This window comes from Rhinolophus ferrumequinum, chromosome 15, assembly GCF_004115265.2.
Source record: "Rhinolophus ferrumequinum isolate MPI-CBG mRhiFer1 chromosome 15, mRhiFer1_v1.p, whole genome shotgun sequence".
NCBI classification, from domain to species: Eukaryota; Metazoa; Chordata; class Mammalia; order Chiroptera; family Rhinolophidae; genus Rhinolophus; species Rhinolophus ferrumequinum.
Genome location: NC_046298.1, coordinates 49842122 through 49986300, shown reverse-complemented (window position 1 = coordinate 49986300; position 144179 = coordinate 49842122). Strand labels below are relative to the sequence as shown.

At 45.3% G+C, this 144179-nt stretch overlaps 6 protein-coding genes and 1 non-coding gene across 13 annotated transcripts in view; 2 read left to right on the top strand and 5 right to left on the bottom strand.

Annotated features, from left to right (window-relative positions):
* LOC117034608 (zinc finger protein 773) overlaps positions 1-7445 on the bottom strand; it is a 9722-nt gene extending 2277 nt beyond the window's left edge. Inside the window, exons 1-3 of the mRNA XM_033127774.1 lie at positions 7311-7445; positions 3798-3924; positions 3208-3306 (exon numbers count right to left, since the gene is read on the bottom strand). Of these exons, the coding sequence (XP_032983665.1) occupies positions 3208-3306; positions 3798-3924; positions 7311-7400 (316 nt within the window). The 5' untranslated portion in view covers positions 7401-7445. The remainder of the gene's footprint in view (positions 1-3207; positions 3307-3797; positions 3925-7310) is intronic.
* Positions 7446-10199: 2754 nt separating this feature from the next.
* ZNF772 (zinc finger protein 772) lies at positions 10200-15761 on the top strand. Of its 7 annotated transcripts, XM_033127698.1 has the most exons (5): positions 10200-10501; positions 11069-11459; positions 11535-11626; positions 12446-12572; positions 13072-15761. In XM_033127698.1, exons 4-5 carry the CDS (start codon positions 12539-12541, stop codon positions 14973-14975), a joined length of 1938 nt encoding a protein of 645 aa, XP_032983589.1. In that variant the 5' UTR covers positions 10200-10501; positions 11069-11459; positions 11535-11626; positions 12446-12538; the 3' UTR covers positions 14976-15761. The 7 variants fall into 7 exon arrangements, with proteins under 7 accessions (XP_032983589.1, XP_032983593.1, XP_032983591.1 ...); XM_033127702.1 differs by lacking the exons at positions 11069-11459; positions 11535-11626 and having other exon boundaries at positions 13072-13179; positions 13825-15761; XM_033127700.1 differs by lacking the exons at positions 11069-11459; positions 11535-11626 and having other exon boundaries at positions 13072-13194; positions 13825-15761.
* Positions 15762-42934: 27173 nt separating this feature from the next.
* On the bottom strand, positions 42935-75733 carry LOC117035449 (zinc finger protein 17-like). The gene is given in 7 exon segments (XM_033129309.1): positions 42935-46234; positions 47320-47503; positions 60113-60151; positions 60267-60495; positions 66831-68217; positions 69761-69887; positions 75491-75733. Coding segments are annotated over 7 exon segments (3306 nt in total). The 5' UTR covers positions 75506-75733; the 3' UTR covers positions 42935-44909.
* A 7841-nt stretch (positions 75734-83574) lies between these two features.
* LOC117034576 (zinc finger protein 548-like) lies at positions 83575-103094 on the bottom strand. Its single transcript, XM_033127686.1, is given in 12 exon segments — positions 83575-83989; positions 83992-85524; positions 87148-87274; positions 90115-90156; positions 92223-92269; positions 97638-97793; positions 98385-98486; positions 99016-99142; positions 101044-101290; positions 102141-102237; positions 102496-102640; positions 102852-103094. Coding segments are annotated over 8 exon segments (2112 nt in total). The 5' UTR covers positions 99050-99142; positions 101044-101290; positions 102141-102237; positions 102496-102640; positions 102852-103094; the 3' UTR covers positions 83575-83918.
* A 4530-nt stretch (positions 103095-107624) lies between these two features.
* ZNF304 (zinc finger protein 304) lies at positions 107625-115565 on the bottom strand. Its single transcript, XM_033127715.1, has 3 exons — positions 115129-115565; positions 112874-113000; positions 107625-111066 (listed from the first exon to the last, which is right to left on the bottom strand). The coding sequence occupies exons 1-3, from the start codon at positions 115159-115161 to the stop codon at positions 109244-109246; spliced, it is 1983 nt and encodes a 660-aa protein (XP_032983606.1). The 5' UTR covers positions 115162-115565; the 3' UTR covers positions 107625-109243.
* LOC117035653 (U6 spliceosomal RNA) lies at positions 114396-114502 on the top strand. The gene has a single exon (XR_004425225.1). It is a non-coding gene; the product is annotated as a U6 spliceosomal RNA (small nuclear RNA).
* Positions 115566-130008: 14443 nt separating the features above from the next.
* Positions 130009-143718, bottom strand: LOC117034577 (zinc finger protein 543). Its single transcript, XM_033127688.1, has 4 exons — positions 143393-143718; positions 141100-141226; positions 137438-137533; positions 130009-135116 (listed from the first exon to the last, which is right to left on the bottom strand). The coding sequence occupies exons 1-4, from the start codon at positions 143423-143425 to the stop codon at positions 133276-133278; spliced, it is 2097 nt and encodes a 698-aa protein (XP_032983579.1). The 5' UTR covers positions 143426-143718; the 3' UTR covers positions 130009-133275.
* Positions 143719-144179: the final 461 nt, after the last annotated feature.

Below are 144179 nucleotides of genomic sequence, written 5' to 3'. Positions count from 1 at the left end.
GAGAAATGCTGATGAAGTGCATGTCAATTTTGGTGGGAGGGGGAAGCCCCCTCATAACCGTGTGTCTGTCATACCCAGTCATGAGTCCCTGGGACTGCTGGCAGAATGAGGGGCCTGAGGTCACTGTGACAAAGAGCCTGCTGTGCAGCTGCACCTGACGAGCTCCCAGTTCAGTTGGGGGCCTCATGAGCAGAAAGGACGCAAGGCAGCCTAGGGAGGAGAGGACGTCCCAAATGCCAAGGCAGGCATGGCAGAGGTGAGAACTTTTGATAAGATCATAAAAGCTTCAGATGAGGAACCTGAAACCTCTACCACTCAGGATTCAGAAGCCCTGCCAATACTGACTTGACCTTCATGGCCTGGAGATGCCCAATGGAAAACTATCACAGAAGCCCACATGCTCCTCCACAAAAATTGCAGTGGTTCAGCAGATCTGTCAGTACTTGGAACATTCAGACAAGTAAAACCGTGACCACGTTTCTAATCCAGACGAGGCCCCCTTAGTCACAGAGCCCAAGAGTTGTTCTTGCAGGCGCCCCTCCTGATACAGGGTGGGCGCATGTCTACACCAAACCTGGATGGAACTGATCTCTTCACCTGCCATGACAGCTCCACTCACCTAACTCACAAAGTCTGATTTGTACATCCGCCTCCTGGCACGCCCACCCCTGCCACTCAGCCTGCTCCTTCTTTCTGGACTTGCTGATGATGCCCGACTGCCTCCAGGTGGGTGTCTCATGAACGAATTACTAGGCAGCTACCCCAGCTTACAACAACTAAAGGAGGTATTAAAAGCCTCACCTATTACCCACACGTCTGGCAGCTCGGGGAATTACTTCTCTGAGTCCACCCAAGGATGCCCCCGGCTCCGAAACTGGCAACCACCAAGGCCTCTCCAATGGGGATTCAGCCAGTCCCCAGGCCTTGTCACACCACCCAGGGACAATCACCTATAAACAACTCTGGTGGTTTGTCCAAACTCTAAAAGTATACATTTCCTAGCTTTACTGGACACAAGAGTCCATCATTTCAGGCAACCCATTCAAATTTCAAGGAGGCACCCCTTTTAAACTAAAGGGATAGTGCAACGGTCTTTATTAAACAGCTGCCCACCACTTATTAAACGGCATGCCATGTGCCATGTGCACCACTAGAACAAGCCAAAGTCCCTGGCCGAGCTAGTCAGAACCACAGAGAAAACCTGTGGAGCAGCCCTGCTGATGAAGGCGGTAAATACACGACAGTACTGCCTGAAACAACGTACCACTGGCCTGCTGGCTGTTCAAGATGTACTGAAAGAAGTGGCAGTTATCCCACTAGTTCTCCTTTCAGCAGACCTATTAGGTCAGTCTTAAAGGCTTCTACCAACAGTGCCACTTTACTGATTATCAAAACCTCAAGCTCAAGTTCCCATCAAGGCTCTGATACCTAACAATCAAATTAAAGGAAGATCTCCAAAGGGGCATTCAGGGACTATTTTCACATGGTGGATGTGGCCAGTATATTACCAATCACTCACAGCCCCAGTTCACTTTTACCTTTGAAAGGACCCAACATACATTTTCCGAGTTGTCCATGAGTTATTTAAACAGCCCAGCACTGCCCACAACTGGTACCGCCAGGACCCAGTCGGGGTCCACGTCCACTTCCCCCCGGGATGGCTGCACGTTAGAATCAAGTCACTCCACAGGCTTACCGCTTGTGCCCAGGACCTTCACCTCCGCATGCTAACAACGTCAAGGGTACATTATGCTTTGCCCAATGGCACCTTTGGATATTATTGTGGCCCAAACTCATGGGCACAGCGCCCTATATACTTTAACCTGCTGACTCCCGATGAAACTATACCCCAGTGTGCAGTGATTACAGTGGAGAGCCCCACCGTTCTTTATCCACTGGGTATCTCTGCTCTGCTATCAGCCTAAGGCCACCGGGCAAAACGGACAATGTTTACTCCCATCGTAATAGGACTTGCCATACTGCGGGAGATGCCCACATTGGCACTACAAAGTGCAACAGTCTTGGTCAAGATCAACGAGCCTTAGTCAAGACTATCAATGAGCACCTTTTGGAGGCCCTCTCAGATGACATACAAAGGCTGCATGAAACAACTGTCCTTATGCAAAAAGCCCACAAATCTCTATGCCCCAATGGCCATGGATAACAGGTGGGCTTCTGACTGTTTACTAGCCAGGAAAGGGGGTGTCTGCCATTTAGGGTACCTCCTGATGCATGTACGTTAATAACACAGGCCAACTTACTGGAATTAGGCCATGAGGTGAAAAATCTTTCATAACATAACCAAAACCTTCCACCAGATTCCCTTAAACCCAGAGGTGCCTGACCTGTACTCTTGGCTTCCCTGCGCTAAGTGCACCTGCAGCCCAGGTTTCACACCCTTGTCATACCTAGTAGGTCTCCTCTTAGTTGTGACCTTTGTCAACGCTTGTCTTCAGTGGCTAGACCACATTATTCCGGTCACCTTTAACATCAGCACAACCCAAATGGCAAGTGTTATCCATCCCAATTAGTGTCGTTAATGAGGTTGAGACACCAGAGTCGACTGTATTGTCAGTTTTAAAGCTTCCATTTTCCTGCTGCCTTAGCATCACCAGAGAGGCTGTAAGCACCCCACCCTTATGACCAAAGAGTTAAGGCCAGCCTCTGCCACAGGTTCCCCTTCTTCCATCCCATGATTGTGACCTAGAGACATTCACATGTTCCAGTGACATCCCCTGGTGCCTTTTCCCATGTACACCCCCCACCCCCAGTAGAGGCACTTGCCCGTGACCCTAGCTCACTCTCTGACCCCCTCATTGGCTGGGCCACTCCCTGGGTGCTCCCTCCCACAGGACTTCCCTGGCATGCAGTAACTGTCTCTCTAGACCCGTTGAGCACAACAAACTTTGTTTTTTCCTAAGTTTGTGGCCACCCCTGACTGACCTCATAAAAGAATACAAAACAAGGCCACTGTTGGAGAGCACTGCAGAGGGAGGAGTGGAGAGGACCAGGTGAGATATGGAGGAGAGAGAGGTGGCAGAGGTCAGAAATCAGAGAAGACAAAAGTGGGCAACTGGCAAAGAAAAGCTAGAAATCAGTCATGGCCCCTTGCCTTGGCACCAAAACATCAGGGCCCACTGGAGAGACTCTGGTACGATATGAACCCCTCCCTGAGTTCACAGTTCTCCAACTCCTCCCTCCAAGTACCTTTCGGCGCGGCCATAGTCATGACTCCAGGGGCAGGTAAAAAGGGCTCTCCCCACCGCTCCAGCTGGGTAATTTCATGGGTCCCGGAAGACGCAAGTCCTAAGAAAGAAACAAGACAGGTCAGTCAGAGATCCGCCCCAAGACAGAGCACAGGAAAGAAAACTAAATATTACAAAAAGAACCTTAGAAGAGGGTCTTGTAGGAACAACCCAGTCAAGCAGTGGCCATGTCAGTGCCTCAATTCCTGCCACAGCCAGAGGAAGAGGGCAGAACCTGGGGCACAGAGCTGCCATGGATCTTCATAGTGTCACCAAGCCAGGGAGAGGCCAACAGTGTGATCCATTAGGTTGACTGCAAGACTCCTCTTTTCTAACCCTTTCCCTTAAGGCTTTGGGGCAGCAAGTATTGAGGCAGCTTGGGGAGAGAAGGGGTAGAGCACACAGCCCGGGCACAGGCCAGGTGCCCGCACTTCATCCACTGCAGAACACAGGGAAGGGAGCAGTGCCCTGGGAAGGACAGACCTGCCCCTGGGGAAAAGGGGAAGAGCAGAGCCCAGCCCAGTATGCTGGAGTGGGTTGTGAGGTCCTTACCCAGAGAGGCCACCAGTGCAAAGTTCTCCAGCATCACACTGCGGTACAGAAGTCTCTGGGCTTCCTCAAGGAGCCCCCACTCCTCCCAGGAGAAGTAGACAGCCACGTCCTCAAAGGTCACATAGCCCTGCCAACATGGGGACAGTTGAGTTTACGTACAACCTTCTTTCCCAGGACTCTAGGCGTCAAACGTGCACTCTCCTTCCTGGCTCTCCACCTTGGAGGAGACACCAGGGCCTGTCTCTCCTTGTGGTCCCATTAATCACTGTTCAGCCCTCAGCAACAACAGGCGGCTGGGCACACAGATGTCAGGTACACTCGGCCTGGCCTGCAGGGCTTCACCCTTCTCTTGCCAGATAGTTCACCTGGAGTCTTCCAGATTGTGCTTCCCAAATACCAGCAAATGTGGGTCACCATTCTCCTTTCAGGTCCCAGTGTGAGGGCCTGAGGCCATCAGTTTACACTCCCTGCCAACTTGCACATCATTCTTTGTACCACACCTCCCTTCACATCCCCAACCCCTCACGGCCACCACCAACCCCCCACACACAGCACAGCGCAGCACGCCTCTCCCTTTTCCCATGTACATGCCGGTGTACATGTACTGGCCTCACCACATGCCGGTGTGCACAAGGCATCCACGGGGTACTTGGCAAATGTGATCAGAATCCCATCCTGTCCAGGCCTCTAATGGCCCTGACTGCCAGAGGCAGCCCCCAGGCCTGCTCTGAAGGCCTCCCCACCTGACCTTTATCCTTGTTTTAGCTTCAGCCACTTTGAACCACACGCCGAGTTCAGACACCCTCAGCCCTCTTCCACTTCTGTCACAAAGGTGTCTCCTCACCAGTGTCAGCTTCCTCTGACGCTTATTGGAAACCCAGGCTCACTGGCTCTCATACCAGACCCAGTGATTCTCCCAGAGGGTTCCATCTGGTCTTGCTGGGATCTCAGGTCTCAGCAAGGGTTGGAGCCATGGGAGCCACCAGCTTTTCTATCCTCTCACTGCCTTGTGTCCCATCCATCTCATGTCCACTTCCTATGGAACCTGTAACCAGACCCTCCTCACTCCACACCCTATCCCCATGGCCACTGTTCTCCCTCATGTGTCTTTGTGAAGCTCACCACCCCCACCCAGGTGTCCAGCAAGAGCCCCAGTCCTCGGCCCCACATCCCCTCCCTTGTTACCTAATGGCATTGCTACCAGTACTGAAGATGCCTGAGGCCAAAAGTGACCCACAGTTCCATCCTGGTCCACACACCACCGGTACTGTGGGTGTCTCCAATCTGAACTATTCACCTGAACTCCACAATTGTGTGTCCAGGTGCCTACTTGACGAATCCACTCAAGGGTCTCTGGAACATCCCAGTTCAACATGGCCCCAAACTGACTCCTAATATTCCCACTAAAAATTACTCTCACCATCAACTTTGACAACCACTAAGACCAAACATTTCAGAGTCACCCCTAACTTTTCCACTTCTCTTCCCCACCCTCTACATCAGAGTCTGCTCAGACCTACTTAAAATCCAGATGCAGACTCCAACACCTCCCAGCCACCTCTCTGGTCTGGCTACCACCAACACTCACCCAGACTGTTGCAGCAGCCTCTGCCCTGGTCTCCCTACAACCCCAAAGTCTGCTCTCTACTCTGCAGCAGGAAAAGCTTGTTCAGCTGGGGTCAGATCACCGCCCTTTGCTTCAGATCTTCTCTGGCTCCCACCACCCTCAGCATGAGGGCCCAGCTCCTCAGGCGACTATTCCAGGTCTAATGCCTGCTTCCTGCTGTTTCCACCAGACACCATGAAGACTTAAGGTTGCCTGACATTCCCAACTCAACCTCACATCAAGCACTGTGAATGTAACATCTTCTAAACTTAATGCCACTCCTTGCCAGAAATGGGAACCAACCCATATAATCCCTGATCTGGACTCAAGCCCCTGACCTTGCAGCAGCCCCTCTGGGGCCTTGGGTGATCACCTTCCAAGGATCTCAGATGGAAGGGTAAGGAGAGTAGCAGGAAAAGAGATCCAGGACACCTGGGAGCCCATGCAGGTGGGAGTGGAAGAGGATGTGGCTCTGAGACACCCTCCCTTACCTCTGCACAATCTGGAAGCAAGTCTGCATCCACAGGAACCTACGGATTGCACGGCTGTGAGAGCAGGCAACAATGTTGGGCCCCAAAGGCTCATCCAGGTCTGTCACACTATCTGGTCCTCAGGCCTCAGTGATGCCTCTTACCAGCTGTGTGACCTAAGACAAGTACTTGACCTCCCTGTGCCTCACTGTTGTCATCTGTGAAATGGGAATAATGCCTACCCAATGGGGCTATTGTTTGTATCAAGCTCATTCCTGTGTCGAGTACTAAGTATCCACTCTTTCTGTTCTCATAATTAACACTTCTGTCAACATTTTCAATGCAAATGAACTGGTAAGTATTGAAAATGTGGGGTTTTGTTTTTACTTTTAACTAAGAAGATGTGATATTTAAAACATTTCACTTTAATCAAATGCTTCGCAGTATATTAAGATTTCAACCAATTACTAAGTGCTTTATCACTTTAACTTGTTAAATCAGTTACTTTAATTGCCTACGTATGAGTATATATTAATATGTGCATACACAAATGTATACATATGTGTATATATGCATATGTATATGTACACATGTATTTTATCAACTAGTTCTTAAATACTTATTTCACAAACTCACAAGTTAATGAAGTGAGGGCTTGGACCTGAGGAAACTGAGTACATACTAGTCCTGCTGGCAATCTGGCTGTTTGCTGTGCACTCTCCTGAGGCTTTCGTGTGGGGGCCTTCCCATTAGAGCACTTGGTCATCCCTTCTTCCCTGAAGGCTGGGGGAACTTAGGGCCCAAAAAGGCTGCTCCACTAGCCTGGCTGACCTTTCCTTTTCTCTACAAGGAGTGGACATGAGCACCTGCTGCGCCTGGAGTGGCATATCTATACCACTTAACATCTCTGACTCCATCCCAGTCCTGGGTCCTTCACCCTACAAACCTCCACTCCTACACACACCAGGCAGAACCATTTTGGACCACAGGTATTCACCCCTCTGGAGGCAGCCCCACACTCCAGGCCCATCTGAAATAAGAACTTTAAGATTCTCCCTCCTAAATAAGAGCCCCAGGCCTTGCCCTGGTCCGGGCCACCACCCACTATCCATCTGTTGGATATTTCCAGGCTTCCCCAGAAATCCAGATGTGAGTGAACAAGCTATCCAAAATCCAACTTCTAATCTTTTCCCTGAAACCTGCTCCCTGCGCTGACTTTTCCATCTCCGGTCTTCCACATATTCAGGAAACTAAAACAAGGGATGGTGCTTCATTACCTGTCTGCTCAAGTTTTTAAAACACATCCCAGATCTGACCATTCCTCCCCGTTCTACTGCGGCCAGGGTGGTCCAGTCCCCACCAGAACTCTCTATTAGTCTACTGCACTGACTTCCTTAGGGTTCAGGTGGGGTACGGGCCCGGGGGACACGCACTCACCTGAGCCGGGCCCCTCAGCGCCGCCGCAAACATTGGCCTCTGTGGACAGAGCGGGGTCGGGAGTGGAGGACCAGGTCCCGCCCCGGGCATCGCTGTCCCCGACCCAGAATCGGAGTCACCGGGCGCCACTGCCCGCCTCTGTGCAGCGACGACAAAGCCTGCCTCCTCTCTCGCCGTCCCTTATCGTCACCGTAGCTCAAAGCCAGCTTTCAGGACTTTCGGATTCAGGACCAACCCCAGAGACGCGAGAGTCACCTCCCCTAAGGCAACGCCAAAAGTCCTACCCAGAGTGTATCTCACGCATGGAAATGACCGTTTTCTTGAACAAGCACCGGCGCCGCAGGGCGCAGTGCCTTCTGGGTAATGTAGTTCCCACAGCGCCAAACGTAGAGGACGTGCATAAAGCTGCAGAGATGGGGGTGGAGCAGAAATCTAAATCCAGAACTCCGCCAGACTCTTGTCCAGAGACTATCCTTATTGTAGATGGGCCTGGATTTCAATTTCTCTGCGCAGCTGGGGCTCCAGTCTTTCCTTTTCTTGAATGACTTGAATACCATCTGAGAGCAACAATAAAGCGGTTTCCTTATACTGAAGCAGTTATCCGTTACCAAATTTCCCCTGCCAAAGGGAGGCCCCATGTCAAACACAACGTGATGAAGCAATATCTGATGTGAGAAAAAGCTCAACAACTCCTAGTCCTTCTGGGTGAAATCTACAGCTCCATTCCTGAAAGCCATCAATGTTTTGTTTACCCCCAAAGGAAGAAAGAGGCCTCCCCTTGCCAGTAGGAGAGCACTAGAGCAGGCTGCATGGGCTACGCCGTCCCAGTCGGCCTCATGCTGGCTGTGCGGGATTTCAGGGAGCTGTTTTGCTTCTCCTGTATTTAATAGCCACATATAAAATGAGGCTGACACAAACAGGGCAAGGTCATGCATAAATGATGCTAACCAACAATGGGGAGCATGTTACTAAACCCTGAGGCTAAAGTTTGAAGGGCGGGTAACAGGGAGGACTAAGGCCCTTGCCACCAAAGTGCTTCTGATCCACCCGAATTTGCCAAATAGAACCTGATTAGTTTTGAAATCACACAAGGCCTGATATGTGGATAATGAGCTGAGGTAGAACAAGAACTGATCTTGGAGGCAGGGCAGAGGCTGTTGTGTAGTTCAGAAGGTGTTGCGGGTAGACTGGCCCAAGGGGGTGGTGTTGGAGATGTTGGAAGCAGAGGTGACAGGACATGTGGATGGTTGAGATGATGAAGCAATGACAGTTACCCTCCTCAAACCCACTGTATCTGAGGGCCAGCAGAGCTTTTCCTGTTCTGATTTCTTGGTAGGTGCCCAGGAAACATGTGTCTAGGGAATAAATAAAGCTGAAGGCTAATGTTTCTGAGACAAAGGCAAGACTCATCCCTGTCCTCATGTCAGTTACAGGGACATATAAGGAATTTAGTGCATTAAGCAATTAGCCTCCCCTCAATGTATATGTTGTGAGGTTATGCATGGGAATTCCACCATTTTAACTCCATAAGGAGATATATTCACGTCTTGTAAAGCTAATGAACAGTTATTTTAATCAAAAGGTGCACCACCCTCAATCCTCATTTCTTCTCTCGTTGAAGACCTTTCATCTGGGTTCAGCCTTCTTTGGAATTGAATATTATATTTAGACTTTTATTTCCTGTGGGTTTGTTTTCCATTACATTTACCAATTTGGGCTTCAAATAGTCTTACATCAGAATTTCTTAAAAGACATTTTTACAGTGTATAGAAATTTAGTTTGGGGGCAGGCAGATGGTTGAAGACGGTAAACAGGGTCAAATATATGGTGATGGAAGGAGAACTTACTCTGGGTGGTGAGCACACAATGTGATATATAGATTATGTATTATAAATGTACATTTGAAATCTATGTAATTTTACTAACCATTGTCACCCCGATAAATTTTTAAAAATTAGCTTGGTGGTTATTTCTTCACAAAAATTGTTGCCCACCTAATTGTCAAATGTCATTTGGTGAATTGCCTTTCTTATCAGATATTTGTAAGATACCTAAATGGATTGCATATTATCTTGTAAAAAAAAGTGTTATTCACTGGGTTTGACACTATTACTGATTACACAAGCAGAAATGCTTTCTGAGATAACCAGACACAAGCATTGTCCATGAGCTTCAGCTGCGCTCAACATTCCCCACTCCATGTTCCACGTCATGGAGTTCAAGGCTGAACTTTGCTCTTGTTCCTGACTGAAAATGGTGAGGCTCACAACACTAACTCTAGAGCTTGGGGCTACATGTGTTTATTTGATAACAACATAATATTTATTAAATTCCAGCTATAGAGGTCTGAGTGACATTAGTATACGGTGTCACCCATTTGATTTTTGGGTGAGCATTATTTGCATAAAGAAGCCTGAAACAATATGTTTCTAAGTCTTTCTGTGATAAGTTACAGGCTACCAGGGGTGTCAAAACTGTGGCCCGCGGGCCAGCTGCGGCCCGCAATCCATTTTTAATTGGACCGTAGCAAATTCCAAAAATATATTTAGTTTACTTAAATAAACCAGGTGAGGCAATACGTACTTCACCTCGAGTGAGTGGCCCGGCTATTTGTGTATTTTACCGCATGTGGCCGTTGGTAAAAAACATTGAAAAAAGTTTAGACACCCCTGGGTTACACTCACCAGAAATATAGGTGCAGCTCATTTAAGAGAAAGCGAAGCTCCGCCCAGTCCTCAAGAAACCCTGGAGGTAGCTATGGAGGCACGGCTACATCGTTGCTGTGGAAACTACGTTACCCAGGGGTCTCGGAGGCGCTGGGCCAATGATAGCGCAGGAAAGGGGTGTTACGGGTTGTGCAGAAAAGGTCAAGGGTGGGACTTCCTATTTCCTTCTTGGGCGGACATTTTGTTTGCTTTGTGGATTAATCCACCACATCGGTCTCCCGGACGCAGTGTCATACCAGAGTTGACACAAGAGGGGAGCGCGAGAAGAGGCTGTTCTCCCCTGAACAAAGGCGGGCCTGAGGATCTGCTGTGGTGCCACTTGGGTGACCCGGCCGCCGTATCTCGGCTCCTCGCACTGTTCTCCCGCCAATTATCCTCTCTCCTCCCTTCCCCTCACCCCCCACTCCCGCCTTCCCTAGTTCACAGGTTCGGGTGGCGGAGGCCGCACTGATGGACGCGGCGCAGGTGGGTGCTGTGCCCCCGGGTCCTCCCCCGACCTCCATCTCTGAATCCTGAAGCCTCGAATGAGAGCCGCCCAGGCCCGTGTCCGGACATTCGGGTCCCATTTCTGACAGGCAATATTATGGGATGTGGAAGGACTACAGGTAGAGGGGCCGGCATGTGGAAAGGCTTGGAGGCTCCGACACAGCCGGAGCATTTGGGAAACCTGGGGCCTTGGTGTCTGACAGGTTCAGAGTGTGTGAGGAATAACGCCTAGAATGTTAGCTGTGCCTTCATTCTGAGGGTAATTGGAACCATAGAAGGTTCTGAACAAAGGAAAGGCGCGTTTTAATTCCATAGACTGCTCGGGAGAACAGACTTAGAGTGAGGGTAGGCTGGTGGTGAGGAAAATGAGGCACAGGAAGATCGAGACCTAGTCCAAGGTACCACAGCCGTTAGGTGGCCCTGAGGACTGAGGCACAGAAAGTAGACCAGCCCCCAGGTCTTTTGTGTCAGCAAGAGTAGGAGACAAGCATGAGCCCTTGAGGCTCCCTGGTGGTTTCTTGTCTCACAGTTTCCCTCTTCCCACAGGCTCCCATGAACTCAGAAGTAATCATGGACTCTGTACAGGTGAAGGGAAGGTGTCCGTGCTCGCAAATATCCCATCCCAACCCCACCCACATGGTCTCCACGATTGTGGTGTCATAGAATACTTTACTTGTATTGTCTCAGCTCTTGAGTCTAAAGACCCTGGAGAAACCTCAAACCCAGGGTTCTGAGTCCCAGCCAGGGGTTATATGGAAGGGTTCCCCCTTCTGGTAACCATTGGAATAAGGTGTGGAAGGTTGTTCCAGGCACAGGAACCGACATGTGCAGATACTTGGAGTTGAGACTGAGATGTGAGTTTTCACAAAACTGCAGGTCTCTACCATGTCTGGTAGGAATTGAGCAGAAGTCAGGCCTGAAATGCCCAACTGATGAGGTAGGCATCTGTTCTGAGGGTGGTGTAGCAGGTGTGGGCCAGAGGAGGGAGGTAATCTGATCCCAGATTTTATAGGCTCCCGCTGGATGCCAAGTGGAGAACAGACTGTGGTGAGGATTGAGGGAGTTACAGTGGAGACCAGGGAGGAGGTTGCTTTCATATTCTAGGTGAGTGGTAATATTGGGTGAGCCAGAGGGGTGGCTGCGTAGGTGGGAGAAGTGATTGGATCAGAGTTTCTGATGTGAGAGAAAGAGATAACCCCAGGGTTTTACACCAGGGTAGAAGATCCATCAGCTAGGTGGGCAAGTCAGCAGTAGAAGTAACTGGATATCAGGAGTTTATTTGTTACCACATGAAGAGTCTGAGAAGTTCCAGAGAACACTGTGTGGAGGTGTCGAGTGAGCTGCTGGACACAGGACTGAAGTTCTGTGACAGGGTTCATTATGCAGATGTCCAACAGTAGAGGATGGCATTTAGTAGGAGGGAAAATCTATAGGTCACAATGGTGGTGCAACTAGTGAGCCAGGAAGGTGATGGTGGAGGCCAACGACTGGGTGGGGGCCAGAGTAGTGAGACAGAGAGTGATCCAAAAGAGTGATGTGCATGTGGGAAGGAGTTTGAACTGATGGCCCCGGGGCCCTGGTATCGGGGGCTTATGGGAGAAAGCTGAGCTCAACTTTGGTTGTCCAGTAAGCATGATCTTAGCAACGCCAGGAAAACTGGCTGCCAGGAAGGAGGTGAGGTGTGGCCCTACATGCCAGGCCCAGAGCTTAGGTGGTGTCTTCTTGCCTACCTGCCTGTTTATTGTTGTGGTGGTTGGACACAGAAATCAAAGGACCACGAGAGAGCAGACCCTGTGGCACCTGGTCCTGGTATTTTCTCTGAGTTCAGTTAGGAAGGAATGAAGGAGGGAGGCCTGTGGGGACATGGATGGGTGTCCTTGGGAGAGAGACTGCTCACGGACTCAGCTCTCCCCACTGTGGCAGGGGCAGGTGACCTTTGAGGACGTGGCCGTGTACTTCTCCCAGGAGGAATGGAGGCTCCTTGAGGATACCCAGAGGCTCCTGTACCGTGATGTGATGCTGGAGAACTTTGCACTTACAGCCTCACTGGGTAAGACTCACACCCACCTCAGTGTCCTGGACTGAGCTCTGCCCCTCCCTGTTTCCCAGGGGCAACCTTGCCCTTCTTCCTCAGAGCCATGAGCTCTACCTCCCTCACCAGTTCCTGGAGTAGGTGCTGTGGATGCCAGGCGTGAGCTGTGTGCACTGCCACCTCTGACTCCTGAGTAGTCCCAACACCTGCTGCCCCAAAAGTTTGCATGGATGGACCCAGGAGTGAGGAATCTTATAGACACTGAGTGGATCACATGCAGCTTGTCCTCACCCTGACTGAGTGCCTCTGTCCAGACCCATGGCACCCCTGTGCCCCAGTTTCTGTCCCCTTCCTCTAGTTGACATTTCTGATGTCCTGCTTGTGTTGGAAATTGCAGGGACGAGTGTGGTCACTACTTGCTGGCACCACTGTACTTTTTATAACATTTAGTTCTCTTCTTTGAGGGCTGGGCACCCAGACCAGTGCTGTCCATTCACCTGTCCTGTCTTTTCCATAGGATATGCATCTTCCATGTCCCATGGGGTTGCCCCCCTGGAGCTGGATGGCAAACCCTGGGTACCTGACTGGGTGGACGTGATTCCAGCCATGACTAGAGAAGCTCAGGGTGGGTGTGTCCCTGGTGAGTGGGAGCCAGGGAAAGGTGTCATGTCGGGGTTGAGTCCCAATCATTCTCTAACCTCTGTGCCCCAAGTTGTTTTAGTGCCAAGGCCACTGGCCACACTTCATTTCTGTCTTTACTTTCCCATTCACACACTTGTTTTTTATGCTCTGATCTTTGGCCTCTGGCTGTTCCCCACCTCTACCTCTACATCTCACCTGTTCCTCTCCCCTGCTTCTGCAGTGTTCCACTGTTGGCATATACTTAATGTGTCAAGAGATGTGCATGGACTCCAAATAGCCCTTAAGTACCAGCGATTCAGTTGTTCCTCTTCAGGGGACACACCCATCTGCACAATTGTCAGCAGCCAAGGCCTTGATGAAATTCATTTGTGGTTTACTTCATTAGAAACCCGGCTTTACTGGGCTGTACCCCACATTTGTGTTCTCGCTCAGTCAAAGCCATTCCCTTCTGTGACCTTTAGATGCCACCTGCTGTATAGCAGCCCTTTACTCAACTTGAGCTTGGGCCTCTTGTCTTGGCAACATTCCTATGATCTTGCATTTAGTTCTGTTAGACACACATTTGCAATGAGACTGCCATCTCCCACCAATGTCAATTTGTGCTTCACTAGCATTTGTCTGCTTTTAGGTTGCTGGCATGGAATGGAGAATGAGGAGATACCTTTTGAGCAGTGGGTTTCTATAAAAGGAGTGTCACAGGTCAGGACTCCCAAGTCAGGCCCTTCTACCCAGAAAGCCCATCTCTGTGAGACATGTGGCTTGGTCTTAAAAGATATTTTGTACTTGGCTGAGCACCAAGAAACACACCCTGGGCAGAAACCATACACATGTGAGGGATGTGGGAAACAGGTCTGGCTCAATGCAAACCTTCACCACCAGAAGCAGCATGATGGAGAGAAACCCTTCACAGGGGACGAGGGCCAGGACTGTCTTGTGAACAGCTGCCCTGTCCAACCATTGGAAATGCCCATTAGGACTGCGGAAGGTTGTAAGTACTTCCCAACTAGCACAAGCGTTTTCCAGCACCAGGCCCCTCACAGTAAGTGGAAGCCACACAGTGACACCAAGTGTGTGGAGGCTCTTCACAGTGGACAGAGGCATTACAAGTGCAGTGAGTGTGGGAAGGCCTTCAACCGCAAAGACTCACTTATCCAGCACCAGAGAGTGCACACAGGAGAGCGGCCGTATGAGTGCAGCGAGTGTGGAAAATCCTTCAGCCGCAAGCCCATACTTGCTCAGCACCAGAGAATCCACACTGGAGAAATGCCCTATGAGTGCAACATATGTGGGAAAGTTTTTAATCACAGCTCCAACCTTATAGTACACCAGAGAGTCCACACGGGAGCAAGGCCTTACAAATGCAGTGAATGTGGGAAAGCCTACAGCCACAAATCCACACTTGTTCAGCATGAGAGTATTCACACCGGAGAGAGGCCTTTTGAGTGCAGCGAATGTGGGAAATACTTTGGTCACAAATACAGACTCATTAAACATTGGAGCGTTCACACTGGGGCAAGGCCTTATGAGTGCATTGCATGTGGGAAGTTCTTTAGCCAAAGCTCTGACCTTATTGCACACCAGAGGGTTCACAATGGTGAAAAGCCCTATGTGTGCAGCGAGTGTGGGAAAGCCTTTAGCCACAAACATGTGCTTGTCCAGCACCACAGAATCCACACTGGAGAAAGGCCATACAAATGCAGCGAGTGTGGGAAGGCCTTCAGGCAGAGAGCTTCCCTTATCCGACACTGGAAAGTTCACATGAGAAAGGCCTTAGGATAGTGGAGAATATGCCGTCTCCTTGTTCACCACAATGAGTGATGCCAGAGAGAAGCTTTGAGTCAGCTTCAAGAGTAACCATCAGCCCGAAGTTGAACCTCATCTATTTGGACGCCCAACCACGGGAGATTCTTCTGAGGGCCAGCTACATGGGAAGCTTTCTGGAGCAGCGTTGTACTTTGTCACCTGCCCAGGACTTTTGCCAGAGTTCTGTCACTGCCAGTGTCTCTGAAGCCATCCATCTGTGTAATGGCAGGATCCCACATTGTGCATAAGTCACCCAACATACTTTGACAAGAAGACCTCTGCTGTTTCTTCCTTCCCCAGAGGGAGTCCTCAGCATTCTGAGCCCATTGAAGATCCTCACTCCTTCCTTCCCCACTTCCAGATGGTTTAAGGGTACACATGCCCCAGTTTGGACCAGAAGGATGCAAGCTTTGTTTTGCTGGTCGCTTGTAAAGAAGGTTTCCAGTTTCCATGGACTTTGTTGGTCTCACATGGCACTTGTGATGGATTTGTCCAGCCTCCAAGTCACCTAACTTGGGAATTGCCAGCCTTAACATTCTGGTTTTGAAACAAATACCTTAGTTTTTAAACTACCTTTAATCTTGGGAGGTTCTGTTCATTTTGTGAGTTGGGATGAGAACAGAAAAGGGCTCTGCCAGCATGAAGGGATAGTTTTTCTGAGAGCTCCAGCTTATTTCTCAGTCATTTAAGCAGAACTGCAAACAAACTACCGTGTTTCCCCGAAAATAAGACCTAGCCGGACCATCAGTTCTAATGCGTCTTTTGGAGCAAAAATTAATATAAAACCAGGTCTTATTTAACTATAATATAAGACCGGGTCTTATATTAATTTTTGCTCCAAAAGAGGCATTAGAGCTGATGGTCCGGCTAGGTCTTATTTTCAAGGAAACGATACAGCTCTCACTCTAGTTTCAGCCTAACTTGCATTTGTGCTCAGTGCCTCTTAGGAGACAATACTGACCTGTGCAGGCTAATCTGCGGCTTGTATGCCCAGATTATTTATGGGATCCTGAGCAGTGGTCATTTGTGACGACTTCTGGTATGTTGGCACAGCATGAACTGGGTCCCTTGTTCCCAAGGGGTATTTTATATTTCCGAGCCCTGTTGAGGAGAATTTGACCCCCTGAGACCTGCCAACATCACTGAAAGCTATTATTCAGTTGGCAGATGTCACTGTCCCCTAAAAGGACCAGGTAGGAATCATAATTGGTACAGACTGATTAACAGGGAAGTGGAGACTGCAGCAAACTATAGGAAATGTGACTTCTGAAGGTGTGTCCACATTTCCATTACTCTGGCTTTGGTATGAGGGCTTACAGAAATTCTAGAGCTCCCATATTTGTGTCTCATGGCCATGGTCAGCAATCAATCCAAATATTTTCTGCAATAAACTGCACATATTTATAGTACACAGTTTGATGTTTCAATACATGTTTGCACCTGTGAAACCAACTTTCCTGATTCCTTTTCTAATCCCTCTCCCCCTCACCTGTTCCCACCAACCACTCATCTTGCTGTTACTAGATTTGTTTGCATGTCCTAGAGTTACGAGGTTGGACAATTAAGTTTGTGAACTCATCCTAGAAAAAGTGCTACATCCTTCATTGCTGAATATCACTACAGTCACCTTCGATGTACTCCCCTTAAGAAGCTATGCACCGATGCCATGCCTAGTTCACCCTTCAAAGCAATTTTGGAACTCTTTTTTTCTGGAATGGCTGTCAGAGCTGTTGTATTACCCTTGATGTCCTGAATGTCATCAAAATGTCTTCCTTCTAATATTTTCTTTATCTTCAGGTAAAGAAAGAAGTCATTGGGGGCCAGATCAGGTGAGTGGGGAGGGTGTTCCAAGATAGTTATTTGTTTACTGGCTAAAAACTCCCTCACAGACAGTGCCGTGTGAGCTACAGTGCCGTGTGAGCTGGTGCATTGTCGTGGTACAAGAGCCATGAATTGTTAATGAAAAGTTCAGGTCGTTTTCGTCTTTGCTTTTTCATGCAGCTTTTTCAGCACTTCTAAATAGTAAACTAGGTTAATTGTCCAATTGTTACAAATTCCTAATGAATAATTCCTCTGATATCAAAAAAGGTTAGCAACATCGTTGCAACAAGTTCACTCACTTAACTGTCTGACCTCATATATATGTATATATGGAATAATTTAATACTTGCTCTTGTGTATCTGGCTTCTTTGCACAATTCTTGTGTGATTCATCGATGTTTTCTGTGTCAGAAGTTCATCCCTTTTCATCCATACTTTTGCTGAAAGTATTTCATTTTAGAGAAATAGTTCCAATGCAAGTGATCCATAAGTAGTCACAAAAGATTGAAACCACAGTATCCATTTTAACGGTAACCTGGAAGTAGTATACCATTGTTTATGACACATTCTATGGCTAACACGGACTAATCCTTGTACAAGGTGGAAGGGGACCCTACAACAGTGAGAATACAAGGAGGTGGGGATTTGTGAGGGTATTTCTTGGACATTGGTGAGCACAATCATAGTTGTTTTATTTTTCTTAACCTTTTTAGTCTTTTAATGATGAATTACATTGATTTTCAAGTTAAACTAACCTTGCATTTCTGAGGCAAACACCATTTGGTCATAATGAATTCTTTTTCTGTTCTATTGAATTTTACAGTCACGCACCTCTAAATGACAGGGATAATGTTCTGAGAAATGAGTCATTAGGTGAGTTTGTCACTGTAACATGATGGTGCACTTACACAAACCTAGATGGTCTAGCCTTCTGCGCACCTGGGCTGTATGGTACAGCCTATTGCTCTGTACAGCATGTTACAGTACTGAATATGTAACGTGTACTGAATAATATTTGTGTCTCTCAACATAGAAAAGGTATGGTAAAAATAAGGTATAAAAGTGGAAAACAGTTGCACACCTGTAGCAGAGCTTGCAGGACTAGAAGTTGCTCTGGGTGAGTCATGAGTGGTGAGTGGATGTGACAGCCTAGGACATCATGCTATTGTAGACTTTACAAACACTACACTCAGGCTACACTAAATTTATTTTTACTCTAATCAATAAATTAATCTTAGCTTAATGTAACTTTTACTGTTTAAACTTAATTTCAAAACTTATCAAGTCATAATGCATAGCTTAAGACAAATACTGTATAAACTGTACAAAAATATTTTCTTTATATCCATGTTCTATATGCTTTTTTCTATTAAGACATTTACTTTTTCAACTTTTTTGTTAAAAACTGAGACACAAACACACATATTAGCCTACGCCTACATAGGGTCAGGTTGATCAACATCACTGACTTCCACCTTCACATCTTGTCCCATGGGAAGGTCTTCGGGGGGCAACGACGTGTGGAGCTGTTGTCTGTGATAACAGTGCTTTCATCTGAAACACCTCATGAAGGACTTTGCCTGAGGCTCTTCTTGAGGTGTTCCTCTTTTCAGAAATACATTTGTGGTGGTTTGCTGGATTTACTTCATCATAGATTTGCTGTAAGCATATAATACACCATGAATATCTCTCTCTTAGTGAAAACCTTTTGGTGTTGGGGTCCGTATTTTCAAACTTTTTAAGGAGCTTGTTGAGGTCTGCAAAAGTTTCTGCTAAACCCTCTGCTGATTTTTTTGGGGGGTTTTTTTTCTCCTACAGTTTATTTTCCTCTTGCCTCTTTAGCTAATTATGCTGTCATGTTCCAGTTCCACCTCAGTAGTCTCTCAGGGACCACCTCTAAGGGGTCCCTAATGTCACCCTCATCCATTAGTTGCATCTCATCCACAACCTTGTTAGTTTTTGCAAACTCCTCACCCTTGGCAAATCCTTTGAAGTCATGGACGAACTTCTTGAGTGTCTTCCAGATGCCGTTCATAACTCTCTGTGGTGACAAGGTTCGAACTTTGCCTGAGCAAGGTTCTTGATGCAGTCACAGATGTAATCCAGAATTACATCAGTGTCTTCCTTAGTTGCAGCAATAGCCTAGACAAAGGTCCTCCTCAGATAGTGGGCCTTAAATATATAGTAAATATATAAACCACTAACATAGATGTTTATTACCAAATATTATGTACTATACATAATTGTATGTGCTCTACTTTTATATGAGTGGCAGTGTAGTAGGTTTGTTTACACCAACATTGCCACAAACGTGACTAATGCATTGTGCTATGACATTACAATGCCTACAATATCACTAGGGGATAGGAATTCTTCAGCTCCATTATATGTAGGACTACTACCATATATGTGGTGAGTTGTTAATAGAAATGTTATGTGGCACATGACTATTTGCTATTTTTAAAGAAGATTTTTGCGTCTATATTCATGAAGGATGCCAGTCTCTTATTTTCTTTAATGCCAGGGTTCAGTTGGTATCGATATAATGCTGGATTTACAGCATTATAAGTTGGTTAAGTATTTTGTGCTCTTCAATTTTCTGAAAGAGTTTGAGAATTGGTCTTTTTTTTTTTAATTGTTTGGTAGACTTTACCAGTGAAGTATTTGGGCCTGGAGTTTATTTTATGGGAAAGTTTCTAACTACAAATTCAATTTCCATAGTGGATATAGATCCATAGAAGTTTTGGGTTTGTTTTTGTTTTCCCCTAGAGTAAGCTTTGGTGGTGGTTGTCCTTCAAGGAGTTTGTTAATTTTAACTAGTCTATAATTTTTCAGACTTATTTTAGTACCTGTAGAATCTGTAGTGATGCCATGGTAATGTCTATGTTTCTCTTTTATCCTTGTTCAGTGTTTTTTTTATCAGAGGTTTATTACTTTTATTGATCTTCTTAAAGCACTTAGTTTCACTTATTTTTTTCTGTTTTCTGGTTTTTATTGGATTTAATTTCTCTTTTGCTTTTTTTTTGACATGGGAGCTGAGATCCTTCATTTGAAATCTTTGGTTTTTTTTCCTAATATAGGTGATTAATTCCAAAAGTTGTCCCTATAAGAACTGCTTTAATTGCCTCCCACAAAACTTGATATGTTGTGTTTTCATTTTAATTAAGTTTAAAATCTTTTCCAGTTTCCTTTTAAATTTCTTCTTTGACACATGGCTCTTTGTAGAAGTGTTATTTCCATATATTTAGGGATTTTCCTTTCTGGTAATTGATTTCTAATTGAATTCCATTGCAATCAGAGTACATACTTTATGACTCAAATTATTTGCATTTATCGAGACTTGCTTTATAGCTCAGAATATGGGCTATCTTGTATTTCATATTTATTTGAAATGAATGTATATTGTATTCTTGTTTGGTGGAGGATTCTGCAGATATCGACTAAGTCAAGATGTCTAAGTTTTCTGTATCCTTATAGATTTGGGGAGGGTCTATCAATTATTTGAAGAAGACTGTTGATATCTTTGAATATAAAAGTAGATTTGCTCTGTAGTTCTATCAGTTTTTGCTTTGTGTATTTTGAGCTTTTTACAAGGTGAATAACCATTTTGTAGTGTATTTCCATATAATTAGTAGACCTCTTTGTCTTAAGTAATATCTTTTGCTTTAAAATCTACCTTGTCTGACACTGTTAACATGGTGTAATTTTTATTGGGCACTGAATTTTGCCTTTTTGGGATACTGAAAAGTTTTGTATTTTTATAAATATTCTTGATATTTTTTTCTGTTACATGGTTAAGTTCCTTGGAAGCAATGTGATTTTTTAGGGTCTTGAATCTAAACATTTTTAGATGGAACTGTTACAGTATTCATCTTAAGGCTGATTTTTCCCTCTCACTTCTGAGACACAACCATTCTATATTCTCTACTTGATGCTTTAAGAATTGGAAATTATTCCATTTAATCCTTTCAGGTTTTTCTGTATACAGCCTCTCTTGGTTCCCTACATGCATATACAGATTTGTACTCAGCTCAGTACTTGAGGACAACCCTCCATATGTCTATGAAGTTTTCCCTCTCCTGTACTGTGGTCTATGGACTCCAGAGTCCAAGCTCTCTCTCCTTAACTCAGGGTGCTGTTTGGGGGTCTTCCTGGACTCACCATCCTTGCTTCCTGCTTGGGACTTTCTTTTCATACTATCCTTGGACAGTCATGTGGCTCACGTGATTTGTTTGCCCTCTCTCATAGGTGACTGCTTGATGTCCAGTGTATTAAGAAACACTTTCATAAACTTTTTTTTTCAAGAAAATCTATGAACTCCCCCACCCTGAAAACAGATACCTTGAAATAATTATTGCAATTGAGGATAACCTGTAATCACATCAGAAAAAAAGACAGAAATCACTTAATATAAATATGAGCAAGGAAAAGATATAGTGCTAGTTATCTTTGAAACATATAATGGATAATGTTTGGTTATTTCAAACAATTCTTCCCCAGTAAGTGGAAAATTGGAGGACAAAAGTTACTGAAAGATACCAATGAACCAGGCTCACTCAAGAAGAAATAGATCATCTGAAAAATCCTTTGTCCATTAAAGACATTTAATTAGTATTTCTAGATTACTTAGTAGTGCTAATCTGTATATAAATGTAAGAAGCCTCCCCACTAAAAACTTCAGGCCAAGATGACTTCACTAATGAATTCTACGAAATATTTAATGAAGAAATAATTACTATTCTATCAAACCCTTCCAAAACAATAAGTAAAAATGTATGGAACACTTCCCAACCAATTTTGTGAAATCAATATTACTCTGATATCAAAATCAAGTAATGACATTAAAAGAAAATTGCAGACCAATACATGAACATAGATGAAAAAAAATTCTTAAAATTTTAGCAAATTAAATCTGGCAACAGAAATATGTATTAAATTAATATGCTTTCAGTTGTTAAAACTACCTTGCACTCCTAATAGTATCATAACCTAGTGAGATTTGTCAGGAATATAAGGTTGGTTTAACAATTGAAAATATATTAATTTAATCCATGTTAACAAGTTGTGGTATAATAAAGAATATGTCTGCTCTTTTACCCAGGTTCCTGGCACAGAGCTCTAAAAATCTTGGAATTCCTGGAGTGATAGTTGTCTTTCTTACGCTAATGAGGTGACTCACAGTAGGTCCCTAGAAAAACTCCCGAATGGGAACTAGTCATCAGAAAGACCAATCATATGATTAGAAGCTTTAAACTTTGAGCCAGACAGACCTGTAGAGAGGGGAGAAGGGCTAGAGATCGAGTTGAGTCATGTGGCCATGATCAAATTAATCATGCCTGTGTAATGAGACCCCCATCAAAACTCTGGACACGAAAGTCATGGTGGAGTTTCCTGGCTGGTGAGCACATTGATTTGCAGAAGGGCAATGTGCCCTGATTCCTCAAGGACAGGTCATGTAAGCAGCACATCTGGGACTCCCCCACACCTTGCCCTGTGCATCCTTTCCATTTGGCTGTTCTTGAGTTGTGTTCTTTATAACAAAACTGAAGTTGTAAGTATGGCACTTTTAGTGAGTTCTGTGAGTTAGTCTAATAAACTATTGAAACTGAGGGAATCATGGGAACCCCCGAAATGATAGCTAGTTTGTCAGAAGCAGGTGACCCTGAGACTAGCAGCTGAAGTGAGGGCTTTGTGGAGGACTGAGCCCTCAAACCTGATGCTAACTCTGGGTAGTTGGTATCAAAGAATTGATGTCAGAACCAATTTCCTTAACATAGGACAGCTACTACAAATCTAAAGTTAGCATTACATTTCATGGTGAAAGTCTGAATGCTTTCCCCTTAATACTAGGAATAAACAGGGATGTCCACTCAAAATTGAAGGTCTATGCCAGTGACATAAAATTAAAGGAAACAAATGGTGTACAAATTGTAAAGGATGAACCAAAATGTTCATTATTCACAGATCACAATCTGAAAATCCTTATCTACTTAAAAAGCTAATAGATCTAATAAGTTTGATTAGCCAAGGTCCCAGGATAAAAGGTCAATATAAATTAATGTTTGGAAATTGAAAAACTATACCCCTTACAATAGTATCAAGATGTGAGGTATTTAAAAATACATTTAAGAATGATAAAATTTACAAAACATTACTGAGACCATTGTTCTAAATCTAAAGATTTAATATTTTAATTTGTTCTCCACTAATTGTTCTGTAGGTTCACACAACAATCAAATTCCCAGTGGCTTTTTTTTTTGGGGGGGGGGGAGCAAGTTAGTTACTGACAAACCGATTCTAAAATTCACATGGAAATTCACAGGACCTAAAAATACCCAAAATAAAGTTTGGAAAGAACATCAAATCTGAAAGATTATATCCGATTTTAAGAATTACTGTAGAGCTATATGAATGGAAAGTATAATATTGGTGAAAGGATATACACAGCAAGAAAACAGCCAAGAAATAGATCCACATATATATTGTTGATTTATTTTCAATAAAATTGCCAAGGTATTTCAAGACTAAAAGGATAATATTTTCAACAAATTGCTCTAAAATGATACATCCATAAGAAAATAAAATAGCAAAAACCTCAAAACATCTCGTTATTTACTAATTACTTGAATTCTTCAATTTATGAGTTAACTTAAACCTGAATGTCTGGGATCAAAAAAAATGCATACACCTCATAGGAAATAACCTCATTGGAGCATTCTTTGACCCAAAAAAAAGGACATAAAGATCAAAACCCAAAGAAGATAGAAAAATTCAGAGACAACCAAGATGGCACAGTAGGTAAATGGTGTTTACCTTCTCTCACAACCACATCAAAATTACGACTAATCTACAAAACAACCATTGAGAATCATCTAAAATCAAACTGAACTGAAGCCTTTCAACTAAGGACTTGCAGAAGAAGCCACTCCAGACTGGTAGGAAGGTCAGAGGTGCGGAATGGGCTGGTCCCACACCCATGTGTGACCATTAAAGATCGGGAGGACTATTTCGGCTGTGGGGGTCCCTAGAGGAGCGAGAGATCCCAGCCTCTCCTCAATCCAGGTTCCCAGTGCTAGGGAGAGAAGTCCCCATAATTTCTGGCTGTGAAAATGAGTGGAGGTTGTGACTTAGTGAGACTAAGTATGGCTGCACTCACAGATGCTCCTCTTAAAGGGACTGTGCACAGACTTACCCACCTGTGGAATCACTTGCTCTGAGCTCCAGCATTGGGGCAGCAGCTGGAGAGGCAGCAGGGACATATGGTGGGGAACTGAGTTGTCTGGCTTGGGACGGGGGCTGGAGAGGTGGCTTTCTCCTGGACGGGAGCTGGCAGAGGCCATTGTTTCTTTGTTTAGCCCTCCCAGTTCCCAGCGTGCGAACACAGTCGGCTACCATTTCTGAGTCTCTGCCATTAGTTTGCCACGCCCTGGTGATTTGAGAATTGGCCCCACCCAACTTTTGGGCACACCCAGGCTGCTTTCAGTGGCTTTTTCATGCAGACCGCCTGCCGTGGCTCACACTGCAGACTTTCCTAGGGTCTCAAAGGTTTGCGGAACCCAGAAAAACAGCATCTGGCTTGAGCGTGTCCTGTACCTCTGGCTGAGTATCCTTAAGCTGGCATTAGCGGCAGCTGGTCTTGGTTTGTGGCTTGGCCTCTCAAGGTGCTTCCAAGCACAGCACAGGTGGCAGCCACCTGCGGATTTCTTTCTGGCTCCCACTGGGTGGCCCTAAGTGGGGCATGGGCTGTGGCTGAAGTAGACCTACAGAGGATCCCTTCCAAGGTGGTCCTGGGGCTGGTGTCCCCAATAGCCAGCTTCAAACTGAGCTGGAGTGTCACCCAGCCGCCTCCAAGTACGACACACCCAAGGCATGGATTGGGCAGGCACCAGATTCCTGCTGAGTCAGATCCTGCTCTGTAGGGTCAGCCCCTGCACAACCACCCTTCCACTGTAGTCGGGGCCAGTCCTCACAACCAGTGAGCCCAAGGGTCAGACCCTCCCATTGATGTGTAATTATCAAGCAAGGCTCAACTCTAAGAGGAGGGCACACACAACTCACACAAGGGACACACCTTTCAGGTGACCAGTAAGACTGTGCCACTGAACCCCACAGCACATCTGCTACATGAGGCCACTCCAGTAAGACCGGAAGACATAGCAGCCTTACCTAATACAGAAACAAATGGAGGCAGCCAAAATAGGGAGACAAAGAAACATCTCCCAAATAAAAGAACAGAGCAAAGCTCCAGAAAAAGAACTAAGCAAAATGCAGATAAACAACCTATCAGACGCAGAGTTCCAAACATTGGTTATGAGGATGCTCAATGATCTCAGGAAGAACTTCAACAGAGTGATAGGAAGCATAAAAATGAGATGGAAACCACAAAAAAAGAACCTACAAGTACAGTGGAAAATAAGTAGAAATAAAGGATACAATAATGGGAACAAAGAATATATTACAGGGAATCAACAGTAGATTAGATGAAGCAGAGGATCCAATCACTGATGTAGAAGATAAGGTAGCAGAAAACACCCAACCAGAACAGCAAAAAAAAAAAATCCAAAAAGTTGAGGAGCGTTTAAGGGGCCTCCGGGACAATATCAAGCTTACCAACATTCACATTATAGGGGTACCGGAAGGAGAAGAGAGAGAGCAAGCAATTGAAAACCTATTTGAAGCAATAATGACAGAAAATTTCCCTAACCTGGTGAAGGAAATGACCATACAAGCCCAGGAAGCACAGAGAGTCCCAAACAAGAAACCCAAAGAGGCCAACACCAAGACACTTCATAATAAAAATGCCAAAGGTTAAAAACAAAGAATCTTAAAAGCAGCAAGAGAAAAGCAGTTACTTACCTACAAGGGAGCCCCCATGAGACTGTCAGCTGATTTCTCAACAGAAACTTTGCAGGCAAGAAGGGAATGGCAGGACATATTCCAAGTGATGAAAAGCAATGACACACAACCAAGATTGCTCTACCCAGCAAGGCTGTCATTTAGAATTGAAGGACAGATAAGGAGTTTCCCAGACAAAAAAAAAAAACAACACTGGAGGAGTTCACCACCACCAAACCAGTATTACAAGGGCTCTTAGAGGGACTTCTTTAAGATGGGAGGGGGGTTAAGGATGGGTGAAAGAGGAAGGAATTAAGAAGTACAAATTGGTTGTTATGCAGTAATCATGGGGATGTAGGGTACAGCATAAGGAATATAGTCAATAATATTGTAATAACTAGGTATGGTGCTAGATAGATACTAGATCTATCAGGGTGATAGATGAGAATGGGTTTGGGGGCAGGGTGAAAAAGATGAAGGCATTAAGAAATACAAGTTGAAATTAATACAGTATGGGGAATATAATCAACAATGTTGTAAAGATCGTATAAGGTGCCAGATCACGTCGGGGATCACGTCATAGACTGTGTAGATGCCTGACCTGAAGCTTAAGGTGAATAATATTGAATGTCAACTATAACTAAATATATAGGTATATATAGTCATGGGATGTGGAGTACAACATAGGGAAGATAGTTGATGGTATTGTAACAGCTATATAAGATGTCAGAGGGGTAGTAGCTTGGGGGATGGGTTATCACCTTATGAGGGGTTTAAATGTCTATTATGTTGCTTTGTTTGTTTTTTTTAAAAAAAACAAACCCAAAGAAAAAATAATAAACTGGAACTTTACCAAAATTAAAAAACTTTGCCATCAAAAAGACACATTTAAGCAAGCCACAGCCTGCTGAAAAATATTTGCAAAATATATCTGATAAATAACTGGTATCTGGAATTTTAAAATAAACTACAACAATAATAACCCAATTTAACAAAAAAAGGACAAAATTTTTATTGTATTTCACCAAAGAAGAAACATGAATGATAAGCATGTGAAAATGTGCTCAACATCATTAACCATAAGGAAATAAAAAATAAAACTATAATGAGATACAAGCACACACATTTGAATGGCTAAATTCAAATACTGCCAATGCCAAATCTAAGTTGTAAAATGGAACTCCCATATGTTGCTGACAGGAATGTCAAATGTGAAACCCACTTTAGAAAACACGGTGGTGATTTTTACAAAGCTAAACCTGCTCTTATCATGTGACACGACATCTCATTTGTACGTATATCCCTAAGAGGAATAAAAATGTGTCCACAGCGATCCTTGTACTTGAATTTTCATAGCAATAGTTGCTTTATTGATAAAAGCCCATAGCTGGGAACAAAATTTTACAATTCTGCAAATGCCCATCCATAGGTGAATGGGTCATAGTTTGCTAGAGCTGTCATTATAAAAATACCACAGACTGGGTGGCCAAAACAACAGAAATTTATTTTCGCATCATTCTAGAAGCTGGAAGTCCAAGATCAAGATGCCGGGTAGGTGGTTGTCTCTCTGTGCACATGTGCCCCTGGTGTCTCTGTGTCCTAATCTCTCGTAAGGCACCAGTTAGATTGGATTTGTGCTTCTCGTAGTTAGCCTCATTTGAACTTAATTACCTCTTTAAAGGTATTTCAACATACGAATTTGGGGTGCACAACTCAACCTCTGTGATGAGCAAACAGCTATTTTGAGGTGCCGCCCAGGCATTTCACAGTGTGATGACACTTCTCACACCAGAGTCAGGACATTAGGTAAGGATCTGAGCTTAGGATTCCCATCACAAGTTTCCCAGGGAAACTTTTAAAATAACCGCTCAAAGTGGAGCCCCTGAAAAACTAGTGACTGCTGCCCCAACCACCTTATAAGTAATAGGTGCTCCCCACCCTACTCGGTGTCTCCTGCTGGTTCATGACCTGGGACAGAACATTGCCCTCCCATGGCTCAGTGCCACCCCCCACCCATTCTGGGATCTGTAAGTAGTAAACCTTGTGTGAGTTTAGTGAAACAGTTCCTTCAATCAAAACTGCCCCATGCCTTTCACTTCTGGAAGTGGGAGCTCGGATGCTGCCCCCATGTGGGCGGTTTGTGCCTCCTCAATCAGCAGGTCGTAATCTGCATCTTAACACACCAGCCCCGGAGGTTCCCACCCAATGTCACCTTCCATTTACTGTCTGCTATTTTCTCCATGCCTTACGTCTTCCCACTTTTGCTGGGAAGGACACTACGGCTTGGGGAGAAGGACACGACCAAGTGATATTTCCATTTGAAGCACAACTAACAGTTCATAGCATCCCACATGATGAGCAGCAGAGCTGAGAAGGGTTGAAATTCCTCTCTATCCCCAGAATCGACGCTTCCAGACACCAGAGAACGCCCCCTGCTCACCTGTGTCATGATTCCAAGCTTTGACCCTTCTCTGTCTCATGAACTCAGGATGCATTTCTGTCATCGCAGGATTGTCATTGTGCTCATCATTCTCACGTTTACCATACTTAATGATGAGCTCCTTCCCTGCTCCAGGGTAGGGCCATATCTCTGTCATGCGTGTCATTTCACTACACAACACAGTACTTGGTGTGTGGGCAAAGGGTCTCATGACACTTGTTCATAGAAGCAAGGCCACAGTAGGATCCTGTGAGTGACCATATTTATGGACACTAGACAGAACTGGATGATGAAAGAATAAATCTCAGTGGGCCCTTCACCCACTGGGGTGCATCTCACTCCTGCGTCAGGCAGCCCTTCATGGGCCACCTTATACCAAAGAGCTCCGAGGTATGGAAAGAATAATGTTCTGCTTTGAACCAAGAAGTGTTTCCTGATAGTGGAATCTCTGACTCTCATGGACCCCATCCATGCAAGACCACAGCTACAGCCCAGACAGTCCTCCTGAGAACACACAGAATAGGGTAGGGTCCTCAAAAGGCAACCACTTTCCTAAGTAATGTAACTATACAAGCTATCCTAAAAACATTACAAATTTATATTAAAAATTTGTAATTTTTTCACTGAGAGGTGTATGTGCAGTAATAATAAGAGATCACATGAAAGGGTTCGTGCCAACCTTAGGAACACAAAGTATGTATGTAATCATACAAAAAGCTCCAAGGAGGGCTCAAAGTGAGGACGTAATTTTTTTATATCTTTCGGGACAACACTAAAAAAAAAAGTTCACATTATTTCATGCAGCTTTGACATTAGTCCCAAAGATAACCACAGAGGAGGAATTTCAAAACACCCTTACAGATATGAGCATCACAGGAATGCCTGTCTACTCAGGATTAAATAACCCAAGAAACACCAGGAAGAAGAAAGAATGAGCTCTTGCCTGGGATGACCACACAGCTACGTGATGATCCCCTCTGGGTAAAATCACCCAATTGCTTAATCCACCAAAATGGTTCCTCCCTTCCCAGACCACCCTGGATCAGTGGAACCCTGAAACCCACACAATGCATGCTGACCCCACCAGGAGAGTCCAGAACCTCCCTCTACCACAGCCCTGCTCCTATCCCCCCTCAGACTATGACTCCTGGGCATTCTTAGCGGCCATTTCTGAGGAAAGTTTTCTGCTACTGGGCTTGAGCTGATTTCCTTCCACCACGTGTCCCTGTGTGTTGACATTCAGTCTTGAAACATATGTGAGTCTCCAGGTTGTGCCAAGGTATGCATCCTCCCTGTTCTGACTGCCATCTCTGCATCATCAGACCTGCATGGGTGGGACCAGGATAGGGTAAAATGGTTGTTCTCTCCAAGCCAGGTTGAGACCACATTGTCACACTCAGTCCACAGGAACTGTGATTCTGTGTGTGTGTGATCCACACACCAGGTTTTTTGGTATCTGTACCCCATGCCTGTCTCACAAATCTTGGAGTGTTTGTGCATTCATGTCCTCCTATCTGCTGGGGTGGGTCAGCACCTCCTTTGGTTCCCATAAGCCCCTGGTGCAAGTTGCATATGCCAGTTGTGTGTCTCCTGTCTATCACACATCTTTTCTGTTGTAGACGTGGTTTAATGCATGTGAGTGTTGAGGGACGTCAGCATGCCACACTGGTCACAGTATCCCTGGGATATATGTGCTGGGGCTTCCAGGTTGTGGTGAATGTGTCATTATCACAACACCTGTCATACCCCAGGTATCTCCAGAAGTGTCACCGTTGCACATCTGTCCATCTGGACTACACCTGAATCATCCATCTCATCAATATCTACTGTACAGAAAATATGGGAAAAGAATGTAAGAGTAGAAGCAAACTAAGAATAAAAAAATTTTAAAACACAGGAAAAAAACAGAATAAGAAAATGATTCTCCAAGGCACAATAAGAGGAGTTTCATCGAATCTCTTCATGGAACGTTTCTCTTAGTAACCTTCTAATTGTAAATTATTTCTCTTCCCTTTGAGATGCATGTATAAGCCTCTTGACAGTTTTACAACTGTATAAAAAAGTGCCCTTGGGATTTTAATTTATGGAGGTGACTGAGTGGCGACAGGAGAGACTAATGCCATTGAAAGACCTTTTATTATTCAAAGTTCCTCTGGAAATGCGAGGTACAGCATGTCATGCAGGGCCACATGAGGCCTGTCACACGCAGGGGGCAGGAAGCAGAGAGAGTGGAATTGGGACTAAGCCTTTATGACCACAGTGGCACGAAGGAACTAGGTGAGGGCGCTCCCTATTGGGCAGGGAGCACAAACACACATTCTATAGTTTGTGGTTGGGAGGTTTGTAATATGACTCTTACGTAGCTGAGAAATGCGCTCCCGGGGGGCCCGGACGAGGTCGGGCATCCGCGGAGATGGCAACGAGTCCTCAGCGGCCCGCGATCCGGATTCGTCCCGCTGACATTTGCGCCTGTTTCGGGCGCCATCTGGTGGCCGCTTTTATAGTTTCCACCCTCCGGAACTGGGGGAAATCGGTTAGGGATGGGATTTGGCCTGGGGAAGAGGGGGCAGATTGGGGTGGGGAGGAAAGAAGGTGGGGGCAGGGGCAAGAGATGGGGGCCACAGGGGGTAGAGGGGGGCAGGGGCCCACCTCTGGACCCTCAGGGAGGCATCTGGAGAATGCAACGGGCTCCGCCGCTGGCACACGTGGGTCCCGGTAGTCGGACTGGGTTTTTCTCAATATTCCGGGTCTCGCTCCCGAGGTTGGGGAACGGCCCGCCCGAGCTCCGGGTAGGGCGCCACAGGCCTGCCACGGTCTTTCGTGAGGCCTGGCAGTCAGAGGCGCCTCCGCGGAATTTTTTCTAAGTCCGAATTCGGAGACATGGACAGATCGGCCCTGGCCGTGCGGGCAAACATGGGAGGGTACAACCGACCGTCCGCTCGTGCCCTCTCAGCCACCAGACCCCAAGATCAACCAGACGAACCTGGGAACTCTGGGGTGGCAGTGACAGGGTTGGGTGTCAGTGGATGGGCACTCCTTCAGGAAGCCACTGTGAACTGTGGACCAGCCCCATCACCAGCTGTGGTGCCCGAAGAGGTTGGCCCTCCGGGTGCGCAGTGCTCCGGGCTTGACCATGGCCCGCCACCCGGCCCTGTCCATGCTACCGGAGCCACCCTCCTTTGTCTGCACTCCGGCTCACGTGCGGCCGGGGCCCCGATCCGGGTACCGTCTCCGTGCTCCAGCGCCCAAGGGCTGCGGGCGTCCTCACGCCGTGCACACGCGGATGCAAGTACCGGGTGCGGTCATGGTGACTCCACGTCGCAGGTTTCGTGCCACGTGTCAGGGGTCCTCTAGCGGCTGTCAGCCGCCCTCGGCTGAGAAAGGGACGGTGAGGCTGACGCAGCCCCTCCGATTGCTGTCTCCCGGGCTCCCTTTGGGACTTCCGGTATGGATGATGCACCTGGCGCTCGCGGTCTCTCAGGACCGACCTAACCCGCGCAGACAAGGATCCTACGCTCTGCTGGCTGTGCCCGCGGCCTCCCCTCTCCGGGCCGGGCAAGACACGAGCTCCCAGGTAGACCGAGACAGGACTGGGCGTCGGCGGCGGGAGGTGAGCCCTTGCGGCCTGGCGATGCAGATCCGTCCCTCCTACCTTCGCGCTGGTTCTCGGCTGCCATCTGACGGCCTCCTCCATACACGTAATTTCCTCCCGCCGGAGCTCCGGGAAATCAGAAGGGGATGGATGTGGCCTCGGTGACTGACGCAGAGATCCGGGAGGACGGCGGCACTAATCTGCATTGTCCGAACCATGCCCAGGCGGTGGCGCTTCATCTGGTTGACGAAGAGTGTACCTGCAGGTTATTAGGGAGCGGCCATAGCCGCAACTCTCCTTCTGGCTGTTGCAGCGCCGGGACCCGTCAACCAGCAAATGCTAGTGCTCTCCGCCCGCGGGAGCCGAACGCGGCTCCACAGAGAACGGGAGGTGGTGTCTCACGCCCTAACTCCGGCCAGCTCAGGAGGTGAAGTCCAAACTGTGGCCTGCGGGGAGGCCCGGGAAGGGAGGCCACCGGCATTTCGCGGTCCCTCGCGAGGCCCAGTCAACGGAGGCACCTCCACTGAATTTTTTTCTAAGTCCGCATCTGGAGACACGAATGGACCAGGCCCTGGCCACGAGGGTAGCCTGGATGTCGCACCTGGCCAGGCTAGCTCCCCTCTCCTTGGCCACCACACTCCACAGTTGACCAGATGGGCCCCGGGAGCCCCAAGGCTAACAGTGAGGGAGTGGTGCATGAGGTTGGTGGCTGTGCTGCACTTGCAAGAAGCTGCCATGACCTATGGACTGCTCCTGTCAGCAAGCGAGGTAACTTTTGCGCCCGAAATTGGTTCCCGCCACCCCACCCCCCGTGGCCCTGAGCTTGGCTGTGGTCACTGATGGACCTGGTCATTGAAGGCAGTCCCGTGGAAATTTTTCCATGTCCGGATAAAACAGCCCCTGCCCACGTGCGACAGGGGAGGGTGTACCTGGCCCACCACACTCCCAGGGTTGACCAGATATCCCCCAGGAGCTCCAGCGCGGTAGTAATAGAGTGGTGCTGGGGGGAGGGGACGAAGGTCATGCAGAGAGGTTCCTGGAGGCCGCTGTTAACTGTGGATTGGCCCCCGTCATCAGGCGTAGTAATTTTTTTGCCCAAAATTGGTATTTTCTGCCACCAGGTAGGTGGACACGGTCTCCAGCAACTGTAAATGAAGAGATTGGCGCTCTGGACATGCAGGGCTGTGGACTTGATCACCACATGACGCCCAGCTGTCCCTGCTGGTAGAACTGCGTGCCTGAGCCTGTGCGCTGGATCTCGTGTGCCTGTGTCCCTGATTGCGTGCTGTCTCCAGTCTCCAGCATTGAATGGTGGTGGTGTCCTCACCCAGAGTGCTCCATGCTCCACACCTGTTATAAGTCAGGACGTCTTCTGACACTGTAAGCTGCAAGTTACATACAAGCTCCCAAAGATCCTAGAATGATGACAATTCACCAACAAAAGAAGTCTCTACTATCCATTAAGGCAAGTTCCGATCTCTTACTCTGAAACAATCCAATCCTGAAAAGCAGTCCTGAAACAGCAAATCTACTGAATAGCAATTTCTTGAAACAGCAATCAATCCATCAATCCACCTGAGGTCTGTCTTATATATCTCTTTAAATGCACCCCAGAGCCAAGTTTTATGTTCCTGCCTCCCCCTCCGGGAATGGCCAGTTCTGGGAGGGTCGAGCAGTTACTGATATGAATGCTGCCCATCCAGCCAAAGGGCCAATTCATCTGGATAAGCAATGTCTACTGTTCTTGCTTGGGACCGTCAGCCCAAGGTCTTCCAAAGCCTCGCAACGTCCTGTCATGTCGTCCTGATACAACTTAGCTACCTCTTCTCTTCGTCTGTTGATGTGGGGGAAACAGACAGAACAAAGAGGGAATTCTCTCAATCCCTGATCAATAATTTCTTTAACTCTAAGCTAACCATCATCTCACAACACAAACAGAAAAGGCAGAAAAATGACCTCATCTCATGTCTCCCCTGCTTGGGAGAATGAGGCACGGAAAGCAAACATCATCTCATTATCTCCCTTGCTCGGGAGAATGAGATCAAAGGGGGAATTTACTCAACCCCTGATCATAGTACAGAAATCACCTCACATACAGGAACAAATAAAAGGTAACAGACAAAAGCTCATATCAACCAATGAAGGCAAATTTTCTTCAACATCTATCCTACAGAGGCCCCTGGTGTGAGAAGGCCCTGTTTTAAAATGGCTGCTGGTCTTTGCTTTTAAATTTCAGCCCAGTTAGCCACCAGAAGCCTTTCTTGATGGTACCTTCTTTCTCAGTGTCCACAGGAAAAACAGAGGCCAAGAAGCCAATATAGAATCGAAATCACAGTAAGAACCATCGAGAAACTTTTTTTAAAAAGGCCTGGAGCCACTTCTTTGAAAAGTAAACGTAAGGAAGATAGCTCCCCCTGTCCCAGTCTTGTTTAGACTGTGGCTTTACATTGTAACTACCTCCTGTAGGTCACAGAGGTTAGAGAAAAACTTACTATTCTTTGGATAAAGGGAAAAGTAGCTACCAGCCAGGATGATTCTATTACTAGGTACATTTAGGATAAACTGTAAGAAATGGTGTTATCAAAGTCTCACTTTGAAGCCAAGTTCCCGTTTATGTTGGGCTGTCCCTACTTTAAAAGGGTAAGGTTTCTCCCCGTTTTTACAATCTCTAGTGGATTATCTAGGCTGAGCATCACGTTCTAGTTTCATGTTATTCAGTAAATAAAACTGCTTTCTCCTCTACCTTTGTGGAGATTTTCTGGATGCGGAGATTTTGCCAACAATGGTCAGCATGTTAAACAATGAGAGCCAATAAGCAAAATCCTAAGCAAAATGACCCAGTAACTTCCACAAACTTTAGTATAAAAAAAGATAAAGACACCTATGAAACACTTTGCATACTGATTGCAACGAAGTTGCTTTACAAAGCAAATACATTTTTAAGACAATGGGGAGAATTTAAACCTCCATATGGCAGGCCGATTAGTGTCCCCAAAGGTGTGGATGTCATGAGCAAGAGACTTTGCAAATGTGGTGAAGGATTTTGAGAAGAGATTAGCCTTAATCATAAGTGTCCTTCCTTAGAAGAGGCGGGTAGAGGGAGAGATACTACAGAGAAAGGCAATGTAATGAGTACACACCATACCCCTGGCTTAGGAGATGAAGGGGGTCAAGGGATATGAGAAATGCATCTGAGGACAAGGATTCAACCCGAGAGCCTCCACAGAGAGTGTGTTCCTACCAAACCCCTGATTTTATTCCTAGGGAAGGATAGTCCTGAGTCAGTAAAGAAAGATGACATAGGGGCCATCTAGGAGAGACCATGTGCCAGCTTCCGGTTGTCCCCTCCCAGCCGTCTCAGGCATAAGTGCCGAAGGCTGCAGCTCTGCTGGGCAACAGCACACATCTGAAGTAGTATTGCTAACCAGCAAACTCACTGAACCTTGGTGTTGGGGTTTTTCTCTTAGCTTATCTGTCATGTCATACAGACAAGGAACCACCTGTGTGGCTGACTATAAGTTACTTAGCCTAGAGCCCTCCATTGTCTGTATAAACTGTCAGGCACATGGCCGAAGGCCCCAGACACTCAATTGTTAGGAAGCAGACGTTTCAAGGGCGAGAGGTGTATCCCCCAGGAGGCATGTAAGTGTAAAACGTGCCCTTGGAACGGCAAAGGCTGAACTCGGGCCTGGTGACTGAACACTTTTGTCCCTTCCTAATTACTCTAACACGTTTACTCTTATCTGTATGATAGATCTAGAATAGAATAGTGTGCTATACTGCACGATTCCCCAAGTTTATGTTTGGTGACCGTCATGTGCGGTAAAACAGTACAAAGAAAGGTAGTGTCTAGAGCAGTGAGGGAGGAGAATGTGTTAATAATGGGGACTTGAAATTTTAAAGTGTACAGGACTGTAAAAGGATAACCAATTGGAACAAGGTTCCAGTATTCAAAAACATGTTTATTTCCCTCACCAAAGTTAAAGAATGAAGTTTACATTTGTTTCTTTCATTGTTTTCTTAGTTACAAAAACAAACAAAAAAACCCTCCAAATATTGTGAACAGGTTTCATCAAATAAGCACATTAAAAATGTTCAATATCATAAATTATTAGGAAAGTGCAATTAAGCCCTACTGTTGGATACCAATTTGGTATTGTCCCAGTTTTTTTCTTTTTATTATTCTATTTAAAAAGTGTGTAGTGGATAGGAAAGGTGGCAGCGGGGCGCACTTTCTGAGTTCTCCTCCAGATCTTATTACAAATGGGACCTATAACCCATCAAAGAATTCTTCGCTCATCACACAGAACAGCTAAGACACTCGTGGAAGGATTACTTGAAGGTGAGCTAATTGGCCGAGCAGGGGTAGAAAGGAAGGGAGCGGAGTGAAAACGCGCGGGCCCGCGGCGGGGTCACGGCCGGCGGCAGTGGCGGTGGCGAAAACCGCGGTGGCACCTGCAGTTCGGGACACGCACGGGATCCCAGGGTGGAACGGAGAGCACAGAGACCAGGAGGTGGGCTCTTTCCCTGCATCCCATGGCTGATCTCTCCCGCCGGGAGGGCGGCTAGTGGGCCTTAGGGCGGACAAAGAACACAGACTCCATACCTGGGCCTCTCCCCGCCGCTCTTCCAATCCTACCCCTGCCCTTCCAGAGACTTAAACTGGCCCCTAAACTGAGGAGTAGTGTCAGATTACAGAGGAGCCGTAGTAGTGCTCAGGCTCTGGGAAGCCTGACAGGCAGCCCTGACCCAGAGAAGAGGCTGGGAAGAGTGTGATTTTGGCTGGGCTAGGAGAGAAGAGACTCCTCCACCCCCAGCCCCCACCCTTTCTGGCCTGCCTAGGGTGGGGTAAGTGCTACTGCCGAGACACTCCCAGGGATCAGCAGTAAGGCAGACGCAGCTCTGGGCTTTTAGCAGCTCAGAAATCTCCCGCCCACACCCCCCCCATACACACACACATACTGAAGAAGTGCCCTAAGACTCAGGAGTACTGGACACGGGGCTGGTGGTGCTACTCTCAGTGTGCATATGTGCAGGCAAGGGCAGAAACTGCACTGACTTTGTAAAAGCTATCATCCAGACCCCTCAGGCCCACGCATTTAATTCTACAGTCCCAAAGTCACTCAGGGCACCAGGTGACCGGCTCTGCCTGCGCAATAAGCAGGGGGCTCTTTGGTACAGCAGAGGACAACCTGGACACTACTTGGTGGGCTTAAGCCAAGACTGGCGCTGCTTTTTGTTTTGCTTTGTTTTGCTTTGTTTTGTTTTGTTGTGTTTTGTCTTTATATCTTTGATATCTTTACCTGTGTCGAGTGGAGGTTATTGGGTGTTTTTACATTTCAATGTATTTGATTTTTTTCTTTGTTGTTGTTGTTGTTGTTGTGCTTGGTGATTTGCTTTGTTCTGAAATTGCCCTACCAGGACCCAGCTTAAGATGCACAAGATACAACATATCCAGAGGCCAACTCCAGACCAAACCAGAGTACCACTAGGTTTGACCTACAAGTCACACACCCAGAGGGAATTCTCTGCAGGCACAAGAGCCCATAGAGGCCAAACCACATTTAAGTAGTCAACCCTCACACAGCAGAATGCCCTGCAGTGGGCAGAGCCAAGTCTCACAACGAGTCAGCCTAGGAGTTAACCTCACCTACTCACAAGCAAAAAGCAATTAAAGATCTTCTTGAACAGGACAATATACACAAAACAAGAATCACCTTTGGAGCACACGCAGAGGAGAAGAACGAAGTAGTGCAAGTCAAATATAAAGGACACATACTACATAAGATAACCTAGCAAGAACTAAGAACTCTAGGGGATCTACCTAACACATCAAAGCAAACACAGAGAGTCAGCCAGAATGGGGAAACAAAGATACACGTCCCAAATAAAAGAACAGAAGAAACCTCCACAACTGGAACCAAATGAAGCAGAGGTAACCAACCTTTCAGAGACAGAGTTCAGAACACTGGTGATAAGAATGTTTAAGGAGCTTAGAGAAGACATAAAGAAGGATGTAGAAATCATAACGAATAACCAGTTAGAACTAAAGAACACAATTCCCAAAATTAAGAACTCACTTGAAGGAATTACCAGCAGGTTAGATGAAGCAGAGGATCGAATCAGTGACTTAGAAGACAAGGTAGCAGAGATCACCCAAACGGAACAACAGAAAGAAAAAAGAATAAAAAACAATGAGGATGGCTTAAGAGACCTCTGGGATAACATCAAGCACAACAACATGCGCATCATAGGAATACCAGAAGGTGAAGAGAGGAAGCAAGGGATTGAGAACATATTTGAAGTAATAATGTCCGAAAACTTCCCCAACCTGATGAAGGAAACCAACATACAAGCCCAGGAAGTGCTGAGAGTTCCAACCAGGATAAACCCAAACAGGTCCACACCAAGACACATTATAGTTAAAATGGCAAAGCTTAAAGACAAAGAGAGAATACTAAAAGCAGCAAGAGAAAGACAGAGGGTTACATACAAGGGAACTCCCATAAGACTATCAAATGACTTTTCTACAGAAACATTGAAGGCCAGGAGGGAGTGGCAGGAGATACTCAAAGTGATGGAAAACAAAGGCCTACAACCTAGATTGCTTTATCCAGCAAGGCTATCATTTAAAGTTGATGGAGAGATAAAGAACTTTCCAGAAAAAAATAAGCTAAAGAAATTTATTACCACCAAGCCAGCATTGCAAAAAATACTAAAAGGACTTCTGTAAATAGAAGAAAGATCAAAACAACCTAACTACAAATTTAAAAATGGCAATAACTATGTACCTATCAATCACTTTCAATGTAAACGGATTAAATGCTCCAATCAAGAGACATAGGGTGGCTGAGTGGATAAGAAAGCAAGACCCTTGTATATGCTGTATACAAGAGACTCACCTCAGAACAAAAGACACACACAGCCTGAAGGTGAAGGGTTGGAGTAAGATGTTTCATGCAAATGGAAATGAGAAAAAAGCTGGAGTTGCAATACTTATATCTGATAAAATAGACTTTAAAATGAAGAACATATTAAAAGATAAAGATGGGCACTATATAATAATAAAGGGATCGATCCGACAAGAGGACATAACCCTAGTAAACATCTATGCACCCAACATAGGAGCACCTAAATATATAAAACAGGTACTGACTGACATAAAGACAGAGATCAACAGTAACACTATCATAGTAGGGGACTTCAACACACCTCTGACAACAAGGGACAGGTCTTCCAGACAGAAAATCAATATGGAAACAACAGCCTTAAATTATACATTGGACCACTTGGATTTAATTGATATTTTCAGAGCATTTCACCCCAATGCTGCAAAATACACGTTTTTCTCAAGCGCACATGGAACATTTTCCAAGATAGACCATATGTTAGGCCACAAAACAAGTCTTGATAAATTTAAGAAAATTGAAATCATACCAATTGTCTTCTCTGATCACAATGCTATGAAATTAGAAATGAACTACAGGAAAAAAAACTGGAAGACACACCAATTCATGGAGGTTGAATCACTTATACTAAATAATGAATGGGTCAAGCAGAAGATCAAGGAAGAAATCAAAAGATATCTCGAGACAAACGAAAATGAAAACACGACGACCCAAAATCTATGGGATGCCGCGAAAGCAGTCCTAAGAGGGAAATTCATAGCATTGCAGGCCTACCTAAAGAAACAAGAAACATCACTAATCAACAGTTTATCGTCACACTTAAGGGATCTGGAAAAAGAACAGCAAAATAAGCCCAAAGGGAGCACAAGGAAGGAGATAATAAAGATCAGAGCAGAAATAAATGAAATAGAAACCAGAAAAACAATACAAAAGATCAATGAATCCAAGAGTTGGTTCTTAGAGAAGATAAGCAAAATTGACAAACCTTTAGCCAGACTCATTAAAAAAAAGAGAGGACCCAAATTAATAAAATCAGAAATGAAAGAGGAGAAGTGACAACAGACACCACAGAAATACAAAAAGTTTTAAGAAATTACTATGAGCAACTATATGCCAACAAATTTGACAATCTGGAAGAAATGGACAATTTTCCAGAGGCGTACAACCTTTCAAGGCTAACTCAAGAAGAAACAGAAAAACTGAATAGACTGATTACCACCAGGGAAATTCAATCAGTAATCAACAAGCTCCCAACAAACAAAAGCCCTGGACCAGATGGCTTTACAGGTGAATTTTACAAAACGTTCAAAAAAGAATTATCACCTATTTTCCTCAAGCTCTTCCAAAAAATCCAGAAGGAGGGAAGACTCCCAAACACTTTTTACAAAGCCACTATCACCCTGATCCCAAAATCAGACAAAGACACCACAAAAAAAGAAAACTACAGGCCGATATCTCCAGTGAACATAGATGCAAAAATCCTCAACAAAATATTAGCGAACAGAATTCAGCAATACATTAAAAAGATCATACACCATGATCAAGTGGGATTCATCCCTGGTATGCAAGTGTGGTTCGACATCCAAAAATCAATTAATGTGATACACCACATTAACAAAATGAAAAATAAAAATCACATGATCATATCAATAGATGCAGAAAAAGCATTTGATAAAATCCAACAGCCATTTATGATAAAAACCCTTAAGAAAGTGGGAATAGTGGGATCATATCTCAACATAATAAAGGCCATATATGACAAACCCACAGCTAACATCATACTCAACGGGGAAAAGCTAAAACCATTCCCCCCTAAGATCAGGAACAAGGCAAGGTTGCCCACTATCTCCGCTTCTATTCAACATAGTGCTGGAAGTTCTAGCCACAGCAATCAGACAAGAAAAAGAAATAAAAGGCATCCAAATCAGTAAGGAGGAAGTAAAATTGTCATTATATGCAGATGATATGATACTATATATAGAGAACCCTAAAGACTCCACCAAGAAGCTATTAGAGCTGATAGATGAATTTAGTAAAGTAGCAGGATACAAAATTAATATTCAGAAATCAGTTGCATTTGTATATACCAATAATAAAACATCAGAAGGAGAAATTAAAAAAACAATCCCATTTACAATTGCTCCAATGACTATAAAATACCTGGGAACAAATTTAACCAAAGAAGTAAAAGATCTGTACTCAGAAAATTATAAGACACTGAAGAAAGGAATGAAAGAAGATATAAATAGATGGAAACACATATCATGTTCATGGATAGGAAGAATTAATATAGTTAAAATGTCCATACTGCCTAAGGCAATATACATATTCAACGCAATTCCTATCAAACGACCAACGACGTTTTTCACAGAAATAGAACATATAATCCTAAAATTTATATGGGACCATAAAAGACCCCACATAGCCTCAGCAATCTTGAGAAATAAGAACAAAGTGGGAGGTATAACAATACCTGACTTCAAATTATACTATAAGGCTACAGTAATCAAAACAGCATGGTACTGGCATAAAAACAGACACATAGATCAATGGAACAGAATAGAGAGTCCAGAAATAAATCCATGCCTATATGGCCATTTAATCTACGACAATGGAAGCAAGTATGTACGATGGGGTAAAGACAGTCTATTCAATAAATGGTGCTGGGAAACCTGGACAGACACATGCAAAAAAATGAAGCTGGACCACCTCCTTACACCATATACAAAAATAAATTCAAAATGGCTTAAAGACTTAAATGTAAGATCTGAAACCATAAAATACCTAGAAGAAAATATAGGAAGAAACTTCACAGACATTACCCAGAGTAAGATTTTTACTGATATATCCCCTTGCGCGAGGGAAGTAAGAGAAAAAATAAACATGTGGGAATATATCAAACTAAAAAGTTTTTTCACAGCAAAGGAAACCATCAATAAAACAAAAAGGGATCCTACTGAATGGGAAAAGATATTTGCCAATGATATATCTGATAAGGGATTAATATCACAAATCTATAGAAAACTCACTCAACTCCAAAAAAACAAACGACCCAATTAAAAAATGGGCAGAAGACTTGAAGAGACATTTTGCTAAAAAGGACATACAGATGTCAAACAGACATATGAAGAAATGCTCAACCTCACTAACCATCAGAGAAATGCAAATAAAAACCACAATGAGATACCACCTCACCCCAGTCAAAATGGCTATCATCAATAAATCAACAAACAACAAGTGCTGGCGCAGATGTGGAGAGAAGGGAACCCTTGTGCACTGTTGGTGGGATTGCAGATTGGTGCAGCCACTATGGAAAACAGTATGGAGGTATGTCAAAAATCTGAAAATGGAACTACCCTATGATCCAGTAATTCCACTCCTAGGTATCTATCCGGAGAAATCCAAAACTCCAATTCAAAAATCTTTATGCACTCCTATGTTTATTGCAGCACTATACACAATAGCCAAGACATGGAAACAACCGAAATGCCCATCGGTAGATGACTGGATTAAGAAACTGTGGTACATTTATACAATGGAGTATTACGCAGCCATAAAGAAGAAAGAAATCTTACCATTTGCAACAACATGGATGGACCTAGAGAACATTATGTTAAGTGAAATAAGTCAGACAGAGAAAGATAAGTATCATATGATCTCACTTATACGCGGAATCTAAAGAAAAGACTAAGTGAATGAACTAATCAGAAACAGTTTTGGAGACAAAGAGGAAAAACTGAGGGTTGCTAGATGGGCGGGGGGGGTGGGGGTAAACTGGAAGGTGAGGGGATTAGAAAACAATCAGTAACCACAAGCTGGCCACGGGGTTTTGAAAATTAATCTGGGGAACATAATCAATAATGTTGTAAAGATTTTGTAGTGTATCCGACAGACACGTGTCCCATTAGGGAGACCATCTCAGGGAAGATGTAGATGCCTGATCATTGCACTGTACACCTGAAGCTGAACAATAATGAATGCCAACTATAATATTATACATATATATACATATATATATATATATATATATGTATGTATATATAGGTATGTATACATTTACAATAGGGATAGTACAGCATTGGGAGTGGAGATAGTGGAAATGGGATGGCTTGGTGCGATGTCAGAGAGATAGTAGATGGGGGCGGGGGGGGTCCACAGTGTGAGGGATATAAATGATAAACGTCTAAATAAAAACAAACAAACAAACAACAAAAAAAAAAACTCATAGATACAGACAATAGTTTAGTGGTTACCAGAGGGTAAGGGGGTTGGGGGGTGGGAGATGAAGGTAAGGGGGATCAAATATATGGTGATGGAAGGAGAACTGACTGGGTGGTGAACACACAATGTAATTTATAGATGATGTGATACAGAATTGTACACCTGAAATCTATGTAATTTTACTAACAATTGTCACCCCGATAAATTAAAAATAAATAAATAAATTTTTAAAAAAAGTGTGTAGTGGCAGGAATTCAAAAGACTACAGCAATTTTAGAAAGTTTAGCACATAAACATTTCATCTCCCTGTGACTCAGGATTGCACTGCCACGTGTGAAAGAAATACTGTAAGGAATACACGTTCATGGTGAGTTTAATAAGCTTATTTGTGAAACTGCAAACAAACCACTCAATCCCATTCATCCATTAAGAATTACATGAAATGGTAGTATATGTAAACAGTACAATATATTTCATTAATAAAAATAAATAAATAGTTATTCACATCTATATCATGAAGAAACAGACAAATATGAGCAAACACATTCACAATTCCAAACCTGGGAATACAGGGACAGAGGTCACAACATAAATATGAACGGTTGAGGGTTTGATGTTTCATGGTTTTCACGTGCTAATACTTACCAAAACTATACGTTTTAAATATCTTGTTTTCTTATAACCCAATAAAAAGCTGTAATAAATGGGTTCACAGCAAAATCTGAATCCCCTTTTGGGGAAATAGGAATTTGGCAGTTAACTCCATGTAGCCTCTCAACCATGGAGCTCTGCTCCAGTAGGAATAAAAGATGTCTTTTGCCGGGACTTCCAGGGTGGGATTATCATTCTCATTTCCCCCACTACGCAGGTGCAGCTGGCCTGGAGATGCTATGGAGCTTTTCATAAGTCCTCACAATGTCTGCAAAAACCTCTTAAACATCCTATGGAACATTTGTGGGTGCAACTTTGGAAATGGAACATTCCCTGTCATTTTCTCCTGTCTCTCACTCCCTGTTAATTCACTAAGTATGGTTCCCACCTACCTGATGCCGAGGGTAAAAATTTTACAAAATTGGGGCATGACAATCACCGGTGTAAAAAGGAATTATGTATGCTGCTCCAAAACACGGGTGATCCCTCACGTTTGTCCTCTTCTCAGGGGCCCACAAAAAAATCCTGACATCAAGGATTGTGGAGGGTGGGGGCCAGCTGATGATCATTTTTCGTCGAACCCTAATTTGAGAAGGGTGTAAGCACCCTGCTTTTGCTCCCTGCCTGTTGATTTCACTGGGTGGAAAAGCCTGGGCTGACTGCCATCTATCATCCAGTCTGGAACAAACCAACTGTCAGCCCCTGTGCTTCCCCAGGGGTGCCCAATGCTGACACTGAAGATGTGTTCTGGCCCCAAGTGGGGGAAACGGAGCAGATCCCCATGTGCGGTGCACGTCCCTGACTTTGCACTGGGCTCAGACACATTGAAGAAAAAACCCTAATCTACAGCTCACAGGGCCCTGTAGTCTGTCCCAGGCAAAGAGCGGAGCAAAAATATTCCTTGCTCTGATACTCTGCCCACTGAGGCAGAGAGAATTTGGGGCATCCACAGAAGCTGTTCACCTCTTCATCCTGGAAGAGTTCAATTCCCTCTCAACCTAACTACACGAGTGAAAGAAACCCCCAAGATGAAAGAGGGCTTAACTTTTCTTAGTCATGACACAGGCCAGAGCAAACTGAGGCAGGGTGACTTGGAAGCTAATAAAATCCATCACATATACGAACCTCTGCAAGCCCCCAGCATCTGCTTGGTCAGACCTTGTTCGGCCCATGTCCCAGTTAGACGGGAGACAGGACACTGCCCAGAGGCTCTGGGGATGGGACAGCAGAGGTCACCTACCCTGATCACACTGAGGTGACTGATGCACCATGTGGGGTCAGGGACATAAATGTGGCAAGGGCCTGGGCAGCTTAGAAAGGATAACAGCTCCTTAAGAACTTCCTCTAAACTGGCACTCATAGGCTGTGTCCACACTTGGATGTCCAGACAGAGCATTCAACTTCAAGCTGATGACACCCTGACAAACGTTCTCTTGTATGTATTAGAGGGACAGCTCATTGTGAGGCCTTTTCCCACTGTGAACTTTCTCATGTCGACTGAGGTGAGGCCTTCAGCTGCAAGTTTTCCCACACTTGCTTCATTCTTGAGGCCCAGCTGGGCTGTGAAGCTTCTGGGGTTCCAGCACAGCAGAGCCCTGATTCAGGACTCCCCCACACTTGCTACACTCGTGAGGCCTGCATCTGCGGTGCTGAGTGAGTTGGCTGCTCTGGCTAAAGAATTCCCCACAGTCACTGCACTCGAAGGGTCGTTTGCCTGTGTGAACTCTCTGGTGTTGAGTGAGGCCAAAGCTTTGGCTAAAAAGTCTCCCACAGTCACTGCATTTATAAGGCCTGGCTCCTGTGTGGACTCTATGGTGCTTAATGAGGGTAGAGCTTTGGCTAAAGAGTTTCCCACACTCACTGCACTCGTAAGGCCTCTCTCCAGTGTGAATTCGCAGGTGTTTAATGAGGCTGGGGCTTTGGTTGAAAAACTTCCCACATTCACTGCACTCATAAGGCCTTGTTCCCGTGTGGACTCTCTGGTGTTTAACGAGGTTGGAGTTAGAGGTAAAGAATTTCCCACAGTCACTGCATTTGTAAGGCCGTGACCCACTGTGAATTCTCTGATGTTCACTAAGGCTGGAGCTTTGACTAAAGAATTTCCCACACACGCTGCACTGATAAGGCCTCTCTCCAGTGTGAATTCGCTGGTGTCGAACAAGTGTGGGTTTGTTGCTGAAGGCCTTGCCACATTCGCCACATGTGTACGGCTTCTCTCCTGTGTGGGTGCGCTGGTGCTGGACAAGGATGTGTTTGTAGCTGAAGGCTTTCCCACACTCGCTGCACTCGTATGGTCTCTCTCCTGTGTGCACCCGCTGGTGCTGAGCCAGTCTGTATTTGCGGCAGAAGGCCTTGCCACAGTCACTGCACTTGTAGTTCCTCTGTCCACTGTGAAAGGTTTCCACACATGTGCTGGCCTTTGGGGGCTTGCCCAGGGCAACGGGGAAGGCCTTCCCAGCCTCCCAGCACATGGAAGGCTTCTCTGATGTGTGGACTACGCGGCTCCTCAAACAGGAGGCCTGGTATGTGTTCCCGCTAAAGAGTTTCCCTCTTCTGTGCTGCTTCCGGAGCTGGTGTCGTTTCCCACATGCCCCAGACAGTTTCTGCCCCGGGAATTCTCCCAGGTCAGCAGCTAGATGCAAATCACTTTCCAAGGCCAGGCCACACACCTCCCAGCAGGGATAGGCCTGTGCAGTATTTCCCTGTGACACTTCTTTAGAAACATTCTGCTCAGGTGCCTCTTCATCCTCTGCTTCATGCCAACCACCTGAAAACAGGACAGGTGGGGTCAGCAGTGGCCCAGAACAATCCAACTCCAAAACCAATACCTCAAAGCAGAGAAATGCCCCTCAACTTCATGTAAACTGGGTTAGGAGGTGGCAGCCCCATCACAACCAACACACAAAATGTGTCCAACAACCAAGGTGGAAATCCATGGGATTTCCAGAACAAGGGAGCTGGGGGCAGGCTGAAGAAGGGCTCTGTGCAATACTGGACCTCTAAATGTCATAGAATGGGGGCACTCACCAGGCAAAAGACACAAGGAGACAGGTCCATAACTCATGCCTCTGGGAACGGTTTTCACCAGGGCCAATATTACTACGTACACGTGGGTGGTGTGTGGGTGCTGTGTCCAGGCCCAGGAAAGTCTGACTGACACTGAGTAGCTGGTGCTCAAGGGCTATTTTAAGGAGAGGTGCAGACCCTAAGGTGACACATTAAGGGTAGGACAGTGAGGGGAGGGAATGAGAGAGGTGAGGGATAATCCTGAGTCAGAAGTCAGAGTAAAAATGACAGGAGAGCCAAGTGTCAAGAATGGAGAGGAAAGATACAGAAACGAGGTAGTTGCTGTGCCGAGTATGTTTCTGATATGACCTGAACCCAGGCCTATCGCATCCTCCCCCTGGTGCCAACCACCAGGTTGAGGTACACTTTGAGCACCCCTTGCTGTGCCTGGATTTGGTCATATTCCCAGGGTTCTCCTCTCAGCTCCAGTTAAACAGTGCCATGTTGGGTCCTTGCAATTCCCAATCCTGGTACACTCAGGAACCAGAGAATGTCAGCGAAAAGGGGGCAGAACCTGGAGCGCAGAGGTAGCAGGGAGCCAGGGAGTGGCCAAAGTAGCTGGGATGTACAGGGCCAACCCCAAGTATCTTGACACAAGCCTTCACTGGAAAAGCTTCAGGGCAGCTGGTGCCAGGTCTATTTCTGACAGGAGGCAGTAAACATGAGGAGCCTTAGTAGCTAAGGTAGGGAAGCCGGAGGTTGTCCAACTGTGAAAACAACACAGCTGTCCCTTGGGAAAAATGGGAGGGGCAGAGAGCAGCCAGGGCATGGGTGTGAGGGCCTTACCCAACGACACAACAAGTGCAAAGACCTCCAGCATCACATCGTGGTACAGGAGTCTCTGAGCCTCGTCCAGAAGTCTCCACTCCTCCTGGGAGAAGTACACGGCCACGTCCTCAAAGGTCACAGAGCTCTGTGATGATGGGGACAATTGTGTCCAAAAGCAGCCTCTTGCCCCAGGAACCCATATCTACTCACATTCATCTCTTAATCACTGGGTCCAACCTGCAGCAAAAGGTAGCCAGACAGATGCTCTCCAAGCTCTGGGCCTGAGACACAGGGCCCCCCATCCCTCTCCTGCAAGACAACAGGCTCAGAGGCCCTAGAATCATGCCTTCTGGACACGATCAAAATTGGGCCCACCCTTCTTTCTTCAGCTCCCAGTACCACAGCCCTGGGGCAGGTAGTTCACATTTCTTTCCCACATGTCCGTCACGTGCTGGACTGCCATCATGAACCTGACCTACAAATTTAGCAGTTCTCTGGCCTCCTCACATACCCTTCTGGACATGACATCCAGAAAGTGCTTAGCAAATGCAACAGGGTCCCATTTTATGCCAAACCTCCAGCTTCAACCTTAGTCACGTGGAACCATGTGCAATGTGCAGAACCACACAGCCTCCTCATGTCTCTTCAGCAGTTACAATCTTTGGGCACATTAACACCCATTCAAATCTGTACCCACATGACACGCCTGAGGTAAGCTCATCTGACATTCTAACAACAAGACCCACCACACAACCCACTGGAGCATAGGAATTAGAAGCACCAGCCCGACTTCACTATCATCTCCACTTCCCCATGAAAACCTGGGCCACCTGCTAGACTTCCCATCCCAACACCTTCCCACTGATGACTTCTAGTCTTCCTTGTCTGTCTTTGTGACACCTAACACCCTCACCCTCATCAGTTCCTTAAGCAAATGACTGTCCTCCTTTGTTCTCTAATGACAGTGGCACCATGACTTGGATGGTACATTTTGTGTGTCTCCATCCTGAGGCCCTGCCCAGCACTCTGGGTTCTCATGTCCAGCTGTGGACTCGTCACCTGTACTTGGGAGTGTCTGGAACATCTGAGATTCAACATAGCCAAGAACTAATTCCTAACATTCTCACTGAAAAGTACTGCTACCACTAACTTTGTCACCTTAGTTGAAGGCACTTTGCATCCTCCCAGTGATCTGTGACTTCTCTGTCACCCTCAACATTATAAAATGGGATCAGGCCAACTTAAAAAACAAATCCAAATGACAACTATTCCTCCTGTCTACCCCAGTGTATTCTGTGCTCTTCACCCAGGGGTAGCCTGTTAAGACTACTTTTCTCCTCTGCTCCAACAAGTCCATGGCTGCCATCACTCTCATGCTGCCTTTGTAGGCAGGACATATGCCCACCAGACATAGAGAGACCTTACAGTTACTTATCACAAACACTCCCATCTCAGTCTCATCTCTAAACACATGTATAAACTGAACCTTGTACCTCAGCCAATGTTTCACACCTCATGCAATTGTGTGCCAAAATGGGAATGTCTTAATCTCTGGCCTGGACTTAGAAACCTGGGTTTAGGATTGCTCTGGGGTTGCCAGACACCAACGGCAGGAAGAGATGCAGCAAACGAGTTCCAGGACACCTGATATGCACCTGTGGAGGGTCCATAAGTGCTTCTGCTGAAAGCGGGACCTAAGGGAGGATCAGAGCTTTGTTACTTTCACTTTCATCATGGCCACAGACAAAAAAACAAAGATGAGTGATTGAAACACTTAGTATTTTAGGTGAAAAGAAAAATAAAGCATGTAAAAGAGAGGAGAAAATGTTTATGGACTTGTGCCATGAAACCAAGTGCCAAGCCCCTCCATAGGGGTCATAGTTGCTGTGCTTAGTAGTAGCATTCACAAACCTAGTGTAGTGTGGCAGAACCCCCAATCAGCCAGAAGAGAAGGGGGACTCATTGGACCAATGGTGGCTGCAGATGCAGTTCACTGGCCACCATGGCTCTAGCAAACACAGGAGGGGAAGAGAAGTTGGGCTGCACTGTACCTCCCTGTCCTTTCCTCCCTCCCCATCATGTCAGAGCCCCTAGAGCTGGCTAGGAAGTTGTAAACAACCCATTGGTGATGCCATTGCTGGCGGTCATTCCAGGGGTGCAAGCGTGGTTCAACATATGCAAGTCAGTTGATGTGATACCCCTCATTAACAAAATAAAGGATAAAAATCATATGATCATATCAATAGCTGCAGAAAAGCATTTGACAAGATGCATCAAAACATTCAATTCAATGCATAGAGAAAGAAAGTACCTCAACATAGTAAAGGCCATATGACAAACCCTCAGCTGATATCAGACTCAATGGTGAAAAACTAAAAGCTTTCCTCTAAGATCAGGAACAAGACAAGGATGCCCACTCTCACCACTGTCATTCAACATATCGCTGGAAGTCCTAGCCACGGCAATCAGGCAAGAGAAAGGAATGACTAAATTATTTGCAGAAAACATGACTTTTTATATAGGAAACCCTAAAGACTCTACTAATAAACTAGAAGAAAGAATAAACAAATACAGCAAAATCGCAGACACGAAAACCTGTAGTATCCCTATATACTAACAACAAGATATCTGAAAGAAAAGAAAACAATTCCATTTACAACCCCAACAAAAAGAATAAAATACCTAGGAATAAACTTAAGAAAGGATGTGAAACATTCATAAAAATGGCGGCGTGAGGTAAGCCTCTTGAAATCTCCCCTAGAATTTACAACAAATCGAACAACAATAACTCCACAAAGGACTCCCTGCACAGCAGACAGGCAAGACAAAGAGGCCCACTACTGAATTCACCTAAAGGTGGGCGAATTGCGTGAGCTGGGGAGGAGGGAAGGGAGAAGTGCGGCGACGGGGCGTGCAGGAGCAGGACCCAGACCGAGCTCAGTGCTCGGAGCTCGTTGCATCCCGGAGCTACCGCAGCTGCGGGAGAGGGAAGAACTTGGATTGCTAGGGCTCCGCTTATGGCCCACAGGGCTGAGGGGACAGCATATAACACGGCTGAACCCAACGCTCACGGCAGAGACCTCGGAGAAAAGACTGAGAAAAGAAGGCTGAAAATGGTGGTTTAAGACCTCACTGCTGCTGAGAACGGAAGCCTTAGGCACTTAGACTAGCCACACCCCCCCTACCCTCCCAGAGCTCGCCCCACCCCCACCTGGCCGGTGCTAGAAGCAGAACAGTAGCAGTGTCAGATCAAAAGAACAGAATATTTGCAGTTCTGAGAACTGTGGTCCGCAGACACGACTCGCAGCCCAACTAGTTCCGGCAAAGGGGAGGGAGCTGTGGAAGCAGGACCGGCTGTGGTGGTGGTCGCCGCCATTGCTCTGGGCCACCTCTCACAACTCACCCCGCCCCTGTCCCCAACTATCTGGGCAGATCCCTGCAGGAGTAAACAGAACTGCTGAAACACACGGGCTCTGAATCTGGTACAGGAAGAGATTTGGAACTTCAAAAGCTCTCCAGATCCCCCCACAGAGGTGGCGCCCTATGACCCAGACGAACAGTTCACAGAGGAGAAGCCTGCCTTCCAGGGAATCCCCGCCATTGTGTAAGAAGCCGGAGTAGTGCAGACAAAACCTAACACTACAGTCTGAGAGAGAATAAAAGGCTGCAGTCAGAGAGAAAATAAAACATTCTCCCAACACCTACTGGAAAACAAAAGAAAAAACTCTTCCCATCAACCTGTTGCAGAACCCACTCCTATAGATGTCTAGGAAGAGAAATAACAAATCATTGATTGCCATGAATAACCAAGGCAACAAGACAGCTCAGAAAGAAAATGAAAAGTTTACAGAAAATGAACTTAAAGATATGGAAATATGTGATTTAAATGACAGAGAATTCAAGATTGCAGTTCTGAAAAAACTCAACGAGATGCAAGAAAACACAGAAAGGTAGTTTAATGAACTTAGAAACAAAATCAAAGAACAAAAAGAACATTCTAACCAAAGAGACTGAAATTTTAAAAAAGAACCAAATAGAATTTCTGGAGATTAAGAACTCAATAAAAGAAATGAAGAATGAAATAGTCAACTTAAGCAGTAGAATTGACCAGATGGAGGAAAGAATCAGTAACATCGAAGATAGAAATCTGGAAATGACACGGATGGAAGAAGAAAGAGACTTGAGACTTAAAAGAAATGAAAGAACTCTACAGAAACTTTCTGACTCCATCAGAAAGAGCCACATAAAAATAATGGGCATACAAGAAGGAGAAGAAAGAGAGAAGGGAACAGACAGTATATTCAAACAACTAGTCAATGAGAACTTCCCAAGCTTGTGGAAAGAACTGGATCCTCAAATCCAAGAAGCAAATAGAACACCTAATTACCTCAACCCCAATAGGCCTCCAAGGCACATTGTATCGAAGCTGTCAAAAATCAACAACAAAGAAAGAATACTCAAGGCAGTCAGGAAAAGGAAGATGGTAACCTACAAAGGAAAGCCCATTAGATTATCATCAGATTTTGCAGTATAAACTCTACAAGCCAGGAGGGAGTGCAATCAAATATTCAAACTATTGAAAGACAGAAATTATGAGCCAAGAATAATATATGAGGCAAAGATGTCCTTTAGATATGAAGGAGGAATAAAGACCTTTCCAGAATAAAGTCGCAGACGTGAAAACCTGTAGTATCCTTATATATTAACAACAAGATATCAGAAAGAAAAGAAAACAATTCCATTTACAACCCCAACAAAAAGAATAAAATATCTAAGAATAAACTTAAGAAAGGATGTGAAGCTGAGGGAATTTTCTAACACACAACCTGCACTACAAGAAATACTGAAGGAGGCTATTTGAGCAGCATAAACAGGGATAATTTGTTACAACCAAAACATAAAAGGGGGGAGAGTAAAGGCCTGAACCAGAATATGGGAATGGAGAAAGTAAGCATGCTGAAGAAAATGGAATACTCTAAATATGAAGCTTTTTTTACAAAAACTTAATGGTAACCACTCAAAAAAAAAATCCAGAACTGAAATATATAATGTAATAAAATAAGAAACAGAGGGAAAAACCATAGAATACCACCACACAGATATAATAGACAACAATAAAAAGACAAAGAAACAATGGAAACAAAGTCTTACCAGAAAACCAAAGATAGAATGACAGGAAATCCTCACATATCAATAATCACCCTAAATGTAAATGGACTGAAATCACCAATAAAAAGGCGCAGAGCAGCAGGTTGGATCAAAAAAACTAAACCCAACCACATGCTGTCTCCAAGAGATACATCTCAGCTACAATGGTATCCAGAGAAAATCAGATTAGCCATACTGATATCAGATGAAACAGACTTCAGGATAAAAAAGGTAATAAAAGACAAAGATGGACAATTTCATTATGATAAAGGGGACTATACAACAAAAAGACATAACAGTCATCAATATTTATGCCCCCAATCAGGGAGCACCAAAATATACCAAGCAACTACTAACAGAACTAAAGGGAGAAATTGACCAAAACACAATTATACTAGTGGAGCTAAATACACCATTGACACCTATGGATAGATCATCCAAACAAAGTAAATAAATAAATAGGAGCCCTAAATGACACATTACGTGAAATGGACATAATTGACATTTATAGAGCATTTCATCCTAAAACATCAGACTATATTTTTTTTCTAGTGTACATGGAACGTTCTCAAGGATAGACCATATATCGGGACATAAAACTTAGCCTCAGCAACTTTAAGAAGATTGAAATCATACCATGTGTATTCTCTGATCACAAGGCTTTGAAATTGGGTATCAACATCAAAAAGAAAGCAGGAAAAACCACAAATACATGGACATTAAACAACATACTTTCAAGAATGACCGGGTCAAAGAAGAAATTAGAAGAGAGATCAAAAGATACATAGAAACAAATGAGAATGAAAATACATCCTACCAAAATTTTGGGGATGCAGCGAAAGCAGTTTTGAGAGGGAAATTTATATCATTACAGGCTTATCTCAAGAAACAAGAAAAATTCCACATAAATAACTTCACGTTTCACCTTAAAGAACTAAAAAAAGAAAAACAAATGAAATCCAAGCTCAGCAGAAGAAAAGAAATAATAAAAATCTGAGCTGAACTAAATGATATAGAGAATAAAAATAGAAAAAATTAATGTGACAAAGAGCTGGTTCTTTGAAAAGATTAATAAAATTGACAAAACCTTGGCTAGACTCACTAAGATAAAAAGAGAAAAGACACTAATAAACAAAATCAGAAATAAAAGAGGGAAGTTATTACGGATGCCACAGAAATATAAAGGTACATCCAAGAATACTATGAAGGACTATATGCCACCAAATTCAATAACCTAGAAGAAATGGACAGGTTTTTAGAAACATATAGCCTTCCTAGGCTGAATCACAAAGAACTGGAAAATCTAAACAGACCGATCACCAATAACGAAATTGAATCAGTCATCCAAAACCTTTCCAAAAGCAAAAGTCCGGGACCAGATGGCTTCACTAGTGAATTCTACCAAACCTTCAAAGAGGATCTAATACCTGTCCTACTCAAACTCTTCCAAAAAAATTGAAGAAAAGACAATACTCCCTAACTTGTTTTATGAGGCCAACATTACCCTGAAACCAAAACGTGGTAAGGATAACACAAAAAAAGAAAACTACAGATCAATATCTCTGATGAATAAAGATGCAAAAATCCTAAACAAAATTCTACCAAATCGAAAGCAACAACGCATTAAAAACATTATTCATGACGATCAAATGGGGTTTATCCCAGGGGCACAAGGATGGTTCAACATATGAAATCCATCAATATGATACACCACATAAACAAAATAGAGGACAAAAATCATATGATTATATTAATTGATGGAGAAAAAGCATTTGACAAGATACAACATCCATTTACGATTAGAACACTAAATAAAACAGGTATAGAAGAAAAAAACCTTAACATAAAGGCCATATGTGACAAACCCTCAGCTAATCTCATAATTAACGGTGAAAAACTGAAGTCTTTTCGCTACGTTCAGGAACACGACAGGGCTGTCCCCTATCACCTCAGCTTTTCAACACAGTGTTGGAAGTCCTCGCCAGAGCAATCAGGCAAGAGAAAGAAATAAAAGGCATCCAAATTGGGAATGAAGAAGTTAAATTGTCACTCTTTGCAGATGACATGATGCTTACATAGAAAACCCTAAAGACTCCACCAAAAAGCTACTAGAAACAATCAACAAATACAGTAAAGTTGCCAGCTACAAAATCAACGTACAAAAGTCCATTGCATTCCTATATACTAGCAATGAAATCAAAGAAAAAGAAATAAAAAAAAACAATTTCTTTTGCAATTGCAACAAAAAGAATAAAATACCTAGGAATAAACTTAACCAAGGATGTGAAAGACCTCTATGCTGAAAACTATAAGACATTTTTTAAAGAAATTGAAAAAGACACAAAGAAATGGAAAGACATTCCATGCTCATGGATTGGAAGAATCAACATAGTTACAATGACCGTATTACCCAATATACAGATTTCATGCAATCCCCGTCAAAATCCCAAATGGCAGTTTTTAAAGAAATAGAACAAAAAATCATCAAATTTGTATGGAACCACAAAAGACCCTAATAGCCAAAGCAATCCTAAGAAAAAAGACCAATGCTGGAGGTATCACACTCCCTGACTTTAGCTTGTACTTCAGGGCAACAATAATCAAAGCAGCACGGTATTGGCAGAAAAACAGACACACAGACCAATGGAATAGAATTGAGAACCCAGAAATAAAACCACATAAATATGGACAGATAATCTTTGACAAAGAAGCAAAGAACATACAATGGAGAAAAGACAGTCTCTTCAAGAAATGGTGCTGGGAGAATTGGAAAGCCATGTGCAAAAGAATGAAACTGGACTGCTATCTGTCACCATGTACCAAAATTAACTCAAAATGGATCAAAGACCTAAGCATAAGACCTGAAACAATAAACTGCATAAAAGAAAATATAGGTCCTAAACTATGGACCTTGGGTTCAAAGAGCATTTTATGAATTCGACTCCAAAGGCAAGGGAAGTAAAAGCTAAAATAAATGAATTGGACTATCATCAAACTTAAAAGCGTCTGCACAGCAAAAGAAACTATGGACAAAATAAAGAGGCAACCAACTGAATGGGAGATTTTTGCAAACAACGACTCCAGTAAGGGGATAATATCCAAAATATACAAGGAACTCATGCAACTCAACAACAAAAAAACAAACAACCCAATTGAAAACATGGGCAGAGGACCTGAAGAGACATTTCTCCGAAGAGGACATACAAATGGCAAATAGACATATGAAATAATGCTCAACATCACTAATCATCAGAGAAATGCAAATAAAAACCACAATGATATATCACCTCACACCAGTCAGAACGGCTATCATCAACAAGACAAATAGTAACAAGTGTTGGAGAGGCTGTGGAGAAAAAGGAACCCTCATACACTGTTGGTGGGAATGCAGACTGATGCAGCCACTATGGAAGGCAGTGTGGAGGTTCCTCAAAAAATTATGAATAGAATTACCACATGACCCAGCAATTCCTCTCCTGGGTATCTACCCAAAAAATCTTGAAAACGTTTATCCATAAAGACATGTGTGCTCCAATGTTCATTGCAGCTTTATTTATGGTGGCCAAGACATGGAAACAACCAAAATGGCCTTCGATAGATGAATGGATAAAGAAGTTGTGGTATATATACACAATGGAATACTATTCAGCGGTAAGAAAAGATGATATAGGACCATTTGTGACAACATGGATGGATCTTGATAGTATAATGCTAAGTGAAATAAGTCAGACAGAAAAAGTGGAGAACCATATGTTTTCACTGATATATGGTATATAAAACTGAAAAGAACAAAAGAACAAGACAAACAAATGAAGAAACAAAAACTCATAGACATAGACTTTATTTTAGGGGTTATCAGAGGGTAACGGGATCGGGGGGCTCTATAAGAGGGTAAACGGGGTCTAATATATGGTGATGGAAAGAGAACTGACTCTAGGTGGTGAACACACTGTGAGATATAGGTAATGTATTACAGAATTGTACACCTGAAGTCTATGTAACTTTATTAACAATTGTCACCCCAATTAACTTTAATTAAAAAAAAAAATCAGGAGGGATATCTTGACTGCAGAGGTTCCCTCTGAGGGATCACAGCCTGGGGCACCAGTGCTGGCAAAAGAGGCCACCATAACATCTGGCTATGAACCCAAAGTGGATGGCTCTGTGTGAGATGGAGAGAGGCTGGAGTCCCAGGTGTTCCTCTTGAGGGGTCCACATATGGACTCACGAGCTCTGGGCGCCCGTGCAGGGAGGAACTGAATTTACTAGCTTCAGGGTGAGGGCAGGAGAAGCAGCTCCCTCCTCGGACCGAAGTACTGGCAAGTACCACTACCCATATGGGGAGCAGGCACCAAATCCTCGCTCTCCATTAACCTGGCTAAAACCTTTTACCACACTGAACCTAACTCACAGGCCTGGCCCGAGCCACTTCCAGCAGCTCTTCCACACAAGCGGCCTGCTTCACCTCATGCTACAGACTTTCCTAAAATCTCTCAAAAGTCCACAAACCCCAAACAAGTTGTGGGAGGCCCTGTACCTCTTGCTAAGTGGTGATAAGCCCAGCACAAGTGGCAACCAGTCTCAACTTGCATTGTACCTCCCGTCAAGAGGACCCAAGCCTTACATAAGTGGTTGCCATTCTTGGCCTGGAACGTAGCTTCAACTAAGTGGCCACAAGCCTGGCACAAGTGGTGGCTGACCTCAGCACCCATTGTGGTGCCCACCAAAGGCTCCCAAGCCTGGCACTAGTGGCAGTAGGCCTTGGTTCACAGCATAGTCTCTCCAAGGCCAGCACAAGTGGCAATTAACCACAGATCACTTTGTAGATGCCAAGAGGTGGCCCCAAGCCAGACACAAATGACAGCTGACCTGGGCCTGCACCAGAGTTCCTCACAAGAGGCTCCAGAACCAACACACCTGGTAGTTGGCTTCAGAGCACCACCCAACCAGCTCCCCAAATGTACACGTGAAGAGCTCACTTGGCTGGCACCAGTGCCCCACTCCAGTGGACTCTCACTCCATGGAGGTCAGTCAGACTGAGGAGCAACAGCAACCTAAATTCAACTGCAACAGCAGGGCACACACAAGCCACACCCCTAGAGCACCTGGCTCAGGTGACCAGGGAGACTGCACCACTGGGCCTCACAGGACACCTCCTACATAAGGCCACTCTACTAAGACCAAGGGACATAGCAGATCTACATAGTACCTAGAAGCAAACACAGGGAGACAGCCAAAATGAGGAGACAAAGAAACATGTCCCAAGTGAACAAACAGGACAAAATCCAGAAAAAGAACGAATGAAATGGATACAATCTACCAGGTACAAAGTTCAAAACAACGGTTATAAAGATGATCGATGAACTTAGGGGAGGAATACATGAACTCAGTGAGAACTTCAACAAAGACAGAGTAAACATAAAAAAGAACCACTCAAAAATAAAGAATATAATACCTGAAATAAAGAACACATTAGAGGGAATCAATATCAGATTAAATGAAACAGAGGACTGAACCAGCGATCTGGAAGACAAGTTAGCAGAAAACACACAATTGGAACGGCAAAAAGAAAAAAGAATTTTAAAAAGTGAGGCGAGTTTAAGGGACCTCTGGCACAACATCAAGTGCACCAACATTTGCATTATAGGGGTACCAGAAAAAGAGATTGAAGCAAGGGATTGAAAGCCTATTTGAAGAAATGACAGAAAACTTCCCTAACCTGGTACTGTAACAACTGTATTAAATGTCAGAGGAGTAGCAGATTGAGGAGGGGACGGGGGTATCTTTGTGAGGGGTGTAAATGTCTAACTATTATGCTGCTTTGTACACCTGAAACAACAGCAACAACAAAAAGCTAATGGTAGAGACTACAGAGCTTATGAAATGCGTCATGTCTCTATGGATCTTGATTTATGGCTGCAGTGGTGATATAGAGCATCAGAAATGGCAGCTTTTAATTAAATTGTTCTGAAGCAATAGACTATCCAAACAGCAAAATACAAATTTAGGCCTCCAGTTGATGCACAAAGAGTAATTTCAGCTGAATAGGCTAAATTGGGAAAGCAAAAATTATCTCTTACAAGTTAACAGAAAACATTTGTGACATATGTAGTATAGATTTCTCAAAATAAAAAGCACTGCAATAAAGACATAATAAATCCAACTACATTAAAATAAAGGACTCCAATTATCATAATTTATCATAAAAATTGAAATGACAAGCCATATAGTTGAAAAAATTTTTGAGCCTTCTATAACTGTTAAAATTAGCATACGCATAAGTAAATGGTTTAAAAAGTTAATAAATTATCCTACAAGTTAATGAGAAAAAAAAATCAATTCAAAAACAGAGTGAAAAACTCTTGTGCGTACACAAGAATTCCAGATGCAAACAAACAACACTTTCTAAAAATGTAAGTTAAAATAAAACCCATCCAACTGGCAAAACTTAGTGAGGCTGACACCCCCAAGTGTTAGCAAAACTGTAGAAATTAGTAAACATCGTAAACTACTAGCTAGTGTATAGATTGGTAAAATTTTGGAAAACAGTTTGGCATTATAAAGTTTAAACCATTGACCACTTCTAGAAAACAATTTCTTTTATAGGATAGACAAATGGGTGCTTATAAATACCCCCAGAACACATGACAGGTATGGCTACAGTGGCAATGTGTAATAAATAGAGAAAATATAGGCAAAAACATAAACAAAGAAAAGCCTTCACCAAGAAAATACATATAAAGACATTTCATAGAACACGGCACAGAAATGAAAGACATGGGTAAAATTAGAATAGATTCTACAAATGAATACACATCATAATCCTTATCAACATGATTCCATTCATAGAAAAGTTGAAAACAGGCGAAACTATGCTCATCTGAGTATTCCCGCATAGTCAGTAAAACTACCATAAAAAGCAAGGAAATGCTTACCTGAAACATCAGAAAAGAGCTTCACTCTGGGGACTAGGATAATGTTTTGGAAGGACTGCACTGGTGGTTTCTGAGGTCCTATTTATATCCCATTTCTTGACCTGGGCAGTAAACAGATATTAATTTTAGAGCTGGTTATTCAGCTGTACATGTAAGTTTTGTGCAATTTTCTTCACTATTTCGAAATTCAGAAAACCCAAATTTGAGGGTGGAGGGGGTTGCGGTAAATAAATATGAGACTTACATTAAGAGAACAGTCATTAAGAACAAAACTATGAATTTTTTTATTGGACCATACGCATTGTTATAGCGAAGTTAATTGCCTGTGGCTTTTTTTTTTAAGTATCAGAGTAACATTGGTTAATAACATTATATAAATTTAAGGTGTACAAACTTTATAATACGGCGTCTGTACACTTCATTGTGTGCTCACCACACAATGTCTTCTCTCACCATATATTTGATCCACTTTACATTCTTCGTAGAAATGTTCCTTAATGAAATATATTGGGCTAACAATGGTTAATAACATAAATTTCAGGTGCACTACTTTATAATACGACATGTGTACTGCCCTTGTATGCTCACCACCCAAAGTCTAGTCTCCTTCCGTCACCCTATATTTGACCCCCTTTACCCTTTTCGTCCTCCCCCCACCCCCTAAACTATGAAATTTTAACACAGAATAGGAAAGGGTTGGATGAGGGCCTGGGGGAGGCAGCATTTACCTGAATCTGACCCTTCAGCGCAGCCACCACACCCGGAACCTGTGGGAGGAACGGGGCGGGGACCCGGGTACCACCGAGCGACAGACTCGCCCCAGAGCAGTGGGCACAGCGTTGTCCTGGTCTGGTTACCTCAGGCGGGCCCAGCGCTCCGAACGTTCAGATCGCTGGACAGATCCGAGTTTGCAAAATGACACCGGAGGAAGACAGCGGAAAACCCGCCCAGACGCCGTCTTCTCGCACGGAAACGCCTCTGCTGAGCCTTCATTGGCCCAGTGCCGCCGACGCAGTACCTTCCGGGTAATGTAGTTCTCAGCGCCACAGGCCTCAGGGAACTGTCCTCAGCACCAAGGCGGAGGGACGCCGTGAAGGGGGTATCTGAAGCTCTGAGCAGGGCGCGGGGTTTCACGCCTCTTAAAGGGGACGTACCCAGATTTCCGTGGGACTTAGTCTGTGCTGACCACAGAAATGTACAGAGACGTATCATTTCTGATGTTCCCCAAAGCTACAAAGCCAAATAGGCACATGAGCTTCACTGTCACTCAGACACAAAGTGCATTCACCCATAGCTGGGATATGATGACTGTCTTATTGCTCTTCGAATCCATGTCGACCGGAGCTTTAAAATTAACTGGATGAGTTTCACTTTTAGGTTGAGGTCAAGGGAGCAAAGACTGCAGACAGGGCCATGGCGGGAAAGGCAGGAGACAAGGCCACTGGATGAAGTACAGAGAAGGGATATGAGACTGCCCGAAGCAGGTGGGCGTAATGCGCTGTCTCTGGTTCCAGTTCCCTCAGAAAAAACATACAGCTTAGGAAGCGACCCTAAGTGAGAATTTCTTACTTCATATCCTGATAGGTACTATTCAATTTATTTTTAGATGCTAGGATCTATCTATAAAGAACAGTGATTTACCACATGCCATTTCCTGCCAGGGCAGGTGACTCTGTGGTCAGTCACAGTATTTGGAAAGGGGGTACCTGAACCCTGACATAAAGGTTGGATGACATGATCTCCTTTCCGTGCTGGGAGGTAAATATAATTTCACCAGCAATGGCAGTGACTATGCATGGGGAGTTGAGATTATCTCAGAGAAATATTTGTGAAATGTTGAAATTGCTGAAATCAATGATTATTTAGTTATTCAAAGTCGGTGGCCAAAATAGCTCTTGGCCAATGTGAACAAAGTATCTCAGTGAAATGTGAAGGGACACTTAAGTCTGAAAAGTGAGGGAATGAAGCTGGTTACACAGGAAACTTGGCTAGCCTGAGGTTATGACTTTCTCAATTGTGATTTATTATTTCAATCATGTTTTAGTACACTGAGCAATACCAGCTTGAAGGGAGACGTAAAGAGAGCAGACAGCTTTGCCAGAATGCCAAAAACGAACAGGACATCTGTAGTATCATATTTATTCCCTCCTTAACAAATAGTAAGTGCCTACTGCATTCTGGGCACTATTGTGGATACATGGGCTACATCAGGATCCAAAGAGTCAAAGACCCCGGCCTTCATGGGGCTTTCATTCCAGTCAAAGGACATGGACAGTAAATACTAATGACAACATAGTCAATTATGTAATATTTCTATATAAGTAATTTTCAAAACAAGACAGCAAGTTCAGGGTGCTACTAAATAGGGTTATATTTCTGCAAGTTAAAACGTTTTTAATAGATTATTAAGGGAAGATCTCAGTAAGACATTAGAGCAAAAATCGAAGGAGTTGAAGGTCTGAGCCTTGTGGATATTTTGGGGAATTAGTTCCAGGAAGAGAAAGTCAGAACAAAGACCCTAAATTCAAATGTTTATTCCCTTCCAGTAAAAGCCAAGGGGCCTGGGGCAAGTGCGACCAGGTGAGTGAGCAGAAGTGGAAGGAGATGAGCTGAGGGATGTTCTGGGGCCAGACATGTACAGCAAGGCAGACTGTTTTGAAGAGTTTTCATTTTGCTCTAAATGAATACGGGAAGCGTGACAAAAAAAACCTGAATAGAACAGAACCTGTCTATGTTGTTGACGAATTATTGTGACTACTGTGCTGAGGACTGTTAGAAGTTGGGAGACCATTTAGAGACCAGCACTAAAATCCAGGTGGGTGGGATGGTGGCTCCGATTGGGATCAGCAGTGGTGGTGATGAAACGTGGTCAGGTTCTTTTTGTTATGTGTATTTTACCACAATAAAAAATAATTAACGATTTTTTTAAATGCCATAAGAATTTTCATAACACACAGACAGACACTAAAGACACTATTAGGAAAGCTATTCAAATAAGAAGAGAATCTAAAAGATGCTTCGCTGGAAGCTTGTGTAGGAGGTAGGTGGTTCATACATTTTTATTGATTACCACTTCATGCGTACCTGAACTTTAGCTTATTCCAGTTTCCTACATTAAACCACTTTTTTGCACATGGTAACTGTCAGAATTTAAAAGCACCTTTTCTGTTTATAGACGATACAGTTCTAATACATGACACAGCCTTGCTAACTCTTGGAAAATCACATGCTATGTCTTTGATTATGACAGAACAGCCAAAGGGAGAACAATCAAATTCACCTAGTCCTATATGACATAATTTACAGCTTTCTGTAATTTTTCAGAGGAACACGAACCCTATCTGATAGGTTCTATTTCGTTTGGAGTTAATCAGTAGAACCCATTAGCAGCCTGTACAACTATTTGAAGCAAACAGCCCAGGGAGGCTACAGGAATCCAGAAAACCTCTGGATTTGTTGCTCTGGCAGTGACAACGACTATAGGAAATATACAGGTGTGTAGGTCCTGAGGAGTGCTGCACACCCTCCTCCCAGACAGCCACACGTACTGTGCAGTTGATGGGTGCTCCTTTAGAAGGGGCTCATCTACTATAGTTTGCTGCTGACTCCTCCACTTCCTACAATCCAATCAGTTTCTGTACAGAATATGGTTCCCACCCTGGGCCTTGTAAGTCTTACATCCATGCACATGTAACTACATGATTTTTGACTTCAGGATGCAGACCACCAGGTAGAGCAGGGGAGACAGCTAGCTATCCCTCAGCAATGCCAGGAATAGGGGACATCCTCTGAGTATAAACGACCCGACATGAGCTGTTGCCAAATGCACTGAAAACTGTCAAGGCAACTGCCCATGCTCAAGCTGACTACAGAATCACAGTAACCCAGGGCACAAACTTTGGGGCAGAAGTCCTGTAAACTTCCCCAGGGGACCTCGTGCAGCAATACAAACTGAGCCAAATTTAGACTGAGAGCTGTTTTTTATCCTCCTAGTTCCTCTGAAACACACAAAGTAGAGGGTCCAACAAAACCCGTTCAGCCTTTCATTCTGGCAGAGTCCAATTCTATTCTCAACCACAGCACACAGTGAATAGAAGCCCAAGAAACTAAATGTAGTTTAAGCAATAAGACCTTTATTATTACAAAAGCCAGTGGGGTGAGCAGGGAGTTCCCACATGAGAGAACCTGGTGACTGGAAAAATCCATTACAAGTCACATAAGACAGTAATGCCCTCAAAGAAGGGAAACCTCTGTAAGCTGCCAGCTGAAGCCAGTTCGAGTCCTTTTGTCCAAAACGGGGTGATGTTCACACCCAAACCAGGTGCGGGGAGGAAAGGAGGCCTGGCCAAAAGGGCTCAAATGCCTTGTAAATACTCTAGATAAAGCGAGAGGGCAGAGCAGTCTGCTCCCCCTGAGCATTTCAGAGACTAAGGTGACAGATACAGAGGCTCCCTGCCAGCTAACAGACAGAGGATGGCCTCTGTAATAGATACGGGCAGTGACAGAACTCCAGCGAAGGCCGCAGGCAGGTCTGAAAGTACAACACAGTTCACGCAAGCTTCCCACACACCTGGCACTTTAATCAGCTGCTGTAGAAGGGGAACTGACAGTCTACTTACCAGGGCTTCAAAACTGTGTCAAACTACTATTTAAAAATAAAAAAAAGTACGTATCAAATGCTGTGCTACTGGCATAAAGACATATAAAAGAATGAAATAAAAGAGCCCAGAAACAAACCCTCACATACATACTCAAGATTTTTATCAAGCGTGCAAAGACCATTCAATTGAAAATGAGCCTTTTCTGTAGATGGTGTTAGGAAAACTGGATATCCACATGCAAAAGAATGAACTTACACGCTTGCCTTATGTGATTAAAAAAAAAATGAACTTAAAATGGATCAAAGGCCTAAAATGTTAAAACCTAAACATACTATAATAATACTCTTAAAATAAATAGGAAAATAGGAAAATAGCTTCATGACATTGGATTTAGCAATAATTTCTTAGACATGATACCAAAGGCACAGGCAACAAAAATAAAAATAGGACTATGTTGAAATTTAAAACTTCTGTGCAAAAAAGGACTAAATAAACAGTGAAAAGGCAACCCTCAGAAGGGGAGAAAATATTTGCAAATCATGTATCTGATAAGAGGTCAACACCCACAATATATAAAGAACTCCTATATCTAAATATTAATAACAAAAACTGATTTAAAAATGGGCAAAGGCTTGAAAAAGGCATTTTCCCAAAGAACATATACAAACAGCCATCAAGCAGATGAAAAAATGCTCAACATCATTAATCCTTAGGGAAACGCAAATCAAAACCATGATGAAATAACACCTAATCTCTCTTAGGATGGTGTTGTTTTGTATTTTTTTTTTAGTTTCATGTGTACGAAACACTATAATAGTTAAACATGTATCATTTATACCCCTCACAAAGTGATAACCCGCCTCCCCCAATCTACTACACTTCTGACATCGCATACAGCCATTACATTTCCACTGTCTCTATTCCTTATGCTGTACTCCACTTCAACTATATAAAATTGTAGTTGACATTATTCAGCTTCAGCTTCAGGTGTACAGTGCAGTGATCAGGCATCTACAGCTTCCCTCAAGTGGTCTCCCTAATAAGACACGTGTCCATCGGATACCCTACAAAATCTTTACAACATTATTGACTACATTCCCCAAATTAACTTTCGTAACCCTGTGGCAATCTTGTGGTTACTGACTGTGCTTTCTAATCCCCTCACCTTCTCTCTTATCTCCACCCCCCCTCCCATCTAGCAACCCTCAGTTTTTCCTCTATGTCTCTGAAACTGTTTCTGATTAGTTCATTCACTTATTCTCTTCTTTAGATTCCACATAAAAGTGAGATCATATGGTATTTGTCTTTCTCTGTCTGACTTATTTCACTTAGCATAATGCTCTCCAGGTCCATCCATATCATTGCAAATAGTAAAATTTTGTTCTTATTTATGGCTGCATAATACTCCATTGTATACATGTACCACAGTTTCTTAATCTAGTCGTCTACCAAAGGGCAATTTGGTGATTTCCATGTCTTGGCTATTGTGAATAGCGCTGCAATAAAAATAGGGGTGCACAGATTTTTTCGAATTAGCATTTTGGAATTCTCTGGATAGATACCCAAGAGTGGAATTGCTGGGTCATAAGGTAGTTCCATTTTCAATTTTTTGAGATACCTTCATACTGTTTTCCAGAGTGGCTGTACCAATCTGCAATCACACCAACAGTTCACAAGGGTTCCCTTTTCTCCACATTCTCACCAGCACTTCTTTGTTGATTTATTGATGATAGGCGTTCTGACCTGAGTGAGGCCATATCTCACTGTGGTTTTTATTTGCATTTCTCTAATGATTAGTGAGGTTGAGCATTTTTTCATGTCTGTTTGCTATCTGTATGTCCTCTTTAGAAAAATGTCTCTTCATGTCCTCTGCCCATTTTTCAATTGGATTGTTTGTTTTTTTGGTGTTAAGTTGACTGAGTTTTTTTTTTTTTATATAAATTCAAATATGTCATCAACAAATATCTTCTCCCATTCAGTAGGCTCCCTTTTTGTTTTATTGATGGTTTCCTTAGCTGTGAAAAAACTTTTTAGTTTGACATAATCCCATGTTTATTTTTTCTCTTACTTCCCTTGCCCAAGGGGATATAGGATAGTGTTATAAAAAATAAAACAACAAGAAAATAAAAAGTGCTGGGGAGGGTGTAGATAAATTGGAACCCTTAAGGACTGTTGGTGGGAATGTAAAATAGTACAGCTACTATGAAAGACAGCCCTTCAGTTCCTCAAAAAAATTAAAAATTGAATTACCATATGATCCAACAATTCCACTTCTGGAGGCATTCCTAAAAAAAATTCAAAGGAGGGCCTCGAAGAAATATTTGTGCAATCATGATTATAACATTATTCACAGTAGCCATAAGGTGGAAGCCACCTAATGTTTACTGATGAGTGAATGGATAAAGAAAACGTGACACACATATAAAATGCCATATTATTTACCTGGTTAGAGGAAGGAGATTCTGAGACAGGCTACAACACGGGATGAACCTTGAGGAAATTATGCTAAGTGAAATAAGCCAGTCACAAAAGGAGAAAAACTATGATTCTTCTCATATATACCCAGAGTGGACAAATTCATAGACAGAAAGCACAGTGATGGTTGTCAGGGGATAAGGGAGGGGGCAATGAGGACTTGCTGTTTAATGGGTGTAGTTTCAATTTTATAAGATAAAAAAGATTTCTGGATATTTGTTGCACAAAAATGTCAGTATATTATTACTACTGAACCTTACCCTTATAGTTAAGATTGTAAATTTTATGTTACACATATTTTAAGATACAATAAAAAAAGAGAAAGAAAAACCCAAACTACATAGCAGTAGTTCCCATGCTAAATCAGAGCAGACTTTTCTTTGAAGACTTTTCCAGTTTGCAATACTCTTTAGTGTGAACTTCTTGGTGTCGAACGAGGTGGGAGTTCTGCCTAAAGCCTCTCCCACAGTTGATGCACTCATAAGGCCTTTCCCCCGTATGAATTCTCCGATGTTTAATGAGGCTGGAGTTGTATCTAAAGGACTTCCCACATTCACTGCACTCATAAGGCTTTTCTCCAGTGTGAACTCTCTGATGAATAATGAGTGTGGAACCATCCATAAAGAATTTCCCACATTGACTACATTCATACGTTTTTTCTCTGGTGTGAATATTTTGGTGCCGAATGAGGTGGGAGTTTTGGCTAAAGAGTCTACCACATACGCTGCACTCATAAGGCCTCTCCCCAGTGTGGTTTCTCCGATGTCTAATGTGATTTGAGTTGTGCCTAAAGAGTTTCCCACACTCACTACACTCGTAAGGCCTCTCTCCAGTGTGAGCTTTCTGATGTCTCTCAAGCGTGAAGTGGTACCTAAAGAATTTTCCACATTTGCTGCACTCAAAACGCCTTCCCCTGGTGTGAACTCTCTGGTGAATAATAAGTGTAGAGATGTCCACAAGAAATTTCCCACACACGTTGCACTCATATTGCCTTTCTCCAGTATGAACTCTTTGATGTCTTTTGAGTGTGAAGCTATACCTAAACAACTTCCCACATTCGCTGCATTTATATGGCTTTTCTCCAGTGTGAACTCTCTGATGAATAATGAGCGTGGAGCTGTCTTTAATACATTTCCCACACTGGCTACACTCATAACGCATTGGCCTAGAGTGAACTGTCTGGTGGTCAATGAGGCCAGACCACTGAGTAAAGAACCGCCTACATGTAAGATGATCACAGAGGCTTGTTCCACTGTGGATTTTCTGGTGCTCAACAAGCATGTGTTTGTGGCTAAAGGCTTTCCCACATTCATCACACTTGTAGTCATTTTCATTTTGCCCACTTTCAAGGGTCTCTCTGCCCTCAGTGTTGTGTGGCTTCCCTCCATTGTGTGAGGCCTGGTGCTGGGGGAGGTCTGTGCTAGACGGGAAGTCCGTCCCACCCTCCATGCATGGGAGGGTTCCCGCTGCAGTGTGAACGCTGCAGGTCCTCCCCTCATCCCATCCAGACAGTTTCTTTCTATTCTGCTCCTTCTGGTACTGGGAGAGATGTGCTACACATATGTCCACCTCTCGCTGAGGGTGTGTTCCTCTGGGTTCAGCCAGGCGCAAAACGTCTTGTAAGAGTGGGCCACACATCTCACAAGGCTGGGCCCTGTGGGTGGACAGGTCTGGCTTTGGAGTCCTGACCTGTGACTCTCCCACAGAATCACCTTGCTCAGAAGGGGCCTCCTCATCCTGGGCTCCATGACACCAGCCTGTAAGCAGAGAAATGCCGGTAAAGTGCCTATCGACTGTGGTGGGAGGGGGCAGCCCCATCACAAACGAGTGTCAGACACACCACGAGTAAGCCCATGGGACTGCTGACAGGAAAGGCGGCGAGAGCCAGAGAGGGGCAGGCCTGCTGTGCAGAGCTGGGTGGGAGACGCCTGACGATGAGGAAGGACCCAAGGCAGGAGTACAGTGCAGGGAGCAGAGGCAGGGTCTCCAAATCACTCCTCTGCAAATGGCTTTCAACAAGGCCTGGCTGTGTATCAGGTTGTGTCCAGACCGAGAAATGTCTGATTGCAACACAATAGCTGGTGTTCAAGGGCTATTTAAGGATATGTGCAGATGTCACTACACCTTAAGTGAAGGTCAAATGTTGAGAGCACTGCAAAGGGAGCAGTACAGGGGATGGGTGAGAGCCAGGACCCAAAGTTAGAGTCAAAATAACAACGGGCAAGAAAAGGCAGAAATGAGTTGTGGCCTCTGTCCCTGATGTCATACAAGGGTGGACACAGGACCAATGTCCAGAGTGACTGGAAATCATCTCTGACAGCTCTCCATTTCTCAGCTCCCACATACCAGGACCACATTCCTCTGAGCCTCTCCTGACATTGCAAAAGTAATACCCACCTGTCAGGCATCCAGCACCCTCCTCATTGCTCAAAGTGAGTAACTACTTGGACCTTGAAGAGGCCAGACCACAGGGGAAGACAGAAAAAGGGAGTGGACAAAACACACCCCAAGTGACCCACCCCGTAAGAGCCAGCATTCTACAATTACAGGAAGTTCAGAGGAGAGCCTTTAAAAACACAACCCAGTGGTCCCCACTGATGAAACAGGTAAAGAATTAACAGGAATGAGTTTGTGAATTAACAGGAACGAGCTTAAAAATTAAGCGCTGAGCTCTGAATCCCATGGCTGGCTATAGGAACAGAACGGTTCCCAAGGGAAGCCAACTGTAATGGCAATATCCTGCAAGCTGACAACCACCCTACATCCTGCACAGAAAAATATAAAGCCCCAGCTAAACAGAAACCCACAGCAGCTGTCTACTCCAGACTATGCCCCTGGCAACTCTTCTGCTGGTGCTTCTCTTCTTAAATAAATGTTCTAACTTCTATTCTGTTGTGCCTTGTAAATTATTTCACAACCCGCCAGTCACCACAACACCCACAAGTAGTGATGACAGTAGTGGCTGCATTTCTGGCACAGGCAGACCTCAAAGCATGTCAGCAAGTGCCAGCATGTAGGCTGAGTGATCCAAGCAGGGACAGGAAGGCATGAGGGCAGGTCTCAGACAAGCTTCAAGATTTCTGACTCCTGAGTCCTGTCTTACAAGTACTCAGAGCAGCAGGGACGGGCTGCCTGGGGACAGTGAGTACAGTGCACACAGCCCGGCCCTGGAAGCAACAACATATATGCCAGGAAAGGAAGTAGTGCCCACCAGAGTCTCGTGGGAAGGACAGAACTGCCCCTGGAAAGGAGGACAACAGTGCCCTGCCCAGGACCCTGGGGTAGGTGTGAGGGCCTTACCTATGGCAGATAGAAGTGCGACATTCTCCGTCATCACACGGTGGTACAGGCGTCTCTGAGCTTCGTCAAGGAGTTCCCATTCCTCCTGGGAGAAATGTATGGCCACGTCCTCAAAGACCACACGGCCCTGCCAAAGTGGGGACAGTTTAGTCCATGAGCAGCTTCTTGTTCTGGGCTTTCTTCAATCCCGCATTTGTCTCCTTGCCACCCATTAATTACAGAACCAAACTAATAGCCAAATCTGTTTGTATCTCCCCTGTGATCCAGAGCCCAGTCTGAATCACCTCAATGAACTCTCGCACATCAAGTGGATATTTCCCCTGCCCCAAATCAGCCCAGGATGAGGGATCAGACAACTAGGGACAGCCCCTGCCCCCCGGGTACATTACAATTATACAAACTAGCCATCCCTAAGCTTGTCATCCCACCCTCCCTGCATTGCCCTCGGAAAGTCCAATGAAGGCTCTGACCTCAGGTTTCCCTCTACTCGTGCTTCCCATGTGGCCCTGTATTGTATGGTGTGCCCCTCCTCTCAGGAAACGTAAGTAGGGCTGGCCCGGTGGCTCAGGTGGTTGGAGCGCTGTGCTCCTAACTCAGAGGTTGCTGGTTGTTTTCCCACATGAGCCAGTGAGCTGCACCCTCTACAGCTAAGATTGTGAATAACAGCTCTCCCTGGAGCTGGGCTACAGTGAACAGCCAGGGGTTGGCGTGAGCTACTGGGGCAGCTGAGTGCTGCCACGGGCTGCTGTGTGCTGCCGTGGGCTACCGTGTGATGCCATGAGCATGACTGGCCGGCAGTCATCGCGAGCGGCCAGCAGCCATCAGCAGCCAACCTACGACTGGTGACCGACTGCCTCAGCCGGGGGGAGTACAAGGCTCACAGCACCAGCATGGGCCAGGGAGCTGTGTCCTACACAACCAGACTGAGAAACAATGGCTTGAATTGGAGTCGGGGTGGGGGGGGAAGGTGGAAGAAAAGGGGGGGAAATGTAAGTAATAAAAACTTTCTTTCACTGTCACTGGCCTCTCTGTGTCCTCACTTACTCATAAATTAAAACCCCGTAGGTACAGTCACTCATACATCTCTCCAGCACCTTCAGCCCTTCCCCCACACATCCCTCCTGCTGATCCTCTTCTCCACTTCCCGATGTGCAAGACTTACCAGGTGCTGGGGGCACCTGTGTCTCCTCTCTCAATAGCACTGAGTCCAGCACACAGCATGAAACAGGTGGGGGAGGGGGCAGAAAAGTGCCATCTAGGCTCTGGCCTGGTATATGGGATCCCACCCCTCTCCTGTCAGCCAGTTTCCCTAGGGTCTCCCAGATCTTGCCTCTCAGACAACCAAACTCAGTCTCATCATTCCGCCCTAAGGGCCAGTGCCAGGGCCCGGGGCCAACCACTCATCCTTCTCACCTGCACATCCCTGTTTGGACTGCCCTCCCTCACGACTCTGAACCCTGCACAGTGACAACTCCACAGACACGCCAGCCCATGCCACTGGCATTTCCTTCACCTCCTAACAGGCCACTCTGCACGTGGAAAGCAGTTGTGCACGGCCAGTGCAAGCAGCATCTTAATCCGCCCTGGTGTGGCCCCAGGACGGCATTTCCCCAGGACCAGAGAGCACCGACCTATCATTTCCACATCTCCCCACCTAACCCTGTTTCCTGCTTTAACCCAGCCACAGAAACCTACATGAGGATCCCAAGGTTCCCAGCCCTCCCTCACTTCTGAGGCTGTCCCTGACTCCCCACTTCCATCTCACTCTCCATATGAGAAAATGTGGGCAGCTCTGTGTAAAACACATCCAGAAGCCACCACTCTATCTCCACAGCCACCACTCTTGTCCAGTCAATGGCAGCATGCATCTGCACTGGGGCAGAGACCCCCTTAACCCCCACCATCTATCTTCTACTCTGTAGCCAGAAGGAGTCTATTAAACCTGGATCAGATGACCTCCCTCCTCTGCTCCAAACCTTCCCTAGTTTCCACTGTCCTCAAATTAGAGGCCGGGAACCAAAGGCTGTCATTCTGGGCCTAGTCCCTGCATGCTCCAACCTCCCGCCACCCCACTCCCTATCCCATCCAATGTAACAGGAATTTGCAATTTCCTGAACACCCCAGATAGTTCTCACCTGCTAGTATGTGAACACTCTGGATCCTGCACCCAGCCTGCACGTCACATCTTACCCATCAGCTGTCCAAAATGGAACTGATCCATGTAACCCAGGACTGAATTCGGGACCCTGGGTTTTGTGGAACCACAGGGTTTTCAGACACAAGAGAAGGAGAAGGATAGGTGCAGAGTCTCAGAACACCACCATTCCATTCCCTACATTGGGGTACCTAAGCCATCGGGGTGATAACTAGGGTGGGTGGGAGCCTGGGAAATCTCTACTTATCCCTGCAGGGTCCATAAGCATTTCTGCCAATGCAATGGGACCCTGTGGGAAGAGGAAGGCCATGAGAAATGGGCAGCCATGTTAGGATCCGATAAGCTGCCTGGACCATTACCCCTGCCCTGCCCTAGAGCAAAGCGACCTCAGCCTGATGGTCTAAGCTCAGCTCCTCAGACCTCAGTGCTGCCTCTTACCAGCGGGGTGACACTGGAGAAAGACCGAATCTCCCTGCGCCTCAATGCTCTCATCTGTAAAATGGGCATTAGAATGCTTTCAACTCATAGGGAAGACAGTGATATCAAACATAAAGAGTAAACAGATGTATCAGCTGTACTGGCCATACGACCAATGGTTCTGTATATGTGTTGAGTGCAAATGAAGTAGTAGGGTTTTGAAAATTTGGGCATGTGTTTTTTCCACCTTTTAAGGTTTCCAGAGGATATGATATATAAAACTTTACATCATAAGCAAATACTTAAAGGTAAATTAACATTCAGACAAATTATTAAGTATTTGGATAAATGCAACTAATTCAATAGGTTCATTTCTAATAGTCTACCTATGTGTACATACGAGGTTTGATAATTAAGTTCACGAACTCATCCTAGAAAAAGTGCTACATACCTCATTGCTGAGTATTACAACAGTCACCTTCGAAGTACTCCCTTTAGGAAGCTATGCACCGACACTAGCGTCTAATCCAAACTTCAAAGCAATTCTGGAACTTTTTTTCTGGAATGGCCATCAGAGCTGTCGTCATATTACCCTTGAGGTCCTGAATGTCATCAAAATGTCTTCTTTTTAATATTTCCTTTATCTTCAGATGTCATGGGGGCCAGATCAAGTGAGTAGGGAGGGTGTTCCAATAGTTATTTGTTTACTGGTTAAAAACTCCCTCACAGACAGTGCCATGAGAGCTGGTACACTGTCGTGATGCAAGAGCCATGAATTCTTAGTGAAAAGTTCAGGTTGTCTAACTTTTTCACACAGCTTTTTCAGTACTTCCAAATTGTAAACTTGGTTAACTGTTTGTCCAATTGGTACAAATTCACAATGAATAATCCCTCTGCTATCAAAAAACAGTGAGCAACATCACTGCAACAAGTTTGCGAACTTAATTGTCACCCCTCCTATTTAGAGAGATGCTGGTTCATTAGTGTTTAAATCAATAACTGTTTTATACGATCTTAAGTTAGTAGGTTGCAGGGAGGGACTGAGCAGGCAGGTCAGCAACCAGTCCTTTCAGCAACTAGGCCTGCCTGCAACCTAATCCTCTGAGGGGAGCATGCAGGGAGCCAATGACTGGACAGTGGATCACCCCTCTGGCTCTGAGGGCTGGAGGAGGTGAGGCAGCAGTGCCCTGGTCTGGGACCCAACAGCTCCACTAGCCCAGGTGACTTCTGTCTTGTTCCACAGGGAGTGGTCTTGAGGGTCTGCTTAGCCTAAACTGGGGAGAATCTATACCAACTCGCACCTCAGCCTCCACCCAGGTCAGTTCCTTACTCCATCCGGGCCTCTCTTTCTACAAATACAGGCCAGAAGTCATTCCACACCAGGAGTGCTCCTCTCTGAAGAGGAATCAGGGATGCACACCCACCTGCGCCCTGCCCTCTAGTCTGAGGCAGCCCCTACCTCACCACAGAGCCCATCTGAAAATAACAACCTTAAGATGCTCCTTCTTCAATCTGATCCCCAGACTATGGCCTGGTCCAGTCTAGCACCCCTTACCCTTTTGAAAGGTGCAGACCAGCCACCTTCCCAGGCCTCCAGATCTTTATGTCCATCTGCCTATGTGAGGTCTCGATCTCTGACATCTCCATCTGGAGACATCTCAGAATCACCATGTCCAAATACAACTCATGATGGTCTCACGGAATCCTGTTCACTGCACTAACTTCCTCGTCTCCATTCCTTAAATGTTTAGGTAAAAAATTTGTGCTGGCCTTTCACTCACTACTTTTGCTCACAACCACATGTGATGCAGCAGGAAATCCTGGTGACTCTATCTTTATGATGTATAGAAACTCTTGTCACATCTCTCCTCCACTGTCACTCCTCCTGTCCAGCCCCTCCCATAATTCTCTTGGAGTCCACTGCCGTCATCCGTAGCATCTCCCTGCCTCCATTTCCCATCCCCTTTTTAACAACTTTAAACTTCAAATCCCGATATGCACCTAAATTAGGTTCCATGACCCAATACCAACATATGTGGGGGGTGGGGGTGGGAGGGGAGTGACTTCCCAAACACCACCAAGCAATTTTCGGACACCAGCAGGGTTGTCAAAGGATTCAACTCCATTCTAACAGTGTGCACCCAGAGACGGCATCAGATTCATGGATTAAGTCCTACAACACTTCAGTCCTACAACACTGCCCCTTCAGATGCCAGTCACAAGTCCGGGTTGATACCTGTATTTCTGACCCATCAGCTATAAAGCAGAGGTTCCCAAGACCATCTCCTTGAGTTCAATTAATTTATTAGAACCCTTCACAGAACTCAGAGAAACATTTTACTTACTAACTTACCAGTTTATTATAAAAAAACGATATAACCCAGGATCATCCAAACGGAAGAAATGCACAGGGCAAACTATGGGGGAAAAACTCGGAGCTGCCACGGCCACTCCAGGTTCACCCCTCTGCTGCCACGGCCACTCCAGGTTCACCCCTCTCCCCAAATCTCTACCTCTTCACCAACTCAGAATCTGTCCTTTAGGGCTTCCATGGAGGCTTCATTACATGGGCATGGTTGTTTAAATCATTGCCGTTGGCAACTGATTTAACCTTCAGCCCCTCTCCGCTCTAGGGAGGTGGCGGGGAGTGGGAATTAAAGTTCCGATCTTCTAATCATATGGTCGATTCTCCTGACAATCAGCCCCCATGCTCAGGAGCTTCAGGAAAAAAAAAATCACCTCATTCACAGTACAAAAGACACCTTTATTACTCTCAACACCTAGGAAATTCCAAGGATTTTGGAAGCCGTGAGCCAGACCTGTGGTGAAGACCAAGTATATATGAGGAATACATTCTGGTCATCTAAATGACCAAATACAGCCCCTCTCTTCCTCTACAACATTCCATGGCTTCCAGAAACTCACGACACGCCTGGCCCTGTGTCCCCTGGAGACACAGACCCGCGGTCTCCCCAGTGCTGCCGACTCAGCAGCACCTGCAGCCTGCGCACAGGCCGCCCCTGAGGGAACCCTCCCACCTCATCACACGGCGGACACGGGGGCCTGACTGCAGGAAACCGAGCGGCGCCCCTCCACCCCGGCTCCGCTCTCGAAGGTGGGAGCCGGGCGGGGTGAGGCCCGGGTTATGCAGCACCCACCTGGGTCGGGCTCATCGGCACGGACCCCGCCACCGACCCGTGGGAAGAGCGGGACCAGAGCTGGCGACCGGGGGTGAACAGGGCGCCGCCGTCACCGACGGGCTCAGTGCGGCCTCACAATCGCCTCAGGGCAGCGGGGACACACCTCTCCTCGCTCTTTGTCTCCTCGGTCCCGCCCCAGAGCTCCGCCGCCCTAGGAAACAGAGAAGAACCCTAAGAACAGCCCAAACGCCCCTACAAAGAGAAAGCCGCCGGAAGTACCGCCCCCACGTGCGTGTAGGCACGTAAACGTCTCTATGCTAAACCCTCATTGACTCATCCCGCCTCATCCCTTGCCGCAGAGCCTTCTGGGTAACGTAGTTTTCCCGCTAATACCCACTCTGGCAGCAACTGTTTTTCCAGACTTTCGGGTTAAAGACCAAGGCACAACTTGAGGAGCTCTGGGAAGTGGAGTTACCGAACTCCAAGGACGCAGCGCGGCTTTGTGGCTCTTAAAGGGGACGTGTCAGAAATAGAGATCTGTTATTACAGACTCTATGACACACAGCAAATTCCCAAAGGCTGCACCACCGAAGGGACACGCCATACCATAATGACACTCAGCGTTCACTCATAGCTGTCGGCTGTCTTGTTGCTCGTCAAATACCAACAGACTGAAGTTTTGGAGACTTGTTTTATGACCTTCGATAAGCTCCATCAGTGACAAGAAAGACCACAGACGGCATGACAGGGACTTGGAGGAGGGATATATTTCCTGCCTGGATAATCAGTGATTGTGTTCCAACGTACAGAGCAACACTTCTATTGAGATAATATTTTTCCCTCATTGAGATAATATTATTACTCCATATCCGAGATAGCTTCCATTTCTTTTGAAAATCTGAAAAGGAGAGCGATTTATCACAGATCCTTTCCTGACAAGATAGTGTGTGCCCTCCTAACCGTCAAGCCCGTGTGCAAAGGGGGACTCTTGTCCCTGAGATAAAGGTGTGGGATTCCAAGAGCTTTACAAAGAGTTTACAGAGCTATTTTTCTCCCACTGTACTTGATGATTAAACCACTTAATGGTTACCCTAGGTGAAAACCATACACCGACAAATAAAGATCTGAGTAATGCCTTATGGTATCTCCTGCCCGAAGATTTGCCTGAAGGAAGACCAAAAAGGAGGATTAAGAATTGAAGTGCTTATTTTTCATTTTCAGAAGAGGAAAAGACTGTCATTTACCAAAGTCTAACGTCGTGAACAAGAAATCACCATTTATTAGAGATAACTTTGGATGAATATATATGCTCCGAAAAGTCAGTCTGTTAACAATAGAATTACCCCAGTCACTAACCTTATAAAAGTTAGGAAATCATTGCTAGTACCAAGCTGCTAAGATTCAGCCAATCAGTGATTAGACCCATGAGATGTGACCACACTAACAGTAGTGACCACATCAGTATACCTAAACATTTATCACACCTTAAACACTTGCCCCTTCTGAAAGTCCACTAAGTCTGAATGCCAGACTTCCCAAACACTTACGTTACAGCAGCTTGGACTTGGTTTAAAGAAACAGCCTTACAACTAGAGCTCTCTCATGCAGGAAAACAGGAAGGTCTTTTCATTTTGCCTTAGATACCAAATTCAAATTACTGTTACTTCATAAGTTTGCAACCCTTTCAATGGTTCAACTTCTGGGTACAGTTATTTATGAGTTGATACAATCATAAGAACTGTAAAATAAAATGTTTTCAATTCTTGTGAAGTTTTATATTACCTATTATTTGTGTATATTGAATAGAAAATGCCAAAATGCAAGAGTACATTTTGTGATACATTTTCTGAAGAATGGGCATTAAATGAGAAAAAATTCCTTTTGAAGATCTTTGTATGGAATGCAATTGTTCATTCATTCTTGGATATTATGCACGGTCAGATATAAACCAGCATGTAATAACACTTAACATGTGAGATGTAAGATTTCACCTAGCAGCAAACAAAATGATAAAATAAGATTTTTATTCAGAGGGATTCAGATGAAAATTTTTTAAAAATCAAAGAAGAGGTTGTAGTGGTCTTCCGCACTGTATATCATCATTAGATCATCACTCGCAATGCTACTTTTGAACCTGTCTCAATAAGAAATGTGCAATGGACAAAGGAATGAAAAAGTTGGATGAGACCACTCTGGAAGCTATGAAACAAAGTAAATGGAATATAGGCAGTAACTACAATGAATTTTATAAACAAATACTGCAAAACAAGGAACTGTTAAGGAGACGCAAACTACCAGAGAAGTGTAATTAAAGAAAGGTATGAAACTTAAGTTATACTTTCTTTCAGATGCACAAATAATTGTTTACAACACATAATTTTTATAATAAGTATGTCCCATGCAATATTTTTCTTTTTCTCTGCATAGGGAATTAGAAATAATTCAAATTTTACTGGGTCCAACATTATTTACTAAATCTGGCAAGCCTACTTTTCCATATCATTATACCTAAGCACCCACTCAGATAATTTCTGCTCTCATCCCCTCTACAGTAAGTTCTGCTGGCTGGAAGGCCTTTGTTCTTAAAGAGAAAGCTTCCACCAGAAGAAGAATATTATTAAACCTGATTTGGGACATAAGACAGCTGCTTGGACCTCTTGGGCTCCTCATGCCACTTCAGCAAAAAGGGAAACACTCCACTGCCTTGGATGGTTATGGTTACTCTTTATTGACAAGAGAAGTTGAGTTGCTGCTCTCAGCAGGAAGGCTGGATCACTATGTCTGGAATCTGGGGGTTTGTGGGGAATGTATTAGTAAGTCCATGTCCAAAAATAAACCTGCAGCATCACAATGAAGGCAGGATCCATTGGACCCTTAGAGCATTCTGGTTTTGAAGCTTTGGTTCACCTGACAGATTAAAAAAGCCAAACCCAAACAAAAACACCTCTGAAAAATGAATGGAAATTATCTAATGCTCAACGTGTGATCAGTTATGATAATAAAGAATCTCACCATTGTGGATATTTTTTCCCTTTTTGGTGTGAGAGATGACTATACACATAGGCAATGGCCACACCAGCTCTAGAACTCTAACCTACAATTTGTGCCAACCTATCCAGATGGCCGACCTGGTATCCACAGTAAATAGTCGTGGAAGTCAGATCACAATCTCCGGCAACCAGACCAGGAAGCTAAACAAAAACATATGCAATGATTGGCACAAGACATCCAGGACTTGATTAATAACCTTCAGCTTCTCTAATTTTGCCCACACTTCCAACTTAGGACCAAGCGGAGAAAGGTAAGGATGCACGACTAACCAATCCCATTCAATCCCCACTTTCATCTAGACTCCCCCTACAGCTGCCCCATGACGACAGCCTCCCACCAGGGCACACTGGGTACCGTGTCTTTTATCCACCACAAAGTTTTTCCACTTTTCTGCTCACGTTTGAGTCTCTCCCAAATACAAGTAATAGTGTCTCACTCTCTGAAGAAATGGGCTCTGCTCGTTCTCATTTGAGTACTCACTATTTCCATTGTTATCTATATTTGAAATTCAGTAATGGTACTATTGATCATGTTTCTCATTATAAACGTTCGATGGAGAAAAGAACGATATAAGTAGGATGTGACTGCTATGGAAGCTTGTTGCATCCAGCGCAACACAGGCAGTGAGAGAACGAGAAGGGGCGGCAAAGGGTTAAGAAAGAAACAGAAATCAGGAAAGTTTTGAAAAAGGGACCAAGGGTGTCACAGCCTCAAAGGACTGAGAGCCCAAATCGGGCCACCTTGTGGCTTTTATTGATGCACACACAAGGAAGTCGCATTGTTTTTTCTACGGTCTGTGAGTCTCATACACCACACCAGAAAACTGGTTCAAATCAACCAGACTTGCCTGCTGAAAGTCCCACGATGTATAAATAATTGTTGTTTGTACCTCCCCAGGGGACAAAACCTTTATGCTAAAACTTGCTGAGATGGAGAACTGATGTTTTCGCATCAAGAATCACTTCCCAAGCAGGTTGTGGGAAGGAATACAGCCACATAGGCAGACGCTATCCTTAGCCGGGCGAAGGTGGGGGGCTGTGCCCACCTCTATCGACCCTGTGAGTTCTTCTGGTGGTCCCCAGGCAACTGTGACTGTCTTAGGTCGTTCCTCTCTTGAGGAATCTTATCCGTCATTGGCCAGCCAGCCATCTTTTCAGGGCCAAACAGAGAGACATGAGGTGTAAGCACAAAGGTGAAGCAAAGTCCCTGAAAGGACAGTCTCACAGACTCTCCTTTTTAGGGGTAGGCACGAGGGGACAGACAGGCAGGCAGCTGCGTGACAACAGAAGCTAAGCTACAATGTATTGTAATTACGAGAGAGGTCCCACTGAGACATGATCTCTACTGTTCCTCACTTGCAGACTCCAGATTTCCTCCGGGTACATTACCGTAGATGGTCCCTTGTACCTTTCTGCTCATGGCCTGTCAAGCCTTAACAAAAAAGAAAGGAAAATTCTTACATATGCTACAATGACATTATTGTAGATGAAGTACGCTTGCCTTGTCCCAAAAGACAACATTTGTATGATTCCACTTAGATGAGGTCCCTAGAATAGTCAAATCCATAGAGACAAAAAGTAGAACAGTAGTTTCCAGGGACCGGGGGTAGGGAGTAATTGTTGTTGAATAGATATAGAGTTTCAGTTTTGCAAGATGAAAACAGTTCAGGCAACAGGCTGCACAACAGATCATTAAACCACAATCGCTCAGCCTCTTCTTCAGAGTAAACATACCAAATAGGTGGCAGGTGTTTCCAGTAACCCATAGATTTCCCCATCTCCCAGCCCTCAACTGAAATACTAGGGCTTTTGACTGAAAACATTCCTCCCTGATCTGTGATACCAGCTTTGTAAATACAATAGGAAGAGACTTGTCAATCAACAAGCTGCCAAAAAAAAAATCTGTGAGTAAAAGAAAAAAAAATTATAAGGAAAAAGTTTAAAGCATAAAAAATTTGAACTAGATGAAAATTAAAATGCAATACATCAAAATCAACGAGACCCAGGAAGACCGAGCACTTAGAAGGGGAAATGTGCAGCTTTAAAACAGCTGTATTACAAAAGAAGAAAGATGTCAGAAACTTAGACTTCCAGGTTAAGAAACCAGAAAAATGAAACCAAACAGCCACAAAGCAAGGAGAAGACAGGAAACAAGAAAGATTAGAATAAAACCAATGCAATAGAAAACAAAACAACAACAAAATTATAAAATTGGTGTAACAAAAAGTTGGTTCTCTCAAAAGATCAGTAAAATCGATAAAACTTTAGGTAGGCTGACAATTAAAATAAGTCAAATTAAGGAAATCAGAAATGAAGGGAAGACATGACTATTGATGCTGCAGAAATTAAAAGGATTATAAGAGAATATTATGAACAATTTTTTTTTTTAAAGATTTTATTGGGGAAGGGGAACAGGACTTTATTGGGTAACAGTGTGTACTTCCAGGACTTTATTATTCCAAGTCAAGTTGTTGTCCTTTCAGTCTTAGTTGTGGAGAGCGCAGCTCAGCTCCAGGTCCAGTTGCTGTTGCTAGTTGCAGGGGGCGCAGCCCCACCATCCATTGTGGGAGTCGAACCAGCAACCTTGTGGTTGAGAGGACGCGCTCCAACCAACTGAGCTATCCGGGAGGCAGCTCAGTTCAAGGTGCCGCGTTCAATCTTAGTTGCAGGGGGTGGAGCCCACCATCCCTTGCGGGACTCTAGGAGTTGAACCGGCAACCTTGTGGTTGAGAGCCCACTGGCCCATGTGGGAATCAAACCGGCAGCCTTCAGAGTTAGGAGCATGTAGCTCCAACCGCCTGAGCCACCGGGCCGGCCCCAAGAACAAATTTTATCCCCTGAAGTTAGACACCTTAGTTGAAATGCATAAATTCCAAGAAAGACACGAATCATCAAAATGACTAAAGAAGAAGTAGAAAATCTATATACTAGAACTATATTAAGTAATTTTTATTTAAAATCTCCCCACAAGAAAATCCAGGCCCAGATGTCTTCACAAGGGAAGCCAGTATTTTGTTGAGGATTCCTGCACCTATGTTCAGGAGAAATATTGGTCTGTAGTTTTCTTATAATGTCTTTATCTGGTTTTTCCTATTAAGGTAGCGCTGGCCTCGTAGAATGAGTTGGGAAGTATTCTCTCTGCTTCTATCTTCTAAAAGAAATTGTACAGAATTTACCCTTTTATTATTAATAATGAACCCCTATATCCCTGATAACTTTCCTCAGTCTGAAGTCTGCCCTCTCTAAAATGAATATAGCTATTCCTGCTTTCTTTTGATTACTATTACCATGGTATATTTTTCTCCATTTACTGTATGTTAAAATATATAAATATCTTTATATTTAAACCACCTGTTTCTTGTAGACAACATATAGTTGTTTCCTGTGTTTTGATCCACTTTGACAATGTCTTTTGATTGGTGCAGACATTCAAATTGATTGATATAGTTGGATTAATATCTACCATATTGGTTACTGTTTTCTATTTGTTGCCCTTGTACTTTGCTCCTATTTTTGTCTTCCATCCTCCTGCTGCCTTTTGTAGTTTTGAGCAATTCAGTTTTATAATTCAGTTTTTTCTCCTTTATCAGTTGCACTTTTTTTACTTTGCTTAGTGGTTGCCCTAGAGTTTACAGTATACATTTACAGCTAATCCAAATCCACTTTCAAATACACTATACCACTTCACAGGTAGTGTGTGCACCTTAACAAGATAATCCTAATTCCTCCGTCTCATCCCTTGTACCATTGTTGTTATTCAGTTCACTTATAGGAGTATATATTCACACACATACATACTTGAATACATTGTTGCTATTATTTTTTGGACAAACTATAATCTGTTAGATTAAGAAAAATGTTTTTATTTTACCTTTAGTTATTCCTTCCCCCATGCTCTTCCTTTCTTTGTAGATATGAGCACCTAATCCATATCATTTTCCTTCTCTCTAAAGTACTTAACAGCTGAAAGACACTACTAGAAAAAAGAAGTCAAATAAGAAAAACCTACAAACATAATTCGGTGGAAGCTTGTGTACAAGGCAGATGACTCAAACATTTTTATTGATAAAGAATTCATATGAAACAGAATTTAAATTTGTTAGTTTAAATTTCACTTTCCCACTTGAAACAACTTTTTCTCAGTGATTCTCAGAACATGAAAGCACCTTTGTTTATTACACATGCCACTCTAATACATAACACAGAGCCTTGCTTATTCGATGCCATGCTTTTTGTACACACATGGATAGTACTCAAAATATATATATATATATATATATATATATATATATATATATATATATATATATAAATATATAAAATGTGTGTGTATGTGTATATTTGTATATATACATACTTAGTGAAAACAGCCATACAAGAGTTTATATAAAAGTCTAGAAATGCAAACTATACCATCTACCTGGAATGGCAAGTTGGTTAAGGCTGGGAGAGAGCGACTAAAAGAGCCAATGAAAACTACAGGGGCAATGATGTGTTCATTATCCTGACTTTGGTGATGGTCCCATTATACTCAGACGTGAAAATACATTTTACACTTTTAATAAATGCAGCTTAACGTATGTCACCACCTCAATAAAGCTGTTAAATAAAGATTCCATATAAAATCTAGGTCTCTTCCTCTAGAAATACATCTGGCAAAAATGTACTGACTCCATCGGCACCATTTTCCCATGTCAGGTGGGATAACTCTGATTCCTTCTCAAAACAGCAGTAATGCTGACAAATGCTTCAATGTAGGGAAATTATGCTAAGCAAAATGAGCCAGTCACAGAAAGACAAGTAATGTATGATTCTACTTATATGAAGTATCCAGAGTAGTCAAACTCAAAGAAACAGAAAGTACAATGTGGTTGCCAGGTGCAGTGGGGAAGGGGGGGCGGGGAGGGGGCAGGAGGAGTTATTTAATGAGTATAGAGTTTCAGTTTTGCCAGATCAAAAGAATACTGGAGATTAGTTGCACAGATATATGAATTTTTTAACATTACTAACCTGTACAATTAAAATGGTAGAGGATTAACTTTGTTACATGTATTTTACCACAATTAAAAACGTAAGATTAAAAAAACACATTGCAGTAGCTCCCAGAGATAAATTATAGCAGACATTTGGCTGAAGTCTCTCCCCATTTGCAGTCCTCTCTCTGGTGTGAACTTTTCGGTGCCAGAATGTGGTGGGAGTTTTGGCTGAACACATGCCCATGTCTGCTGCTCTCATAAGGTCTTTCTCCACCGTGAAATCTCTGACGTGTGATGGGCTGCAGTTGTACCTAAAGACGTCCCCACATTCACTGTACTCAGAAGGTGATTCTCCAGTGTAATGAGTTTAGAGTGGTACCTACAGGATCTACCATATTCTCTGCATTCATGAAGTCTTTATCAGTGTGAATTCTGTTTAATGAGGCTGGTGTTGTATCTAAAGAGTTCCCCACATTCATGGTGCTCATAGGCCTGTCCTGACTGTGGATTTTCTGGTGATGAACGAGGTGGGACTTTCTAATGAAGGCCTTCTGACATTTGCTGCACTCATAAGGCCTTTCTCCACTGTGGATTTTCTGGTGCTCGACAAGTATATGTTTATGGCTAAAGGCTTTCCCACATTCGCTGCACTCATAAGGCCTCTCTCCAGTGTGATTTCTCCAATGTTTAATGAGGTTGGAATTGTACCGGAAAAATTTCCCACACTCACTGCACTCATAAGGCCTTTCTCCAGTGTGAACTCTCTTATGTCTAACGAGTCTGCAGTGGTACCGAAAGGCTTTCCCACATTCACTGCACTCATAAGGCCTTTCTCCAGTGTGATTTTGCCAATGTTTAATGAGCTTGGACTTGTACCTAAAGAATTCCCCACATAAGCTGCACTCATAAGGCCTTTCTACAGAGTGAACTCTTTGATGTCTAATGAGTGTGGAAGTGTACCTAAAGAACTTCCCACATTCACTGCACTCATAAGGCCTTTCTCCGGTGTGGACTCTCTGATGTTTAACGAGTGTGGAGTTGTACCTAAAGAACTTGCCACATTCATTGCAACCATAAGGCCTTTCTGCAGTGTGAACTCTCTGGTGTCTCATGAATGTGGAGCTATACCTGAAAAATTTCCCACATTCACTGCACTCATAAGGCCTTTCTCCAGTGTGAACTCTCTCATGTCTTATCAGTCTGTAGTTATACCTAAAGAATTTTCCACATTCTCTGCACTCATAAGGCCATTCACCATTGTGAATTCTCTGATGTTTCATGAAGTTGGCTTTGTACTTAAAGAATCCCCCACATTTGCTGCACTCATAAGGGCTTAATCCAGTGTGAACTCTCTGGTGACTAATGAGTGTGGACTTGGACCTAAAGGCTTTCCCACACTCACTGCACTTAAAAGGCCTTTCTCCAGTGTGGATTTTCTGGTGCTGAACAAGGTGGAACTTTCTAATAAAGGCCATTCCACATTTGCTGCATTCATGAGGCCTGACTCCAGTGTGAATTTTCTGGTGCTGAACAAGTATCTGCTTTCGGCTGAAGCCTTTCCCACACTGAGTGCACCTGTAGTCATTTTGTCCACTTTCAAAGGCCTCTCTGCACTCGGAGTCCCCATGTGGCTTCCCTCCACTGTGAGGGGCCTGGTGCTGAGGGAGGCTTGTGCTGGACTGGAAGTCCTTCCCACTCTCCATGCACGTGAGGATCTCCTCTGTCATGTGAGTGCTGCCGTTCAGCACAAATGAAGGCCTCCCCTCATCCCTTTTGCAAAGTCTGTCTCCAATCTGCTCCATTTGGTGCTGGTAAAGATCTGTCCCACAAATATATACCCTTTGATCAGGGTACATTCCATCACGCTCAGCAAGATGCAAAACGTCTTTCAAGAGTGGGCCATGCACATCACAAGGCTGGGCCCTGTGGGTGGACAGATCTGGCTTTGGAGTCCTGACCTGTGACTCTCCCACAGAATCACCTTGTTCAGAAGGGGCCTCCTCATCCTGGGCTCCATGACACCAGCCTGTAAGCAGAGAAATGCCGGTAAAGTGCCTATCGACTGTGGTGGGAGGGGGCAGCCCCATCACAAACGAGTGTCAGACACACCACGAGTAAGCCCATGGGACTGCTGACAGGAAAGGCGGCGAGAGCCAGTGAGAGGAAGGCCTGCTGTGCAGAGCTGGGTGGGAGACCCCTGACGATGAGGAAGGACCCAAAGCAGGGGTAACATCTTAGTCCATTCAGGCTGCTATAACAAAATACAACTGACTGGGTGGTATTTTAACAACAAAAACAATCTTATAAATAACAGAAATTTATTTCTCACAGTTCTGGAAACAGGAATGCCAAGATCAGGGTGCCAGCATGGCTGGGTGAAGGCCCTCTTCCAGGTCGCAGACTTCTCGTTAGTTCTTCACATAGTGGAAGGGGCTCGAGACTTCTGTGGGGTCTCTTTTATAAGAGCACTAATGTCATTCATGAGGGCTTGGCCCTCATGACCTAATCACTTCCCAAAAGCCCCATCTGCTAATACCATCACCTTGCATATGAGGTTTTCAACATGAATCTTGGGGGACACAAACATTCAGACCATAGCAGGTACAGTGCAGGGAGCAGAGGCAGGGTCTCCAAATCACTCCACTGCAAATGGCTTTCAACAAGGCCTGCTGCTGGTGACTGGTGAGCACTGCGTAGCAGGTGGTGTCCAGACCCAGGAATACCTAACTACAACAGACATGCTGCCGTTCTAGGACATTTAATGATACGTGCAGACCTCACAACTTCGTAAGTGTAGATCAAATGTTGGAGAGCGCTGCAGAGGGAGCAATGAAACAGGATGGGTGAGACCTGAAGGCCACCTAGGTATGGTTGGAGTGTGGCAGAAACGGGATTAGAAGTCCGAGTAGAAATGAAAATGGGGAAGAAAAAGTAGACATGAAGTGTGGCCACTAACCTGGCATCAAGCAATGACAAACAAAGGCCAGTTTCCCAGCTCTGACATCTCGTCTTTGCCCAGCCCCTTTGCAGGGCCTTGTACTTTTGAGTGTCTCGTGCCACTGACATAATAATATCCACCCTATCAGGTGTCCAGGGTCCTTTCCATTGCTCAAGGTGAGCACTGACATGGCACCTAAAGAGGCCAGTTCTAGGTGAAAGACAGGAAAAAATGGCCAGCATGTGCCCAGAGTAATCCAACACCGGACATCCATCATTCTCAAATTCCAAGAACTTCACAAGGCAGACAGTATAAACAATCCAGTGGTCCCCCAAATTAGTAACAACGTTGATACCTAAATTCCTGGCACAGGAAAACTCCAGGAAATGTCAGCAAGAGGAAGGGGAAAGGCCCAGGGCACCGAGGTTCTAGCATCTAAGCTGAGTGACCCAAGCAGGGACAGGCAGGTAAGAGGGCAGGTCTCAGACAAGTTTCAAGATTTCTGACTCCTGCGCCCTGTCTTGCAAGTATTCAGAGCAGCAGGGACGGGCTGCGAGTACAGTGCACACGGCCCGGCCCTGGCAGCAACAACATATATGCCAGGAAAGGAAGTAGTGCCCACCAGAGTCTCGTGGGAAGGACAGAACTGCCCCTGGAAAGGAGGACAACAGTGCCCTGCCCAGGACCCTGGGGTAGGTGTGAGGGCCTTACCTATGGCAGATAGAAGTGCGACATTCTCCGTCATCACACGGTGGTACAGGCGTCTCTGAGCTTCGTCAAGGAGTTCCCATTCCTCCTGGGAGAAATGTATGGCCACGTCCTCAAAGACCACACGGCCCTGCCAAAGTGGGGACAGTTTAGTCCATGAGCAGCTTCTTGTTCTGGGCTTTCTTCAATCCCGCATTTGTCTCCTTGCCACCCATTAATTACAGAACCAAACTAATAGCCAAATCTGTTTATATCTCCCCTGTGATCCAGAGCCCAGTCTGAATCACCTCAACGAACTCTCGCACATCAAGTGGATATTTCCCCTGCCCCAAATCAGCCCAGGATGAGGGATCAGACAACTAGGGACAGCCCCTGCCCCCCGGGTACATTACAATTATACAAACTAGCCATCCCTAAGCTTGTCATCCCACCCTCCCTGCATTGCCCTCGGAAAGTCCAATGAAGGCTCTGACCTCAGGTTTCCCTCTACTCGTGCTTCCCATGTGGCCCTGTATTGTATGGTGTGCCCCTCCTCTCAGGAAACGTAAGTAGGGCTGGCCCGGTGGCTCAGGTGGTTGGAGCGCTGTGCTCCTAACTCAGAGGTTGCTGGTTGTTTTCCTACATGAGCCAGTGAGCTGCACCCTCTACAGCTAAGATTGTGAATAACAGCTCTCCCTGGAGCTGGGCTACAGTGAACAGCCAGGGGTTGGCGTGAGCTACTGGGGCAGCTGAGTGCTGCCACGGGCTGCTGTGTGCTGCCGTGGGCTACCGTGTGATGCCATGAGCATGACTGGCCGGCAGTCATCGCGAGCGGCCAGCAGCCATCAGCAGCCAACCTACGACTGGTGACCGACTGCCTCAGCCGGGGGGAGTGCAAGGCTCACAGCACCAGCATGGGCCAGGGAGCTGTGTCCTACACAACCAGACTGAGAAACAATGGCTTGAATTGGAGTCGGGGTGGGGGGGGGAAGGTGGAAGAAAAGGGGGGGAAATGTAAGTAATAAAAACTTTCTTTCACTGTCACTGGCCTCTCTGTGTCCTCACTTACTCATAAATTAAAACCCCGTAGGTACAGTCACTCATACACCTCTCCAGCACCTTCAGCCCTTCCCCCACACATCCCTCCTGCTGATCCTCTTCCCAACTTCCCGATGTGCAAGACTTACCAGGTGTTGGGGGCACCTGTGTCTCCTCTCTCAATAGCACTGAGTCCAGCACACAGCATGAAACAGGTGGGGGAGGGGGCAGAAAAGTGCCATCTAGGCTCTGGCCTGGTATATGGGATCCCACCCCTCTCCTATCAGCCAGTTTCCCTAGGGTCTCCCAGATCTTGCCTCTCAGACAACCAAACTCAGTCTCATCATTCCGCCCTAAGGGCCAGTGCCAGGGCCCGGGGCCAACCACTCACCCTTCTCACCTGCACATCCCTGTTTGGACTGGCCTCCCTCACGACTCTGAACCCTGCACAGTGACAACTCCACAGACACGCCAGCCCATGCCACTGGCATTTCCTTCACCTCCTAACAGGCCACTCTGCACGTGGAAAGCAGTTGTGCACGGCCAGTGCAAGCAGCATCTGACTCAGTTCTACCCCGCCCCTGAATGCCAGTCTCCCAGGGCCCTTCCCATGTGGGGACCTCACGTACCTTAGCCTCCCCCTTCTGCATTGCACTAGCTGTCCCATGAGCACTCAGAACCCTCCTGTCTCCTCACTGAAAGCCAGTTACACTGCCCTCCCATCCATACTCCCACCCCCCTAGTCTAGCAACTCTCCTGGCTGACCCATTTGTCCTGTCCACATCCATGTCATGTGCATGCTGGCCTGGGAAGCTTGTCACTCCTACACCCCACAACACACACACACACACACACACACACACACTCTCCGCTTCCTCACCTGTGACCATCCAGTTGCCCAATCAGAAGGCCTGGTACTCAGGCCTTTCACTGCCATTGCTTGTGCTCCAGTGACTGCAGGCCACCATGACCTACAGATGCTGCCTCTGACACCCGCTCCCAGATCCATCCTAGTCCACACACTGGCCACTACTTGCTGTCTCCAACCTGAATCCATCTCCTGAACCCCAGGCCTCTATGTAAAAGAGCCCACTTGACCCCGCCCCTTGCAGTCTCTGGAACATCTGTGACATGATACAAACTGACTCTTCATGTTCCATCTGAAAACTCCTCATCCCGCTGACTTTCCCATTTTAGTTCACAAGGCATCCATCCTTCCTAACAAGGCTGAAAACCTGGGGTCATCCCTGATTCTCCCTTCCATTCCACCACCTTGTCTCCCTCACATTCCACATCCTAAAACATGGGCAGTTGTAGTTCAAAATAAACCCAGAAGCCAACCACTCTACTCTATCTCCACAGCCACCGCTATGTGTAGCTACTGCCAACTGTTGCAAGAAATTCCTGCCAGGTCTCCCTGCCTTCATCACACCCCCAGTCTGTCTTCCACATTATAGCCAGAGGGAGCCTGTTAAAATCTGGGTCACAACACCTTCCTCTTCTGCTTCAAACCTTCACACCAACTAGACAGAGGCCCAGGACCTCAGGCTGTCATTCCAGGCCTGATACCTGTGCTCCTCTACCCCCGCCCCCCGGCTCCCCATTCCCACCGGATATAACACAGACCTGCAGTTCCCTAAACATTCCAGCTAGGCCTCACCTGCAAGCATTTGAACATTCTAAATCCTGTGGCCAGGACTCCCTGTGGCCATCAAGTACTCCATGCTACATCCGACCCTATCAGTTGTCAGAAATGGGAACTGCTTCATATAACCTGGGACTAAATACAAAACCCTGGGCTTGGTGAAAACACATGGTCTTCAGACTCAAGAGAGTGAGAAGAATGGGAGAAGTCTCAGGACACTACCATTCCCTGCGGGTATATATATCGAGGTACCAAAACCTTTGGGGTGGTAATTGGGATGGGTTAAAGGTGGGATGCCCTCCACTCACCTGTGCAAGGTCCATGAGCATTTCTGCCACTGCCATGGGACCCTGTGGGAAGAGGGAGGCCATGAGAAATGAGCAACCATGTTAGGATCCGATAAGCTGCCTGGACCATTACCCCTGCCCTGCCCTAGAGCAAAGCGACCTCAGCCTGATGGTCGAAGCTCAGCTCCTCAGACCTCAGTGCTGCTTCTTACCAGCTGGGTGACCCTGGAGAAGGACTGAGCTTCCCTGAGTCTCAGGAAAAAGAAAATGCTTATGAGAGTAAGAATGCTTCCGACTTCATAGGGCTCAAATTGGTATCAAATATAAGGAGTGCATACTAGGTATTGTGTGCATTACACAGTATGCTATTATTATGTCAGTTATTGCTGTCCATAGGATCAAGTTTCTATATATTTTCAGTGCAGATGAAGTGGTAGGATTTTACAATTTGGGGTCTTTATTTTTACTGCTTTTTAAGATTTCACATGATATCGTATCTAAAACTACACTGCAAACAAATACTTAGAAGTAAATCATTGTCAAACCAATTATGAAGTGTTTGTATAAACTGAACTTATTGAATAGGTTCATTTCTAATTGCCTACCTATGTGTACATATCGAGAGGGATATTGGTTAATTAGTATTTAAATCAATAAACTTCATACAATCTTACGTTAGTAAGTTGCAGGGAGGGACTGAGCAGGCAGGTCAGCCAGCTCCCAGTCCTTTCAGCAACCAGGCCTGCCTGCAACCTAATCCTCTGCGGGGAGCTTTTGGGGGCCCATGACTGAAGCAGTGGATCGCCTCTTTTGCTCTGAGGGCTGGAGGAGGTGAGAGGCAGCAGTGCCCTGGTCTGAGACCCAGCGGCTCCACCAGCCAGGCCAATGTTTCCTTTATTCCATCGGGAGTGGCCCGGAGGGTTGGCAGAGCCTGCAAGTGGAGAATCTGCACCCGTCACACGGCAGGCTCCACTGAAGGGAAGCTCCTTACCCCATCGAGGCCTCCCTTTCTACAGACACAGGCCAGTGTTCCTCCTATGTCACGTCCTTTCTTTTCTGGAGGGAGCAGAAGGGATGCCAACCCTTCTCTATGCCTTCCTGTCCCATTTGAAATAACAACCTTAAGACTCACCCTCCTCAGTTTGATCCCTAGGCCTGCCCTGGTCCAGTCCACATTCTTCAATCCTTTGATATCATCTCCAATCCTGCCCCCTTCCTCAGCTTCCAGACCTTTATGTTCACCTACACATGATATCTCCATGTTGTAACATCTCTGTCTTGAGACATGTCAGGGTCACATGTCCCAAATCCATCTTCCCCCTGAAACCTGCTCCTTGCACTGACTTCCCCATCTAAATACTTCCAAGTGTTCAGAAAAAATACTTGGATGGTGGTTCACTCCCTACTTTTGCTCACAGGTATATGTGATGCATCAGGAAGGAAATCCTTTAGACTCTACTGAAACCTACCCCATCGCTTACTCGGCCTTTTGGCTATGACCAAGTGTATTGAAATCTACCCAGAATCTCATCACATCTCCGCTCTCACTGCCACGGCCCTGGTCCAGCCCACCACCACCACCACCACCACCACTCTCCTGGTCTCTATTGCTGTGACCTTACTGGCCTGCATTCCCCGTCTCGTTTTCACTTTAAATTTCTGGCTCTAGCTCCTCACCGCCGTCCCGTCACAACCTTCCATAGCCTCTAGCTGCTCAGGTCGCCACTCCAGGCGACACGCCTGGCCCTGTGTCCCCTGGAGACACAGACCCGCGGTCTCCCCAGTGCTGCCGACTCAGCAGCACCTGCAGCCTGCGCACAGGCCGCCCCTGAGGGAACCCTCCCACCTCATCACACGGCGGACACGGGGGCCTGACTGCAGGAAACCGAGCGGCGCCCCTCCACCCCGGCTCCATTCTCGGAGGCGGGAGCCGGGCGGGGTGAAGCCGGAAGATGCAGCACCCACCTGAGTTCACGGCCCCCGCCACCGACCTGTGGGAAGAGTGGGACCGGAGCCGGGCGACGGGGCGGGAGCAGGGCGCCGCGGTCACCAGCGGGCTCAGTCGGGCCTCACAGCTGCCTCCGTGCGCCGGGGGCGACACCTCTCCTCGCGCTTTTCCGCTCCCTTACCTCGATGCCCAGGAAACGCTTCTGAGGCGCTGAACCGACGACCAACCCTGCAGCGACCAAAATAACAACTGTAAGGGACGCCTGCAGTCCCATCCCCACCATGCGCGCGCATTGGTTCAGTCGCCGCCGACGCTGCCGCCCGCACCGTAGAGACTTCTGGGTATTGTAGTTTCCACTACCGCCACCACTTATCCCCTCTCAGAGCGTTAAGTCACTCATTAGTGGCCGATAACAGGCAAGGGACCAGGTCCGGGCGCTGGGAAATAGAGTTCCACAACTCTAAGAAGAGGGCGGGGCTTCGCTTCTCTTAAAGGGGACACATCCATATTTCCTGGAGAGCAGTGTATGAAGTCACAGAAAGGTTAGGGACCTGTTATTTCAGACTCTGAAGCACAGCAAATTCCCAAAGGCTAACACATCCAAAGGGACCACCATGTCATTATGACACTCTACGTCCACTCAAAGTTGTCAGATATCTTGTTGCTTTTCAAATACACGTAGACTGAAGCTCTGGGGGCTGTTTAATGAGCTTTCAGTATATTTGGCCCAGAACAAGAAAAGACTCAGACAGAGGAATGGTGGGGAAGATGCAGGAGGGATGACAGGAGCTACAGAAGTAGGTAGAAAGGGTGAAGCTGTGCCTCTGGTTCAGAGGCACACAGAAAACATCTTTCCTGGCTGTATAGTCAGTGATTGTGTATGAACCCAGTGCACAGCACATTTCTTCATATGTATACTACTCCATACCTGAGATATTTTTCAACTCTTTTAAGAATCTGAAAGCCATCTGAAAAGAATGTCACTTATACCATCTTCTGCAGGAACAATGTGTGCTCTTTTCATTGTTGGAGCACATGTGCAGAAGGAGAATCTTGCCACCAAGACAAAGGTGTGGGATTCCATGATCTAATCTCCTTGCTGGGAAGTGATTTATCATTTCACCTGAAATTGCAGCAGCAGTGCCTACAAAGGGAGTTGACATTATCTGTGAAAAACACTTGTGAATGGAAATTACTGTAAGGTATTAATAACGATTATGTAGTTATTCGAAGAAAGTAGCAGAAATAGTTCTAGAGAAATACACCTGTGACATGTAAAGAAAAGTCAAGATCTCAGTGAAATTTAATCAAGAGAGTTTAGTTTGAAAAGCCAGAGAATGAAGCAGAGCCTGTGGCTATACTGGAACCTTGGCCACACTCTGGCTTTCTTTATCCAAAATGTGATTTTTTTCATACTTGAAAATGTGGCTCATTAATTGTTTGGAGTGATAGAGATGGTATTTGAAAGAATTGACGGTAAAGTGAAAATGAATAGGGGAGCTGTGCTGTATTCACTGGTCTAAGAAAGGTTCAGTGAGCACCTACTGGGTTTCAAGCACAATAGTAGGTGTCAGCTGCTCTGTGTATACAGAGCTGTTCTGTTTTCTTAGATTTGGTATTTGTCTATTTAGCATTCATTTATCACAAGGCCAAACTAACAGTCAAGTTGTGCAAGTCAGCTTTCAAGGGTTCAAAAAACTCGTACTACAAACACCCCAAAAACAAACCCTAATGTGTTTTCAATTCCTGCCCAGTAGGGGATGTCCCCACCTAGGTACTCCCTGTCACTTTAGTCATTCAGGCATAATCCCAGTTTCTCCCTCACCTACTCCTTCCCACATGTGACATGTTTCATGTAGACTTCTGTCGTGTGCCTGACCTCTTCATTTCCAGGGTGTCAAAGTGTAGCTAAGCTATTCCATGGTATTTCTGCCTTGGCACTCATTTTGTTTGGCCAAACAGGTTGCAGGGACCTTAAATTAATGAGGGATAGGAGAGGCCACTGAGATCTCCGACAATCTTTGAGATTTCTGACCCCTGAGCAGCAGAGGAGGGGGTGCCTTGGGGACAGACAGTACACTGCACAAAGCCCAACCCTGGCATCCACAATAAATATGCCAGGAAAGGAATTAGTACTCATGGTCTGGATGTGGTGAACCCAGATGTGCCCTGAGGAGAAAGGAGAAAAATAGTGCCCTGTCCAGGACACTGGAGTAGGTGTGAGGACCTTACCAAGTGATGACTTTTATAATAATCTCATAGCTACCTTATAAGATTTAAAGATTCTTGATGGTGGGACACAACACAATGACACTTGAGTAGATACTCTGAGCTTGGAATGACAGAAGGGCATCAGGTAGGGCCACAAAGTGGGCTGTAGAGGGGGACATGATAAGCCACTGGGAGCTGTTGAGGGCACCCTATGTATAGCAAGTGGCCTGGGGTTAGGTAGGTTTCCCAGGCTCCCTGCCAGTGGCCTCATTTGAATGATTTCATGGGCTCAAGGGCAACTAGGGGCTGTCCCTACTTGCCTGATATCTGGTTCTGGGACATCAGGGTATAGCAGTCTAGAATGTGAGTTCCTCATAAGGACAGTGGTTGGAGTGTGGACTTAATCAGCTGTTACAAAACGGGAAATAACCAGCATCAAGCCAGGAACACAAAACTAAATCAAAACAATATTTTCATAAAACTACATATCAAAACACTGTAGCACTGACATAGACTAACATATAGACCAATGAAATAGAACAGAGTTCCCAGAAATGAAAGCCAGCATATTTGATCAAATAATTGACAAGAGTGCCAAGACAATTTAATGGAGAAAGGGCAGTCTTTTCAACACTGGCACTGCGGAAAGTGGATGTCTGCGTGCAAAAGAATGAAGTTGGACCCTTACTTAAACCACACACAAAAATGAACTCAAAATGGATCAAAGACCTAACAGCAAGATGTAAACATATAAAATTCTTAGATAAAAACACAGGCAAAAATCTTCGTAACACTAGATTTGGAAATAACTTCTTGGCACTGACACAAAAAGCACAGGAAACAAAAATAAAAATAGATAAATTGGACTACATCAAATTATAAAGTATGCATCAAAAGACACAATCAACAGAGTGAACAGGCAATCTACTGAATGGAAGAAAACATGTGCAAATCATATATTCAATAAGTGGTTGGTCTAGATTATATAAAGACTGCTACAACTCAACAATAAGAAAATAACCTGATTAAGAAATGGACAAATTTAGACATTTCCACAAAGAATATGGCCAAGAAGTCCATGATCATTAATCGTTAGGGAAATGCTAAACAAAAACACAATGAAATACTACCTCACACCCATTAAGATAGCTACTATTAAACACGAAACAGAAAATAAAATTATGTTGAGGAGGATGTGGAGATACTGGAACCCTTTTGGACCTTTAATGGGAATGTAAAATGGTGCAGCCAATACAGAAAACAGTTTCTCAGTTCCTGAAAAGACTAAATATAAAATTAACATATGATCCAGCAATTCCACGTCTGGCTATATACCCAAAAGAACAGAAGGCAGGATCTCAAGGAGATATTTGTACAGTCATCCTCATAGCAACATTGTAATGATAGCCAAAATGTGGAAATGAAGGACATGTCCATCAACGGGTGAGTGACTGGATAAAGAAAATGTGGTATGCACATACAATGGAGTATTGTACAGCCTTAAAAAGTTAATTCTGAAACATGTCACACATTAAATGATACCTGAGATTATGGTAAGTAAAGTAAGCTACTCACAAAATGACAAAAACTGTATGATTCTTCTTACATGAGGTAGTGAGGGCAGTCAAATTCAAAGAGACAGAAAGTAGCATGGAGGTTGCCAGAGGCTGGATGAAGAAAGGAATCGACATCATTTAATGGGCACAGTTTCACTTATGCAAGATGAAGAAAGTACTAGATATTCATTGCACAGAATGTGAATGTACTTATTAACAGAACGAAACTGTACACTAAAATACTTAAGATGGCAAATTTTATGTATGTGTATTTTAACACAATAAAAAGAAACAAAACCCATAAATACATAATAGTACTTTACAGTACCAATCAGAGTAGACTGACTGAAGTCTTTTACCCATCTGCTGCACTCGTAAGTTCTTTCTCTGGTATGAACTTTTGGGAGCCAAGTGAATGGGAACATTAGCTAAAGACTTTCCAACATTCACTGCACTCAGAAAGCATTTCTCCAGTGCAACCTCAACAATGTTTACTGAGGCCAGAGTTTTATGTAAAGACATTCCCATATCTGCTGTTCTCATAAGGTCTCATGGCAATGTGAATTCACTGACATGTAATGAGTCTGCAGCTGTACCATAAAAACTTCCCACATTAGCTACACTCATAAAGGTCTCTCTCTAGTGTGATTTGTCCAACATCTAATGAGTGTGAAGCAGCAACTACAGAATTTCCTACATCGCTGCACTTATAGGGCCTTTCTCCAGTGTGAATTTTCTGGTGTCGAGTGTGAAGCAGTACCTAAAAAACTTCCCACTCACTGCACTCATAAGGCCTTTCTCTGGTGTGAACTCTCTGATGAGTAATGTGTGTGGAGCCATCCAGAAAGGATTTCCCACATCCGCTACACTCATAAGCCCTTTCTCCACTGTGGAATTTTTGGTGCTCGACAAGTTTATATTTGTGGCTGAAGGTATTCCCACACTCGATGCACACGTAAAGCCTCTCTCCAGTGTGGATTTTCTGGTACTCAACAGCTTTGTCTTTGTGGCTGAAAGCCTTCCCACATTCTTTGCACTCATAAGGCTTCTCGTCACTCTGCATTTTCTGATGCTCGATAAGTTTATGTTTGCAGCTGAAGGCTTTCCCACATTCACTGCACACATAAGGCCTCTCTCCAGTATGAACTTTCTGATGTCTAACCAGTTTGGAGAGGTTTCTAAAGAATTTCCCAGAATCACTGCAACCATAAGGTCTTTCTGCAGAGTGGACTTTCTGGTGAGCAAAGAGTTGGGACAGTCTAAGGAAGGTCTTCCCACACTGGCTGCACTCAAAAGGCCTCAGCCTGGTGTAAATTCTCTGGTGACCACTGAGGCCCAGTATTTGTGTACAGAATACGCCACAGTCCAGGTGCTCAGAAAGCCTGGCTTCAGTGTAGACTTTCTGGTGCTGGTCAAGGTGGGAGTTTCTAAGGAAGACCTCCCCACATTCCCTACACTCATAAAGCTTTTCTCCAGTGTGGACTTTCTCATGGTCGACAAGTTTATGTTTATGGCTGGAGGCTTTCCCACAATGAGTACACTTGTAATCATTTTGCGAATTTCAAAGGGCCTCTCCACTTGCTGCCCTATGTGGCTGCCCCACACTGTGAAAAGACAGTTATTGGAAAAGGTCTGTGCTGGCTGTGAAGTCCTTCCCACCTTCCTGGCATGTAAAGGTCCTCTCTGTCATGTGCATTCTGCACTTCTTCACAAATGAAGGCCTCCCCTTGTCCTTTCTGGAAAGTTCTCTCTAATTTGAAGCTTTTGGTGCTGGTGCTTTGCCCCATAAGCATACAGGCCTTGATCAGGGTATGTTCCATCCTGCTCACCTATGGACAAAATGTCTTTCAAGAGGGAGCTACATGTCTCACAGGCCTGGGCCCTGTGGGTGGACAGATCTGGCTTTGGAGTCTTGACCTTTGACTCTCCCACAGAATCACCTTGCTCAGAAGAGGCCGTCTCATCCTGGGCTCCATGAAACCAGCCTGTAAGCAGAGAAATGCCGGTGAAGTGCATATTGACTGTGGTGGGAGGGGGCAGCCCCATCACAAATGAGTGTCAGACACACCACGAGTAAGCCCATGGGACTGCTGACAGGAAAGGCGGCGAGAGCCAGAGAGGGGCAGGCCTGCTGTGCAGAGCTGGGTGGGAGACCCCTGACGATGAGGAAGGACCCAAGGCAGGAGTACAGTGCAGGGAGCAGAGGCAGGGTCTCCAAATCACTCCTCTGCAAATGGCTTTCAACAAGGCCTGGCTGTGTATCAGGTTGTGTCCAGACAGAGAAATGTCTGATTGCAACACAATAGCTGGTGTTCAAGGGCTATATAAGGATATGTGCAGACGTCACTACACCTTAAGTGTAAGTCAAATGTCCAGGGCACTGCAAAGGAAGCAGTGGAAGGGAACGAGTGAAAGGTGAAGGCCACAAAAGTGGGGAGAGCTGGGGACCAGAAAATTAGAAATGACAATGGAAAAGAAAAGGTAGAAATGAGGTGTGATCAGTGTCCCTCACATCACACAACGGTGGGCACAGGCCTGGTTCCCAGTATGATTTGAACCCAGTTCTGACAACACGCCTTTTCCTAGCTCTGAAGCACCAGGGTCATTTCCTGTTGCCATTGATGGAGTGATGTGCACACTGTCAGGCAGCCAGGCCCCTCCCTTTTCCTCAAGGCAACCTGGAACAGACCAACCAAATGAAACACAGGGAAAGGGAGTGGACAGCATGTCCCCAGAGTGATCCAACACATGACACCCCACATTCTAAAATCATGAACACTTCACAGAAGGGTCTTGCAGAATCAGTGGTATCTACAAGTAGTGACCACATTGGTGCCTAAAATTCTTGACACAGGAAGACTCCAGGAAATGTCAGCAAGAGGAAGGGGAAAGGCCCAGGGCACCGAGGTTCTAGCATCTAAGCTGAGTGACCCAAGCAGGGACAGGCAGGTATGAGGGGAGGTCTCAGACAAGCTTCAAGATTTCTGACTCCTGAACCCTGTCTTACAAGTACTCAGAGCAACAGGGATGGGCTACTTGGGGACAGCGAGTACAGTGCACACGGCCCGGCCCTGGCAGCAACAACACAGACGCCAGGAAAGGAAGCAGTGCTCACCAGAGTCTCGTGGGAAGGACAGAACTGCCCGTAGGGAACAGGGGAAAAACAGAGCCCAGGCCAGGACCCTGAGGTAGGTGTGATGACCTTACCTAGTGATGGCAAAACTGCAAAGTTCTCCAGCATCACATGGTTGTACAAGCACCTCTGAGCCTCCTAAAGGAGGTCCCACTCCTCCTGAGAGAAATGTATGGCCACTTCTGTAAAAACCACTTGCCCCTGCCAAAATGGGGACAGGTCAATCAATGTGCACTTTCTCTCTCCAGGATCTTCAGTCTTTCCCCTCACACCTTCATCCCCTCACCCTCCACTCCGACTTCCAAATGTGGAAGAGATACCAGGTGCTGGTGGCACCAGTGCCTGCTCTCTCCTTGTCGCCACTGATCACTGTGTCTAGAATACAGTAAAAACAAGTGGGGGAGGGCACAGATAAGCATCATCTAAACTCTGGGGCTGGAATGGGGACTCTACTCCTCTTTCATCACTAAATTATCTTTAGGTCCCCCAGATCTTGCCTCCCAGACAACAAAACTTGAACTCATCTTTCTCCTTTAAGTGTTCAGTGTCTGGATGTGGGGCTAAACACTGCAGATCATACTTGAACTCAACCTCTACACACCTTGTGGTCCCTCCACTTTAACAACTCAGTTACTGATACCCCCCGCCCACCTACTTCATAGGCATTTCCATGGCCTCCATGCCACTGTGCACATGGAATCCAGGCAGTATTTTGTAAATGGAATTACACCCTTGCTCTGTATGCCCAAGATCTGTAGCATCAGAGAGCATGAGGGTCCCTTTATAGTTCTCCCCACCTGGACCTGACACCTGTGTCACACTCACCCTCCCAAGGCTACGATGCGGAACCCAGACTCGGCCTGCCACCGTCTTCACTGCATGTGCTGTCCCATAAGCAGTCATGAACAACCTCTCTTTACCTGATCCTCATTCAAAGCCCAGCTACACCGAGTCCTCTGCCCTCTCCCAGGCATAACAATGCTCCTCGCTCTCCTTTTTCACCTAAACTGATCTACCAGCCTAAATGAAACAAAAAGGCCTCACCAAGAGTGACCACCAAACATTGGTGAGCCCAGGCAGGAGCAGAGAGCCCACCCTGGGCTCACTGACACCTCACCTCCTTCATGGAGGGGCTTCAACATCTACCCCACACCCTTGGAAGCCTTGGAAGCCGACACCCATGGAAGCCTTTCAGACTCCTCTGCCCCTGTCTCTCACAGGCACACTTTCCCACAGCCACTCTGCTTCCTCACCTGTCTATGTGACGGCCATCACCACCATCCAGGCTCCCCACAGAGATACTGCTGCTCCTGCTTCCCCTTCCTGCCACCATAACCCAACAATGCCCCCTCCGAAATCTGATGCAGTTACACTTTGGCCCACATACTGGCCACTATGTTGTGGCTGTCTGCAACCTGAACACATCCCCTGACCTCCAGCTGCCCACAGTGTTCAGCTGCCAACTGGGCACCTCCCCTCAGAGTCTCTGGGACATCTGGACACCTGTGACAAAACCTGACTCTTCCTATTCCTCTGAAAATCCCTCCTACTGCTGACTTCCCCATCTCAGTTGATAGAACATCCATCCTTCCGCAGAACGGCAAAAACCTTGGGGCTGTCCCTAACTCCCCCTTCCATCTCATCTCCCAGCTCTCTCACTCTCCGTATCACTAAATGTTGGCAACTGTGTTCACAACATGTTCAGAAAGCAACTAGTCCTCTACCTCCACAGCCACTATCCACAGTCACCTGCACGATCACAGCAACTTCCTCCCAGATCACTCTACCGCCACCTTCCCACGCACAGAATCTCTTTTACTCTGCAGCCAGACACAGCCTACTACAATCTGGGTCAAATCACCTGGTTCTTCTGCTCCAAATATTCCCTAGCTCTTACTTGCTTCAGATTACAGACTCTAAACCTCAGATTGTAATTTTAGACCTGATAACTGTGTACTCTTGTCCCTTAAACACTCGCACTGCCATCCTGTATCCCATCAGATATAGCAGACCTATAGTTCCCTGAACATTCCAGCTCAGTGTCACCTCCAATCATTTGAACATTCTGGATCCTGCGCCCAGGACACCCTTCCACATCTTACCTCATTGGTTGTCAGAAATGGGAACCCCTCCATATAATCTGAGGCTGAGTTCAAGATCCCGGGTGTTGGTGAAACCACAGGGACTTCAAACCCAAGACAGGGAGAAGAATGGGTAAACAATTTCACGACACCACCATTGTTTATATGCGAGTGGCAAAACCATCAGGGTGGTCACTGGAGTGGATGAAGGCCTGGCATATCCTCCAGTCTCCTGCATAGGATCCATTTCTGCCACTGCGATGGGAACCTGTGGGAAGAAGTGGGCCATGAGAAATGGGCAGCCACGGTAGGATCCAACAAGCTGCGCTGGACCACCACCCCTGCCCTGTGCTGCTCAGTTTGTCTGACTTCAGTGCCACTATGACCAGCTGTGTGACTATGCATAACACCGAACCTCAATTCCTTTACTGTAAAACAAGGATAACAATGGTCCTACCGTATAGGACTGATAACAGTATTAAACATAAATAGCGCACATTACCTGTCAGCTGTAACTATCCACAGGATTAACAATTTTGTATGTTTTCAGTGCAAATAAAAAGATAAGGTTTTGAAAATGGTGGTGCCTGAGCAGACAGGTCAGCCATTTTTCCTTTCGGCAAGCAAGCCTGCCTAATACACGACCCTCCAAAGGGAGCCTACAGGAGCGCGTTACTGTATTACTCCTTCATTCCTCTTGTCTGGAGTGGTGGAGAAGGTGAGACAACAGTGCCCTTGTCTGGAACCCATATGCTTCACAAACCTGGCTGTTTCTTTGTCCTACAGAAACTGTCAGCTGACCTGCAGAGCTCAGTCTACCTTATAGGCCATCAAGATACCACATCCAGGCATCCTTTTCTATAGACACAGGCCAGAATACCTCGTATGCCAGATATGCTAAAGGAGCATCCGGGAAGCTGAAACCCCTATGCCCTGCACTCAGTCTTAGCCCTCCTGACACTCACTACAGGGCCCATCAAAAATAATGACCTTAATATGCTCCCTCCGCAGTCTGATCCCCAGACCTGCCCTGGTCCAGTCCAACACCCTCCACCTCCTGGATAGCTCCAGCCCAGGTCCCTTTCCAGGCCTCCAGATCTCTATGTCCACATACTCACGTGATGTCTCCACCTTGTGACATCTTAGGATCACATGTCCAAAATCCAACTCATGATCTCCCTGAAACCTGTTTCCTGTGCTCTCCCCATCTCCATACTTTCAGATGTTCAGGCAAAAACAAAATAAAACAAAAAACTTAAGATAGTGGTTCACTCCCTACTTTTGCTCACAGATATGTGTGATGCATCAGGAAATCCTTTAGGCTGCATTGAAATCATCCCAGAATTTCACCGCCACCGCCCTGGTCCACCACCACCACCCACCACCCACCACCCACCACCCACCACCCACCAATCACCACCACCATGGCCACCACCACCACCACTCCCCTGGGCTCTATTGCTGTGACCTTACCGGCCTCCATTCCCCGTCTTGTTTTCACCGACTTTAAACTTCTCGCTCTGGGCGTGCCCCTCCTCACTGCCGTCCCGTCAGAACCTTCCACAACGTCCAGAAGCTCAGGTTGCCACTCCAGGCGACACGCCTGGCCCTGTGTCCCCTGGAGACACAGACCCGCGGTCTCCCCAGTGCTGCCGACTCAGCAGCACCTGCAGCCTGCGCACAGGCCGCCCCTGAGGGAACCCTCCCACCTCGTCACACGGCGGACACGGGGGCCTGACTGCAGGAAACCGAGCGGCGCCCCTGCACTCGGGCTCCGCTCTCGAAGGTGGCAGCCGGGCGAGGTGAGGCCGGGGGGACGCAGCACCAACCTGAGTCCGGCCCATCGGTGCGGCCCCCGCCACAGACCTGCGGGAAGAGCGGAACCGGAGCGGGGCGATGGGGCGAGAACAGGGCGCCGCCGTCACCAACGGACTCAGTTGGGCCTGACAGCGGCTTCCCTGCAGCGGGGACGACGCCTCTCGTACTTCCCATTGACCTCAGTCACTGACTTAGGACTGATGACACTCAGAACCCGCAAACGGATCCCAGAGTACCTAAATCGCCCGACGTCACTAGCAGGCCGTTTAAATCCCGCCCCACGCGCTGCGCACGCACGGAATCGTCTCTCCGCTGAGCCCTCATTGGTCGGTTGCTAGTCACTGCCGCACTGCCTTCTGGGTAACGTAGTTTCCACGCCGTTGTCTGCTCTGTCTCAGAATGCAGGTGGTTTCTGACTGTGGATACCGGCCAAACGACAAAAGAGGCGCTAGGAAATGGAGTTCCTGTGTCCAAACGGGGCGGGCCTTCGCTGGCTCTTAAAAGGGTTATACTCAGATTTCCTTGGAGTTTAGTGCAGGACACGTTACAGAAATGTTTAGAGACCAGCTATTTCAGACTCCGGGATTCGCCAGTTTCCAAAGGCTGCACATAGAAAAGGACACACCACACCGTAATGACACTCGGCGTCCCCTCATCGCTGTCAGCTATCTTGTTTGTCAAAGACGCTTCGGAGTAGGTTTTTATGAGCTTCAATAGGTTCAGTCTGGGACAGTAAGAAAAGCTCCCAGGTGGGGCTATGATGGGGAACTTGGAGGCGGGATGACAGGAGGCACTGAAGTAGTTAGGGTGCCGCTGTGCCTCACCTTCCCACAGAAAACATCTTTCCTGCCTGTATAGTCAGTGATGGTGTTCCAACCTAGCGAACCACAGTTTTATTCAGATAATATTTATTAGTCCATATCTGAGATATATTCCATTTAAGAATCTGCGGGGTGGCTGGTTAGCTCAGTTTTTTAAAGCATGGTGCTAAAAGGTTGCCGCATGGGCCACTGTTAGCTGCACCTCCTTAAAAAAAAAAAAAATGCGATTTAGGGGCAGCAGGGTGGCTCAGCTGGTCAGAGCGCCAGCTCTGAATAACGGGGTTGCCAGCTCAATTCCCACATTGGCCAGTGAGCTGCGCCCTCCACAACTAGATTGAAGAACGCGAGCTACCGCTGAGCTTCCAGAGGGATGGCTGGATGGCTCACTGGGTTAGAGCGTGAGCTCTCAACAACGTTGCTGGTTCAATTCCCACATGGGATGGTGGACTACACCCCCTACAACTAAGATTGAAAACAGTGACTGGACTTGGAGCTGAGCTGTGCCCTCCACAACTGGATTGAAGGACAATGACTTGGAGCTGATGGACTCTGGAAAAACACACTGTTCCCCAATATTCCCCAATAATTTTTTTTTAAAAAAGAATCTGAAATCTCTCCAAAAGAAAAGGGACATATCACATACCATCTTCTGCTGGGACAGTGTATGCCTTTCTGACAACTTGACCGTATGTGCAAAGCCGCGTGTGCAAAGGGGAGTCTTATCCCTGTGATAAAGGTTTGGCTGTCCAAGATCATCTCCTTGCTCGGAAGTAGTTTATCATTTCACCTGTAATTGCAGCAACAGTTGTCTGCACCGGGAGTTGAGATTATCTCTGGAAAAACACTTGTGAAATGGATATTACTAAATGTTAATAATGATTTTGCAGTTTTTCAAGGAAAGTGGCCGAAATGGTTTTAGAGAAATATATCTGTGACAAATGTGGGGAGGGCTGTTAAGATCTCAGTGAAGTTTGAGCAAGAGACACTGTATCTGAAAAGTCAAAGAGAATGAAGTTGAGACTGTGACTGAAACCCTGGCTACACTCAGGGTTTGGTCCCAAAATGTGATTATTTTTAATAGTCAGCAACATTGTGCATTAACAGCTCAGAGGGTGAGGTAAAGATGATATTTAAAAAGAGTTGTAAGAAAGGTAAACATAAATAGAAAAGCTGTAATGTTGTGTATTTACTGATCTACAAATGTTCAAAGAGCAAATGCTACAGGGTTTCAGGAACAATGGTAGGCACATGGCACACATCAGGCATAGGACTGTCAGCTGTTCTGTGTATATAGCACATGTCCTGTATCCTGTATTGACACTGTCGGGATGCCCCAATGATCCTGTATCTAGCTTTTTACAACACATTACAAAAAGTCAGTAGTTAGAGCTTTTTTCTCTCACTGAATTTGGCAATTAAATAATTTAATGGCAAAACTAGCTCAAAAACATATCTGCATAAATAACCTTCTGGGCAATACTTTATGGTCTCTCCTATAGGTTTGGTTGAGAAAGAACAAAAGGGGCGGCTAACAACTAAGTGGTTGTTTTTCACATTCAGGAAAGGAAAAGACTGTACTTTGGCCAAATTCCAAAGTCATAAACAAGCAACCAAGATTTATGAGAGAGAACTGAGGATGACCTCTGAAAGTCAGCTCAGTCAACAACAGCCTCATCCCAGTAACTCAGCTTCTGAAAATTAGCACATCATTGATAGACCCAAACTTCTAAAATTCAGCCAATCAGTGTTCAGGCCCCAGTCCCAAAAGACAGCCAATCAGTTATAGACCCGGGTTCCCAGGCAAAACCACACACCACCAAATATACTATGGGTAAAAGAAGAAATTATAAGGGAAATTTAAAAAACATAAATATTTTGAACTAGATGAAAATAAAAATGTTACCTATAAAAATGAATGTGACACAGCTAAATTAAATGATTAGAGGGAAATATACAGCTTTAAACTTAGTACAAAAGAAGAAAGATGTCAATAACCTAAGCTTCCATGTTAAGAAACCTGGAAAATAAGACCAAACTAGCCCCAAAGCAAGGATAAGACAGGACGTAATAAAGATTAGAACAAAACTCAATGAACTAGGAAACAGAAAAACACTTTTAAAAATCAATGAAACAAAAAATTTTTCTTTCAAAAGATCAATAAAATTGACACAACTTTAGGTAGGCTGACAAAAGTAGACAATACATTAGCATAATCAGGAATGAAGACAGTGCTGACCCTACAGAAATTATAAGTACCATAAGGAAATATTATAAACAATCTTTATCCTCCCAAATTAGACAATTTAGTTGAGATGGACAAATTTCTAGAAAGACACCAATTATCAAAACTGACATAACTAGAAAATCTATAGAGAACTATGCTAAATTTTTATTGAAAATCTTCCTACAAAAAAATTCCAGGCTTAGGTGCCTTCACTAAGGAATTCTAGCAAATATTTAAAGAAGCAATGTCATTAATCCCTCAAAAACTCTTCCAAAAAATAAGGGACACACTTCCCAACTTATTCTGTGAGGTCAAAATTACTCTGATAGCAAAGTCAAAGATATCACAAGAAATCTATAAAGCCATTATCCTTCATCAATGCAGATGCAAAACACATTAACAAAGTATCAGAAAAATGATTCAGCAACATATACAAAGTAGGATTTGTCCCAGGAAATGTAAGATTAGTTTAACATCGGAGTAACAAACCATACCCTCACAATTATTACCTCAACAGATGGAAAAATTGCAACAGAGTCTAGAAAAAGATCCACAACTATACAGTCAACTGATCTTTGAAAAAGAAACAAAGGCAATTTAATGGAGAAAGGATAGTCTTTTCAAAAAATGGTGCTGGAACTGATGGACATCCTCATGTTTAAAAAAATGATACAGACATAGACCTCATACCTTTCACAAATATTTTCTGAAAAGGGATAATAGACCTAAATGCAAAATACAAAACTATAAAATACTTAGAAAATAATAGGAGAAAATGTAGGTGACATTGTATTTGGCAATGACTCTTTAGATACACCACCAAAAACACAATCCATGAGATAAAAACTGCATAGTTTAGAGTTGATTAAAATTAAAAACTTAGGCTCTGCAAAAGACACTGTTAAAATACGAAAAGATACTCATCATATGTTATTAGGGAACTGCAAATTAAAGCAACAATGACATCCCACTACATACCTATTTGAATGGCTAAAATCCAAAATACTGACACAACCAAATGCTGATAAGAACGTGGAGCAACAGGAACAAACATTCATTGCCAGCGGAAATGCAAAATGGTACAGCCACTTGGAAGACAGTTTATAACAAAACTAAACAAAACATAATTTACTATATGATCCAGCAACTTGTTTGGCTTGAATCCAAACAAGTTGAAAACTTATGCCCACATGAAACCTACAAACAAATGTACATTGTGGGTTTATTCATAATCACCAAAACTTGGAAGCAACCAAGATGTCCTTCAGTAGGTGAATGCATAAACCATTGTACATTCAGTGATAACTTGTACACGAATCTTCACAGCAGCTTTATTTGCAATAGCCAAAAACTGGAAACCCAAATATCCACTGACAGCTGAATGGATGAAAAAAAAAGTTGTGGAATAGTCATACAATGGAATAATACTCAGCAATACACATAAATAAATATCGATGCATGCAACACAGTGGATTAATCTCAAAATAATCATGGTTAGTGAAAAAGGCCAGAATCCCCACTCCCCAGAAAGTATATACCACATGATTCCGTTTACAGAAAATTCTAGAAAATGCTTGCTGTTGCTTGTGAATTGTGGGAAAGGGGTCTAGAAAGGACTGAGGAAAGGATTATAAAGGGACACAAGGAACACAAGGAATCTTTTGGTTATGTCAGTCACATTCATTACCTTGCGTGTGTGATGGTTTCTCAGATACATACACATGCTGAAACATAACACATTTTACACTTTACATACGTGCAGTTTATTTCATGTCAATCATACCTCAAAAAAGCTGTTAAGAACTAAACGTTCCCCTCAAAATCCATATTTATCATCCCTCTTGGAACATGACTCCTGCCAATTATTTTGGTTCTACCATATCCCTCTCCCCACAATTTAGGAGGGTGAGCCCTGCCTCAAAGTCAGCAAAAACTGGAGAGCAATGAAGTCCCTCTCCACTTCATACATGAGGAATGCTGGCTGGGTCAGAGAAGTCATATCCTGGATCTTTCTTTTGTCAGTGCGGTGGTTCCTGCCTGTGCGGCGATGGCCATAATGTCAGCAGCCCAGGGAGGTAGAAGAATCTACCTTAGTTACTCTGACGGGGGCCTTAGCCACAGGAGATACAAACATCTGAAGGTCCTAAGAATTTCTGTACTCATTCCACTCAGCCAAAATCACACGAACATTTACAGATGCCTCCTCTAGAAGATACATCTCCTCTCATTGGCCAGTCATCCCCACTATATTATCTCAGTGTTTTTGGACAAATTATGATTCCCACCCAGTCCTGTAGGCTTTCCAAACAATGACACCAGCCTATGGGATTCTGGACATCAGAGACAGGATGCTGTATAGGTCCAAGAGATAGAAATTCCTTAAAAGTGCTGTGGAATAGGGGACATTCCTGAGTTTCAAGGAATCCAATTTATGTTGCTTCCAGAAGCATTGGAGATTTTGACACCAGCTATGCCCTTCTCAGAATGAACTTGGCTCACAGGAAATCCTGACTTCCAGGCCCCAGGATTAGGCACACAGAGCTCGTCAGTCTTTTCTAGAAAGCTTTGGGCAGCAATGTAAACGAGGCCAAACTAGACTTTTCTGCCATCCTGCTGTCCCTTCTGAGGCACATAAAGTAGGTGCCAACAAAAGGTATTATTCCTTTCATGTTGGCAGGACCCAATTTATTTTCAATCCATTCTACACAGTGAACAGTCCACTCCCCAAAGTAAAGACTGCCACCATAGGCCTTTCTCACTGCACAAACCAGAGCAGCATGGGGCAGGCAGTTCCAAAGTTGGGTGATATGGAAGCAGGACGAATAAGTCATGACTCTCGTGTTTACAGTCAACATTGTCCATGAAGAAGGAAAATCTTGTCTGGAAATCCCCAACACACTCCAGCTCAGATCCTTTTGGCCTGTCATGGGGGAGGAAATGAGGACCTTCAGTGAGCTCAGAACACTCATGATTCCCTCCAGGGAATGAGAGAGAGAGTGCAGGAGGGTCGCCTTCCCTGAGCATACTGGAGTGACTGACACACACTGTGGGACCCTGACAACTGGCAGCAATGAGATGGCTTCTGCCGAGGCACTGGCATTGATGTAACTCTGTCAAGGTCCCTGAACAGTTTTACAAAGTGCAACATACCTCCTGAAAGCTTCCCACCTACGTGTTACTTATTGGGAATGTCCCCAGGATAGATACATGAATGTACAAGGTTAACCTGCTGGCTGATGCCTCCCTCACAAAAGGTACTCACAGAGCTTTCCTTGAGTGTGAATCCTATGATGTTGAACAAGGACACAGCAGGTTTTCTGCATTCACATAGCCTTTCTTTAATGTGAACTTTCTGGTACTAAACAAGTTTAAGAGATGCAGCTAAAGGGCCACCAAAACTGTTGCATTCCTTAGGCCTTTCTCCAGTGTGAACTTTCTGGTGCCGAACAAGATGGGAGCTCCTGCTATAGGCTTTCCCACATTTGCTGCACACATAAGGCTTTTCTCCAGTGTGAACCCTCTGGTGTAGAATGAGGCTGGAGTTGCGGCTAAAGAATTTCCCACATTCACTGCACTCATAAGGTCTTGCACCAGTGTGAACTTTCTTGTGTTGAACAAGGTGGGAGCTACTAATGTAGGCTTTTCCACACTCACTGCACATGTAAGGCCTTGCTCCGGTGTGAACTCTCTGGTGTAGAATGAGGCTGGAGTTGTGGCTGAAGCATTTCCCACACTCACTGCATTCATAAGGCTTTGCTCCAGTGTGGATTCTCTGGTGCACAATTAGGTTGGAGCTATGGCTAAAGAATTTTCCACACTCACTACACTCATAAGGCCTCTCTCCTGTGTGGATTTTCTGGTGCTGCACAAGTGTGTCCTTGCGGCTGAAAGCTTTTCCACACTCGCTGCATTCATAAGGCCTTGCTCCTGTGTGAATTATCTGGTGCTGAACAAGTGTATCTTTACAGCTGAAAGCCTTCCCACACTTGCTGCACACATAAGACCTTGCTCCTGTGTGGACTCTCCGATGTTTAATTAGGCTGGAGTTATGGCTAAAGAATTTCCCACATTCAATGCATTCGTAAGGCCTTGCCCCAGTGTGAATCCTCCAGTGCTCAATCAGGTGAGAGCTTTGGCTAAAGAATTTCCCACACTCAGTGCACTCGTATGGCCGCTCTCCAGTGTGAAACCTCTGGTGCTGCACAAGTGTGTCTTTACGGCTGAAGGCCTTCCCACACTCACCGCACTTGTAAGGCCTCTCTCCAGTGTGGATTCTCTGGTGCTGGACAAGGTGGGAGCTTCTACTGTAGGCTTTCCCACACTCACTGCAGTCATAAGACCTCTCTCCCGTGTGGACTCTCTGGTGTTGCACAAGTGTGTCTTTGCGGCTGAAGGCCTTGCCACATTCACTGCACGTATAATGTCTTTTCCCAGTGTGAAATTTCTGGTGCATTTTCAGGTGGGACAGGTGAATGAAGGCCTTTCCACACTCCTTACATGCATGTGGAGTTTCTCCATTGTGAATTTTTCGGTGATGTATGACAGCCGATTTCTCCTTGGACATATTTCCACACGGTAGGCATCTAAAGGGTCTCACTTTAGTATGAGTTATTTGTTTGTCAAGAAGAGTGAAGGTGTTCAGGAAGGCTTTCCCATGGTCACTGCAATTGAAGAGCATCTGTCCATCATGATCCTCCTGGTGTCGCCCGAGGCTGGAGCTGTGTGGGAAGGACTCCATGAACTCTGTCCTTTTGCCTGGACTCATCCCGCAGTGAGTGGGCTGGTGCTGGAAGAGGCCAGAACTGTCCAACAAGTCCATCCCTTCCTCCCTGCAAGTACAGGGCCTCCCTAACATGTGGACTGCACAGCTCTTCACAAATGAGGCCCCACCTTCATCACCGTTGAAGGGGTTCTCTCCACTATATCGCTTCTGGTGCTGGTCAAAGTTTGCACCAAACAACAATCCTCTCCCACATGGGTCACATGTGTACAGTTTCTGCACAGGGTGTAAACTCTGGTGTTCAGCCAGGTGCAAAACGTCCTTCAGGAGTGGCTCACACATCTCACATGGGTGCACTTTCTGGATAAATGGACCTGATTCAGGAGTCCTGACCTGTGACACTCCTACGGAAATGCTCTGCTCAGAATGGGAGCCCTCATGGGCTGCTCCACGCCAGCAATCTGAAAGCAAAGAAATGCTGGTGAAGTGCAGGTTGACTTTGGTGGGAAGCAGCAGCCCCATCACATATGTGTGTGACACACCAAGGAATGAGCCTGCTGGCTTGTGGGCAGGACGAGGGAGCCAGGATGGGGGTGAGAAAGGGCCCACTGTCAGTCCTGGCCCTCTGAATACCACAGAACAGAGGGACTCCAATGACAGTTAAAGACACTATGATGGTGTACAGCATAGAAGTAGAGGTGAGGTCTCCAACTCTTCTCCAAAAGAGTTTCAGCAGGGCCTCAGCTGCTGGTGGCAGGTGAGCTCTGTGCAGAAAGCTCTGTCCAGGCCAAGGGAAATCTGACTGCAGGGAGGTAGCTGGTTCTTCACGATGATTCAAAGATGTGTGCACAGCTCATGACACATTAGAGGGAGCGGAGAGAATGAATGACACACAAAGGCCAGAGAAGTGGGGAAACAGCCAAGGGACAGAAGCCACAAGATCAATGAAAAGTGGACAAAGTGCCAAGAGTGGGGAAGGAAAGGGAGAAATGAGGTCTTGCTATTGGCCTTGACAAGAAAACATTGGTGCATGCAGAGCAGCTTGAAGGTACAATCTGAACACAGTCCTAACATGACACTGTCTCCAGCTCCTGTTCTACTGGGCTAGGCCCTCTCGGTATCTCTCTCACTGTGATGGCAGTCAGGCACCCAGGGCTTTCTGACCCTCTCCAACTGCACAACTACAGGGGATCTGGCAGATGGAAATGGTGAAGAAAACACGGGGATAGATGAATGGCCCAGGTAACTATCCCCTCAGAGAAGAAAACAAAATGTTAAAAAACAACAACCTCACAGGGGGATTTGGCAAAACAGCCCTGTGACCTCTGCAAGTAGTGACCATGTCAGTACCTGCAATTCCTGGCATAGTCAGGCCCCAGAAAATGTCAGCTAGAGAATGATGGCAAAACCTGGGACACAGAGGTGCCATGGAGCTGGACGTTCACCTGGATGGGGAGTGCCCACGCCATGTAGAATCTGTTGAGCAAACTGAAAAGGCCCTGAGCCCCTAACCTGTTTGTTCATGGCTCTGAGCAGCAGGTGTTAGGACTGCTCAGCGAGGCAGGGGACGCTGCACATAGCCCAGGCCTGGCACCCATAACCAAAGAAGGGGGAGAGAAGACTCACTGATCTGGCTGGACACAAAGAGCTGCTCCTAGGGAACAGGGGAGTAACCAACCCACAAGGACACTGGAGTGGGTGTGAGGATCTGTGGAAGGTAGCCTCGAAGACGGCCTGAAGAATGCCTACCAACTGGTATTCATGCCCTTACATCAGCCTTGATTATAGACTAGACTGATTAACCCATTTCTAAGAAACAGAACATGGCGAACATATTGGGATGTTACTTTCAAGGTCAGGTGAGAAAAAGACCAGCTTCCATCCTGGGTATTCTGTCCTGCTCTTTTGCTCAGAGGGAAGGCATCTTCCATGCTACGAGATACACTACAGAAAGGCTACCGTGACAAGGAACTGAGAGAGGGCTTTGGCTAACAGCCAGCGAGGAACTAATGCTCACAGTTCAACAAACCGAAAGAAACTATATCCTGCCAACAGCCACACAAGTGAGTTTCTAAGTGGACTCTTCCTGAAACTGGCTTTCAGGAAATGAGAACATGGCTCTAGCTGACAGCTTGACTGAAACCTCACAAAAGACCCTGAGCCAAAAGCTGTGACCAGATTCCTGATGCACCAAATGTGAGACAATGAATTTTTATTGTTTTAAGCCACTAAATTTTGGGAAATTTGTCAACTAAAACAGGGACTTACCCAGTGAGGCCACAAGCGCAAAGTTCTCCAGCATCACATCACGATACAGGCATCTCTGAGCCTCCTCAAGGAGCTCCCACTCCTCCCGGGAGAAGTACACGAACACGTCCTCGAAGGTCACACAGCCCTGCCATGATGGGGACAGTTGAGCCCACAGGCAACAGGACCCCCCAGTCTATCTGCTCACATACCCAACCTCTGGTCCCTCTCCTCCCAGCCTCCCAACTCAGAGGAGATACCAGGCCTCTGATCATTGTGTCCAGCCCGGAACAGAACTGGGCAGACAGATGATCTGTAAGTTATGGGTCTGGCGGGAAGGGCCCAGAACACCTTGCTGCCAGCCAGTTCTCCTGATGCCATCCAAACCATGCCTCCAAGACACAACTTTAAGGCTGTCAGTTCACACTCCTCCCAACATGTCCATCACCCTTTGAACAACACCTTTGTCACATGTGGGACCCCACTACCACTGACCACATTATATGCACCTCCAGTGCATCCCACCCCCATGCCACCCTGCACATGGTGTCCAGGAAATGCCCTTATGTCTTTGTGACAGGTACCACTGCCACCCAGGTGCTTAAGCAAGAGACCAAGTCCTTAGTCGTAAGTTTTGACTTTCTTGTTATTAACGGCACTACCACTATCTGAAGATAATCCCGCCTAAATTTAACCCACAGCTCGGCCCCACTCCCCACACTGGCTGCCACCTCTGAACTTCTCCAACCAGAACTTAAAATCCTATGTCCAGCACGATTCCTCAACTAAGGGGGTCTTTGGGATTTCTTAAACTAAACACGTCGAAAGCCTAAGTCTCGATGTAACCACTGAAAAATTACTCCTGCCACCAACTTCTCTATCTCAGCTGCTGGCATGTCTTATTGTTCTACCAACTAAAGCGAAAAAACCACCCTGGGGTCACCCATGACTCTTCGTTTTCTCTTGTTTACCCTTCACATTGGAAAACCCCGTCACTTTACTTATAAGATCCTAAATCCACCAAATTCTCTCACTTCCCCAGCCACCCCTCTGGCTGGCCACTGTCAACATTCGTAGCTCCTCCCTCATGCCCATCCTGTTCACAACCAAACAGCAGGCAGATGGAGCCTATTAAGATCTGGGTCAGACTATCTCTTTTCTGCTCCAAATCTTCCATGTCATTCACCATCCTCAGAAGAGGCCCGTCTCCTCAGCCTGCCATTCCTGCCTGACTCCTAGCCCTGTTCCCAATAGACATAATTCAGACATGAGGTTCCTTGAGGATCCCCAGCTCAATCTTACCTCCAAGCATTTGCACATGCTGTTCCTGGGACTAACACACCCTTCCAGTCCTCATCCTATTGGCTGTCCAAGTGGGAACCTCTCTATGTAACTTCTGGACTAGATTCAGGATGCTGGACTAAAAATGACCCCCCCCAAACCCCCCAGACTCAAGTGCAGACAGAAGGACAAGTGAAGAGTCCCAGATTATTGCTATGTCTCATCAGAAAATCTGGTTGGCCCTACTTTAAAAACTATACAAGTGCTTGCTTTGACAGCACATATACTAAAATTGGAATGATACAGAGAAGATTAGTATGGCCCCTGCACAAGGATGACACGCAAGTTCGTGAAGCCTTCCATATTTTTTTATGTCAATTTTCCCTCAGTAAAGCTGAAACAAACTAACACACACACACACACACACACCCATAAACTTCTCTAACATCTACTGCCACCACTCTAGTCCACCCACCACCATACCTACTTAGACTACTGGAGTAGACTCCATCTTAGTCTCCCTGCCCACCCCCTAACCCCCAGCCCCGCCCCCCAATTTTTCCACTCTGCAGCCACAGGGAGCCTGTTAACGCCTAAGTCAGATCACCTCCCTCCTTTGTTCCAAACCTCCCATGGCTCCCACCACCATCAGAACACAGGCCCAGCTCCTCAGGCTGCCACTCCAGGACTGACCCCTGACCTCCTGCTCCCTGTTCTCACCAGACATAACAGAGACCCGCGGTTCCCGAAACACTCCTGACTCATTCTCACCTCCAAGCATTTGTACCAGCTGGCTCCCGTGCCTTGGAAACCCTTGCACACCTCATCCCATCGACACTGGGAATGAGCACCTCGCAATACATCCGCCGAAGTGTCCGCCCTCCATGGCCTTTATACTTGAGAGGAGGGAGCGATGAGGGCGAAGTGATGATGGTCCTAGAACACACCACCCACTAGATCCGTGTCAGTGAGGGCTTATGGGACCCTCCACTCACCAGAGCCCGGTCCATCAGCGCCGCGGCCGCCATGGGGTCCCGAGAGCAGACCTGAGACTCAGCCGAAACCCCACACTTCCACAGGGCCGGGTGACCTTGGGCTGACCGTCGCACGGTGCGTCCGTCCCCCGGTTAAAAACGCGCACAGGTCTCAGGGTGACGCCTCTGGGGGCGGACAAGGACAGGACGCCAGCGCGAAGGCCTCGAAAAGAGCGCAGCCCGGGCGGACACCTCGGCGCAGGGCCACCCGTCCCCGGACGGGGACCATGGGTCGTAACAAAGGCGTGGAGGGGCGTCCTTTCCTTTACCGTCTTTTCCGGCCGGATTCCGAAGGGCCGCGCGGGAAGCGGACCCCGCCCAGCTTTTGGAGCCTCCACAGCCAGAGCGGACTGCCTGACAGGCCTGGCACAAGAAAAAGACGTCAGGACGACGGCACCGGAAGCAGGAAACGCCCATTTTCCGGGCAGCCATTGACGCAACGTTGAGGCGCCGGGAAGAGACTTCTGGGTAATGCAGTTTATGCACTGCATCCACGCCCACCGTGTGTACTTTTCCGGCTGTCCATGACAACAGCGCGAAGGCCAATAGTAGGGAAAGTTGGGGAAATGACGTCCTGGAAGGCTAATGGCATCTTAAAGGAGACGCACCCAGATTTCCGTGGTCACCTGGGACAATGCCACGTCCTCAGGGGTCTCCAGCAGGTGATCCATACTAAAGCTGCTTCACGTATCTCAGCTTTGGGGCCTGATATTTTAAATTGAACAATGAATATACCTCACTCGTAGGGTATTTTTGTAGTGTTAACATTAAACGTTTCTCGAATGCACTGACTCCCAAATTTGGGTCCTTGATTTGGCAGTATCAGCATCATTTGTGAACTCAGAATGCACCTCCTCCGGGAGGCCTCTGTGACCAGCCCCTCAGGTGGGCCACCACAGTCCCCAGGCCCTAGCTTCAAATCTCCCCCTACTGGATTTTCACTTTCTCAAATGCCCAGGATCACTCCCACACACGCACCATTGCTCAAGATGTTCTCTCTGCCTAGAAGTCCAGGTGTAGGGCTAACTTCTATTGTATCAGGTTTAAGTTATATGCCATAGTAGGGCTTGTGATTGGAAGGGGGAAAGAGGAGCTCAGGGTGATCCAGGAGGTCAGGCCATGGTGTTTTTAGTAGCTGATCTGGCAATCACCTGTAAACTCTGGGAATCTCTTGTTGAATATAAACAAGTTCACAGAACACCGACCTCAGTCAAAGCCACTCAGTGACCATGATTGAGTGAGACGAAGACAAAATTACCCTATCATTGTGTCTGAGCACAGACTAAAACAAGAACCCTGTGCAAACAGAAATGACCACATAGCCCCCTTCTCCTGGGTAACATAAGTGACAGCTACGTCTTCTATCACCTGCTGCTTTAGTGCAGCTTCCTTCCCCTGCCTTGTAGGTAGCAAATTTCAGGATATCTGATCATAGAATCAACCCCACATCTCAACAGCATCCACTTCAGACCAAAGCTATATTTCCTTAAACTCTCCTCCAAATAACTGAACACTAAGCCGAGCCTAGAAAACGTCCTTTCTATCATCCTCTTACTGAGCACCCTGCACTTCCAACTGTGTTGTATCCCACATCACAATGTACCAACCTTACTGTTCCACAGGTCTCAGGTATGTTGCTGGTGCTTGAGGGCACTGGTACCACATACCTGCAGACTGAAACACTCCCCTAAATTCTAGACTTATACGTCCAACTACATAGTTTCCTCTTGGATGTCTGATGGACATTTCAAATTTACTGAGTACAAAACACAATTCCTCATCTATCCCTGCCCCAGTAAATCTCACTACAGCCATGGTGGCCGTCATCTGGCGTGTGCAACAGACCATGATATTGTCAGTCTCTGTTACCTTTGCTGGAGATGTTCTACAACTCTGATTCTGCCTGGGGATCTGTAAGGAATAGAATATATGAAGGTCTGCCTGGGAACATTTGGGGATGTAAACTCTCACAGTGGCTGGGATACGTGCATGGCCTTGGAAGGATTGGCTACCCTCCCAAGGACCAAGAAAACAACAGGATGAGGAGCCTGGCCTTCGCCTTAGCGCAGCTGGGCCAAGCTCCGATACATCTAATCTCGTACCAAGGACTGGCCCCGGCTCCTAGCCAGATCCGAGACAGTTCCTTGTGTTGTTAACACGTATGCTTATTGGCTCCTTGCCACTGTTGTTAGCGAGGTCCTCAAAACCCCAGAAAACTGAGGCAGGCACGGTTGTTCCCCTGGCCGCCTCTGCTACTGCAAGGTATTTCGCCTATACTGATGAAAGGCCATTACTTCTTCTGCGACTCTAATTGACTGGGATTTCACCCGCACTGATGAAGGGCCAGTGGTGTTTCTGCACATGATGTTTCGCCTGTGCTGATGAATGACCGATGCTGTTTCTGCGACTCTAATTGACTGGGCCCTGGTGGTATGATGAATTGCCTCCTTGCTTGTTAGTGGTATGATGATATATTCCCCTAATCTCTGTCTTGTTTTACTTTACTTTCACTTTGTAATAAAACTCTTTAACCCCTTCATCCCGGCTTGTGGTGGTGTGTCTTGCGTATCAGGCCTTGAAATTAAGTCTGTGCACAGCAATCGATAATACTTATCGACACAGGATCACATATCCTTCAGGAGTCTTTGTATCAACCACTTGTCTGCCCTGCTTCCTGAGCTTTCATTCAATGTCCATCTTCCCATTTTACACACAAGAACACTGAACTCCAAGGTGACGTGGCTGGAGATGGGTATGGTGCAGACAGGCTGGAATCCCAAATCCAAGCTCTTAGCTCCTAATTCACTCTGCCCTCTCCACACCTGTCCTCACATTCCCCCATTTCCATCCTTCTTTCTCTGTACTTCTGGGGTCCCCAGACACATTTCTGTCAGTTACTTGACTGCACGGGCTTCATTTAATGTTCTCCACAGGAGACGAGCTCAAGGGCAGGGCCCACATCTCAGTCACCCCGGGTATCTCAGCTCCTCATGGTGTGCCATGTGAATGAAGGACAGGGTCACATCACTTGCCCCAACAGTGGCAAGGTCATAGTTGGCCCCTCTGACTGAACATGGAAGACCAGACAATGAGAAATGGGAGATGAGGGAACAAACCTGAGTCCTTCATCCTCTGGAGGGCATGTCATAACTGCTTTGGGACAAATGCAGGACCAAGTCTCTGAATCTGCTGTTATACTGAAGAGCTCCCAGGTGTGGAAAGAAATATCTTCTGCAGGAGAGGGTTTCTTTGATTTTTATGGACCCAGGAGCTCAGCTACAGGTATAGCCACAGCCACTGCGCAGATACGTTTTTCAAAAGAGTATAGAGGGGCCCTTGAGAGACAACTCTCACAAATAACAGAAAACTATACAGTTGTCATTAAAAAATTGTAATTATTTTGACTACTGACTCATTGAGAAATGAGTGCATAATGAAACATGGTAAAAGCACCACAGAATGCCTTCATCCACAATGGTGATTCAAAACTACGCCTGAGCTCATTGACGAGGCACTGAGGAAGGTTCACAGTGAGGGTGATTATTTTTATATTAAACAATGTGCTATATTTTTAAACATGAGGTAATAATGATCATGTCATATAGTTCAACATTTAGCCTCATAGACAATCCCAAAGGAGATATTCCAAAATGAACCGCCTGATGAGAGCACCAACAAAGTGAAACCCACACATACCTGCATGTCTTCAGCTCTCTCGTAATTCCAATCACTTTTCTTTATAGCAACACTTGACACATTCTCATAAGATTAAATACTGATATTGTCTATTCATTTGTTTTTTTAAAAGTTTCGCATGAACTTACCTTGAATGTGTGTTTTACTGTTTTAGCCCTAATTCAACGCCTAGAAAATTATTGAGGTGGACTTAGAAAAGACCCTCAAGAGATTTTAAAAAGTGAAAAATCAGCCAGAGGAAGGAATCAGGACTTGCTGGGAAGACTGCACAGCTTCATGATCATCTTCATGTATCAGAGAAAATAAATAAAAAGCACGCAGATCACGATGGAAAAATGACTGTGTTGGATGTTTAAACTGACATGAAAAAAGGGCTTGTTTTTTTTTGTGTTCATTTGTTTCTCTTAACAGTATCTTTTTAAATTATTTTTTTAAAATACAGTTGACATACAGTATTGTATTAGCTTCATATGTATTGCTTTTTTGTTGTTTTAATTGAAGCCCTCTCTCACCACTCTTATTCAACATAGTATTGGAAGTCCTAGCTATAGAAATCAAGCAAGACAAAGAAATAAAAGGCATTCAAGTTGGAAAGTAAAATTGTCATCATTTGCAAATGATATGATCTTATATATTGAAAATCCTAGAGACTCAACTAAAATACTATTGGATCTAATCAATGAATTCAGTAAAGTTGCAGGATATAAAAATCAATACACACAAATCAGTTGCATTTCTATACACTAGCCATGAACCATCTGCAAAATAAAGAAAACTATCCCATTCAAACAGCACCAAAAACCAATAAAATACCTAGAAATAAATTTAACCAAGGACGTGAAATACCTGTACACTGAAAACTACAAGACTGTTGAAAGAAATAGAAGAATACACAAACAAATGGAAGGACATCCTGCGTTCAAGGATTAGAAGAGTTAATATTGTTAAAATGTCCATGCTGCTCAAAGCCATCCATAGATTCAATGCAATCCCTATCACAATTCTAATGGCATTTTTCACAGGAATAGAAAAACAATCCTAAAATTTGTATGGAAGCACAAAAGATCCCAAATAGCCACAACAATCATGAGAAAGAACAAAACCAGAGGTATCACACTTACTGATTTCAAACTATCCTGCAAAGCTATAGTAATTAAAACAGTATGGTGCTGGCATAAAAAATAATAGATACACCAATCAAACAGAACAGAGAGTCAAGAATCAAAATCCATATAAATGCTCAAGTAATATTTGATAAGGGAGCCAAGAACGTCCAATAGGGAAATAGTCTCTTCAACAAATGGTGTTGGGAAAATATAACAACCACATGCAGAAAAAAGAAATTGAACGCCTATGTTATACCATTCACAAAAATTAACTTGATATGAATCAAAGCCTTAAACATAAGCCCTGATACCATAAAACTTCTAAAGAAAACACTGGGAAGAAGCTCCTCGACAATGATTTTTTGGATATGACACCAAAAGCACAAACAACAACAAAAAATCAACAAGTGGGACTACATGAAACTTAAAACCTTCTTCCCTGTAAAATAATTAACAAAATAAAAGGGCAACCTTTTTATTTAGGTTCTCCTAAATAACTACTCAATAACAACAACAAAAAAACCCCCAAACAATCGTTTAAAAAATGGGCAAAAGAACTAGACAATATTCCAAAGAAGATACCCGAACAGCCAACACGTACAAGGTGCTCAGCATCACTAATCATCATGGAAATGCAAATGAAACCCACACCAGGAGGCGGCTGGTTAGCTCAGTTGGTCAGAGCACATGCTCTTAACAAGGCTGCCGGTTCAATTTCCCCATGGGCCAGTGAGCTACGCCCTTCACAAATACCTTGAAGACAACAACTTAAGCTGAGCTGCTGGTGGGCAGCCAGAGGGCTCAGTTGGTTAGACGCATGCTCTTAACAAGGTTGCCGGTTCTACTCCCACAAGGGATGGTGGGCTGCACCCCTGCAACTAGCAATGGTGACTGGACGTGGAGCTGAGCTGCACCCTCCACAACTAAGATTGAAAGGACAACAACTTGACTTGGATGGAGCTGATGAGTCCTGGGAAAAACATGCTACTGTTCCCCAATAAAAAGTCCTGGAAATAAACACTGTTCCCCAATAAAGTCCTATTCCCCTTCCCCAATAAAAATCGTGAAAAAAAAAACAACCCAAAAAAACCCACCCACAATTTAAAAAAAAAAAGAAAGGAAGAACAATGTTGACAAGAAAGTAGAGAAAAGGGAATCCTTGTGTAAAACCGCTAGGATTGTAAACTGGTCCAGTCATTTTAGAGAACAGTATGGAGGTTCTTCAAAAAATTTAAAATAGAACTACCATATGATTCAGCAATCCCACTTCTGGGTATTTATCCAAAGGAAATGAAAACAGGTTGTTGAACAGATATATACAATCGCACGTTTATTATAGCACTGTTCACAACAGCCAAGATATGGCAACAACCAAAGTGTCCATCAATGGATGGATAAAAATGATACACACACACACACACACACACACACACAATTCAGCCAAGACAAAAAAGGAAATCCTGCCATTTGCAAAAACACAAATGGACCTTGAGAACATTATGCTGAGATAAGTCAGACAGAGAAAGACAAATACTATATGATCTCCCTTACATGTGGAATCTAAAAGAAAAAACCAAATCAAATTCAAAAAAACAAAAAGTGGAACAATGGTTACCAAAGGCTGGTGGGTAAGAAATGGAACAGATTGCTGTTTAAGGGTACATACTTGCAACTGATAGATAAGTATTTCCTGGAGATTTAATAAACAGTACAGATTACAGACAACAAAACTGTATTACAAACGTTCAACTTGGTAATAGACTAGATCGTAATTGTTCCCACTATCAGAAATGATAAATGTGCAACATGATAGAGGTGGTAGCTAACACTACAATGGCAATCATAGTGCAATATAAATGTATGAGATAAATATATAGTACGTCTTAAACGTTGTACACAGTGTTATATGTCAATTATATCTCAAAACAATACCAAATAAATTAACACTGAGGCCTCAAACGATCTTAAGAAAAATGTACAGTAAAATGTACCTATTCATAGGTGTGGACTTATCTCCTTAGATATGAAATAATCTTAGGCAACAAGACTTTTAGTATTCTCCTTTAAGTGCTTCACATTTATCACAAAGGCTTATGCTCCCCAATGGTTGAGATAGTGTTTTGTAATAAAGAAGGATTTCAATAAATATTTGCAGAGCTGTTCTCAAGTGTGCAGGTTACCTGATGCAGGAAGGCAGAGCGTGTACATTAAGTCAGGTGACGGGGACAAGGCCCCTTTACTTCAAACCCTACTCCTTTTCTGCCACCCAACAACAAAAAACAACGAATAACAAATTGTCATGGGTTTGTCAGGAAAACCCAAAAGAAGCCATGAATGCATTTCTTTTTGTTTCATCTACTTCCCTTCTTCCTCCTACTTTGTGTCTATTTTATGTTTTTTAAATATTCCTGTGATTGCTTGTCAGTGAATACCAAGGGTGGAGCCACAGGTGAAGGTTTTTATAATTGCACAACAATCACTGGCTCTCTTTTATAAATTCTCAGATGTAATGTCCTAGGCTGGGTCAATTTCCAGTATGACTCTGATGATTTGCCTCATAGTTTCTCATAGCAATAACACTTGCTGGGCTTCTCTTTGGTAAAATTCTCGAATGCCAAGTAAGATGTTTCCTCAGGCCAAAAGCTGTTCCTCAAAAAGTTACATTCTAAAGGTCTTTCCCTAGCATAAGTTCTCTGAATTTGACTGAGGTATGTCCACTCGTAGGCTTTCCCACATCCCTTATACTCACAGGGTTTCTCCTCCAACACACATACTTTGAGGCTGGGTGAGGGATGAACGAAAGCTGAAGGCGGGTCCGCATTCACTGTATTGACAGAGTTTCTCCCCAGTGTGATTCCTCACATGTTGAGTTAGGGAACAGCTGTCACAAAAGGCTCTCCAATATTCTTTACACTCAAAGGGTTTTTCTCCAGTGTGGATCCTATTACCCCAGGAAAAAACAGAAGGGTGAAGAAGCCCTTTCCACATTCACTGCACTCAGGGCTTCTCTCCTGTGAGAACCCACAGGTGATGAGTGGAAAAACAGCTGTCACAAAAGGCTTACCAACATACTCTGCACTCAGAGACTTTGTCTAGTGTGGGAAATAGCTCCGGCCTCTTGAGAAAGGCTTTCTCATGTTCACTGCAGTCAGGGATTCACTTCGGCACGATCTGCTAATGGCGTAACATGCCAACATTGGAATCCTTACCCGTGTTCTTTCCACATGTGCAGATCTTCCCCTACAGAGACCATGAAAGCATCACCTGGTCCATGTGAGTTCTGTTCGTGGAAAGCATGTCCTGGAGAGAGCAGACTATCATCTGTCCCCACACCAATGTGTTCAGAGCTCATCTTCCTTGGGAGACTCTCCTTGGCTTCCAGCAGTTTGGTTGTTCCCTGGCTTACCTCACCCGGGAGTCCCTTGAGACTCCGAGTCAACTGACCCTGCAGTGAGGCTCCCTGCCACAGGGCCAGCTGAGAGGAGAAAGGCTTTATGGTCTCAGGTCATGCTTTCTCGCCTAACATGAATCCAACACACACAACGGCCTATTAGTGATGCCAGCACAGAAAGACCTCCCCACACTCCGTGCTCATGTGTGGCTTCTCCCAGTCAGGGGCCTGGTGCTGGACAAATCCAGAGTTGGCCAGAAGTTATTTCGACCTACCCTGCAAGTGAAGGCGTTCTCTAACACACAGGATCTGCCACTCCTCACAAATGAGGCCTAGCCCTCTTCCCTTCTAAACAATTCTGCTCCCCCTGCTGCTTCTGCCTCTGATCAAGGCTTACACTGAACCGGAAGTCTCTCCTACATGAGTCACATGTTGCTGGATGGTCACTGCCAGACATTGGTCCCTGTGGCTAGGCAGGTGCAAAACTGTCTATCAAAACCGGGCTACCAGGCAGAGGAGTGAGCCTTTTGTGGGGAAGGGCCTGCCTCGCAAGTTCTCATCTGGGACACTTCCAGAAACACCCTGCTCAGAAGGTGCAGCCTCCTCCTCCTGTCCACACCAACAACCTGGAGAAAGAGAAATGCTGGTGAAGTACATGTTTAATGGGGGTGGGGGGGCAAATGGTGTTCCATAACAAACGTGTGTCTGACAAACCAGGAATTAGTCCCTGGGACTGTTGGCAGAACACGGGTGCTAGAATCAGGATGAGGAAGGGCTGCTGTGCACTGCGGGCCTTCACAGAATGGAGGACACATCACGGGGAGAGGGTCTGAGGACAAGGAACAGTGTAAGGAGAAGAGATATAGTCTCCCAACAAGGCATAGGCTCCTTGTGACAGGTGAATGCTGTGCCAAAGGGTGTGTCCAGGGCCAGAAAAATCTGTCTGAAACTGAATACTTAGTCTTCAAGGAAATTTTAACGAAATGTGCACACCTCATGACATGTTCATTGAAAGCCAATTCTGTAGAGCAGTGCATGGAGTACCAAGAAAGAAACAGATCAGATGTGGGAAGAGAAAGGTGGGGGACTAACCGGTACCTAAAGTCCGAGTACAAATGACAAGTGAGGAAAGCATCAAAAATGGGGAAGGAAACGTGAGATGAGGTTAGCCACTGATGTTGGCATCAAACACTACTAGTCAAAAGCACAGATCACTCGTATAATGCGAAGCCAGCCCTGACGTCACCACTGCACTCACCAGGGCCAGGCCTCCTCCAGGTCTTCTTTGTTATGGCTGGAGCTGTCTACCTTCTCAGGAACCCTGGGCTCCCCTCTGGCTCCATGTGGGTCACTCCATGGGACCTGGAAACTGCAAGTCCTAAGGGGAAAGAGCTGGTGAGTGGCCAACCATGACCCAGGGCAACTCTTTCCACAGAGAAGAAAATTAAATTTAAAAAAAGAATCATGGAAGAAACTCTTGCAGTAACAGCTCACTGTTTTTCACAAGGAGTAATCACGTCAATGCCTGCAATTCCTTGAATAGTTAGGCCTTGGGAAATGTCATTTGAAGGAAAGGGGCAGAACCTGGGAACAGAAAGGCCAGGAATTTGGATAGTCCTCCCAGCCAACATGTGGCCAGGACATCAGCAATCTGTTGAACAGACTGTAAGTCTCGTGACCCCAAATCCTTCATTTCAAAGCTTTGGATAGTAGATGTTGGGGCTGCTCAGGAAGAGAAGGCAGTAGAAGGCAGTGCCCACTGCCTGGCCCTGGTACCCACACCAACTACTCCAGGGAACCAAAAAGTTGTGCTGTGATAGAACCATGAGACACAGAGCTGCCTCTTGGGAAAAAAAGGAAGACTAAAACCTGGCCCAGGAAACTGGGAATCATACCCACCCCCCTGGAATCCATGCCCTCATTAAGCACCTCCAGCTGAGTTTGGGCTGGACCTAAAAACTCTTTCCTATTAATAAGAAACAGAATATGGCAAAAATGATGGGATGGTACTTTTGAGAATAAATTACAAAAATACTGGCTTCTATCTTGAATGCTGTCTCTTGCTCAAGTTCATGGGAATCAGCTGCCTTGTGGTGGGCTTTCAGAGAAGACAACATAGCAAGCAACTGAGGGAGGGCTCTGGCCAACAGCCAGCAAGGAAATGACAAATTAGCCCAATAGTCTGCTTGTGTACATGATCTTGAAGAGATTCATCTCCAGTTAAGCCTTCAGGTGAGACAGCAGCCCTGGACAGTTTGACAGCAAAGTCACAAAAGACCTTGAGCTAGAGGTACCCAAGTAGGATATGTCTGATTGTGACCCTCAAAAACCATGAAATAATAAATATCTGTCTTTTCAACCTACTAAATTTGGGGGAATTTGCTGTGTACCAACAGATAACTAAAACAGGGACTTACCCAGTGAGGACACAAGCGCAAAGTTCTCCAGCATCACATCACGATACAGGCATCTCTGAGCCTCCTCAAGGAGCTCCCACTCCTCCCTGGAGAAGTACACGAACACGTCCTCGAAGGTCACACAGCCCTGCCACGATGGGGACAGTTGAGCCCACAGGCAACAGGACCCCCCAGTCTATCTGCTCACATACTCAACCCCTGGTCCCTCTCCTCCCAGCCTACCTAACTCAGAGGAGACACCAGGCCTCTGATCACTATGTCCAGCCCCGAACAGAACCAGGCAGGTGGGCAGACAGATATTCTGTAAGTTATGGGTCTGGCAGGAAGAGCCCAGAGCACCTTGCTGCCAGTCAGTTCCCCTGGTGCCATCCAGACCGAGCCTCCAAGACACAACTTTAAGGCTGTCAGTTCACATTCCTCCCTGGTGTCCCTTCCTCCTGTCTCATTTCCAGTCTCCACTCTGCAGCCAGAAGGAACCCGCTGAATGAAATCTGTTAAATCATCTCCGTTCTCTGATCCAAACTTTCAGAAGGGGCGCTTAGCTCCTCGAGATACCATTCCAGGCCGGGCTTCTGCCCCACGCTGTTTCCATAAGATACAATAGAGATCCCGATCACTCCCAACTCAGTCTCACTTCCAACTCTTGTACATGCCTGTTCTCGTGACTAGGACACCCTTCCGAACGTTTTTCATCCGTGTAATCCTTGGCTTGTTCTCAGGACTCTAGTCCAGAACTGACCCCCTCCAGGGACTCCACGACAGAGAACCGAGAGATGGAAAGGTAGAGCCCTAGGACACCACCATCAGCTACCAGGGGGAGTGGTGACGATGAGGGTATGTGAGGGTGAGGCCGAGGGACCCTCCACTCACCTGCGCGGGATTCATCAGCGCTGCCGCCCACGCCTCTGTCACCCGGCCGAATGGGCTACGCGGAGCCCTGTGTGGCGTGTGACCAGGGAGGGTTCACCTCCTGCTTCGTGTCGCACTCTGAGCGTCGCTATAAGAGGGTGTAGAACCCTCACAAGGCCCAGGCCGCCACTTTCAGGTGTCGGGGCGCCGGATCGTTGAAGCCCTGGGCAAGCACGAGGCACCAGGGCGCCCGTCCCACAGTCGCGGACAGTCTCTGGGAGACAGAGCAGGCGCCAGAAGTCACAATCGCACAGGAGCAAGGACAGCCCCGCCACGTCACCCTCCTTTCGTGCTCCGCCCGAGTGGCCCCCTAGCGCTGCGCTCCCATCCACGTGGACCCGGTCCAACCAGCAACTGCGCGCTACGGGAAGTACTCCGGAGGCAAGGCCAGAAGTTCCGCCCCAAGGCGCAGGAAACGCCCCTCTCCCAGGCTTTCATTGGCCCAGAGCTCGGGCGGAAGCGTGAGGCATCTCCTTCTGGGTAATGAAGTGTATTCCGTTTGTGCGCATGTGCGGTTTCCCTTTTCCATATCAACCGACAGGCGGCGCTATTGGAACAGGCTGGGAAATAAAGTTCCAGGTTTCCAAACACAGGAGCGGTTCTGTCTTCCTCTTAAAACGCCCAAATTTCGATGGGCATGGAAGCAAAGCCTGTCCTCAGTTATGTAACCGCAGGGCCAGGGAATCTGTTAGAAATGCCAGCTCTGTGGCCCCACCCAGACCTAGTGAATCAGAAACGTTAGGGACTGGGTGCAGCATTCTGCTTTATGGAATCCTCTGGTAGCTCACTCAACCATGAGAACCATGGCGCTACTGTGACTTCAATGGGAAGTAGTAAGTCCCTCATGGGACTGCACATGAAAGTGCCTTTCACATAGTGCTCAATAAATTAATAACTACACTAATCCCCCCCATTAGTGGTTTTGCTTTCCACAGTGTTAGTTAACCGTGGTCACCTACAGTCTGAAAATATTAAATGGAAAAGTCCAGAAATAATTCATAAATTTTATATTGCACAGAGTTCTGAGTAGCATGTTGAAATCTCAACTTATCCTGCTCCGTCCCACTCGGGATGTGAATCATCCCTTTGTCCAGCATATCTGCACTGTATATGTATATGTCTGAATAGAAAAATACATAGTAGTGTTCGGTACTATCCTCCATTTCAAATATTCACTGGGGATCTTGGAAGTATCCCCCACAGATAAGGGGGACCACTGTTGTTAGCATTATCATCACAATGCTTTCATGTACACTGCTGTGGGAGGTGAAGTCCGGGCATCTCTGCAGGATTCTTGCCATTATTTATCAAAACAAACAAAAAAAAATGACTCACTCACTCAGCAGATAGTCGCACAAGTTTTGATTAAAAATTTCACATAAAAGCACACCCTTGGGGCCGTCTGGTGGCTCAGGCAGCTGGAGCTCCGTGCTCCTAACTCTGAAGGCTGCAGGTTCGATTTCCACATGGGCCAGTGGGCTCTCAACCAAAAGGTTGCCAGTTCGATTCCTCGAGTCCTACAAGGGATGGTGGGCAGCGCCCCCTGCAACTAAGACTGAACACGGCACCTTGAGCTGAGCTGCCACTGAGCTCCCAGATGGCTCAGTTGGTTGGAGCGCGTCCTCTCAACCAAAAGGTTGCTGGTTGGACTTCCACAGGGGATGGTGGGCTGTGCCCCCTGCAATTAACAATGGCAACTGGACCTGGAGCTGAGCTGTGCCCTCCACAACTAAGATTGAAAGGACAACTTGACTTGGAAAAAAAAGTCCTAGAAGTACACACGGTTCCCCAATAAAGTCCTGTTCCCCTTCCCCAATAAAATTAAAAAAAAAAAAAAGCACACATTTGTACTATTTGGCTTTAGTTATTTTTTAAACAGCACGGCAGGGTTTCTTAAACTACAGGTAGGCATGTTGCCCAAGAGATGCCTTATTGCAGGCCACACAGTTCAGATCTTGGGAACCTCAGGATTAACTGCTCTCAGGCCCAAATGTATAGTGGAGTTGACATAGCTTTACATTTGTGATACTAGTTCACAGTAACCAGGACCTCTCTTTTCCCCTCCTTCATCTCCTTCTGACCCTCAGGGGAGGTACAAATAAGTGATCATGAGATGGCACAGCCTGAAGCTCAGAGGCTTCAGGTCATCATGTCCTGTCCTCATCAAAACACCATCACAATAAGCCCATCACCTGAACTTGCAGCCCCCAAGGCAGCACTAAATCCTGGGAGGTGTAAAATCTAGAATCACTGAGGAGATCCCCAGAATGGTGCACAAATACAAGAACAATTAATACACAATTTCAGTCATTTCTGCCTATATTCAATTGGCTGCAACTCATTCACATGGTCCCAAATTAAGTGTAAGGAAAGCTGAGACATTGTTCTGCCAGGTGTCAAAAAAAAGAAAATAGGATTGGTAAGCATCCAGTCAGTTTATGTCACAATCCACCAATCTGGCCACCAGATGTATATTTTATTATTTATCCTATGTATTCTGTACTGTCACCCTTTTATTATTACAAGTCAAAACACCATTAGTTACTGAGCTCAACTCACTGTTGACAATCCCTAAGGTGTGTTGTCCTTTGCATCAGGTTCAAATATTGCTCCTTACCATTAGGAAACTATCAACACAAAATAGTCTCCACTCACACCCAATATATCAGGGACATAACGAAAGGACATACTGAAGGTCCTGAAGAAATCATCGCCAACAAAGATTTCAACAGTGTTTTTCAAGAAAAAGCATGGAATAAGATTATACGTGGCCAAAAACGAAAAATGTAATAGAAAACTAACCCACAGAAAATGAATGTTAAAGGTTACATTTACGGTCAAAGGAAAGTGACCAGGTGAAAGGTCTGCAGCAATACCTTTTTTCCCTGAAATTAAGACCTAACTGGAAAATAAGCCCTAGCATGATTTTTTAGGATGACATCCCCTGAACATAAGCCCTAATGTATCTTTTGGAGCAAAAATTAATATAAGACCCAGTCTTATTTTCAGGGAAACACAGTAGAAGGAATAAAGATCCAAAAGGATGTATCTGTGGTAATACAGTTATTCATTATCTGTATAAAACATAAACAGTATCTCATTGCTGAATACAATGATAGAATTACCATGCAATCCTTAATATCCCTCATATTGTGCAAGAGGAAGGTGAAGGTATTAACTCTATGCTCATTTATGTTGAGGACAAGTGTTATAATTTTAGCTTAAACTTTAATAGGAGTATATACACTCCCAACTAAAAGCAAAGTGTAGAATATAAACAATCTATACAAATTTTTAAAGGAAAGTACAAGACACAGAACTGAAACAAAGATAAGCACAAAACAGAAAGATGCATTTAAACCCAAATATACCAAGTAACATATGAAAGGAATATGGAATAAGTGTTTGAATTAGTAGTCAGTAACTTTGGTGGGTTGAAAAATATCCAGCAATATTCTGTTTACAGTGACACTAAGAAATAATACAGAAATAGATGGAATAACACCAATACTATAAAATCTCATCCAGAAAAGAAGAAAAGGAGGAACACTTCCCAGTTCATTTTTGGAGGTCAGTATTATTCAGACACCAACACCACTACAAAAAAATTAGACTATGGACCAATATGCACATGATTTTAGACACAAAATTCCCCAACAAAATAAAAAACAATATCACACAATCACATCAATTGAAGGAGAGAAGTATTTTCCCCCCTTCATTCGCCTCCCCTCCCCACTCCAGTTTAAACCATTGTTTCTCAGTCTAGTTGTGTAGGACACAACTCCCTGGCCCATGCTGGTATTATGAGCCTTGCGCTCCTCCCAAGGGAGACAGTCGGTTGCCGGTTGCCAGTTGGCCACTCATGGCAGCACACGGTAGCCTGTGGCAGGAAATAAGCAGCCCACGGCTGCTCACAGCAGCCCAGCTCCAGGGAGAGCTGTTGTTCACAATCTAAGCTGTAGAGGGTGCAGCTCACTGGCCCATGTGGGAATGGAACCGCTGACTTCAGTGTTAGGAGCACGGCACTCCAACCACCTGAGCCACCAGGCCAGCTGGAGAAAAGTATCTAACAAAATTCAACATCCATTCATAACGAAAGCTCTTAGCAAATTAGGAGGGAAACATTCTAAACTAAAGAACATGTGTAATAAAAGCCCACAGCTATCATCTTATTTAATGGTCAACACTGAATTCTTTCTCCCTTAACATTAAGAACAAGGCAAGTTCTTAATGTCCTCTTTCATCACTTCCATTAAACACTGTACTGGAAGTTCTAGCTGGTATGATAAAGACAGGATAAAGAAATGAAAGGGTTACAGATTAGGAAGAAGAAATAAGATGTCCGCTATTTGCTGGTTAACATTATTGTTTATGAAGAAAATTCCAAGGAATCTACAAAACAAAAAAATGCTGCTAGAACTAATAAATGAATTCGGCAAGACCGTAAGATACAAGTTCAACATACAAAAATCATATTTCAATATAACAGTAATGATCATGTGCAAACTGAAATGAAAAACTCAACACTGCATACAATGACTCAAAAAAAAGTGCCTAGATAAAAATCTAACAAAATATATTCAGGGTCTATAAGCTAAAAATTACAAAACACTAGCGAAATAAATCAACAAGGATCTAGATAAATGGAGAGGCATACCATGTCCATGGACTGGAAGAGTCAATATAATAAAGATTCCAAACCTCACCAAAATGACCCACAGATTAATTTCTACCAAAATCCCAGCAAGATGTTTTGTAAATATAGATAAGCACATGATAAAAATGTATATGGAAAGCCAAAGGAAAAAAATTGATATGGAAATCTAAATCAATTTTTTAAAAGGATATGGAGGAACCATTTTACCCAATTTTAAGACTTAGTAATAACTACAGTAATCAAGATAGTGTGGTACTGGCAGAAGTTAAGACACAGCAATCAATGGGATAATACAGAGAACTCAGAAATAGACCAGCATGAATGCCCAACTGATTTTTTACTAAGGAGTAAACGCAATTCAATGGAGGTAGGATAGTCTTTTCAACAAATGGTGCTAGAAGAGAACATCCTTAGGCAGAAACACAAGAAAGAAATTTAATGTAAACCTCACATGGCAATAAAAAATTAAGATGAACCAGAAATGTAAAAGATAAAACTATAAAACTTTGAGAAAACACAGGAGAAAATATTCCAGACCTAGAGCTTTCTGAAGACTTCTTCGACATGACATGAAAAGGATGAAGGTTTTCACAATAATGCCATGGATAAATACAACGAAAATGGCTTGGCCTACAATTCCAAAACTACACATGTGCTCACTTAAAAGGCCCTAAGGAGGGTTCCAAGTGAATACGTGATTATTTTGATATCTTTCTGTACAGTATATTTCTTAACATGAGGTAATACTATCACATATAGCTCAAAAAAAATACCAATGAAGGAATTCCAAAATACCCTGATAAAAGATACTAGTCATTAGTCTTTATATCGAGACAGCTTATGGTGACAGCAGTGGCACTCACACATACCTACATGTATACATGTCCATTGCACCTGTTAAAATTCTAGTTAATTTGACAGTGAACCTTCACAATCTTTTGTAAAGTTAAAAATGAGATGCTTTCTCTATGTGTTTTTCTGACTTTATTATTATCCTTTATTTAACTTAAACATGTTTTATTTTATTTTCACTCTTATTCAACCCCTATAAAATTGTTGAGGTGGAAGCGTCTCTAAGGAGGATTGAAGAAGCTCAGAAACCACAATCAGAGGTAAGAATTAGGTTTTATCTGGAAAGGTTGCACAGCCACTATCATCCTCACCTCACAGAAAAATAGAGAAAAACAAACAAACAAGTGAGTGGATAAAGACAAAGTATGAGTTTTTTGGATGGTTGAAGACACATTAAAAAAATCATGATTTTCAAAATTCAAAGTCTTAAGTGTGCAGTAAAATGGACCCATTCATAGACATATAAAAGCAGTTCATCACTCAGGCCTTCATATTTCTCACAGACTTATGCTGCTCACAGGTAGAGACAATGTTGTAGAACACAGGCTTTCTTTCAACTGATGTTTTCAGACATACCCACAACTAACTCTCCCAATGCTGGACAGAAGTGAAGGTATATAAAAGACAAAGGGACAAGACCCTCTGATCTCTGAAACAATACTTCCCTTTCCCCAAATAAACTAAGGATGGGATGACAAATTGCCATAAACTTGTATGGAAGAAGCTGTGCTTGCATTTGTCTTCCCTCTTCTATGTCTCCTCTCCTTTGTTTAAATTTCCCTGAGAATAATTTTGCAGTATAAACTAAGGAGGAAGATGTGGCTGAAGGTTTTGCTAAATGCATGATAAACATTGGATCACTTTCCTGTATGAATTCTACGATGTTGAATGAAATCCTAGGCTGAGTCAATTTCTAACGTGACTTGTTAGATGACAACTGATATACTGCAATAGGAGGTTTTCTCACAGAGAAGAAAATTGTGGAATTGCTCTTTGGTATGAATGAGTAAATGTTACTTCTAGCAAAACATTTTCCTCAGTGTTTACATTCAAAAAGTCTTTCCCCAAAAGGAGTTCTTAGAGGTTGACTGAAGTCTGCCCATTTGTGAAGGGTCTTCCCACTTCTGTTACACTGACAGGGTTTCTCCCAGAATGCATCCTTTGATGCTGACTCAGGGATGAGCTGCGACTAAAGGCCTTTCCACACTCAATGCACTCATAGGGCTTCTCTCCAGTGTGGATGACGGTGTGTCGAATGAGGCTTGTGCTCCAGCAAAAGGATTTCCCACACTCCATGCACTCATAGGGCTTCTCTCCACTGTGAATCCGCTGGTGCCTTGTGAGGCCTGACCTGCGGTTGAAGGCCTTCCCACACTCACTGCACTCATAGGGCTTCTCTCCAGCATGGATGCTGATGTGTCGAATGAGGTCTTTCCTAGTGCTGAAGGCTTTCTCACATTCTTTGCACTCAAAAGGTTTTTCTCCAATGTGGGCCCTTTTATGCAAGATAAAAGTGTAGCAGTAGGTGAAGGCCTTTCCACATTCAGTGCACACATAAGGCTTCTCTCCCGTGTGGATAATGGCATGTCGAATGAGGTTTGCCCTCTGGCAAAAGGCTTTGCCGCACTCCATGCATTCATAGGGCTTCTCTCCGCTATGAATACGCTGGTGCCTTGTGAGGTATGACCTGCGGTTGAAGGCCTTCCCACACTCACTGCACTCAAAGGGCTTCTCTTCAGTGTGGATGCTGAAATGTCGAATGAGGTCTGACCGATTGCTAAAGGCTTTCCCACATTCTTTGCATTCGTAGGGTTTTTCTCCAGTGTGGGCCCTTTTATGCAAGATAAAAGTGGAGCAGTGGGTGAAGGCCTTTCCACACTCACTGCACACATAAGGTTTCTCCCCAGTGTGACTCCGCTGGTGCTGCTTGAGGTGTGACCTGCGGTAGAAGGCCTTACCACACTCAAGGCACTTATACGGCTTCTCTCCAGTGTGGATAACGTAGTGCTGAATGAGGTCTGTGCTGTCACAAAAGGCTTTTCCACATTCCTTGCATTCAAAGGGTCTCACTCCGCTATGAATTTGTTGGTGCCATGTGAGGTGTGACCTGCGGTTGAAGGCCTTCCCACACTCGACACACACAAAGGGTTTCTCTCCCGTGTGGATGATGTAGTGTCGAAGGAAACCAGTCTTATCACGGAATGCTTTCCCACATTCTTTGCACACAAAGGGTTTTTCTCCAGTGTGGCTTCTGTTATGCAGGACCAGATTAGAACGGTGGGTGAAGGCCTTTCCACACTCACTGCACACATAGGGCTTCTTCCCAGTGTGGATCCGCTGGTGCCTCGTGAGGTGTGATCTGCGGTTGAAGGCCTTCCCACAATCGAGGCACTCATAGGGCTTGTCCCCCGTGTGGATCATGTGGTGCTGCAGGAGGTGTGTGCTCTTGCTAAAGGTTTTCCCACACTCTGTGCACTCATAGGACTTCACTCCAGAGTGAATGTGCTTATGTCGAACCAGGAAGCATTTCTTGTTAAACACTTTCCCACATTCCTCACATTTATAGGGCTGTTTCCCTTCATGAATTAAGGGACCTCTCATCAGTCTGCATGAGTCTTGTTCACATAGAATGTCTCCTGGAGAGACTGGTTCCTGGACAATCCTGGAGTGCAAACCATCATCTCTCCCTAAACCATCACATTCAGAACTCAGTTTTCCAGGGAGCTTCTCCCTTGGGGAGTCTGTTCCTGGTCTCAAATGTCCTTCCTGAACTTCTGACAGCCCATCCTGACCCTTGCCTTGCCCCACATGGGCATCCCCAGAGGCTGGCTGAGTCCGTCTTTCCTGGAGTAAGAAATCCTCAGACAAGGCCAGGTGGGAAGGGGGAGGCTGTGTGGTCTCGGGTTTTGTGCTATCACCTGAAGAGAACACACACACACACAATGGCTTATTAGTGATGACAACACAGAAAAAACAGGATCACCATTTCAGTGAGAGCAAGAAGATGAAGATAGTGGCCCTGTACCAGCTGTGTTCAATCTCTGAAACCCAGGTTTGCTGTTTATTTTTTTGGTTCTTAGACTCTTGAAACCTTTAGAGGGGAGACACAGAAGGAAAGGATGGATGGGGGACAAAGTGTCTGGAGAGTAAAGTCGGGTACAGCATAATGACACTGAGTTTGCTCAAAGCAAGAATATCTCAAGGTGCTACAAGGGGCCAGCGAAGGGGAACCTAATGCAGCCTAGATGGGAAGCAGTAAGGTCATGGTCTCTGGCCACAAAAACTGTAGGCCCAAGTTCAAGAAGAACTGAATATTAGCTTTGTGGCACCTGGCAAGGGACTCAAATTCTGTAAGCCTTCATTTTCTTCTCTAAATAATAAAGCTAAAAATAGTGCCTGCCTTATATAATGCATATACAGAGGGTGCCAAAAAATGTATACACATTTTAAGAAAGGAAAAAATTGTATTAAAATTGTAAAACTTAATATACACCAATAACAAAAGATGAATATAAGTCAAGTCACATTGGACTTATGCAATTACAAGAGGTGCTCAAAGTCGTTACCATCAGCGTAATTTTAATACAGGTTTTTCCTGTACCCGAACAACACAGCTCAAATTCTGCCTGCACAAAGTCAGCTGACAAATTCCTTAGCTGTTCCTGTCTCAATTTCCTTATCTGCAAAATGGAGAGACTCCATTTCTGCCTCACAGGCTGTCATGAGGGTTAAGTGAGAAGATGTCTGTAAAGCGCTTTGCACTGTGCCGGGCACAGCAGGAGCATTTGGTAAACTGTGGGCCATTACCCAAACCATTGTGATCACTGCCACATTTGAAAATTTGGAGCAAAGCACTGACCGTAGAAGCAGCAGTTCACTGCTGTTATTGGAACAAAGGGACTTCCCCACAAGGCCTCAAAGGGCAAAGGGAACTATGTTTCCATGAGCTGACAAGGACAGGGAGGGATGGACATGCACATGTGAACAGTGGGGATGGGAAAGAGTGCAGACACTGCGAGTCTGGTAGTTTCTACTGACGCTCAACATAAGCTACCCCACGACCTATACACATACCGGAACAGGTTAACAAAAACCAGTGCTTACATACACCAAGACACAGCAAGAGCATTTCCTGCAGTGTTAAGTTAAAAATAACAGAAATGCCCATCAAGACAGGAATGGATAAATGAATGGCAGTTTTCGGTGACATAACATTGTACTGAAATTGATCAAAGTCCAACCACGTCCAACCACACAAAAAGAATTGTTAAGGCAGATATGACAAATAGCAGAATGTGGGGCTCAACAGTCAAAACTGATCTATGCTGACAGGCTAAATAGGGGGACCTAGAGAAGGGGCTACTGAGGGCATGGACCTTGATGAGGTACCGGAGATAGTCTATATATCGGCCCAGGTGGTGGGTACAAGGGTTTATACATATGTAAAAATTCATCAAGCTGACCTCTTAAGATTTTGCACAATACAGGATGATTTGTATTCAAAAAGTGCAAGAAATGATAGTAAGTGGTAGGTATGGAACACAAGTGTAGACATCTCTTTGAAGAATGACAAAGCTTCTCTAAGATCGATTGGACAGGGAAAGGAGTCAATGCCAGTGTGAAGCCATTAGAGAGGCATTGGCACTTTTTATTTACTTTCCCCAAGCACAAGGCCCTGAGAGTATTTTATGCTGAGTAGAGAACAGATAAAGTTACTGAAGAGGCAGAAAAGAAGAAGCAGGTTTCCGGAGAAGGTGTGATCTAGATACTGGTGCAGGAATCGGCCGTCGTTGGAGGCAAGACCTCCCCTAGGGAGGTGAGAAGGGAAGACACACACACGAGAGATGCAGAGGAATGTGTAAGGGTGAGGACCAAGCCACGCAGGAAGAAGACTATTTTTGCCATGAAACTCTGCTGAGACATCAGTGGCACGACAAGGTCACACGCAACTTCCTCAGGGCCACAAGGCTGCTGTGTGTCACAGCTAGCTTTTAAACCCAGGCAGCCAGAACCTAGAACGCAAATGTACCTAACACCCCACAACTCCCCACCAGGAGCAGGGAAGAGTGTGATAGGGCTGGAAGGAGCGGGAGAGAGAACCACAGATTAAAAGCCTCCATGGATCCCAACCTTACAGAGGCCACAAGAAAATTCCCACAAATTCCAGAGGCAGAGGCAGTGGTTAACTCGTTGTCGGCAAGGGGCCGTGACCCCGACCTGGCCAGCTGTTGGCACCCACCTGGGCAGAAACTTGGGGAGAGGCCTCTCTTTGATGTCTGTAACTCCGGGCTATGCTCCAGTGGGTAGATCAGTTCTGATTTGGGCAAGGGACAGCCTGTTCATGGAAAAAGAAAGAAGACATAGGGATTTTGGTGACAAGAAAGAAAACCTCTCAGTCTAGGCTGGAACTTCAACCTTGGAACAAAGCTGCTCCCATTCATGCAAACAAAATGCTGTGACCTGGAAACCAATGGCGAAAACACCATCATTGGGCCCCAGACTGTCGACATTAGGGCTGGCTGCATAGACCACACCAGTTCCCTTTGATCTCCATGTGTAGAATCCCAACACAGAGATGCTTTCTCGTTAATCCAAGTCGGGCCTCAAGCTCCCCGGGCATCAGCAACCCTGGGGCTCCTGGTCGCCACCAGACCCATTCAGACAAAACCTGTGGGCGAGGCCTGGGCATCAGTATGTTTTACACAAGCCCCAGGTGATGGTGACACACCTGATAGGTTAAAAAGCCATGGTCTCCATCATCTCACAAATGATAGCCCTGATCATCAGTAGTCTGAGATAGGCAGATGACCCACATGAACCACTCTGAGTAACAAGAGAGCTTATTCCAGGAAGGGCAGAATGACACGCCTGCAGCTCCTGTCGTCCTGGAGCGTGTTGAGACTTCTGTGAGGGACCTAGCCTGAGCATCATGACCAAGGACAGGAAGCGAAGAAACAGATAACTGGGTTAGCACCCACCAACCCAGAAGCCTGCCCACCTCTGAGCTTCGTGTTGGATGAGATGCTGAATTTCCTTTAGGGTGAAGACTGAGCTGGTGTCATGTGTAGCTAAACACATATCAACAAATATGAAGGGAAAAGACCCTGTGGAGAAGTCAACAGCAGAGGAGCCGGGACCACAGAAAACTCACCTGCAGATCCTGCACCAAAGCTCAGGGTTCACCCATCTTCGCAAAGCAAATGTTCACTCACGTCTGCCATGTGCCCCAGCACAGCGACAGGGCAGTGGAAAGGTGACCGAGGCTGTCCTTCAGAACTATCAGAAGTCATTCTCCCTGTGACCTCAGGGCCTTTGCACATGTCTGACTCCCACCTAGCTCTTTCTAGCTAACTCTAACTTTTTGGGTCTCAGCTCGAATATCACTTTCTGAAAAGACTTCACTGAACCGTGGCTCCTGGATCCAGGTGCTTCATTAATCTGCCACGTTGCTATGGAATTTTTAATCCTAATAGTAAGTCAAAAACTAACACTTAGGGGATTTCCCATTTCTAGTTTTGCATATAAGGAGCTTGGGAGATGCCACTCTATCCTAATAAGTGAAAAGCTGCAAAGACTGAACTGCAAAATCAACAACTCTTCTTGGAACAGTGACAGAGGGGAGCACACAGGGCAAACTGCTGCCTGCCCCCAAGACTGCAGAGACAGACAGCGAATACAGGGAGTCATGGCTTTCCAGAGCAGACTCATGAGCAGCAACTGCTATAGGAACCAGTGCCTGGGTAGAAAACCTGAGCAGTAAGAGATGAATTGTTGGAAGCTCAGTGCAGACAACTCCAGGGGGACCCAGTCAGAGAAGGATCCTCACAATATTATGAGATTTACCTCTAGGAGCTCAACTAGATTCCCACAGAAAATTCTAGGAAAACATCCCGTTGGGCTTCTGGCAGGGGGAGGGGAAAAGTTGAAATATTCCAGAGTGCCCTGTTCTTAACAAGGCCCGCCTCCAGGAGAAACTATGGAGTTAACAAAGCCTAACCAAGTAGAGTTTTATCAGAGCCTAAGTGACCTGGGAGAAGGCTGTACAACCGCAAGGGTGAGCCTGCTGTGAACTATGGACTCTGGGTGACTATCATGTCAGTGTAGGCTCTCAACTATAACAAATGTCCCATCTGGGGAAATGTTGATCATGGGGAAGCTTGTGCATGTCATGGCAGGGGGTATATGGGAAATCTCTGTACTTTCCTCTCAATATGGATGTGAACCTAAAACTGCTGTAAAAAGTCTTAAAAAAAAACAAAACAAACTAGTATTAATAGGGTGTAACCACATCCCAGGGACTGCGCCAAGCAATTTAACAGCATCGTTTTATTTTGAATTGAATTAAATTTATGTAGTAATTTAGAAAAGAAATGACATGTTTAAAATATTGAGTCTTCAAAAAGGAACAAGCTTAAGTGTCTTCATTCATTGATCTAAATGTTTTTTTCTTTTTTTCTTTTTTTTTTGGTCCTAAGCAGTGTTCTGTTGTTCTTCCTGTAGGCATGAAAAATTCCATTTTAGGATTTCCTTACGGCATCCACATGAAGTACATGCTCTGAATGAGCACCATTTTATAGATGAAGAAACCAAGGCTCAGGGAGGCAAAATGATTTGTTGAAACCAGGTAAATTAATGGCTGAGCCAAGATGGAAACCAGGGTCTAGTCGTGTCTGGCATCTGGCCTACTTAACTACAAAGCTACACAGCACTATTCCAGAAAAGGCAGAGTCCAAGTGTGAGGACGATGACCAGGACAACGATGGTATCTTTAAGAGTAATGACAGCAGCAGGAGTCACAAATGCTAAACCACACAGCAAGGAATCACCAGGCGTTGTTCTGAGCCATTTACCCTCATAACAGCCTGTGAAGTAGATACTATGTCACCTCACTTTACCTATGAAAGAACTGAGGCATATACGGGTTCAGTAACTTGCCCAGAAATGCACAGCTCATAAGTAGCAGAGTAGGGGCTGGACACCAAGGGTCTGAGACCAGACACTGGTCTTCCAAGTGCTACACTAAGGAGGAAGCTACGAATACCTCAGACAAATGAGCTGTGGTGATGAGAGGACATGAGCAGAATTCAATTCTCAGGAAACAGGGACCAGAGAGGGGCAGACTTGGTGACGCCAGACTTCAGCATTTCACAAACCACTAAAATAAAAAATTGGGAATTCCACACAGTGATCTGGTCAAAATGACACATCTATACAAACATCAAATATCTATTCTTACCAACATTTCACAAAAGAAAGGACTTGTACCATCAAAAACTGCAGAGCTTTTCACAATAAAGATGTGTCTTTTAAATTCAGTGGATTAGCCTTTATGAGGGACTCATTGCAATGGCCCTATTTTCCTTCCTTGCCAATGACAGCATGCTGGGAGAATTGAATGAGTGAAGAGAAACAATATAAACATACAGAAAGAAGTAGAGACAAGGAATGTATTGGCCTCAGAGCGCAAGGGCTGGATGACCACTTTCTTCTGCAAAATAGCTGCGGCAGAAAAATCCACTGTGAAAAGACAATGACACAGGCCACCCCAAAGAGAGAAGCCAGGATGAGAGACCCAGAAGCCAGGGCTAATCATGGTTTTCTGTGTTCTTTTATCTGTCCCTCAAGGAGCCCAGCCAGAATGCGCCTTTGGGTTCTGCAAGACACCCTCACTTTCTCCCAACACATCCTTTGGCTATGACCAAAGGTAAAAAAGTCTGTTTCTTGCCCAACCCTTGCTAAGAGACAGGAGACCAGGTAGGAAGAGGTGAGTACAGAAAAAGACTGAAGCTGTGGGGAGGAGGAAGGGCAGGCTAGAGGCCTTCACAACCAGCAAGCCTGGAGCCAGAGGGTAGAATGAAGGAGGTGGCAGGTCCCCCACATGGCAGAGTGGGGAAGACTTACCCAGAGATACCAGGAGCCTGCAGGTCTCCAGCATCACCTCCTGGTACAGGGTCCTCTGGGTCAGGTCCAGCTGCCCCCACTCCTCCTGGGTGAAAGTCACCGCCACATCCTCAAAGGTCACAGGCATCTGGAAAGTCAAATAGAGGCAGTAGTGTTGGTCCTGTGGCTGCTGGATGGGATCAGAGACCGTCTATCTCGATGGAAAAGGGGCAGACAGCAAACACTTCCTGAGGGCTGAGCTCTGTGTTAGAGCTCTAGAGACAGACACTGCTTGCACTCATCACAGCAGTGCAGGAGACCAGTCCCCTATGTGGGAGCCAATGGAGGACACAAGGTCAGGACCATCCTGTGTGGACTGTGAGGGACAGAATGGTAAAAACTCTCAGATGTCAGAGGAACAGGAAATAATAATGATAATGAAAATAATACCAATAATAATTACAGTACCCGCAACCAAGACTCACTGGTCCTCACTGTGTGCCTACCTGTATTAAAAGTGACTGCAAGTACCCAGTTCTGACGTCATACTGAGATGCGAATCCCAAATCTTAAAATCAACACTTGCCTGCTGTGTGAACTTGGGGACCTCACTTCATTTCTCAGAACCTTGATTTCTGGATGAATACAATAATTCTAACTCAGCAATAACAGTTATAAAGAATTAAAGAAAAAATATTTGTGAAAGAAATCCTGGGGTGACTGATCACAGCCTGTGAAGTCAATACCATCATCATCTTCACATCAGTCAGGGACCTGAGGTTCAGGGGCTCTCCTCGTTCACCCAAAGTTTACATGTCTCATGAGCAGAGGTAGGATTTGAACCCAGGCCCCTCTGGTCTAGGGTCTAATTGCATAACCCTGACATTCCTCCATTAGCAAAGCAAAATCAGAGTTAGTGAAGATGTGAAGTATTTAAAAAAACTTCACGTTTACATTCATTTCAGACACCGCTGAAAATATTTCTGTGGACTTGGGCTGAGGAGCAGACTCATTATCACCCACCTCACAGGAGAGTCACCTGAGGTGGTGGCACCTGCTTGGGAAGTGGCAGGACCAGCTCCCGTTGCTTCTGTGCCTTGGAGACTCCCAGGGAGAATCCACAATGAGCCATCATTTCTTTAACTTACCTCTGTCCTGACAGCACATATCCCTGAGGAAAGAATACTTCAGGACCAGGAAGAAGACCATCAAGGACAATGCAGGCTGTGACCCACAACAGAACAATGTCTGTCCTGGCTGAGTAGGCAGGAACATTCAGCAAATGACCACAGTCTGGCCATCCTAGGACATGTCTCAGCAGACTGAGGGAGGGGCAAGGCAACTCCACAGGTCCTCTGGGGACTCCTTAAAAGCCAATATATCCTCTTTCTGTCCACCTGCTGAAATGCCATGTCTCCAACTCATGCCAAGACCACCTACTGGAAGGTATCCCGCTCGGGGATACCTTTACGTATCAACTGCAGGCCTCCCTATCCACTGCTGGTAGACAAGAGGGTAAAAATAAAGGTTGTGGCAGACATACTGGTTGTTAGTTTCTGCTTCTTAAGAGCTGCAGTGAACTTGGGCAGGTAACTGAACCTCTGAGCCTCAAGTTGTTCTTGTGCAAAACAGAACTCAGCTCTGAGTTGAGGATGTAACCAGGTTATATATTATGCCTGCTTGTCAGCCCACAGCAAGGACTCAATGAAGGTCAGCTATTGTACTTTTTTGTTATTGTTTTCTCTTTGCTCCCACAACATCCTGGACAAATTCAATCAGATACACTTATTTCATTTGGCTAAGTTTCTACACAAAAATGCCAGAAAGATGGGCAAGTAGGGAAGGAGCCGTTGTAGCTGGAACAGCTAGGAAAGGCCTCTCTATATAGGTGACATCTGAGCACAGGCCAGAAGATGAGAGGGAGGCCCTGCGAAGGCATAGGGACAGTACCCCAGGGAAACACTCATGCAAGGACAAAGACTGGGGGATGAACGAGAACATGGAATGGTCAGGTTGATGTTTCTGAAGAGGTGGTACAGGGAAGAACGGAAAGTCAGAGGTCAGCCGGTGGGTGATGGGGTAGGGAACTGCAGGCCATGGTGGCGGCTGGATTCGTAACTGTTGATGGGAGCTTAGGAAGGAAGCATCATTTGTCCTTCACTCACTGACTGAAAACGTGTCATAGACGCGACACAACTGTAAATAAACGACAAGGACAAAGAAAAATGCAGTGCCTTTCTTGACTTCCACCCTGCCCAGGAGCCCTCTCGGAACCAGCAGAGAAGCAGCAATGCCCAAAACATCGTCCACTCACTTGCGCCGGGTCCATCCACGCCGCCGCCATCATGGGACCCTGCGGACAAAGCGGGGCCCGGAGAGGTGGCGACCGAGGCGGCTCCAGAATTCAGCCGACCGCCTCCCGCTCCCTGCCCAGAGCAGGGTAACGTCGCCTGACTGTCGCACTCAGTTTCCTCGAGTGAAAATGCACACGAGGCCTAAAGCGTCGCGTCAGGGTTGCGGGGACCGAGGTCGGGGCCCCGGCTAGCGCTCACGGGGTGCCCCTTCCCTACCCGGGCCGGGGAAACGCGCCCGGAACACCCCTCCAGGCCCCAGCGCACCGGCGGCGCGAGCCGGCACAGTCAGATGACGTACCTCAGCCAGGAGCCAGAAGCCCCGCCCCGCCGGAGCTGGCCGCAGGAAACACCCGTCCTGGGCTGCCATTGGCCCCGCGCACGCGCCTCCTAGCCTCCGGTGTGCGGAACTGTCCATGCCTGGAGACCCTAAACGCCGCCTCAGATCGGCGTCTTCACAACTCAGTGAACAAGAAGCAGAGGGATCGAGCCTCAGGAGGCAAAGGCCTTCGCCCTCGGCGTGGAATCAACGCTGGGATCTTGGTTTCTGCTCTCCGGATCCCTTTACATGGCATGCGGATGAATGAGCAATCTAAATAAACGCCCATAGGAGGGTGCCGGAAGTCCCGCCCTGACATTTTACAGAATGCACAGACCTCAAACCCTTGTGCCTACTTTAACCTGGAGCTACCTCCACAGGATGCACAGACTTCTGAGTAAAACAACTCAAGACCACTGTCAAGGTAAGAA

Excerpts from the sequence above, each read along its gene's own strand:
- ZNF772 (XM_033127696.1), top strand. Across the intron at positions 12,573-13,071 it reads TGCACTTACAGCCTCACTGG|GATATGCATCTTCCATGTCC; the intron begins GTAAGACTCACA and ends TCTTTTCCATAG.
- ZNF304 (XM_033127715.1), bottom strand. The coding sequence starts at position 115,161 with ATGGCGGCCGCGGCGCTGATGGACCGGGCTCTG. Across the intron at positions 113,001-115,128 it reads CGCTGATGGACCGGGCTCTG|GGCTGTGTGACCTTCGAGGA; the intron begins GTGAGTGGAGGG and ends CCATCATGGCAG. Across the intron at positions 111,067-112,873 it reads TGCGCTTGTGGCCTCACTGG|ATTGCTGGCGTGGAGCAGCC; the intron begins GTAAGTCCCTGT and ends CTTTGCTTTCAG.
- LOC117034577 (XM_033127688.1), bottom strand. The coding sequence starts at position 143,425 with ATGATGGCGGCGGCGTGGATGGACCCGGCGCAA. Across the intron at positions 141,227-143,392 it reads CGTGGATGGACCCGGCGCAA|ATGCCTGTGACCTTTGAGGA; the intron begins GTGAGTGGACGA and ends TTGACTTTCCAG. Across the intron at positions 135,117-137,437 it reads CTCCCCAAGTTTCTGCCCAG|GTGATAGCACAAAACCCGAG; the intron begins GTGGGTGCCAAC and ends TGTTCTCTTCAG.